Source organism: Rutilus rutilus (assembly GCF_951802725.1).
Source record: "Rutilus rutilus genome assembly, chromosome: 6".
In the NCBI taxonomy this organism is placed as follows: domain Eukaryota; kingdom Metazoa; phylum Chordata; class Actinopteri; order Cypriniformes; family Leuciscidae; genus Rutilus; species Rutilus rutilus.
The window spans coordinates 32,107,241-32,251,419 of record NC_140214.1 but is presented as its reverse complement, the minus strand read 5'-3'; the positions used below and the strand labels follow the sequence as shown (position 1 = coordinate 32,251,419).

The 144,179-nt window shown below is 39.0% G+C and overlaps 1 protein-coding gene across 1 annotated transcript; it reads left to right on the top strand.

Annotated features, from left to right (window-relative positions):
- Positions 1 to 48,080: 48,080 nt before the first annotated feature.
- On the top strand, positions 48,081 to 126,294 carry tmtopsa (teleost multiple tissue opsin a). Its single transcript, XM_084411011.1, has 4 exons — positions 48,081 to 48,839; positions 60,800 to 61,128; positions 109,290 to 109,523; positions 124,429 to 126,294. The coding sequence occupies exons 1-4, from the start codon at positions 48,359 to 48,361 to the stop codon at positions 124,672 to 124,674; spliced, it is 1,290 nt and encodes a 429-aa protein (XP_084267137.1). The 5' UTR covers positions 48,081 to 48,358; the 3' UTR covers positions 124,675 to 126,294.
- The last annotated feature ends 17,885 nt before the right edge of the window (positions 126,295 to 144,179 follow it).

Genomic DNA, 144,179 nt, shown 5'->3' with positions numbered 1-144,179 from the left:
ACCAAGTTTTACCTTGTGATAATCTTCGTGTCATTTAATTTGAAAAGCAATCATTTAATCCTAAGGGGAGCTGTGGTGTTTCACAGCTATATAGAGGATTGCTTTCTGTCCATTTTTAATTACATGCTTCCATGTCCTTTTCATGTCCTTTCCCAAAGTATTTGCTACCATATGCATTTAATATCAAAATTATATAATATCAAAATCTAGTTAACTTGCGTGTCGACTGGACGGACATTTCCATACTCATTTCCACAGATTCGGCTTGTTGAGTCGGGGTAGCCAATAGAATCCAGCTGCACTGCAGCACCAGCAGTTTCAGACCAGCAACGCCAGACCCACAGCTACAGGACAGAAGTGAGTGGCAGAGCTTAAAATTTAAGGGAATTCTGTTCTCCTTTTGTGGGTGGTGTGTCCCTTCAAGATACCTGATAAACATTGCTCCTCTCCCCTGAAACCAGTTGCAACCCTTTGGGGTACATAACACAACACAATTCCAAAAATATTTGTGTAGTAAATATTTACATCTCTTTTCTTCTAGTCTGGGTATCTAAGGGAAATTGGCAGAAGAGTCATTGTGATCCTGTAACCAGAAAACCCCTGCACAGTGCTTTGTCAGTGTCTTGAGTCCTGCACTCAGAACTCACACACCACTGCGTATCTCTCTCCTTTCAGGTATGCATCTCTCACTCTTAACATTCATCAATGAGCAATTATGCTTTGCAAATATGTTATGTTTTGTGGATTGACTTCTAAATGTGTAATTAGCATGATACATGTTTTACCTGCGAATACAATGTCATATTGGATTTATTCTGTATTCTTCTGAAATCATTATGACAGTAGATTAAGTGGAGTCTGGTGTTTCCGCAATTCTGCGTCCAGTATAGGTCAAACTAAAGGCCCAATGAAAGGAATATGTGGCACATCATGTGGGGCCTTTTGAGTTCTGTCTATCTCTGACTTAGCAAGTTGCAGTTACGTGACTAAAGCCCCTTTCACACAGAGATTCCAGAAAATAGACGGATAATGTGTCCCAGGATTTGTCCCGGGATCGTTTGATTTCGGTTCTATCATGGTTACAAAAGACGGAAGCAAAAATGCAAGTAAAACTTAGTTTATTAAGATGAGGAATAAATGTCCGGTGGTGAAGTAAGGCAGACTGATGACACAGGGACTGGATGGTCAGCGAAGGTGTCCGTGAAGTGAAGTGATGCAGACGTGATGATCCAGGTGAAGACGAAATCCAGGTGAACAAGAAACAGGAACGGGAACACGAACAGGAATGCCAACAGGGACAGGATCACACACGGGAGACATCAAACAACGATCTGACAATGAGAGGAGAGTGCGGTGAGGTTTTAAAGGTGCGTGAATGAGCTGCATCTGGAGTGATGAATGAGATCAGCTGGACCGCTGATCAGTCAGGATGAGCGGTAACGCCCACTCACACACACCCACACACACATAACAACAGTAACACGAGACGAGAAGGAAACCATGAATTTACGAACCGTGACAGTACCCCCCCTCCTAGGAACGCCTCCTGGCGTCCCCAGACTCCCTTACCTGTCGATTGTAATCATCAATAAGGGAGTGATCCAGGATGTCTCTGGCCGGTACCCAACTTCTCTCCTCCGGGCCGTAACCTTCCCAGTCCACCAAGTACTGGACTCTGCGTCCCCTCCGCCTTGAGTCCAGAATACGATTGACCGAATATGTGGGTTCCCCTTCTACGAGTTGCGGCGGTGGGGGAACCGGGCGGATTAATACGAGAATAAAACACGGGCTTGACTTTGGATACATGGAACACGGGATGAATCCTCCTGTACACTGGAGGGAGGTTGAGGCGGACTGCCACCGCACTAATGATCTTGGTGACAGTGAAAGGGCCAATAAATTTAGGAGCAAGTTTATTAGAAACGGAGTGGAGAGGAATGTTCTTGGTAGAAAGCCACACTTTGGAACCGACGACGTATACGGGAGGCCTAGACCGGTGGCGATCGGCTTTGGCCTTGGTGCGCGCTCCCACCTGGAGTAGAGTCTCACGGGCTCTAGTCCAAGTGCGACGACACCTCTGGACGAAGGCGTGAGCGGAGGAGACCGCGACTTCGGACTCCAGACTAGGAAAAATTGGTGGCTGGTAACCTACACTACACTCAAATACTCCACCATAGACAATTGCTGGCTCCATGAGGAAGGATTCTTGGAGACCAGACATCGCAACGTTCTCTCCAAATCTTGGTTGGCTCTCTCAGTTTGACCATTGCTCTGGGGATGAAACCCTGAGGACAGACTGACAGTCGCCCCCAATAATTTACAAAACTCTTGCCAAAATTTGGATACAAATTGGGGTCCTCTGTCGGAAACCACGTCTGTCGGGAGGCCATGTAAGCGAAAGACGTGATTAACGACGGTCAACGCTGTCTCCTTGGCTGAGGGTAATTTGGGCAAGCCTTCGAGAACCGGTCCACCACGGTCAAAACTACCGTGTTACCCTGGGAGGGTGGTGACAAAATCTAGCGAAATGTGGGACCAGGGTCTCGAAGGGACAGGCAGCGGTTGAAGTAACCCATCTGGGGGTCGATTGGAAGTCTTACCAGTGGCACAAACAGAGCAAGCCAAAACAAAACTGTGAACGTCACGAGCCATGAGTGGCCACCAGAATCGTTGCTTGACCAAAAACTTGGTACGACTAACTCCTGGATGACAAGCCACGTTGGAACAATGCCCCCACTGAATAACTTTGGACCGTAATCCCTCCGGTACAAATAAGCGATTCGGTGGGCAACCGGCCGGGGGCGTTACCCCTTCTAAGGCTCTCTTGACCTTCGATTCGACCTCCCATACGAGTGTGGAGACAAATAGATTCACGGGTAAAATGCACTCGGGAGTAGACAGGCGTTCGGAACGGTCAAAAATGCGCGATAAAGAATCAGGTTTGATGTTTTTGGAACCCGGGCGGTACGAGAGTGTAAAATCAAAACGTCCAAAAAAAAGTGCCTACCGAGCCTGCCTGGAGTTCAATCTTTTGGCAGTCTTAATGTATTCCAAATTCTTGTGGTCTGTCCAGACGATAAAAGGTACCCCCGACCCTTCTAACCAGTGGCGCCATTCTTCCAACGCCAACTTGACTGCCAACAACTCTCTGTTACCAATGTCATAATTGCATTCAGCAGGGGATAAACGATGGGACAAAAACGCGCATGGGTGCATTCTATCGTCTGGGAGAACGCTGGGAGATCACTGCACCTACCCCCACCTCTGACGCATCAACCTCCACCACGAACTGACGTGATGGATCAGGGGTAATCAGGATGGGAGCCGAAACAAAGCGACTCTTAAAGGCCGTGTTGCAGGGTTAATTTTTCAACGAATTTGTGCAATTTACTTGTTGGTAATAAACATTTAAACTGTTATCCATTGTATTTTATGCTGTTGGGTATCACAAAACGGAATATAATACGAAAAAGTAGGTACTATCTTACAGCGGTTTGCAACGACTCTCCTTTCCCCCACAATGCATTGCGTCACGTCACGTTGGGGAGAGAATTTACCAAAGCCTGCCTTGAGAGCATTAAGAGTGATTAGAGAGACGAGTAGCAGACGAGAGTATTCAGATAGCGCAGATTATAGATAAATAGATAAAAGCATAGATATAAAGTGGATCACTGCCACTAGATATAAAGAAAACGTTGATTTTTCACTCGGTGCTATTCAAAGACAGTAAAAATAAAATAAAAAATGTGTCGTTATTGTGCATTGCTGCTCGTAGACTAGCTCCAGTGCTCATTGCTGCGTTGCTAAATGATAGCAACTCACCAGGACACTTCACCAACTCTCCACTCATTCTCCTCGGACCATGCATTTAATTATTAAGTATTTACAACATTGTGGTGGCGTTCAACTCGTAAATACGATCTATACGAGATGGCTTGAACGCACCATAATACTAGGCTGAGGCTACCTTTCCTCCACTTCTCCCCAACGTGACGTCATCACCGAATTGCGGAAAAAAAAACGTTAATACCAAAAACGTAAAAAACTGGTGTCTAAGACCATTTTTGAGACATTTTACAAATGATATACATATCTTGAGTGATTTATGTACCCATTAATCGACAGTGGTGGTTAACCTGCAACATGGGCCTTACACTCCTAGACCATTTTTGGGGATTTCCACCTGGATTTTCCTACCGAAATTGAAAAGCCTCCCATTTCCACATATTTTTTCCAAAATAGACAATTTTGGTGTCATTTTACAGGAAACCCTTTGCAGATTCACAAAACAGTGCTAAAAGTGATAAACATTTGAATATATGTTGTCTGAGCTGTAATAAAACAAACAAAAAAATAGGCGCTTTTTTATTTATTTTTATTTTAAATTCATTTTTGAAATTGTGTAACTCAGGCCCTGTGGGGTCTAGCAACATGCAGACACTTATGGCTGTTTCCTCTAGATGCCAGCAAACACTGGAAAAAAGAATTTTTTCTCTATACTAAAAAATGAAAAAGATGTGCATATTAATCTGAAGGGAGGAATATTACCTTTTTTTATGTAATTTCCACCTACCCAAATCTAAACTCTGCTCATACCCATATACAGTGGAATATATGCAATATTCCAGTGTTATTTTACAGAAAACACTTTGAAATTATATAAAACACTGCTGGATGTGATAAATATTATAGTATATGGTGTCTGTGATATAATAAACAGAAAGAAAAAAATTGGCGCTTTATGATTTTGATCATTTTATTCTTTCAGAAGATACAAGACTTATCATTTTACAAATTATTTACCTAAAATCTTTGGTCTATTACAATCTAGAACAGGATCCTCATCCTCCAGATTTATATCATTCATTATATGGGCATCAGTTTTGTCACCTGTGTTGTGCATCACCTCAACATCACCGGCCAGCCTCCTGGTGATCTGATGCCAGCTGTGCCAACAGTGCCCACAGTGCCAATCTTCAACAGAACATGAAACAAAGAAAACACTATTTATACATAGTTTCTGCACTGTAATAATATCCATTTCACAATATAAAAATGTAGATTTACTGAAATGACCATTTTATTCCACAGTTGGCAGCTATTGCGCAATACTTTCCCATTTCCAAAACGTTCGACATTTCTTTTCAAATAATATAATATTTATCAGATTGGTTGCTGTGCTTTCACATTTCAAACTAACAATAACTTTATCAAAAACATTATATAAACATTATAAATGTTGAAAAACCATAAGGTTATACGTACCCAAAAGTTCAGTGCGTCTGGAAAGAGTGCGCATTCTCCAACTCCAAATCGTCCATTTAGAAACCAGTTGCACTTCCAAAGATCGCTTTTATCAATGCCATTGATGCTTTTATCTTTCTAGATGCAATTATAAAAATCAAAACAGTTCATAAACTATAATAACACACGCAAACTCGCGCATATCTTGCTCAAAAGAGAGCTCGCGCGCTGACCCGGAAGTGATCAAGGGAGCGCATCCATATAGCACGTCCGCCTGTCTCTTGAACAAAGAGTATTCACCTTATTCCGCCCCGCCCACTTTTACTTCTGTCCAGTACTTCCGTTGTAAACCAACTTCCGGTTTAGCGGACCCTCATTCAATTTCGAGGAGAACTGCAGAGAAGTCTCACTGATAAAATGTCACATAAGATAAGCTAATTTGTGCCAAATGTGCTATGTACGTGTGTACCAACAGCACAGCAATGCACTGTTTCTCGGGGTAATTTTTAAACGACTTTTAGGTGTTTATATGACCCGTCTGCCTGTCTGATCGCAGCTCGGCCGATGTGTAGTGTTTAGCCTACATTAGCCACACACATCTAATGTTGTAATGGTCTCACTACAGGACACATACACATGCTATACCTTGTTTGAAAGCTATGGTCCTCTAGAATTCAGTCGCTGGATTTATTTTACAGCCATTACTTGTGTTAGAGATCAAACCATAAGAAATTGCAGCTAGCAGTTAGCTAAGCTAACGTTACCCTCTTGTTCATCTAGTTGAGGCTCTACTTTCTTTCTACACCAGTTCGTGGCTATTTTTTTCTCATCTGTTGGCTATACACTGCAAATGTATCTGGTGATTAAGCAAACAAACTGTGGTGTAATAATGTTTCAAACTTTACATGTAGTAGTGTTTGTGCACATCTTCATAACTAAGTAATAGCTATTAGAAAGACACAGCTTACAACAGCATACAAAACGCTTTTCTCACTTTTATTAAATACGCAACGTCCACAATGAATAGGCCTAATTACATGATGAATTTTGAATTTAAACTGCATATTTCAAAAAGGCTACATATATAGCTGGTTTAAATAATTTGATTGTGGCATTGTTTCAAAAGCTTCAAGTGAAATGTACTTTAGTACGTTGCAGCAGTTGTTAATAACCATAGGCCAACGCATTTGGCTATAATATTATAGTCTATCTACTTATATCAAGACAGATAACAGATTGGACCAGGGCAAACAAAGCGCTAAGTAGCTAAACCAGGAAGTGAGATTACGCAGATGGCGCCACCCAGTGCTACTTCCGGAATAAGGTGAATAGAAGTACCAAGAGGCGAAACTCAATAGAACGTTCCATTGCAACAAACGCACCCATGCGCAGAGCTGAAGCTCCGCCATCTTGGACTGAACGCAACACAGCTGTCATAGAAATGAACGATACCGGTTCAAATTCAAAAGCGGTTAAATTAACTAAATAGTAGTTTCTAGTTTTTAATCTCTATAGCAGACATCCCATGTCTCCCGGAAGTTCCGGGAGTCTCCCGCATATTGATAGCAGCTCCCTGATGCAATTAGCTAAAATCTCCCGGAATCTAGAGCGAGCGAGCAAGAGCGCGCAGCTCCAAACCGTGTAGAGCACACGTCAGAAAGGGTGAGGGAGCGAGAGAAAGATCAACATAAAATGTGGAACACAACTTGTTCAGATTTTTTGCTTTCCTTTTCTTGCAGTTATAGAGTAAAATATATTTTGTAATAGATATATTTTATATAAAATATAAATAATTCTATGTTTAAATTTGTACATTTTAATAAACTCAAACTTATATAACTTATTTCTGTTTCACTTTCATAATTTTTTTTCACTTCAACAATAATCTGACAAATGTCTTCTTTAAAACAAGACCAACCATAGGTCTATATTCCAAAGCATTCTTGAATTACAACCATTTAAGTTTGGATAGTGATTTTCATGTTTATGCGAAAAAAAGGTGACAGTTAAAAGGATAATTTAGTGATAACAATGAATTAAATCAAGCGGTCATTTGCCAGTTTAGGTGTTCATATATCTCTGAAAGTATGCGATTTAAAAAGCCCACTTCGAGTCTTGACTCAATTTCGACTAACGTTAGCAAACTGTTACTGCGGTTATGGGATAGCTTACATTAACGTTACAGCACCTGTTATCGTTGACGTTAGCTCACTTTAACGTTAATAAAAACCTTTTCTACTTTACCTCTCTGGATCTAATCTATGAAATGCTAGTTGATTGGTTGTACACTGGTAGTTGTTGCAGTTGATGGCAGAACACTGTTTTCTTTGTTTCCAATTATTTCCACTCATAATGTTAATGCTGTATACAGTAACGTTAGTTGTGCTAACGGTAAAGCCGCTGGTTCAGTCCAAAATGGCGGCCGCGCTACCGAAGTGCCACCTAGTGGCTGTTGTCAAAACTGCAACGGAGTTTCGCCTCTTGGTACTTCTATACTCTTTGTCTTGAACTCGCGTCGTCTGTAAAATGTGACGCGAGATCAGTTCCGGTTAGATATATATACTATATAGACTTCCCTTAGCAGTAGCACAAAGTAAGGCTCGCGCCTGTACAGATGGCTTGAAGATCCAGTGTCTTGCGATCAGAGCGCGTCTTCTCTCAGTTCATTCTAAAAGGTTTTTCTTACCAACGAAAGCTCGCAGAAACGTGAAAATGGTCTCATTTGAAAGATAACATCCCAAGCTAAAAGGTGATATAGATTATGTGGCTGTTTGCGGCTGACTGAAGCCGCCATCGGAGCAGGAATGTGATACTTTTATCTGTCATCTCTGTTTGATTTTATTTCACTGCGGGATTCTTTTGAAGATATTTCGGTCTATGATTGTCTCACAATGTAATAATCTACATCGTCAAATTCCTTAGAATGAGAGCTTTCTTGTGATATATGACTTGACTGTTTTGTGAAATATATAAAAAATAAATATTTGTAGAAAAATTTCTTCGCAATCATAAAGCAGAATTTTTTGCCTGGGACCAATGCATATTTAAGCTAATATTTAATTCGATATGTATCATAAAAACGAAAGTGATAGTATTCTTTGTAAAGCTTAGATTCTAAGCTTTCATATGATACCATGACTTCTGTAATACCATATAAGGAAGTTTATTAAAAAAACGTACGAACTTCATAACGAAGATTTTCGATCCCGGTGCCGGGATGGTGGAGTTTATGTGGTTAAGTTTGGCAAACGCAACCTCAGCTGCGTCTGACCACCTGAACGTAGAGGTGAGGCTAGTTGGCTGAAGTTGCGGATAAACCGCCGGTAGAAATTGGCGAACCCCAGAAACCGCTGTAGGGCCTTACGGGAATCTGGAGTTGGCCATTCCACTACAGCCTTAACCTTCTCAGGATCCATACGTATTCCCTCAGACGACACAATGTAACCTAGGAAAGGAACAGACTGTGCATGAAAATCGCATTTCTCCGCCTTGACAAAAAGCCCATTCTCTAGCAACCTCTGAAGCACTCGCTGGACGTGCTGCACGTGTTCCTGGAGAGAAGATGAAAAAATCTATATGTCATCCAGGTAGACATATTTAAAATGGTCGACCATATCTCACAGCACGTCGTTGACGAGTGCTTGGAAGACTGCTGGGGAGTTGGACAAACCGAAAGGCATGACCAAGTATTCAAAGTGCCCCCTGGGGGTGTTAAAAGCAGTCTTCCACTCATCCCCCTTCCTGATACGGACCAAATGATAAGCATTACGTAAGTCCAATTTAGTGAAGATGGACGCTCCCTGTAACCTCTCGAAGGCTGAAGACATCAACAGCAAAGGATAAGTATTCTTTACCGTGATGCTGTTCAGCCCCCGGTAATCAATACAAGGTCGCAGAGACCCGTCCTTCTTCCCCACAAAAAAGAACCCCGCCCCCGCTGGAAAAGAGGAAGGACGGATGAACCCCGTTGCTAGAGAATCAGAAATATATTTCTCCATGGCCCCCCTCTCTGGAACAGAAAGCGAATATATCTTGCCTTTAGGCGGAGATTTTCCTGGCAGTAAATCTATTGCGCAGTCATAGGGACAGTGCGGAGTAAGAGACGCAGCCCGAGACTTACTGAACACTTCCTTCAGGTCCTGGTACTCCGCGGGCACGTTAGATAAATCCACTGCCTCCTCCTGAAACACAGAGACAGAAACAGACGAACAAGCAGACACAAGACAGGACTCATGACATTTAGTGCTCCATTCCAACACTGCTCGCTGCTGCCAGTCTATCTTGGGGTTGTGGTTGATGAGCCAGGGATGTCCTAGGACAATGGGTGCGAGGGGGGAGTCCAGTATGTAAAATGAAAGGGTTTCAGTGTGGTTGCCTGATGTGACGAGCGTGACGGGTCCGGTGGTGAGTGAGATGTTGGGTAGGTCTTGGCCATTGAGTGCGTGAACTTCAATCTTGAGTGGTAGGAGGGGAACTTGGAACTTGGAATTTGTGTGCAAAAGAATAGTCCATGAAGTTACCTTCGGCCCCGGAATCCACCAGTGCTTGACAGTCGTGCTCGTGGGCTGACCATCTTAGTCTTACTGGGAGGAGCGTAGATGTAGATGAGGTCTTCTCGGCGGAGATTCCACCCGACAGTAGCCTCATACTTACTGCCGGGCTTGCCCTTTTACTGGGCAGCTGAAGGCGAAATGTCATGATGCCCCGCAGTACAGGCAGAGCCCTTGCGATCTCCGCCTCTCCTTCTCCTCCCGAGTAAGCCGAGCTCGCCCGACCTGCATGGGCTCGTGATCGTAGACGGGACTGACCGCATCCCCGCCGCTGGACCGTTGATGCTCGGCTCCTTCCGTCAGTCGGCTGGGCAGCCTCCGTCGCACGACCCGGGATAGACGTGCGTCTACTCGAAGAGCCAGTTCTATCAATCCATTGAGGGACGTGGGCAGGTCCAGGGCGTAGATCTCCCTCTGGATGCGGTCAGCCAGCCCATGCAGGAACATGTCCCACTGCGCCTCCTCGTTCCATTGACACTCTACCGCCAGAGTCCTAAATTCAATAGAATAGTCAGAGACTGACCTCTCTCCTTGTTTGAGTTCCGCTAATATGCGGGCCGCCTCTCTCCCGGCGCTGGCGCTGTCAAACACTCTTTTCATCTCGGCGGAGAGTGTGTGGAACGAGGTGCAGCATGGGTCTTGATTCTCCCACACCGCCATTCCCCAAAGTACTGCCTTCCCAGTCAAGAGTGTGAGCACAAACGGCACTTTGGCCGATTCGCTGGAGAAAGTCCTAGGTTGCAGGGAATCGAACAGCGGGTTAAAAACGCTCTGCAAAAACTGGGCACACCTGCGTAGGACTCTAGCACGGGAAGGCGGGGCTCTGACTGGGAAGCATTGTCCGGTGGTGTGGGGGGAACGGCCGGTGTGGGTGGCGCAGCGGGACTTCGCAGAAGTTGAAGTTGTTGGGTGAGCTCGGACACCTGTGTCACCAGCGCTTGAACTGCTCTCGCTGTGTCGTTGAGATTCTTTTCCTGATGATCCATTCGCTGTATGCTAGTATTGATAAATGTCTCGAGTGATGATGGGTTTATTGCTGCTTCCATGGCATGGTCAGATCGTTCTGTCATGGTTACAAAAGAAGGAAGCAAAAACGCAAGTAAAACTCAAGTTTATTAAGATGAGGAATAAATGTCTGGTGGTGAAGTAAGGCAGACTGATGACACAGGGACTGGATGGTCAGCGAAGGTGTCCGTGAAGTGAAGTGATGCAGACGTGATCATCCAGGTGAAGACGAAATCCAGGTGAACAAGAAACAGGAACGGGAACACGAACAGGAACGCCAACAGGAACAGGATCACACATGGGAGACATCAAACAACGATCTGACAATGAGAGGAGAGTGCGGTGAGGTTTTAAAGGTGTGTGAATGAGCTGCAGCTGGAGTGATGAATGAGATCAGCTGGACCGCTGATCAGTCAGGAAGAGCGGTAATGCCCACTCACACACACCCGCACACACACAACAACAGTAACACGAGACGAGAAGGAAACCATGAATTTACGAACCGTGACAGGTTCATTCATACTTCCAGTGATTTTTCTGGAATCTGTGAGTGCGTTCACAGTGTGACGTGTAACGTACGCATCGAAAACATGTACACTAACGCATCCGTTCCACAAAGCTGCACGATCTCAGCTTCAGTGCGGATAGTATGGAGCTCCCTGGTATCTGCTTCATTCCAGTTTGCTGAGATTTTTTGCTTTTTTTTTCCACACAGGGCGCGTTCCGGGACTGATCCCGGCAATGTCACAAGGTCCCCATTCCGACATCAATCCCGGGACGTCTTTGCACTCACACAGAAGGCACTCTAGCAATTTTACGGCAATTTCCTGGGATCAACGCGCTGTGTGAAAGGGGCTTAAGAAAACGACACTTTTTGTATGAGCAAACATGTAGCCACCAACTAAAATGTTTTAGTTAACCCTGTACACTCTGACTAAGATCAGAGCTGAAGAGTTTGTGTCCCAGCTGACGTAAGACTCTATGCAACATCGGGTCCCTAAGGAACGAATAATTGAAAGTATGCGATACCCAGAATAATCAAATATCCAAATGAATAACAAAACTAACAAAATAATAATAATAATAATAATAATAATAATCTCAATCAAAATTTTAGAGTCATTTGAAATTGGAGTCAGATTAAACACAGCGCTAGAATCAAATTGAAATAGATTCAAATAAATTAAGTGAACTTTACAGTAGCGTAAGAAAAAAAAAAATACACAAATTATACCTTTGCCCACACCATTGAATTCAGTCGCTGGGCCAATGGGTGGTCCTTACATGTCTAATAGCCAAGGTTCACAAAAGGCTTCCCAGGCTGTTGGAAGCATATCAGCAATTAATGTGGAAATCGAGTGTGACCAGAGCTCTGTCTTGCCCCCGCTGTGAGTTTTAAGTGGGTTAATGCCATTGACACCTCCACTGAGGTGATTTTACTGGACTGCTTTCGATCTGCCCTCTACAGTTTTGAGTTCTTTAATTCCTCAATGAGTTCATTAATGGATTCCTGTGAGTCTATGTATGTGTTTCACACAGCTGATCAGCACTGAGTAGATGAACACTGCAGGGAAAGCACACAATTACAAATCTCTATTCCAGCCTGAAGTTCCTCTCTCATCTCATTGGTTGTATAAACGCTCAACCCACCCTAGAGAGAGTGAATCGGCTCTGTTTTTTGAGCCTCATTTTTCATGCTGGTCTGACACATCTAATCCATGGCCATGAAGTTGGGATTAGGTGTCAGCATGTCCATTGAGAGGCTGAAGTAATGATGGTGGCCTATATCAGAGAGATCATCTGGGATGCCACTTTTCTTTAAAGCCCCCTCTGAATGTGACTGAGAGTGGTTATGGCACCTTATCGACAAACCCATCTTCCTCTAGATCCTGTGAAAATTAGGTTGGAGCTCCACAGGACCTCCTGTAATGGAGACAGTGATGATAATTACTTGTAGTATTACCTTGATAGCCTAGTCATCATCCTATGTCTGGAAAGGGACACTGTGGAAAGTATTTCAAGGATGTTGTAGCAGATAAACATTATATACATGCCTTTAATATGAGCGAACGTATGGTCTAAATTAAATTATGATTGTGAAATCATGCTGGAAAACAAGGACATTTTGCGTGCTGATGTCTTTAAAGAAAAACAAAAACGTTTCACTCAAGTTTATTCTGATAATGGATAATTAAATAAAATAGATAAGAATGCGAATACGCATTTGTTTTTTTTTTTATTAAAAAATGAAACACTGTTAAATCCTCATCTCTTTTTAATTTCACATTTATTTTGTAAATAACTAGTCCTTATGAGTAAACTAAGAAGTGCCTCTGTCAAAGGGAAAGTCAGAAGAATGTGTATAAGCTGGAAGTATTGAAAATAATAATAATAATAAAAAACTGAGGTCACTCATCATTGATTGTTGGTAGAATATTTACAGTACACAAAATGATTAATGTTGCATGCTGGGATGGTATTAAAAGGATCCATTAACTCTTTCACATTGGAAATCGCTTCTCTAGCATGGGGACATACAGTACATTTGATTATTGGATCACACAACAATCAAGAAGAAGAGGACAAACCAATAAATCACTCTTGAATAAATCAATTCTACAAATAAAGTTCCCTGAGTCTTTCCATTGTGGAAGACATAAAAAACATGCTTTCTTCCACTCCATCAGACGTCAACGAGCTGTTAAAATCAATAGTGTTAGTTACTTCACCTAAAGCCACTTTGTTTAGCTGTCTCTCTACACACCTATATGTGAGCCTTCAGTGTATTATGACCCTTTAAGTCTCTTTCTCTCTCACTTGCACACTTTTTTTCTTTCTCCTCTGCACTCCAGGTCTCCTCTATTCAGATAAACAGATTAATTTCCCACTTACTAATGCACTGACTGATATTGATGGTCAACAGAGGTACAGGATAAGATCAGGAGGAAAGTCCCACAGCCACAAAATCTTTCTGAATTACCACTTGAGCTTTGCCAAGACACATAAATCTAATTATTTATTATTATTATTGGAAATAGAGTAGAACAAATCAAATAAACTATGTTAAAATTATTTATATATGGTTTAAATAAACATTTTACTATGTTACCTTCTATTTTTTAATATTAAAGTATTACATGGCAGTTAAAAAGTCATAGTGTATTCAAGATGAATCATCCTTTTTATTGTCATTTTTTTTAAATATTCTGCAATGATTTCTTATTTCACTTTCCCATGAAGAAGAATGTAGGTAATAATAAAAAAATACTATATTTTTCCTTGCTTTGACATACTAAAATGGTTTTCATTTTATTTTTATATTTTGTCAATATTTGTCAATATTTTTCTGAAATGGCGGATAAAATAATTAATATAACAACTTAGTGTTGTTTGTCATAATATTACAAATGTGAATAATTTAAATATGTCTCTGGTCAAGCCTAGTTAAAGGGTAACTCTCGCCAAAATTGAACCTAGGCTCTTTTTGTTAATCGGCTCGAGTCAAACTTTCTTTTGAAAGTTTCGAACTATTTTCGTTTTAGGTCAAAATGCCTTTTGAATGGGAGTACTTGGGGCACTTCTATGATAGCATCAAAGTCGCTATTTTTAAAACACTAAGAAGGCTCGACACAACATAAAACTGTGCTCGAAGTATCACCAGGGGCTCTACACATGAACTTGAGCATTGACTACATTGTTTGTGTACACAAAGTTTACTAAAAAGAAAGATACGACTCACTTTATCAGTTAGTGTTTCCGGTGGCTGGAACTGTGTCAGTCAAAAGTAGTCGATCTCCGAATGCAATGGAACATGAGGAGAGTAAAAATGGAAAGCTCCTATAAATTCACGGATAATTTTTTATCTATTGAAATTACAAGTTCATGACATTTCCTCATATGGAGTCAGTTCATTATGTTTCATTCGGAGTAGGGCTGTCACGATGTTAGATTTTTCACACCACGGTTATTGTGGCCAAAAGAATTCACGATATCGATATATCGCGATATCTATAGAATCTATGGCAAATTTATGTGAAGGAAGACAAGCATGTGAAGTTTATCTGGTTTCAAACTGAAGCCAAACACTGTCTGAAGGTTTCCTGAAGAAGAACTGAAAAGCTCTTAAACCTGTTGTTGCACTGGCGCCAATAAAGTCATGCAGATAGCAGATTTGAATAAAAAAATCAAGTGCAAATACAAATACAAAAATAAGATGAGTAAAGAAAACGGGGTTCTTAATTTTAATAATCACCCTTTATTAAATATATGAACACAGAAACCCCCTGTTAACAGTTAATGTCACGTTTCCCATTCCATGATGACTAGTAAAATAATAGCCGCGTCGCGTCTATGACAACTCGAGGTATTGCACACCGGACACGCACTTTCTCAGTTTATGGCCAGCAATATCATTATGTTTAAGGACATTATGGAATTGAGATAATGTCTGTACTATGTTATGATTATACTGTACAATTAAATACAATAGTTGCTGAGTCTGTGATCTGAACACTTTTTTCTGCGCTCTGTGTCGCGGCAGGATTTTGAACAAGGTCCTGCCGTTGCTGGGCGACGCGGACAGACGCAGAATAGAACCGCGCTGTGCTTCTCGTCCGGTGTGTGTACACTCATACAGAATGTGTTCGAATTTTAAAGACGTGGCGCTGCGCTTCTCGTCCGGTGTGCGACCACCTCTAAGGTGCTGTTTTCTTTGAAGCCGAAGAACTCTGTTGTTAATACTGGCGAGCTCAGCTTACTTTTTTCGGGTGTGGACAGAGTGTTTCACTCTAGCTGCGCGGGCGCGGACGAGCGCTGCGTCTAGAAAACGCCAATATCGCCAATACCGGTATATTGTATGGCTCTAAATTAACACGATGTCGATATTTCATGCTTTGAATATCACGATTATCGTCAATACCGGTATATTGCGACACCCCTAATTCGGAGATCGACTACTTTTGACTGACAAAATTTCAGCCATTTGGTATTTGATTATGTTCTTCATCTATGCCTTGTTTGATTACTCATCTTCTTTTCCTGGTATATTTAGCCCTTTGTTTCTATCTTGAGTTTGCCCAGTATTGTCTTGGCATTGTGTTAAACTGTTGTGTTTATACTTACCTGTCAGATTATCATCTTTGATTATCTTCTTTGTTTTTGTTAATAAATTGTACTGCTGCAATTAGATCTTCTGCTACTCTTCCCTTGCCTGCACCATGAAAGAATACTGGACTATTTGATGCATCTACCAGCAGTATAAATACTTAATTGAACAGCCTTAGCTTCCTGTTTCAGTGGAAATTACGTCAACGCATCATACAGAGCTGCGCGTTCCAAGGTACTTCAGTGGGCCTTTAAAGACCACTGAAGCGTATGGTATGATAATCCCTGGTATGTTGCAGGTAAGTGAGCATGTGTTCTCAGATAAGGTCAGTCAACTACAGGTGGTGTGTGTGTGCTTTATAGTGCAGGTGATGAGGGCTGATGAGTATGATCAGTACGCCGGTGACTGTGAAGGCTGAGTGAGGGAGGGAGAGCCAGGCATGATTGTGATTTTAGCAGTTCATTTGGTGTAACATAGAGCTACCATAACAAATCAATATGCTGCCAGTGTCAGCACTGCATCATGGGTGTGTATAGTGATACTCATAATGATGATTATTTCTGTAAGATCAACAATATGAAGTAATGATTTTGATTTGAATCCTTGCTTATATTTCAGAAGGGGGCTTTGCTAAACACATTTCCTTAATCTGTTTTGTTCTAAGGGGAGATTCATGAAGTTCGGAACAAACCCCATTGTCTGTCCTCCTCCTCGTGTTCATCTCCCCGCTGTGGGAGCACAGCCTGTTTTTCTATATGTATCTGTGAGAGTGAGTGTAAGAGTATATTTTCTGAGAAGATTACATTAAAACACATACTTTGTTTCAGGTTTAGCAGGTGCACAAACCCCCCTGCAGATGGTGTGTGTGTAAAATAGAGGGTGCCAGGGGACAGCTCTTAAATGCTGAGCCAAGGTCTTTTACCTGGTCAGTGTGTTTAAACTGTTTCCATAAGCATGAACGGACCTGTCACCCCAAGTGAAAATAAATATACAAAAATATATTTGAAATACATTTATTTTATTCTAAGTACACTACAAATATATTTACATACTACATACTTAATATAAATACCCTGTAATTGTACTTTTGATATATATATATATGAAGAGTTCAGATGCAAAAGCCTCTAAGTGCCATCTGAAATTTTCTTCTAGAATGATCATTTTTATCAAGCTTGTATATTTAAGTTCAATAATTTCACTTAAATGGCAATGCAAATGACCTATTAATTGTCATTTAAGTGAAAGTACTTAACTTAAATATACAAGCTTTATAAAAATGATCATTCTAGAAGAAAATTTCAGATGGCACTTAGAGGCTTTTGCATCTGAACTCTTCATATATATATATATATATATATATATATATATATATATATATATATATATATATATAATTTTTATATCAGTAAGTCTCAAGCGATATGTCAGTAAATATGTTAATGGATTTGTAGTGAAATAAACGTATTTAAAATACATTTTGGCATAGATTTTTTTTTTTTTACAAAAAAATGGCATTGCTCAGGAGCTACTTACCCTTCTCCATCCCCAGCTCCTCCTCTCGTCCACAGCCAGGACTTGGCCTTCTGATATTCCTCTTCTAATCAGACTGTCATTTACCTTTATGTTGTTACATTACATTATTGTCATTGAAAACATCAATTGGTGATGTTCTTAATAAAATAGGGGTGTTGTGTTTCTTAATAAAAAAAATAAAAACATTTAGACATTTTAACCCTTTACACCAGCTAGTTTATGCAGGCTTTATTTATTTATTTATTTATTTATTTATTTATGTTTTTACTTATAAGGAAGAACTATGCTTTAAAAAATCAAATAAAGAACGGAAATGAGAAAGGTAGAAAAGTCAAAAGGAAAAATGTGGTCAAAGTAAGAACAGAAGCAGAGGAGGGAGACAGATTGTCTGGACTGGAGCTATGTTGAATGGATAGTTCCTGATAGGGAGGCAATATGGCTGTTATTAAACTGCAGCCCACCTGGATTTAAACCAGCCCCTATGTCCCTTGAGGGTTCCCATTATTGGCCAATGGGTGTGAAACAGCACAGGGGGAAAGACAGGTCACTACAACTAATCTACTGCTACCATATGTGGAACAGAGCCTGAAAACTAATAAGCTGATTCCAGAGCAACAGACAGATTAAAGAGAGTTTACTCACCTGAGGTGATGTATTTGTAATGGATTGTGTTGCTAGAATACATACAAACACGAAGATGAAGGTAATAAGTAGTGATGGCAATTTCAAAACACTGCTTCATGAAGCTTCGAAACCTTTACGAATCTTTTGTTCCGAATCAATGGTTCGGAGCGTGTATCAAGCTGCCAGAGTCCCATGATTTCAGTAAACGATGGTTCATTACGTCATAACTGTTTCGAAACACTTCGAAATTTCAATGGTTCACCGCTGGGGGCGATGATCTCTATCAACCCATGATTCATGAGGAGTCACTGAGAACCAATGAACAAGTGTCTGTGGGTTTTACCTGATCTCTAATCAGTTTTATACATTTGTAGATGTTTTAATTAGACATTAGTATAAATGAATAATGGTAGTTAATAGTCTCATATTGACTTTTCATAGCCATTCATAGAACAAACAAAACAAACCTTGACAAAATTTGATAAAGGAACACAAAGACACTTCTATAGACACTTCACATAGATAATCTTATTAAATGATTAGATAATTGCATTTGAAAGATTTTACTTAAAAAAAAATTGCAATAGATTTGTAAAAGGTGTTTTTATGGGTGTCGGATTGTTTCGAAGCCTCAACACAATACGAAAAGTTTGCTTCAACTCTTCCAGTCATTCAGTGTTTCATGAAGCCTCGATCTGCCCACCACTAGTAATAAGGCAGTCTTTATTAAATCCACATGCAACTCCACATAAAAAGAGTATAGCGTAACACACATCCAAACATAGATGAGACCCGACAACAATGAACAGAAACAAGGGAACTTAAATACAGATGCAAATGATGTGATTAACGACACACGGCTATCAGTAATGAAGACTCAAATCAGAAACCATGAAAAAGGTGCAAACTGAAAAACAATGTCCAAATGGTGAGTGACTGTGACAGTATTTTCTCTTGAAACAGAATTTTCTCTACATCACAGAAATGAACTAAAGCCATAAAATGGCAATTTTGTTTTCATTGGGTCCTTTATAAGGCTAATGTTATTGTGTTATAGTTAGTGCCTATGTTACATTACTAATGTAGTTGATAGTGGTAATGACCATAATGCTGGTGATGATTTCACCGTGTACAACATGTTTCTGGATCAACATCCTTGCAGGACCGTCTCGCCCCCTATGCTATAAATACCACCTGGCCAAAGCGACCGTTGACACTTCATGGAGAAAAATGAGTTGGAGATGTGTGCTCGGTTGCTCTCAAATGCTCAAGTTTTATTCCGTTTTCCAACTGTGCGTTGATTAATTTATTCACACCTCTACTATTAAATCCAACGTTTCATCAGCGCTCGGATTCGCTTCCACTGTGCTGTCAAGTACGACTTGCAGCAGTCTGTGAGGTAAACTAAACGCTATTGGCTATTTGAAAAGAGGGAGGAGCCATTCAATATGTCCCGCCTTAGCTTCCTGTTTCAGTGGAAATTATGTCAACGCATCATACAAAGCTGCACGTTCCAAGGTACTTCAGTGGGCCTTTACTGACAAGTTTAGCCTTACAAGGGTTAGGGTCTTCCACGCCATTCTTATTCACCTATTATTTTTATGAATAGGGTATTGTAAAAAACTTGATCCTCCCTCCACCGCCCCAATTAATATAACTGAAGAACAAGATCATTTACTCACCCTCAAGTTGTTTCAAACCTGTATGAATTTCTTTTTTCTGCTGAACACAAAAGAAGTTATTTTGAAAAATGTCGGTAACCAAACAGTTGATGGACCCCATTGACTTCCATAGTAGGAAAAAAAAATACTATGGAAGTCAATGGGGTCCATCAACTGTCTGATTACCGACATTTTTCAAAATATCTTCTTTTGTGTTCAGCAGAAAAAATAAATTCATACAGGTTTGAAACAACTTGAGGGTGAGTAAATGATGACAGAATTTTCATTTTTGGGCGAACTATCCCTTTAAGCATCCTAAAACCAATACTATCCTAAATTTACAATACTATACTTCCCAAATTTACAACACTATACTTGGAGCGATGTGATTGCAAACGATTGCAAAGTGACTCCTGAATGTTGCCAAAATCGAACTGTATACCATTCAGATAAATTAAGCCGACTGTGCTCAGAGTCAGTGTCTGCCTTTCGACTGATGTCTGGAACACTCTGATTGCACAGGTTCTCTTCACATGAGTATCTGAGCACTACTGCATCCTAATCAAGCATTTGTGGGCTTGATTACTAGAAATTATGCAAAACATATGCTAAATATATGTTTCATACATATGACAAAGTATATAGTAGTTCTGTTATATATAGAACATGACAATTGGTTAAGATCATGTGAAACATAATAACAGTTAAAATGTTTGACTGCGTGTGTATAAATAAAAAACTACAGTAGGCCTATATGCTAAACTTGTCAGCATAAATAAAAAGAATAAACTACATTTTAATATAAAGATAGAGAGAAAATATGGTAAAACCTGCTGCTATATAAATAGTGTGTGGCTTGGGAAACATGTAGCTATTAATAAATGAATAAATAAACAAAGAAATAAAGAAATAAAGAAATAATAAACCGATGAATTACAGTCATTTTACTGCATTGTATGCAAACCATAAAGTAAATCAGGGTTTACTCACCCTCATGCCATTCTAAACTTTTCTTTCTTTCTTCTGCTGAACACAAAATAAGATATTTGAAGAATGTCTCAGCTGTTTTTACATACAATGAAATTCAATGGGGTGTAATACTTTTATGTTACCTTTATGCCCTTTTTGGAGCTTGAAAGATATGGACCCCATTGACTTTCACTGAAATAAATATATTCTTTTATGCTCTGCTGGAGAAAGAAAATAATACAAGTGAAGGCGAGTAAATGATGACAGAATTTCACTATTCCTTTAATATACACCTTAGTAATCCATGTCCCTTTAAGAGAATGTTGACATTGTGAATGAATGTATAGCACAAACTATTCATTGCTGCTGGTTCTGGTTTCTGCTGTATGAGAGTTGAAAATGGTCTCCTAATTTGTTGTCTTGCACCCAAATCGTCACTGGTATCATGAGGAAAAAATACGTCTTGTGAATACTGATAGACACATTAAGCCAAGGACAACTATAAATAAAGAACAACTCAATGCATGTGTCTTCAATTTCATTCAATTTAAATCACATTGCACTGCTGCTTGGGTAATGTGCACAGGTGTCTTTGGAGGGTTGTGGATTATTGATGCGATTGGGATTGAAATCGCAGGCTTCATGCATCCATGAGCCTATATCCCTTTTCCCCTTCACTTGAAATACAGCATCCTACCAATGCCACGGCTGGTAGAATCTATAGTTGATGGACAACACTATTCCTATGAGAATTTAATGTCAAAATGATCTGTATGCCTATAATGCTCAGATTGCATGCTTCCATCATCCACAGTAACCTCAAGGTAAAGGGGAGTGAAAACAACCTAATGTCTATATAACCAAATTAAAATGTTTTTTTTTTTTTTTTTATTCCAAGAGGGTTGAAAATCGTCTCCAGGAAAAGTTCAGGGAGGCACATTGTAATTATGTGACCAGATGTTGCCGTGATGGAAGAACAAGTACCTGTCACCCATGAAATACAGGGAATTGTGAAATCACTCATTACCTCCTCAGTGATTCAGAGTGTTCCGCTTCTGCGTCGCTGAGCAGGCAAGGGCAAAATGTATTTTATCGGGACGCGGCTGTCATTTTCTCAGTGTTAGCGAGCAATGTGTCTATCTGGGCTTGTTGTTAATTTACATGCAGTCTGTAGCACAGTGGATCACCTCACTATGAGCCCCTATCCACGAGTGACCTGACACTTGAACTAATGGATGTATAGGAATTTTTCATTGACTGCAGATTATGCCATTCATACATGATACTGTTAGTAATAGGGCCCTATCATACACCCGGTGCAATGCGGCGCCAGGCGGGACGCAAGTTTTTTGCTTGTTTCAGCCTGACGCTGTTATCATTTTCATGTCTTGCGCCACGTTGTATAAACAGCAAATGCATTTGCGCCCATTTGTGCCCCCGTGGGTGTGCTGGTCTGAAAACGAGGTGTGTTCTGACGCATTGTTGGTGTGTTGCTATTTTGAGGCAACTGAAATAGTCTGCGCCATTGACCAACAAAAACCTGGTCTAAAGCCAATAGGCGGGTACACAATGCGTGTATACTCTGCTTATTACACACACAGGGATGCGCAGTAGCGCACAAACATGCCAAATATTAAAAATAAAAGGATTACAATGTAAAATATTATTTTATTTTGCCTCGCGCACGAGCAGATCCGTTTCCTTGCTAGAGAAGCGTTCAGTTTTTCCGCTTGCAAATTCCACCATGTAAATAGCGAATCCGCCATTTTTCCTCCCAGGGAATGGGAGATGAGACTCTGATTGGTTTGTTGCACGTTACGCCCAAAACACACCCATTACTCATTAAGAGAATAGGGACAACCCTTTTAGACCATGCGCTGGGCGCGCAGACTATTTTTTTCCCGTCGTTAAACTAGCAAAAGTGGATTCGGACACGACCTAACTGCACTTGCGCTGTGTGTTTTAGTGAGTTGAATTTGTACCGACTATGCAGAATTGTAAGTTGAATTGTTACATTTTAATTTAAGGCGGAAGAATTTAAATGAAAGGAAATTCATTGAACTGCTGTTGGTTATAAATAAGACATTTCATTTCCAGTATTTATTACTAATAAACATAGTTATATGCTCTATATAGGGGTACTTCCAGAAATAGTAGATTGTCAATGTTTGAAATGCCACCTATAGAAACGTGTATTTGAACATGGATGGTTAGAACATTTGTGTGGTTATTGCTCATTATACAGTTTTATAAAATTTTGTTGCAGTATTTTTTTATTTATAAAGTTTTATAATCTGAAATTATTGTGGTGGACACATTGTTTCACAAATCTTTTGATGGATGTTAATTGTTTTCACAGTAGCCTAAAACATACAGGGAATAAATAGGCATGATTAGTCAATCTACTGTAAAGTAATTATTGATGTTTTGTCACAAAACTCGTGAGCTGAAAGGGAGCCAATTCTTAAATTCTCAATTTTTACTAACCAAGTCTCTGTTTAATTATTATTATTAAATAATAATGATAAAAAAATAATAATAAAGAAGAATACCCAAATGGTGAAAGGCAAAGAGAATATGTCACAAACATAATGGGGTTGTTCAAGGTGATGTGTCTGGGTGATGAGGGCAGTCAGTTTGCATAGGAAGAGATGTTCTCTAAGAAGAAGGTGAATGTCATCACCCCTCAGGAATATGTCACTCTCTAACGTAGATGCCACCTTACATTTGAGAGAGGAAGGTCATCTATAAATATTTCAGTCTCCCCTTTGTCATTATGTCCCCTCTTTTGACATCCCAGATTTTTTTAAAACATTCTGAACCCAATTAAAAATGTATTTGAATCCTAACAAAAAGTGTACAGGTGTCACAAACACAGGAGGAGACAGACAGGTTTATGTGCACACAGTGTTTATTAAAAGCAGAGTGGTGGTGGAACAACGGGAACCAGGTGATGGTGAGAGGATGGTGTCTTGTAGAATGATGATGGTGACTTAGCTGGCAATGACTGAAGTGGATTCTCTGTGCAGGTGACGAGTGAACACGAAGACAGGCGATCTGGATCAGGAAGACGGACAGGAGACTGGATACAGGATAAGACGATCTCAGGTGAGTAGATTGGTAAGGAGTCTGACATAAAGCAGTGTATACTGCAACGAGACCAGACATGGAGTGAAAGGGGCATATAAAGGGTGTGTTGAGTCAGTACTCTGGTGATTGTGAACGAGTGGGCGGTCCTGGTGATTGAGTGATGATTGGGGCCCCATTTACACATAAATAGTTATTTTGAAAAACAGAGACATTTCCCTTCGTTTACACACAAACGGAGAATTCGCCTCTGAAAAAGATTCTTTCTAAAAACTCCAGCCAGAGTGGAGATTTTGGAAAACTCTGCTTGCACTTTTGCTTGTAAACTAAGAAAAACTGAGTTTTAGGCAGCCGACGTCACAGTATGCGACAGCTCTTGGATCTGCGTCAAAAGTGCGACTCGTGTTTCGGGATTCTGATTGGCTAATGTGGACTTGAGCTTCTCGTTACACTGCCACCTACAGGTTTGGCATGCTCTTGACGGTATATATACACGGTTTGTGTAAACTAACACTTTTCTGAAAACTGACAGGTGTGCACAATGTTTTTTTTTTAAAACGGAGAGGGTGAAATGTCCGTTTATGAAAATAGCCGGCCACGTGTAAACGTAGCCTGGGGCTGTGACGTGTGGCTGACTCTGTGGCAATAAGTGGCATATTATAAACATTTTATTTCAGTTTGTGAATGAATTGAATAACTTGATCTAACTTGATATAAAATTTAAAAATTTTGGAAAAAGCTGATAAAATGTCCATACACATATGTGTAAAAATATTATAATAATATATACCTTTAAGAACTCCCCAACCTTTGGTTTTGACTCAAGTTGATATAAGCCTTAATAAGACAAAATTCACACCCATGTCAATATAAAATTTAATTGAGGCTCTCAACTCCAGGTAATTTGAGATAAATAACAAAACGCATTGAAAAAGAAAAACAGCATTAAACAACTGCATGCGGCAACATAAGCTCCCAACGACATTGAATGCACTCAAAACAAAAGGAATTTGAACTCTCTGTTATGTGAGGAAAGATGAAATAGAAATTCCAGGTAATTCATTGCTCTCCCTGTCCTTAGCCCTTTGTGGCAGTCAATTTGATTAAATTCTCGCTTACCACAGTGGCGGAGAGCATAAAACAATGAGGAGCCCTGTGCAGGGGAGGAAATGGCCTCTTAGGGACATGATATGGATCTCATTTTGTATTTACAGTGTGGCTGTTTCAATGTGGAACACATCCAAATAATCATGGCAGTGTTGTCAGCACCTTTGCCCAGGTACAGCGATTCAGTTATGTCAGTCCAAATGTAGCAATTCTATAGGAACTTCAAACGCAGCAGATATGTATGAGGCTTGAAGATAAAAAAGCATATAACAACACAGAACTTTCTGTGTGTGGCCATGATGCTGTAACAGCTAGCCTAATCTGTTTCTATTTCCTTTGCAAAGGACTTTTATTTTGTTCCCTGTATCTTAGTTCCAGTTTCCTTAGTTCTTGTCTCTAGTTTGTTTCTATGGTCACTCATTGATTATGTTCACCTGTGTCTTGTTTAGTTTCTCATTATCATGTGTGTATTAAGCCCTTAGTTTATTTAGGTTCACTATCATGTGTTTTTTCACCTATGTGTGTAAGCTGTTGTGTTTGTTTCTTCAAAGTGTAAAGAGCTGCATTTAGATCCCCCTCTCGTCCTTTGCATCGCCATGCCTGACCAGCCATGACAGAACACAGGACCAAGACAGGACTTAGGTCATTGGTTGCCCTGGAAAGAGAACACTCTGACGGAATGTTCTTTAGTTGATGCCAATGGGGAACTCCAACTGGTGGCGTTGTGGCTAGTGGGTTCCCCCTGACAGTGGGGGTGGTCGGGGAGGACACTGACTTCACAATCTTCCACTCTCCGTGTTCCAGGGCCAGAGGATGTCCCAAACCAAGCCCCCATGCCTGCCACGGACCCAGAGCCTGAGCCAAAGCCCACCACAGACCCAGTGCCAGAGCTCACGCCCACCTCGCTCATCGACCCATCAGCTCCACCATGGCCCATTGCTCCCTTGACTCCTCCATGGTCTTTAGGCCTTTAGGCTCTGCCAGGGTACTTTATCCCTCCAGCTCCATCTTGGTCAGACATCGCTCTGGTTTTATCTCAGCCCTTCACTCATTCGATGAGCTATCTCTCCATCTTCGCCCTAGTCTTTGATCCACCTGACTATTACTCGGTCTGCAGTTCCCCTGGTTCAGCCCTGATAAACACCATGGAGGGCTCCGCTATGGACCTTCAGCCCTCAAGTGTTGTCAGGACAGGGTGAATTTTCTGATTCTCTGTGGCCTCCTCTACCATCCCCTCAGTGGTTCCTTCCTCTGTTGGCTCCTCTTTGGTGTTTCTCTCTACCGGTCCCTTCCTGGATTCTTTCTCCCAGTATTTTGTTTACAAGAGGTAAAGTTTAAGCTCAATATTGCCTAAATTTCATTATAATTGCATTAAGAGGGTGCATGTCACACCTTCTGTGTGAACGCAAACACGTCCCGGGATTGATGCCGGGATCGATGCCGGGATGGGGACCTAGTATTGGGATCAGTCCCAGAAAGCGCCCTGTGTGAACAAAAGCCAGGACCAATGCCGTAAGGGGTGTGTCGTAGTGATGACGCACGTGCCATCACGCGACTCTGTTGCTCTTAGAAGAAAGTTTGTGTTCGTCATCAACAAAGAAAGAACGCAAAAATGTCTGCAAACTGGAATGAACCAGAGACCAGGGAGATCCTTACTATCCGCGCTGAAGCTGAGATCGTTCGCCAGCTTTGTGGAACGGTACGCGATGCGTTAGTGTACATGTTTTCGACGCGTACGTTACACGTCACATCCTGACGTAACGTGTCTTTACGGGATGTGTGTGAATGCACTCACAGATTCCGGGAAAATCCCTGGTAGTGTGAATGAACCAAAATCAAACGATCCCGGGACAAATCCCAGGACACATTATCCGTGTATTTTCCGGAATCTCTTTGTGAAAGGGGCTTAAGTAACTTTGCAACTACATGTCAACTAACTCTCATTATAGTATTAGTAGACTGTCTGCTTAATATCTCCTAACTCTTTATTTTGATGGTCCTCCTACAGACATTCTACTGACCGTAAGTAACTTTGCTAATATATGTCAACTTATTCTAACCCACCAGTCTACTCTACTAAAACTCTAATGAGAGTTAGTAGACATGTAGGTGCAACTTATAGTCAACAGAGTGCATTAAAGGGGTGGTATAACGCCCTTTTCACAAGATGTAAAATAAGTCTTTGATGTCCCCAGAGTGTGTATGTGAAGTTTTAGCTGAAAATACCCCACAGATATTTTTATATAGCATGTTAAAGTTGTCACTTTTTGAGGGTGAGCAAAAACGCACCGTTTTTGTGTCTGTTCCTTTAAATGCAAATGAGCTTCTGCTCCCAGCACAGAGGGCGGAGCTTCAACAGCTTGTGTTCTTTTATCTCGCACACATTTTTAATTTTTAAAAATTTTTTTTTTACTTTAGCCTTTTTATGTTCAAACCGAAGTCAGAAAGATGGAGAGACTCAAGAAGAAGTGACAACATGTAACAACCTTTCTGAATGGTTAGTTGATGAATTTATGTAGCTTATGTGTAGTTATCTTCTAGTCATTGATTAGCATATTCTGTCTTGATAATCTATAAATCGCATTCCCGATGGGCGGGTTTATGTGAATATTAGGGTTAATGATGTCACTAACCCAGGAGGAATGTCGTGTAGTCCATACCAGCCATTTGTTGTAGTCCTTAAAAAGCAATTTCTTTAAAACAAATATCTCCCTTTGCTTTGAACTTTGAGTGTTGTAACTTTGCAGATGTTGCTTTATGATGTTGCTTCATGCTCAAACAGCAACATTACACACTAACTATAGCTAGTAAAGTGAAATCATATTCAACCACCCCTTTAAAGGGACCATCAAAATAAAGTGAAACCATGTATTCTTTTGTGAATTAAGTAGACAGGACTATGGAAACTGTAGGAGACCACAATGAATGAGTTTTTTTTGACAGCATAATGTGAACATGATTGTTGTCTCTATATTCAGGGCAATTTAACATTTAAATCAAATCCACAGTACTTAAACCTGACATTCTGGCACTCTGACAGTTTGACAATCTGGATTTCTCAGTTTAACCATCAGCTGCTTTGTTTTTGACTGACTGAACTCAGGGAGGAGGTCTTTAATGTCTGTCGTTCCCTAGGGACCTCTTGTCTTGTGATTAACAGCTTTGGTTGTGTCTGCAAAAAAGCCATCCATCTGTCCTCATACACTCCATCTCGCTTTGCAAGCCCAGCCCAGTGCCAGTCTGAATTATTATCACACAGTGGCTTTGATAAGTTGCTGTCTCTTGCACTGAGGGCAGAGGCACATGTGATGTTTAGCTGATCAATATATTTCCACCCAGTCATCAGTGAAGTGGATTTGAAAATGTTTGGAGTGTTTGCAGCTAACCTGCTGGCAGTGGTTGCTCTTGGAAGCATTTTAGAAAATAACAAATTACATCGCTGAGTCTTGATTTTTGATTTTTTGATATTTTTATATATTTTTTTAGGCTGCATTAATGGTGCAATAGGCGACTTCTGAGAAAAAACTGTTGATATCTGAAATCAACCCCAAACAAACTCGCCCCTACATTCATTGCTCCGCCCTCAAAATGCACAAACACGCAGTGCAAGAGTGGATGTCTCTTTATTATAGCAAAATAATGCTTCACGTAAAATAATGCGAAGATGATGAACAAGGAAGAACAAAAAATTAGCATACAGTACACAAGTATATTCAAGCAAGAGTTGGTTGTTACTATTACTATAGCTAACATTTCAACAATAGCATACATTGGTTCTGTGAAAGTTACACACATTTGTTGTGTACAAGTTACAACAAAGTTACAAACATTGGTTCTGTGAATGTTACACACATTTTCACCGTTTTCAGGCCTTCTCGCTTAAGTCTCCACCAGCTCTGGAAAGCTTTTCTAATATCAAAACAGGTCCTAAAGCACTTGCCTGAACTCTTCTTTTTCCAGTGATTTTCCTCTGACCTTTTTTTTTTTTTTTGTATTGTCTCTCAACCATCACTCTTTCTACAGTCTTTGTTCAAATCTCCCTCTTGTTCTTATTCCTAACCCAGCTGATTCATAGGTAATGCAATTTAAATTTAATTGTACACTATTGAAAAGTAGTGATTCAAGATTCGTCTTGTTTAGATTTTCTGGAGTAACTAAAAATTGCATGTGCAGTATAATAGTAATACAACTTCTGTATAAACACATTTTGTTTCAATGTCGACAACACTTTTTGGATTATATATCTGTAAACCATAAGTAAAGCTTCAAATTACTATTATTTTTTCACCCCATAGCTCATTTTAACCCAACTAAACTTGATATCCCCTATTCTGTATTACTAATTCACCTTTCCAAGCACATTTAACAAAAAGTTCAAAAGGGAAAGTTGTAACCAGATTTTTAGGCATATTATCATCCATCTGTGTAATTTGAATAAAAACAATTGTTTTAGTGAAACACAAACACATTTCATTTGATATCATCATGCAGAACATTTTACATATTTCATTTCTGAAAAAATGAATTTCTGAATTGCAATAATCAGTACTGCATTTTGGTGTCTTTGCCTTGTCATTTAGGTTATTGTAGGTGGTACTGATGTGGGAATCCAATTTACCTGTCCATGAAATAGAAAACTATAGTTTATGGTTCTAGATTCATGGAATTATTTTATGGCTCTGCAGTGGCTTGATTTAAGAGAATTATTTTAAATCCCCTCGAGACAAAAACAACCAGGTCCAGGTGAACAAGATATATAAGTACCTGAGGGGTAATCATGCCACACTCCCTGGATGATTGCTTTTGCACGCAGCATAACAAGTTCCATCAACGTCCAATGGCAATTGATTGCGGAATTGCATTATGAAAACATAACTTTGCAAATTGATTCACTAAAAAGTGTCAGACACAACGATTAGCTCTGTGTGCCTAGAGGCTAATGGATTATGATGTATACTTTGCTTGCCCCCGAAACACTATCAGAGTTTACCTTCAATTTATCATGAGGATGTGTTCAGGGATGACAATGGGCAGATAATTTCTTCTCAATGATTTTGTAAAGCATCAGACTTTTTCAGCATGAACAATTGGCTCTCAGAATACAGATACCATGCTGTTCCTTGCTATGCTGTTGCATTTACATAAGCAGCGGTTTGATAAATGACTCTGCGCTGGCCTGATGACCCAGTCGAATACGCAGCCCTATTATATTTAAAGGAGAGCGCTACATGTCTAGCTTTACATTCCCGGGAGATGAGGCACCCACAGTGCTGGGAAATGACTGCAAGTCAGAACTTAACCAATGAGATCATTTAGAAAGTGCCCTATTTTCTTTTTTATTTATTTTCTAAGTTCCCTCTTCATTATGTTGTCCTATTCAGGTTATCTGGATAAGTGGCTGCATTCTTGTTCCATTTCTAAGAATCATCTTTCTCGTTTTTAGTTAAGCTGTATGCATTTGCATATAGTGGCACATGGTGTGTGTGTATCTCTGGAACCCAGCTTGTGTTCAACTTGTGGCATCACCTCCAGATCATGAAGGTTATAGTGAAAAAAAAAGGTTAGCTGACAGAAACTGTACTTAACATGCTGGAGCCATACAGTAAAAGCACCCTAAGCCTGCCTGACAAGCAAAAGACAAGCTAACCATATCCTTCCTATCTCCTCCACACCTGCCCACAACCCTGAGCTTCAACACATTCTTATTCATATTCCACACACTTGTGGGCACACACTCACAATACTTGTCTAGGGCTGCATATTCCCATGAAAATTCATGCAGTGGCTCTAGTAGGCCTGTGATCATTCCGGTCGGTCTGGTTTCATCCGACAGATTCCTTTTTTTTATCATATGAGAGGAACCACCTGTTAAACATTTATAGCTTGAGCTCCGTGACTGGAATTCTGGCCCATTAGAAGGGAAAAAAATGCATGGCTGCATCTCCATTCAGTGAAAATAAGAAAAGAAAATTGACACACCTGCTACCCATGAGTGAAACAATGTACAATTTGACATTAAATTCAGTTATGTGGAGCATGTTAGACTGGTTATGCTTAAAGATGAAGTCATTAATCATTTAGGTGGACCAGACAGTTTACTGGTTGATGCCAATTAGCTTGTCTTTTTAATCTGTCCTTTGCAAAACATGGGTTATTTTGTAGGGATAATTGTGTGAGAAAGACCACTGTCTGTTTTGTTTTGTATCTGTCATAAGCATGTGAAGTTTAACAATGAGTAATGGATTGGATGGAGGAGCATTGGGAGCACTTGCTAGTCAAGTCAAGTCATCTTTATTTATATAGCGCTTTTTACAATACAGATTGTTTCAAAGCAGCTTTACAGTGATAATAGGAAAATAATGGAACAAAGTTAGTTTTTTGCTGTAAAGCAGCTCTAGAAGAAAATAGCGTCATAGTCCAGCTTAAGTAAGTTCAGTGATGGTTCATTTTTGCTGTAAAAAAGATAATATATAGCCGCTCTGGAGAAAACAGTGATGTCATCGTCCAGCTCAGTTCAGTTCTCATATAATGATGTCAGTGCAGGCATATCATTAATATTGTTGAATATTAAGTGTCCCCAACTAAGCAAGCTAAAAGCCAAAGACGACAAAGGCAACAGTGGCAATGAATCAAAAGTTCTCCTCTGGCCAACAAACGAACAGTGTATGATTATCAGGCAACATTACAGGTCAGAAGTCAGACTGGATCGGAACATTCAGAATAGTTAACCAGCTCCACCTGGAAGCATTATATATAGGTATTATGAGTGCGGGATTTGAGTTGAAGTTTTTTGTTGAGTTTTTGGAGAGTAAGAGAACGTCTTAAGTTATAATAATAATAATAATAATAATGGCCAATGCAGTGATGATGTCGAAAGGTGCCCCCCAGCGTATAAAAAGGGCACCTGGAAACACGTAATCAGCAACTTAAGTTTCAGTCAGCCAACGAGTGGAAACGGCCTGCACAACGTTGGGGAAAGAGCATAACCTCACTTAATTCCCAGATATCTGGGGAAGGTGAAAGAGAAGAGAATATCATTATCATTGACGATCATCTCAAACATCTGTCAGCTCTATTTCTGAATATATTACCAGGGAGCCAAACACCCAGTGCCAGCTCGACCTGACGCCAGCCACCCTCCCAGCCCCTTTTTTTTTATTATCCTATATTCTCCAGCCACACTCGCCTTCTGCTCTTCTCTCCAGGAACTTGTCCCTGGCGAGGGCTCAGACAGCCTAGAAAGAGCTTGCACCTGGCGAGGAATTAATTTCCCAAAGGCGGCTGACTGCGCCCGCGCCTCTCTGTTCATTACCGTCTCAATGGTGAGTTCCCGTTTCCTCGCGTGTAGATCTGTTATCCTCTCGCGAATGTCATTTACTGCGCGGGCCAGCATCAGTTGTGCGCTCCGTTAATTTTGTCATTGATTTTTCGCCATATGGAACTCCTTGGTCCAAGAATGTGAGTGCGTGAGCTGTTAATTTGGGGGTTGAGGATACTGTTGTAGCAAATTAGCTCAAATGAGGGGAATATATAATTAATAATTAATCATACTGGTTATGATAAATTATTACCTACACATTTTAAATCACCCAAAAAGGGTATACATAGCCCGTATATTTGTATCTCTATATATAGATAATTAAGCACAACGAATCATTATCAATTTTGAATATACTGATAGGCTATAGATCAAATTTAAGAATAACCTACAGAATTAATTTCACATCGAATAATCTGTTCGTCCACCGAACCGACCATACGATCTTCTTATAAACTCTCAAGAAAGGCTATTCTTCTGGTCATGAAGAATAACTTTCCTGTTCCATAAGATTATTAACCTGTAGGCTACTCAACAATATAAAGCTTGTAGCTTAAGATCACACATTTAAGAGACTTTGTTCGGTGAGCAGCAGACAGAGACAATCAAGCGTATAATGGGTTTTAATAAATGAAACTATAAAAACATTCAACTGCATTTAAACAAAGACTTATAACAGAATAACGAAAGTAAAGAAAGAAAGAACAGATCACAGAATGGCAAAATATCACAAACAGTTAACCTTTAAGAGCCAGCAAAGAATCAAATCACCTTAAAGCAGGGGCAGACAACCGTAAACGCATTTAAATCTCGATAGAAATAATACTTGCATGGATCTTTGGTGCTGAGCAAGAATGCATGTGTGTGAGTGTCCGTCCCCGGTGTGTCCGTTAGTTTGAAGCGTTCTTTTGGTTCTTCCGGAGCGCGTGTCGTTCGCGGGAAGTTCAAACGGTTTACTTGTAAGCAAAGTTGGCGAAAAATTTAGGCTAAGTCCATTTCACTCGTAGATAGAAATGAACGAGCCCGAGACTAAGACAAGGCAAGAAGCTGGAGATAAGACTAAGACAAAAAGCTAAGAAAACAAAAGTAAAACACAAAACAAACTTAGAGAGGACAAACTTGGAGAGAGAGAACTGATGATGAGCACCGTCATCGTCCTTTAAGGGAATCATAGTCCACACCTGTTTTTGGTGGACGGACAAATAAAAACCAGAAAACTTTGAGCGGGAGAGAGTCTCTTTGTCTTCTCTTGACAGCCTAATTTGCATGGTTTATGATGGTGTTAGAATTCGTCATTTCTACTCCAAAGAATGGTAAACATAGTATAATACATTTTATGGTAACCTACTATATATATTTAGCTTAGGCAAACCAAGAGGTTTAATTCGGTATCAAGATAGATATGTCTGGAAGATACAAAGATAGAGATACATTCTTATTATTGGAAATAAGCACTTAGAGTTCAACTAACACAACTAGAAAGTCATAACTAGGCTAATATGAGGTGGAAGACATACATGCATACAGGAATATATCATACCTTTTGGAATGACTTATATTCTGAGTTAAATGCAAAGAATGTTTGTGTATGTGTATTGTAGCTTCTCTGAGAGGTCTCTCCTGCCGCCTGGACTGCTTGCTTGTCGTGAGAGGGGAGTTGGAGGGATTACGATCTGTTTGAAGCTCACAAAGGGGTTCGGAGGTGTTTCTGTTTAATCTCTGTCATGCCACAAATGTGTAAAAGGGAGCAATTCGATCCAAACTCATTGGCACTAAGCTGTGGTTTACATGAAATTAGTCAATAGGTTAAAAGCCTTCTGAATCTGAGAATGAGTAAGTCGTCGTGATTTCATCCATACGCTACACTGTTTTTATCCAAATAGCAGTGAGGATCATTTATCATGCTGAATTTATATTTGTTCCACTTTTCGAGGGAATGATCAGGTTATATGGTACAATTCAGGTAATACCATGGAAATAAACAAGGCTTCATTTTACAGTACAGTTGCACTTTACTTACCGAGTAAATTGTAAAAACATTTGCAATAACATACCCAGTATTTAAGACGTGCCATGACATTAGGGAAAACTGTTCCTGCGGGGTAGTTACCAGGTAAGTGTAAGGTAAATTATTTGATAAACCCTCTATAAATGGGTGTAGCAATGAACAACAACTATGTAAGACAAGGTAATTTATTGGAAAATACCGTCTTAATTTCAAGATAGTAATAAATAAACATGGACTGTTACCAACATAACCCTAGGATAACTACAAACCTAACTTGAATTGATGGGTAATACTGGAGGTGTTTCTAAAAATTGTCTGCCTACATTCTGAGGAAGTACACAATTAAATCTGAGTTATTACCAACCTAAACAGGTAACAATTACACAGTACTTTGTTGAGTTGATATTTAACAGTGGTGTTTTTTCCCCTGGTAGTTTCTATGTAATTGCATACTAATCACCTTAAGTAATTACACACTAAAATACTATAATTTACCATATGCTTACCAGGTAAATACTTAGTAATTAGTTTGTAGTTTCTCTGCATTTACATACTTGTTACCTGTGGTAATTACCAATAACCAACTATAACTTACCATATATTTACCCGGTAAATACCTAGTAATTAGTTTGTAGTTTCTCTGCATTTACATTCTTGTTACCTGTGGTAATTACCAATAACCAACTATAACTTACCATATATTTACCAGGTAAATACCTAGTAATTAGGGGACTGTAAAAGGAAGGGTTACCGTGATTTTAATATTTTGATATAACGTCCAGATCTCCAAAATGGGATTTTAAGTTAAATTGGCTATTTATCCCAATCTATTATTGATGGTTGTTTTGTTAATAAAAGTACTTGAAGGTGACCTATCTGTTCTCTTTTGCTACTGGCTGTTGAACCTGTGTTGCTGACAAAATTATTTTCTTGGGCATAAGTCTCTGGTGGCTTGGTCGGGAGTTAAGTGTGACCTTTTGATACAGCTCAGTCACATCTGCTTATGTTATTCTGCTGAAACAGTTGTTTGAGTTCCTTCACATGTGTGCTGTGTCAACACTAGTCTTAGCAACCAAAGTAACGTCTGAGCACTGCCATGTACACGTGTGTCATTTCCATGACCATTCTTAGATGAACATGACATGGGAAAGGAGTGAGGATGTGTAGTTCTGAGCTAAACTGAAATGACAGGGTCTCCCCTGGCAAGAAGACATGGCACATTAATCAGCAAAGAAGCTGATTTTTTGCCCCTATACTTTGTACTTTGAAACACCCAGACCTTCCATAATGTTTCAATGATGTTAGATCTGCTGGCTGGGTAAACCTCAGAAACTGTTTTGACCTCTTGAGAGCTAAATTAAGATTTTAAATACAAAGAAATAATCAGGTCTAACTCCCACTAGATTCTCGCATCATTAGGAGTCCCCTAGCGTTTTATAGTCAGCAGCAGTTATTTTTCTTTTGCTGGCATTTTTTGGTCATTTTTTTTTCAGTAACAGCATTCTTATATGGCAAACAGGGTTCAGTATGACTCAACAGAACATTTGTAAAAATAAAAAATAAATACCTCTGGGCCCAGGTTTTGTGCTCCTTACAGAAATTATGGTCATGTGTTTTTGTGTGATGGCCTTGGATACGAGCAGTTTCCGAATGGCATCCCTGCTGTAAATTCCAGGATTATGACTCTCATAACACACAGTTTTTTTATTGAGTTGAAAACACAGAGGTGCTGATTCAGTTCCATGTTAACCCTCTGGGGTCTGAGGTGTTTTCTGGCCCTGGAGGTGTTCTGACATGCTCTGACATTTGTGCTTATTTCTGTTACTCTTTTGTGGCATTTTGCAATTATACATAACATGGAGATGATAAAAGTATTGTTTTCAAAGACTAGCACTTTGACACCCGCTATCAAAAGTTTGCAAAAGCCGCTAAAATGAACGGCAAAACACAAACATTTTTCTGTTTTTAGTTGAAACCGGATTGTGTAAACGGCCCCTTTGTCAGTGCATTTTATTAATGGACGAATTTCTGAAGAAGATGACATCATGCGCATGCGTATTATGCGTTCAGTCTATAGTGTTTCATCGCCATCTAATGGCCAGGCAGCAAAATACAGCGTTTTTAGTCATTTTCGCAGATCCGTGTGAATAGAGACCGTTTTGACAATGGTGTCATCTGTATGCGTAAATTTCTCAGTTTTAAGCATATCTTTGTCGTGTAAACATACCCTTAGTAGTTGTAGTAGTAGTACTTGTTACTGATGGATCTACCATTCTGGTGCCAAAACCCCATAGTTGAAGTGCTGATTGTCTGTTCTTTTCTCTAGGTTGATCATACTGCTTATTGATGTTACCACATAAGCTATACGTTTTTTTTATACGCAAATTTTTCTAACCAACTAACTTGCTATATATGGTCATTAAATGGCTTTCCTGAGGTAAATGTAACGTTCCATTTGATGAACATCACCACAGAATCATCCTAATTTACATCTCTTTCTCTCTTCCCCCATTCCTTCTCTCTCTCATGCTGAGATCACCAAAATTCACCCAGAAATCTATATGGTTTAATGTGAATAAATATCATACAGTTTTATACATTTTTGCTATCATTTGAAATGTCTCAGTGCAACTGGTACAAATGTCTCATTCCCAAAGAAGTAAACCAAAAGGTAATAAAGTTCAAGTTTAGAGATAACTTAAAGATAACATTTAGAGATAACATCCAGGCAAATAGCATCCTGCCCAAAAGGTGTAAACTCTGAATGCAAACTCCCATTGTTAGCAAATTTTTCCATGTGACAGAAGTTTCTGTCTATATAAAGAAATGCAACGAGAGGCTCAGCGCGATTTGTAACTCAAATTAGCCCGTGATGCGGAGAGTATATAGGGACTCAGCATCAAGTATTTTCTAATGTCAGGTTTGCATCTTTTCTCTTTATTCCAGAGCATTTTATGTTTTGTATTTATTATCTTTGAACTGATTATGACATTGGCATGATACATTTACCTGACATAATAAATTGTAAACATTTGATTTTTATTCTGACTGACTCTGAAATTGTTCTCTCAAGTAGATTAAACGGATTCGTATGGTACTGCAAGTCTGCATCAGATTAGTGACGACTATTATTTGGCACTAATTCAAGTGTACTTGGTTCACAAAGACAATAAGTGAATTTCCGTTTAGAACAGCAAAAACACTGCTTGACCAATCTACATTAGGGTGTGTCTTACCTCTGTTTTAATTTAATGTTACTTTAGATAAGTGTACGTGGGAAACCATGGCATGGCCAATCCAAAGCTATTATAAGAGTAAGTAATGTTGGTCTGCTTATATTTGTAGTAGTAGCCATACCTCTGCCTGGCAGATGTGTTTGTTGCATGTACTGTCAAACAGACACACACAGGGAGACATGGAATGATGATATTGATGATTGATGATATGCTTGATAGTGTAAACTTGGATCTGTTACCACAATATTTTAACATTATCATACCCATAAACACACCGATTTGCAGCTCAAATAGTTTTAATGCTAATGAATCAGACATACTAAAATATGGTGGATAGATCAATGATTCTCACCAGGTGTCCTGGAGCCTCCACAAAGCTGCATGTTTTAGATGTTGCCCTTGTCTGTGTCACAGGTGCAGAAGAACTCAAATGTAGGTTAAAGGCTGAGTAGAAGAGCATACAGGTGAGTGAATACACAGTAAAATAGACAGGAACTGCACTTTGTTTTTGTTTTACTTTGTAAAATACTTTTTGTAAAGCCATTAAATAACCTCTAATAGGCTGTTTAATAGCAGGTTCCCTTGCGTCAACTTACCTCATATTGTGTTGCTACATTGTTCTCACTTGATGGTGTGTTTAATGAGCTGTATCTGTTTTTCCTGGGCAATGACATTGGAAACCCAAGACTTTAAGGTATGTTCTTTTGTAGAATCTTTTAATAATAAACACATGGTGGGAAATATTCACTGAAGCAATCAGTGTGCCAACTAGTACATCCCCTACATGCTAAGCACACTTATCTGGCATTATTTATATGAGGCACTGACTGTCACTGATTTGTTTGCCAACCGATACAATCTGTCGTTTATATCTGTGAGGTGGTTATATACAAATTATAGTGAACTCACTAAGTACAGCAGACCACTTCAATACACCAGCCATGATCAATTTCCCTCTTCCTAGTGTGTCCATAAACATGCAACACACACCTGATCAACAATAGAAACATCTGCATGATAGTTGTCCGCCATGTTTGTGAAATGAGACCTTGGCTTCAAAATAAGAGGTTGGCTCAACACCACTGTGTATTGACTTCCCATACACTCTTCTTGATCTGCTTTGACAAGCAATAACTTTGATTATCAAGGCCTTAATGATATGTTACCTTGACACTAATTCCCTTGATGACAAGTCTGTGCAACGTTGCATATTTCTCCAGATCAGGTAATCAGGTGTTTTTTTTCTCAAATTCTGCCATTTAAAAAAAAAAAAGAAAAAAAAGAGAAGCTATGATTCTCATCTATCAACAATGTGCCTCGCCTAGGATTTTATTATCGCTGAATTTCTCATGTGGCTTTCTAATTTGCATAAAAAAAGTTCTGGCCATCTGTTTAGTAGACAAACATAAACTATAAACAAAAAACAGACACATCTGAGTTAAATTTAATGTACAGATGGGTTGTCCATTGGTAGAGAAACTCAAAATATAAGCAGCGGGAGGCAGTTGGTTTGTGTACTCTACTAGTAGCATATTAAATTCAGTCAGCAGAGTGAACAACTCAAGGTCGTTGTCAGAAGTAAGGCAAATGCTGGTTCCCTGTGGGGAGAGAGGTTAGTGAGACACAGCATGAGAGTGTTAATGTTGTGTGCTCCATGTCCATTTATGAAATATATACTGCCAGTTTTGCCTTGACAAGGTTCCAAGGTTCCGTCCTGCGACAGCAGGTCCAGGATCAGATCTTATAGGCTACTTGGAGCCATTTATAAAAGTGAAAAATTTGTCTCAAATTAGTAGTATAGTAGTAATTTTAGTAATAATACAAAATTACTAGTAATACAAAAAAGTATTTTTGGTTTTGACTACACTGTGAAAAGTGACCAGTTGACTTAACTTAAAAAAGTGAGGAAACCCGTTGCCTTAAAGGTGTAGTTCACTTCAGAATAAAAATTTCCTGATAATTTACTCACCCCCATGCCATCCAATACATGTCTTTGGAACTAATGGGTTGAAGGTCCAAATTGCAGTTTCAGTGCAGCTTCAAAGGGCTCCACACGATCCCAGCCGAGGAATAAGTGTCTTATCTAGCGAAACAATTGGTCATTTTCTAAAAATAAAGAAAAAAATATATACTTTTTAACCACAAATAATCATCTTGCACTAGCTCTGGGATGCGCTACGCATTACGTAATCACGTTGGAAAGGTCACGCGGTAAACTGACGTAGGCGGAAAATGTAGGGCAAGGTGAAAAATGAATTTTCTCCTCCAACTTGAAAATCGTCCGACATCGTTGTTTTACCTTTTATTATTATAATTTTTTTAAAGGGCATTTGACTTAGTCTTTGCACGTTCACTTTGTGAACACTAGGTCGGTACTTCTGCCTATGTGCTTCATCACAGCTATAGTGCAAGACGAGCATTTGTGGTAAAAAAAAAAATTTTTGGACAAATGTTTCTTTCTTTTAGAAAATGACCGATCGTTTCACTAGATAAGACCCTTATTCCTCGACTGGGACCGTGTAGAGCCCTTTGAAGCTGCACTGACACTGCAATTTTGACCTTCAACCCGTTGGTTCCTGCTGAAGTCCACTATAAAAAATCCTGGAATGTTTTCCTCAAAAACCTTAATTTCTTTTCGACTGAAGAAAGAAATACATGAATATCTTGGATCATGTGGGGGTGAGTAAATTATCAATAAATTTAAATTTTGAAGTGAACTAATCCTTTAAGATTAAGTATAAATAAACTTCATGAGTAATTGAAAAAAAATAAGTTATGTGGAATTGGCAAGTTCACAAAACTTATTTTTTTAAATTACGCATTAAGTTTATAACTTTATAATTTTAAGGCAATGAGTTTCCTCACTTTTTTTAAGTTAAGTCAACTGATCATATGGGTCTTATGGAAGCAAAGGCCCTATCCCAAACGGCACCCTAACACTTGTGGTATTCCTACAAGTCTGCACTTTCATGACGTAACACCATTTAGACTGTCGGGAAGAAGTCTGCTGCAGAGCTCGCTTCAGTGAGAGCTCGGCAAAAGTGCGCATCGAGGGCACATATCACCGCAAAGATAGCCCCTCACCACTCGCGAGTACCCTTCTGACACCTAAAAGGACAAATGGGACACCTTACATTCTCAAGGACTTAACGGACACGCGTATGTGGCATGCTTTGTAAGTCCAGAAGACTGTAAGTGCATATGAAAAGTGTGCCATTTGTGACAGGGCCACAGTATACAAATAGAGTATACAAATTGAATACAAAAACCAGAATGTAGTATAAGAGGTATACTTATGGACACACCTATCACACACACTTTGATGGAAATTGACTAACAGAAATCATGCAAAAAACACACAATTGAACCGTAGACTGTAAAGAAAGACGTACAACGTGTCTCCACTTCCATCCACTGTAGAAAAATGAAGCCAGAATATTCCCTGCCTGGTTAATTAGAAGCTATTTATCCACATTGCAGGACTCTTATTGCAGACACATAAGACTGCAAGAGCGTCTTTTTTGTAGACCCTGGAGGATACAGTATGTTATAGAAAATTTAAAGTGCCGTTTCGTGCTCCAAAGATATTTCAAGTGGCCATGGGCGGTTATTACTTGAAAGGAGAAATGAGAAACCTCAAACCAATGGCACCACTTCCACAGCGCTAGCTTGATGGATAACATCTCCTGGTTACCAATATCATAGTTGACCTCCGTGGGCAAGATCTTACAGGAGTAGAAGGCACTAGAGAAGAGTTTAAGAGGAGTGCCATGGCGCTGCAGAGTACTGCTCCCATGACGAAACGCCATTCAGGGTCTGTATGTTGGAGGACAGGCATGGATGTGAAGGCTGTTTTGAGTGTGTTGCAGCCAGGATGGTGAGTTGGCCAGCCCATATGGCATAACCCAGTATTCATAGTGGCCGGTGGGAGTGATGGACATGGTTATCCACTCATTGCCCTTTCAAATGCGGTTCAAATTGTAGGCGTTTCACAAACCTAACTTGGAGAATACATTGCATTTAAGTTGCATTGGTTCTTCCAAACCTTTCAAAGAGTGAGAGATAGAAAGAGGGGTTGAATATTATTAATGTTTTTAATGTACTATTTATTAAAACAAAGTATAACCAAGTATCAATCGGCTGTAGCAGACTGTTATAGGCTAGAGTTAGGTGTTAGGGTTCGGGTAGGTAGAATAAGTTGACATGTATACTTGAAAAGTTACTTATAGTCTGAATGTCTTTTGGGAGCATCAAAATAAAGTCTTAGCAGATATTAAGCACACACACAGTCTAATAATACTCTATTGAGAGTTAGTTGACATGTAGTTGCAAAATTGCTTATAGTTAAAAAAAAGTCTTTAGATGTATTTCAGTTTCCAACACTTGGCAATATAGCAAAGAAATTGTTTGATGCAATATGATTTTTCAGACTGCCTTACTGCCTATACCAGAAATCCTTTATGTTTTCAGAATTGCATTATTAAGCAGTTTAAGGTCTCAACTTGATGAATGAACTTCATGCTAGTCTTCTTGCAACAGGGTGCTTCAACTGTTAGGCCTTTTGCTTATACTGTATGTGTAACTCTTGTATTTTTAATTTAAAATATCTTTTAAGTTTATTGCTTGTGTCACGCTTTTGGCTGTGTGAGGCAGGATGAAGTGACAACAGGAATTTAATATAAACAGAAACTTACCAAAACTACAACACAGTGTTGACGAGAACCGACCGTGAACAGAGAACAATGAGGAACTTAAAGGTCCCATGACATGAAATTTTCACTTTCTGAGGTTTTTTAACATTAATATGAGTTCCCCTAGCCTGTATATGGTCCCCAAGTTTCTAGAAATTTGAATCGGTGTAAATCGAGCTTTTGCTATCTTTCTCTGCCTTTGAGAAAATGGAGGCTCAATCAGGCTGATCTTGAATCTCCTCCTTATGACGTCATGAGGAGAAATGTTACCTCCCCTTTCTCTGCTTTGCCCGCCCAGAGAATATTTCCCGACCATGAGAAAATGAGCTAGGAAGTAGGAACGCGCGCGCGCGATTTTAGTTTGTCCACGAGAGATATCATGGCTTTTGAGCGAGCGAATAATTGCTCAATAACTGGATGTACAAATGAACACCGAAGCCTTCATCCAAGCCCCAGAAGAACCAGTGGATTAATTTCATTTTCTCTGGAAATGCGCCGACACAACTTCCCAAAGTTTTGCATGTCTGCGGCAAACATTTCACCGACGACTGTTCCCTCAACTTGGGTCAATACAGAGCTGGGCTTGCTGAACGTCTGAAACTAAAGTCTGGATCAGTACCAACTCTCTTTGGCTCAGCTACACACCTCGGGCAAGCAAGTCAACTAATGATATATAAGTGTGTTGCTTGTTTACTGTTTATGGTTAGCTTGTTACACGTAGAATGTGGACACACACTGTAACGCGAGTGTTGTACACTTCTTTGTTATTTGGATAACCGTTTTCCTGTTGGTTATATGGTGCGCGCGATATCCGCATTTCAAGATCGCAGAGCTTGATGTAATTGTAATAAGATAAATTACAGACGTTACAGATCTCTGTACTAGAACATCTAGGCACAATAAACAGTTTTCCCCCCATGCTATATATATACTTTTATATATATTACTTTTAATATATATGAAATATAAATTATGTAAACAAATAAATTATGTAATATCATTTTGTCGTTTCATAGATCTAATTTTAAGTATTATTGTTATTCACTAAAGTACCGTATCCAGACATATTTTAAACTAACCATTCGGAAACGTCCTGCTGGTGCCGCTGAGTTGCAACTTCTTCATCCGTTGCTTCTCCATCTGGATCCGATTCTGGGTCGAACTGAAATGCTTGAACGACTGCGTGTCTTCGTGCCATTGCAATACATCCAACGTAAACATGCATGGTACCGTTGCTCAATAGTATGTTCCTGCAAGATGGTCAAGGCCACACCCAGCCTCCACCTTGCGCCGCCTTTCTACTCCTCATTAACATTTAAAGCTACAGACACCGAAACGGCCCGTCTAAAGGAAGCTCATTCTGGGACTGGCTTGTAGTGGCTATAATTCGATCTGCACCAAGGCTGAAGTTTTGAAAATAGATTTCAGATACAGTACTAGGGACCACTAATGCCTATATTAAAGCCTACAAAAAGTAGCATGTCATGGGACCTTTAAATACACAGATGAAAATGGGAAGACAAGGTGACAACAGCTGAACATGGTGAGTAATGATGATCGCTGGCAGGTGCGGGTAATGGTGAAGTGAGTGCAGGTGTGAGAGGATGATGGGACATGTAGTGAAGATGGTGACTAACAGGTGACCTTGACAGCTTGACACATTGCTCCCCACAGCAAGCTCTTTGTATGACTTTCCACTTTCCATGCAGCCCACTCAATGTGATTCACTCTATATCCGTCTCATTGTCTCCAGACACCATGATTCTTGTAAGTGGAGAGATATATTGCTTACTTCAAGGTAAACAAATTGCCTTAAGTAGAGACTAGAAAGCAATTTTCCCTCTAAGGATGATCAGAGAGGACCCTCATGCTGCTTCTGATGAGCGAAAAAGCACACGGATTTGATCTCAGATCAACTCAAAATGTTGAGCAGCGCTGTATGCAAAAGCCTTTGAAATTCTTGATATATTTTAAGATCAGTGCATTTATTCTGTATGTTCAATAGATGGATTCATTCATTGAGTCATGCAGGGTGTCAGCCTTAAAATAACAAACACATTTTATTTATAATATTTCCCCCCACTTTAATTAGATTTTTTCCACATAAACAGAGTACATCACACAATTACAGATACCATTGGAATATCACATATATGTAAATAATAAGAATAAGGTTAATTCTAAGTTGAGCAAAAATTAAAAGGAAATATACAGTTATGGATCTGTCATATGATGCAAATTACGTCCAAACAGCATTCAGCATGAGAGAATAAGACAATGACAGAAGTATAAACAATAAACAAGAACAGCAACATAAAAAAAAACAAAAAAAAAAACATATAATAAAATAAATAAGGAGCCATATAACGCTTGGTCATCCAAAAACATATTCAAGCTAATATCACGTGTAAGAAGATTCTTTACTGCCAGAGGAGATATAGACAGGCGTTTAAACTATTTCACTTTCCTACACAATCTATAAAAGGACCCCAAATTTTATAGAAGTTGTCAGAAGATCCCTTCATTGTATGATTTTTTTCTAGTTTGATGAAATGAAAGATATCATTAATCCATGAAGAATGAGTAGGAGGTGTAGGCGATTTCCAATTTATTAAAATTAGGCGTCTTGCCAGAAGAGTGACAAAAGCTACAAAATCAGTCTTATATTTGGGCATGTCAAGTGAAAGAGAGAGAGTACCAAACAGAGCTGTGACAGGCAAAGGTTTAACATAAATTCCAAGAACTTCAGATAATGTTTTAAAGATCAGAGACTAATATTTGTGTAGAGATGGACAAGACCAAAACATATGCGCAGTAGATGCAGGGGCTAGATGACAGCGATCACACATGGGATCTACCTCAGAATATATTTTAGAAAGTCTAACTTTGGTCCAGTGGGTGCGATGAAGGATTTTACACTGCATCAGACCCTGTCTGGCGCAGAAGGATGAGGAGTGCACACAACGTAGAATCTTTTCCCATTGTTCTTCTGGAATATTTTCTCCTATGTCCTCCTCCCACTGAGATTTAATAGCTGCAAGTGAGCTTTCACATAAGGAGCAGATTGCTTCATAAAAATGTGAAATCATACCCTTCATAACATGGATAGGTTTGAGGAAGGAGTCAATGGGAGTGACACTAGGGAGGCTAGGAAACTTGAGGGTGCGTGTCCCGAACAAAACTACGAACCTGCAAATATCAAAAAAAATTGTGTTTGGGCAATGCACATTTTTCCCGTAATTGCTGGAATAATAAATACGTAATCTATATAAAAAATCCTTAAATGTTATAATACCCAATGCCGACCACTGAGAGAAAGTCCTATCCATTAATGATGGTAAGAAAACAAAATTTGCTGCTATAGGTGCAGAAATAGAAGAGGTTTGTAAACCAAAGTGGTGTCTGAATTGCCTCCAGATTCTCAATGTAGTTTTAACGATAATATTTTTGGTGTAGGGAGAAGATGAGCATTTAATGGGAGCATGTACTAAGGCTGCTAGTGAAGTAGGCATACATTTATTTATAATATTAATTACAATATTGAAAATTATGCCATTTCAAAGTTGGTGGTGTCACTCCAATGGTCCCCCCTTCGGGGACTTTAATTCCTCCACTATCACACTATCCGGCTTTGATTTATCACTTTGTAAAAATTTGGTCATTTATCTTTTTACTGGTCTGAAAAAGTATATTTGCCACACTTTACTTGTATGTAATGTACTTAGCAATTTGCATTTTGTATGCTCTGCAAGTTATACACTAGATTAATGCTCTCAGATGCAGCTCCTGCAATTGCCTGAGACATAATCCGTAAAAACTTCCTTGTTCATTTTTGGCCACAGCATTATTCATTCAGTGACCATATCCACACTTTCAGAGTAGAAACTGAACTTCACCCTGAGTAAAACAGAACATTGGTCCAATTAAGCTATAGTATAGAACATTGTGCTGTTGTTTTCTGTCATGTGCTTCTCTTATTTTCCATCCAATTGAACCAGAAGAAAATTACAGTATGAAAAGGTTTTAACAAGCTGTACAATAAACCACTTTACCTCATGATGTGCAAGGCTGCAAAAAATCTTTAATAGTACTACAACATTTTCAATTGCTCTGCGTATTGACTGGAAATCTCTTTATAGCACTAACTTATTTTATGTGGTGAGACATGATTATTCTCAAAGGGACTATAACAGAAGGTGTTGGTGTTTTGCTCTTTGCCTTGGGTAGCAGACAGTGCAGAAGAACTAATTGGATCTGAAAAAAAAAGAAAAAAGAAAAACCATATTCACTGCCAAAGAAGAACCAGGCACTGATAGGTCTTACTGAAAGGTTCATGCAGTGATCAGTGTGATTTACATTCAGATTCCCATTCTTTGAAAAACTTTAACTAGCCCAGTAAGTGTTGTCCTAAGTATCAGAGGATCATAAAAAAAAAAAAAATTCGTGGTGAAAGTATCATAGAGGAACAGGGAGAATGAGGTATTTATTGAGTGAAACATATATATATATATATATATATATATATATATATATATATGTTTCACTCAATAAATACCTCATTCTCCCTGTTCCTCTATGATACTTTCACCACCAAAAATAACAAATCACATTTACAGCCCACGTTTACTTACGAATGTTAATGTAATGTTAATACGAATGTTCCTTTGTAAAACACTCAACATTTAAAATCAGAAATGACAGTGTCCTCAAGCTTTTTTATAAGCTTTCTTTGCTTTCTCCTGCATCCATCTGAAAACAAACAAAGCCCTCAGCAGCCTACTAGGATGTATTTAAACTGTCTCTTCTCCCAAGATCAATACAGAGGGTTGGTTATCCCCCCCCTTAGGAGTCTGTGTTGTGGACATGCATCTGTTTTAGTCAGGGTGGATTTACAGCCATTTATAAATTTCTCTGAGATCCAAATTGAGGAACAAACAGAATCACAAGTAAAAATAAAAATAAAAATAAATAAAAATAAAAATAATTCACGTATAATGAATATTCAACACCAACAAGCTCTTTTTATGAGCTATTCAAGTTGACAAGCTCAATTGAATTGTTTTGGCTGCAAGCTTCTTTATTATTTCATACATTTACATAATTATTTAATATTGGACAATAAGGGACTGGAAAAGATCCAATGTTTCTACGCAGTGGTTCAGTGGTTCCCTCTGAAACCCTCTGAATCAGGGCATCATATTAGGAATTATGTGTGGTTTAAGGTCTGATCTACCAAAGGAAGTAAACATGAATTATTTTGGAGTTATATATGAAGAGTTCAGATGCAAAAGCCTCTAAGTGTCATCTGAATTTTTCTTCTAGAATGATCATTTTTATAAAGCTTGTATATTTAAGGTAAGTAATTTCACTTAAATGACAATTAATAGGTAATTTGCATTGCCATTTAAGTGAAATTATTGAACTTAAATATATGAGCTTGATAAAAATGATCATTCTAGAAGAAAATTTCAGATGGCACTTAGAGGCTTTTGCATCTGAACTCTTCATATGTGTCAATAGGGCTTTCACCAACATTTCAGTAACTGCAAAATGTAGTTTTCCCCTAAAAATACGCTGGCGAACAACAATTTGCGTTTGACTGACTATGGCAACAGTTCAATGTCCGTTATACGATCGGTTATCATGATGATCATTATCAGTTTATTAAATTTACACATTACAAATACATCACTTTCGTTTTATTCTTTAATACAATTAAATCTACGCTATGATCGCGGCGCCAATAATTCTCACATTGCATAGAATAAACATTTAGCACCACGGACAGCGCTCAAACGTATGAACAATGGTAACTCAAATAAAGAAAGGGATTTCAAACTTCCCCCAATGTTACTCTGAGCATTCCTCAAGAGATAAAGGTTTCGCCAATATGTCGTGTCGTGTGACAGCAGATACAGAACAGCTGAGCTGCAGATGTTTTTGTCCTTGTGACCTGGATGTGGCGTCCTGTAAACCTCAGTAGAGCAGACTCAGACGTCAGCTGAGAAGGAGGTACTAACATCAACACAGTACAGTTCCAACCGCATATGAGGAGTGTAATCATCACCACACGGTGGAGCAAAGGGACGCCAAACTTTATTCCCACTTCTGAACCGAGCAACAAAGTTCAGTAATTGCAAAAAAAGAAAAAAGAAAAAAAAAGCGTCGTGCATCTCTTCTAACACTTAAACTCTTCTGCAAATAATTATCCTCCCTCTATGGATTGCATTCTGTTGTCAAAACGCAAGAGCACTATAAATGTTGCGCTTTTCCCCAGAAAACAAGGCAGTGACTTTTTGTTCAATGTGCACCCAGAACGGATTGCGATGATTGTGTCCAACTTCAGTGTGATCAGCTGCAGGAGGGCGAACAACGCGCTGTGCCTCAGTGCAGTGGAGGGACATTTGGAGGCGTCCTCTCCCTATAGCACTCTCAGTCCCACCGGCCACCTGCTCGTGGCGATGAGCTTGGGCTTCATCGGCACTTTCGGATTCCTCAACAACCTCCTGGTTCTCGTGCTCTTCTGCCGCTACAAGGTGCTGCGGTCCCCCATAAACTTTCTGCTGGTGAATATTTGCTTGAGTGATCTCCTGGTGTGCGTGTTGGGCACGCCGTTCAGCTTCGCGGCGAGCACTCAAGGGCGATGGCTCATCGGCGACAATGGATGTGTGTGGTACGGCTTTGTCAACTCGTTGTTAGGTGAGTGGAATCTGATCTACACGTACTGTATCAGAACATTCTGTTATGGTTTTGCATGCATGAAAGTTTGATTTATCTGGATTTGATTTCATCTGGCATGCATCATTAAAATGATATAAAACCTGTTAATCATAAATACCCAAAGTGCCCAGCTTTGTCTCCGTTTGAACGTTTAGTTTTATGAATAGGGATAACAAAACTTATATGACGTCTTCGTGTTGCTGAGATCTAAGTTCTTAGAAATGTTATCTTTGTATTAATGTTTCGTAATTTTTTTACTATTCAAAAACATGTATAGTCTACCATTTTCTACAAATATCTTAATGACTTTAAAATGCAAATGGTGTAAGCATAAATAAAAAAATAAAATACTTTCCTTCTACTTGAAATAGTACACGTAATGTGCACAACTTGATCACTATTTTCAAGCCAAGCCTTATCATGCAGTTACCCCAGCTAAAACTTGCATAAAAATGTCGTTTTTTTCCCTTTGGTTTTCATCACGTGACAACCAAATGAATTTCTGCATGTTGGCTAGATCACGCTGACTCATAATTAGTGGATATATTTGAATATTTTAAATCAAAACTGTGTAACAACATATTATTATTTAAAAAAATAAATAATTAAAGAGTATGCCAGCTCCTATAAACATTACATTTTCCAAGTTGGGTTTCCAATGTTTTATGGGGACATTCAATAGATACAATGATTTTTTTTTTCCTGTACAAACTGTATATTCTATCCCTTTACACTAACCCGACCCATAAACCCATCACAGAAAACTCTCTGTGTATTTACATTTTCAAAAAAATAAAAATAAAAATCACTTAACGATTTATGGGGACCAAAAAATGTCTCCACAAGGACACACACACACACACACACAGACACAGACAGAGGTGTAGTTTATAGCTGCAAATGCATCTGAAGGTGATGACATTGGTTCTTTCTGAAGGCAGTAAACTGTATGTCAGAGTAAATGCAGCATCTCAGACTGATAAATTACCGATTAAACATTTTTCAAGAATTGTTGTGTCCACCTTTATCACAAATGAACTTAAATTAGGCATGAAGTGTTTGATGCTTTCACCATGTTTAACTGACGTCATTTGATTAGCATGCTAACTTACATTAGTTATATTGTCTGAAAACTAGGAGAAGAGAGAAGGGAAATGTGATAAAGTGAGAGAAGGATCCATGGAATAATGAGTCTCAGAAGAGAAAAAGAGAGATGCCATTGAAAGACAGAGCTCAGCAGGTAAAGAAAAAGGCTTAGAGTCCAAGAGCAGAGACCAGAGAAAGGACAGCATGAGCACACACCATCTTTGGGTTTAATCACTATCAGCACCTCTGTGAGCTTCGGAATGCAAAATTATATTTTCTGGTGGTCAGAAAGTGGGGTTGTAATAGAGAAATACATTTCTTTGCTAATTTTCAAAACTGCAGCATGTCTTGGAAATGATTGTCTTGGCAGTGTGTTCTCAGGACTCAGATGGCTATGAAGATAATAACATTGATGTTGATATTGATACAGATATTGTCATCTGTCGTTCCGTCAGGAACACTAAACTCAGTGTGACTGCAGCAATAATAATAGTGTCATCATGCAGTCACTGCAATTGTGCAGGGAGGTTATATAGGAAATAGCTTATGATAGATATTATTGCTAAACACCAGATACACTACAGTAAGTAAAGCATTAAAATGTTGGAGGGACATTCTTTGCTTCACATCCTCGGGGATGTATAAATCATATTTGTTCTTTTTTTTCTTTTCTTTTACCATGTTAGAACCTCAGGACTACAATTTACCTTGTTTTGCAGTATCTGATGTCTAGTCAACTCAAATCACATTTATTTATATAGTGCTTTATGCAATACAGAAATAAACAAGAAAATAACAGTATTAATGTTCTTCGGTTATGAAATGAATACATCTATATGTAAGCGCTATGTTATTCAGCTCAATTCAATTCAGTTGATTCAGTTTAGTTTAATAACAGTATGAATGTAAAGTAGTTAGGAAGCAAACTCTGTTCAACTATAAAGCAGATAATAGCATGATTATTCAGCTCAAGTCAGTCAGTGTTAATTCAGTTTAGTTCAATAATAGTGCATCAAATTATGAAACAAGCGTAAAATAATTCAGTTATAATCAGCTCTACAGAAGTTTAATAGTGTCATTATTCAGCACAAGTCAGTTCAGTGTTGATTAAATTCAGTTCAGTAACAGTGTCGATATTGCTGAGTAAATCAATTATGAAACAAATTTAAAATTGCCATCCAGCTATTTTCACATCAAGTTTTGTTCTCATCCAATAGTGTCAGTGCAGTAACATTTACAGAATTACTGAATATTAAATGTCTTTTAAAGCCCAACTGAGCAAGCTAAAGTCAAGGAAACAAAACTCCATAGTGGAGAGAGAGAGAAAAAAAACACCTTGGGAGACATAGGTTCAGTTCTCCTGTGGCCAAATGAAAGAACACAGTGTGATTCTGCATCACAAGTCAACCTACTGTATGCACTGAAATTCTATTAAAAAAAAATTCTTCTGCTTGAGGATCGGGATACGCCACGGCAGAATTAGGCAAAAAATGAAACAAGTCTAAAGAAGAATCACCATTGTTATATTTTCCAATAAGTCTCTTTTGAACAGAGAATGTTTTTTATTTGCACCAGAAAGCTGCCAGTGAATGCAACAGAGCAAGACAAATCACATTTGATTGCTTTGTTTGTGGGAAAATCATCTCTTGCCATCTTAACATAGCCAGAATATTAGATTTTGAATCCATTTCTCTATTGCTTGAGATCTTATGCAATTTTTCAGATGCTTACTTCATCAGATTCATCTCTTCTGAGATGTTATGTGGACAATTTATCATTAAAATAAGCTAAAAAAAGAGGCCTCATGTCTCATAAAATGTTTATGACTGTTGGTTTTATTTGGATTCAATTCTGTCAGGAACACTATTGTCAAAGATGTCTGACAAGTAGCATACAGTTTGAATTGTCGGTGTGGTTTTGTTCTGAGAACTCCCTGCCCATCCGTGCAGCCTAGCATGGATAAGAGCAGGGAGTGCAGCGATAACCCCCTTTAGGGTAAACAGAACAGAACCAACATAAATGTATTGCAGATATCATTAATGTTCTTAATGGCAATAATTGAATGTAATAACAACATAATAAAGATAAATGGCAGTCTGATTTGAAGAGTAATATCAGAAGGCCAAGTCCTGACTGGACGAGAGGAGGAGCTGGGGATGGAGGAGGGTTATTGGCTCCTGAGCACCATGATAAAGCTGCTGATAATACTGAATGGACCTTATATAGGGATGCTGTAATAGGTAGAGTCAGCTGATCCAAACTTGACTGATGTGACCCGCCAGAACTAACGCTACACTTGATTTTGAAGAAAGTAATCAAAAAGTAATTTCATACTGCAGGGCTGTGTTCTTAAGCACTAGTCCCAGAGGAACAAATTAAAAACTTAACTGTTCAAAGTAACTGTGGAGAAATTAAAAACGTTTTTTACACAGTTATTAGCTCTGTGGTTACTGATCATGATGAATAATATAATAATAACAAGATTTTTTGTTGTTTAAATGGGTCTAAATCTGTTATGATTGGAAATAAGGGTTATTTGACAACATTAATGAACAGTATTTTCTAATTAAACCACTAAACATTTAAAACAAGAATTTCATATCTGTCAATTTCCGTGACATAAATGTGAAGTTGAGTTTATATAAAATTATGGAAGAATAAATAAAATTTTCCATTTCAATTTATTCTTCCATAATTTTGTGACTTGACAATTTCCACTATTCGCTCCTCTCTTCCTTTGATTTCTGCTCCAAGAAACTGGCAGCATCCAATCATTTGCATTTGGAGTGGCATTCATGGAGTGACGATTCTTCTAAAGGCACACTTTCTCTTTGTGATTGCTGAAATCTCACTATATTATTGGTCCAGATAGCTTTGTTTTTCTGTAAGGTAGTATCACTTGTCTTGTGCGACATGACATATTGCTACTGAAACAAATATCAAATAGTATCAAGTTGAGTTGTATGCTCATAAAGCTACCTCTCTCTCTGTCCCTCTCTCCAATATATATGTGCAGTATACAAAGATTTGGATTGTTCTTGAAAAACAGTTCATCCTTAACAAGAAAGTCATACAAGTTTGGAAAGGCTAAGTACATTATGACAATTTTTTTTTTTTTTGTTGGGTGAACTCTTATTTTAAAGGGCCCCTATTATGCTATTTTAAAGTTTCCTAATGTTGTTGTGGAGTCTCCTATAACATGTTTACATGCATCAAAGGTAAAAAAAAAAAACTTTAATTTCCTCATAATATACATTTACACATCATCACATTTTCAATGATTCTCGAACGACGACTCGTCAGATGAATCAATCTCTCTAAATCCCTCCTTTCCGCAAGCTACTCAGCTCTGATTGGCCAGATAGCTCAGTCTGTTGTGATTGGTCTACCGTGTACAGCGCATCGAAAACAAAAACGCCCATTGCCATAACAACGTCAGCTCTGCTTGTCCTGAGGCTTCCTACACTGTAAACATAGACTGTAAAAAATATGGACAAAGCGTCTGTGACGTCACCCATAGACTTTCTGAAGAACGGGTTTGAAGCCGTTTATGGGGGGTATGGGCGGCGCCATCTTGGAAAATCTTGGGAAATCCTAACCCCGCCCACCTTCTGACGCAGCGCGCGTCACTCAGCTCGCTCTGCTACTTCGGTTATCTCTTATTTCAGGCAACGAAATATGTTATAAAACACCATACTAACTCTTTTCGTTTTCATTTAAAGAAATCTTAAACATTATAGCCACACAAATGTGGTTCAGGCAACGCATATTGATTATATTCAACTGCACATAACGTTTGCCTATTTATGAAAAAACTAAATATAAAACACAAACCTGCCTCTTTTCATTTTAAATATAATATAAAAATATTACACATTTTATGGTCCAGGCAATATGTGCATTTGTACTAAACAACAGATTTTGCAGTAAACAACATTACAGATCATCTTCGTTGTATTAAAATTTAAAATGACAAAACTCAACCCAGTCTCTTTTTGTTAAATTTCAGTTTTATCAATATTAGCCATTATAAAAGTATACGTAAAAGGTATAAGAAGCTATACAAATAAAGCAAACAATTCAGTCAAACATACAAAGTCAGCGCTCTATAGTCTATACATCGGTAAAGTTAAATAGCTTATAAAGTTATGAAACTTCCCCTCAGCCAAAACGATTGTCCAGGGAAAAAAAATTTGATTCACGAGACCAAAAATCGCCCATTAGATATACACAAGACGATATAGATATACACAATATCTCATGTTTAACCACTAAAGAGACGCCAGAGTCCGCGGCATTGGCGGCAAACCTCATAACGTCAAGCCGATGAAAGACTGCTCCAGGTGGGGTACATGAACGCCGAGCGCCCGGTCATCGCTGGATCAACTGGATAAAATTTTCATAAATCTTTAAATAAATCACAGATTCGAGCTTTAAACAACTACATTCTCGCCTGAAAAACTCTTAAAACTACATTTCATGATACATAAACAGTAGTATTATATGTCAACTGTATTAAAAAATGGCGCTTCTTGTTGTCATTCTCCGTGGCGCTGCCTTGTCAGCTGTCAATCAAGCTGTCACTCAAAGTTAACCACGCCCTTATTGTCATATATTTTATATCTAAATACGATCTAAACTAACAAGTTCGAAAAAAATTCACCCCCCTCACAGTTGTCAGGCACTCGGAAGCTATCGAAAAATACAATAAAAGTCCATGGGACCAACCTGTAAAAACATGAATTTATGCTGTGAAAACGGACATTTTAACATGGGGGCTATGGACATTTGCTCCCTTTTGGGACCTCCCTCTAGCGGATTTTCGATGTATTGCAGTTTTTCGCACTTCCGGGTAGGCTTCATTTTTCAGATCAGAATGTTGCCGCTTGACTGTAAACTAAACACAGTAACGAACAATGACGTCGATTTGACCATATCAATGCGAGCGCGAGTCCGATGATGAAACATTGGAAGTTATTCAACCCGAACCTCCATCACAAGGACGACTCGAGCAGGACGTTTCTCAGTGACGCGCAACTCATTTTGAGGTACATTATATGAGATGTTCCAACTGTAATTCCTCACCATCAGCATTAACAAGTGCATGTCCATCAACAAACCGATTATTTTACTTGTACTAATTTATTTACCGAGTATTTTTCTTATATATTGCGGTGAATATGTAGAAACTGTATCAATAACAGTGCATGTATGCAATATATACATTAGCCGAGCTCTAGAGTGAATGATCTGATGTAACATAAACGTTGGTAAAACAAATATTTCCTCAAAGTAGTGAGAACGACAGACAATCTGGATTAATAGACACAGTTATAGGTAATAGTGGTCCACAACTGATTAGCAGAAGTATTTCAGTAAGACAGTGATAACGTGAGTTAGCCAGTTAGCAGGAGACCATCTTTCAAGAGGAAGCGGTTTGCGAATCCTGCATTGAACTCTGAGATTTGAGAAGCAGTCGTCAGTAAAATAAAGGCAAAACAGCAAAAGTTTAGAATTATACTGCTGTGATATCGTGTTAAAGATTAATTTTAACCGCTGATTCTTAACATGCTCGTCCTTGGGCAGTGAAAAAAAACTGTCTTTACCTTCACATTGTAGAGCACAGCGTCTTCTCGACATGATGCTATCCAGTATCCACAGGAATCAGCTGCTGGTTTGAGGTTCAAGTTTTCCCTGGTGTGTGCGCGTGCAAAAAGTGGGTGGGCAATATACTAATGTTTCGTCTTGACGTCACAACGAAACGGCTTATGACTCGTTTGAAAAACGATTCATTTAATTGACCTAGAGTCGACTCTTACTTTTGAAAGACAATAACTTTATATACGGTGCACTTTCAGATTTAAAACTTTGCAGGATGGTTTCATTCACTTAGAGCTATGTTACACACTACATGAAAGGTCATTTTCAAAAATCCATAATAGGGGCCCTTTAAGGTGTCACATAACCAAAGTAGTCAGACCAATGCATCTTGAGACATAAAGACCAAGCTGTTTTCCCTATAGATTCTCAGAGATGGACTATATGGTTCTTATGGCATGGTCTAGTGGTTTAGTTAATGGATCAGTAATCAGGCTGTAGTAGATGGATTTGATTTCGGGTGAGCTCCACTGCGGTCATGACCTTGAGTTTATGTATTATGCCCTCCCTATCACACCATCACACGGTGAGGTGAGCTCAATACCTACAGCAGGTTTTCGCCCTCCCAAACACTCACATTAAGTGATAGTGGTATTGTGAGGGACTTAAATAAAACAAATTTAATAAAAAATAATTAAACAATTAAAATAATAATAATAAACAAACCTTTTGAGATTGTTTTGCATAATCTCTGGTCTGCATTTATTGACCTGGAAATCAAAGTGTTCCACTTTAACAGATGCACTAGGGTTACCTTGATTTAATTTATTAATTGTAGCGTCTTTACACAATTAAATACCTACCGTATTTTGAAGTCCGTTGCTTCAAATCAGATTCAGCTAACTCTAACTACCTTTACCTGACCAACATAATCAGGTTAGTTCACCCAATACATTTTTTTTTAATTTGAATGAAATTTCTGTCTTCATTTAATCAACCTCATGTCAACCTCAAAACAAAAATGTTTAAAACCACAACCAAGTGTATCAATGAAAAGAAAGCAAAAAAAGGACAAAGAAGTAAGAGAAGCTCAATTGCTACAAAAGCTACCAACAATCTCCAGCTTTTTTAAAAATGCAAACACTGCTGATGCTAACAACAACGTTGCTGCTGCTTCAAGTGAACATGGCGCTAGCACAACTTACCGTGATAGCAGTGATACTGAGCCGGCCTGTGATTACTACAACCCACAACCATAACCGTCACCATCACACTAAGAGTAAGACAGATGATGAACACCTGTTTTGGGAGACAAACAACGACCCAGCATTGTGGGGAGATATAAAAAGGGATTCGGTGAGAAGTATTCTTATTAACAGAGGGGCTGCTGCTTTCCCTAACCGAAGCTCAAAATATACTTCTTCCGTAAGGGATAGCGGTGTGGGTGGCAAGACTCGCCCCCTTACCAATGATTTATTACACACTCACTTACCAAAGGGCCAGATTGTGTCACGAGAGTGGCTTTTATACTCTCCATCAACAGGACTGGTGTTCTGCTATTGTTGCAAACTTTTCTCGTCCAAAAGACACGCCTTTACAGATGGATTCAGTGACAGAATTTTTGAACATGAGAGGAACCCAGGTACTATGTCCTGTATGCTAGCCTTATTGCATAGATCTAAAAACACTCAGGACTCAGCTCTGGTCAGAGGAAATACTGGAAAGAGGTACTGAAACGTGTGGTGGCAGTAATAACATTCTTAGCCGAAAGAGGACTGGCTTTCAGGGGGGAGGATGAACTCCTAGATTCGCCTCACAGTGGAAACTATCAAGGAATTTTAGAGCTGATATCTCAATTTGACCCGTTTCTATCAGAGCATATTAAAACACGCGGCCAAAAAGGAAGGGGAACTGTATCTTATTTGTCATCAAGTATATGTGAGGAGTTTATTGATGTATTGGGAGAACAAACTAAACAAGTAATCGCGAATGAATTAAAGGATGCCAAATATTTTTCAGTCATCGTTGATTCAACACCAGATTTGTTCCACACAGACCAGTTAACATTCATCTTCAGATTCGTCAATGAGAAAGGGAATGTTCTAGAACGATTCATAGATTTTGAGCCCATTTCATGTCACACAGGTGAGAGTTTGTGTGATTACGTCATTAAAATGGTAAACAACCTTGGCTTGGACATATTAAACTGTAGAGGCCAATCGTACGATAATGCGAGTAATATGTCGGGCAGATACAATGGACTGCAGGCTCACTTAAATCCATTGATCCATTACATACCTTGTGCTGCTCACTCATTGAATTTAGTAGGTGCAAACAGTATACACAGCAGTCCAGATGTCGAACAGTACTTTAGTCTGCCACAGTCGTTGTATTCATTTTGTTCTGCATCTACTCGCCGATGGGCAAAAATGTTCGAAAAGACAAACTTAACACTTAAGCATTTGTCTAATACTCGGTGGAGCTGGAGGGATGATTCGGCCAAAGCTCTCTGGCAAAATGATAGTAATATAAGAGAGGCCTTGAACAGTATAGCTGCAGATGAGAACGGAAAAAGGGAAACACGCAACAAAGCATCGGGACTGCGCACAAAGATGGACAAACTGGAAACTGCATTTATGGCGCAGTTCTGGAATACTATACTCGAACGATTTAACGTGACCAGTTTATGTTTACAAAAAAGTGATATGGACCTTCGAAAAGCGACGCGACTGCTTGAATCATTGTGTGAGTTTGAATCAGCTCAGCGAGAACTATTTGAACACTTTGAGAGGAGTGCTTTAAGTGTGACAGGTGTATGTCAGTCTTATAAGCATGAAGTACAAAGCATCAAGAAAAGAAAAACTTTTGCTGACGAGACCACAGATGGTGATGCAGGCCTTAGTGGAAGCCATAAATTTGTGGACTCATTTAATGCTACCATTGACCATCTTGTCAACTGCCTTGATCACAGAATGGATGCTTATAAACACATGGATAGTCTCTTTGGTGTTCTATTCGTGCCAGACTCAGAATCTGACAACAACATTATTACAGGAGCCCATAACCTTTCTGCTGCTTACCCTGATGACTTTGAACAGCTGTCTTGCTGATGAGCTGATTCAGTTAAGATCTTTCATTTCAATGGAGCCGGACAGATCACCATCAAAAATGCTGAAAACAATTATTGATTATGGACTGCCTTCGGTTTTCCCCAATTTGTATGTTGCCCTAAAGCTTTTCCTCACCCTGCCAGTCAGCAACTGTGAAGGAGAGCATTCATTTTCTCTCATGGCAAGAGTAAAAAAACAAACTAAGAAGCAAAATGTGTCAAGGACGTCTCAATTCACTGTTTTTAATGGCCATTGAATGCAATCTTGTGAGGGAACTGGATTTTGATAATGTTGTGGAAGCGTTTTCTCTGAGGAAATCGAGAAAGATACCCCTCAGCTAAGGCAAAGTTAAACCAACTTTTTGGTTCTAAGCTAAATGTTAGAAGCTTCAAACGTCATCAATCACGTGGCATTGTCATTTCGATACGAGCATCGGTACAGTGTGTGATACAAAAGTGCTTTGAAAACTGCATCAGAGCATCGGAGCCCCGGTATCAACCGTCCCGTCACTATCAAAAAGTACATAAAGACACTGTAATCCAAATGAATCAAGTAGTTTAATCTGAGTCTTCTGAAGAGACATGATTGCTTTATATTATAAACAGGGTTAATGTAGACTTTTATTCACATATAAAAACTGATCAACATACATAGAGCTCAACAAATAAGGTAAACAGAAGCTCAAACATCTCATGAACAACAGCCTGAATCTTTAAATAATCTGATTTCAGAACAAAACGCATTAGTTATGTGCACTTTCATATTCATTAATCTGGTTAATGGGGGAAAAAGGTCAAAGTGGTGCAGTTAATCCCAAGACTTTTGTCAGGCCAGTTACAGATTAAAATTACTGAGGAAGGGCCGCGAAAGGCCCGAAACGTTACACATAATAGTAAAGACTACTAAGAAATAAACATTAGGTATAGATGCTAAAGCTATTAAATAGCAGTCCCAAACTAGCTTTTGTTAATACAAAGTTGGTATGAGCCACCACAATCATTTAAAAATATAAAAAATAACACAAAGTGAAAATAAAGTGGCATTTTGGGGTTAATATTGAAACGACAGTTACCATGGTGAATACACAATATTAAGAACTGTTAATGAAACATGGAAACTGCTCCTGGTGAATAGAATGAAAATCATACCTGCATGCAAATCCTTCTCAGCTAACACAGGACATACCAGTAGGCTAACGTGATTTATTGGTATTTTACTTTTATTTCGTGACTTACTAATTTACAACGTAACAACGTTGCATGCTCTAGTTTCCTTTGCACTTTATACACAGCGCGCGCCGCCGCATTTGCGCGTGCAATTGAAGAGTGTGCGCTACGAACACAGTAGCCTATAATGGCTGACATGACAGGAACGTCCGTTTTCTGAGGTGAAATACTTTTTATTTCAGCGTACACATGTGTCGCTGCCTGGTAGTTCCTATTGTGCTGGGTTTTCTAAAGTAGTTGTGATTCGCCTCTTATAACATGCTCTAAATGCACGCAGAGTGTTTTTTTTTTTTTTTTTTTTTTTTTTTTTTTTGTAATCGCGGCTTTGAACGATTACGTAATCGTAGCATCCATAATCGTAATCGCGGTTAGAAATTCGATTAATTGTGCAGCCCTAACACAATACATTTTCTAAATGGGAGCTCTCCGGTGTGCGGATCTTTACTTTGTTACAGGTTAAAATTACAACACTACTTCAGTCCACTTCTCTGATAATAGAAAATCAGTAAGTGGTCAAGTTGAATCTTAGAAACTTGAATTGATTCCCTTGACAAGTAAATGCTTGGGCTCTGTGGTGCTCTCAAAACACCAGTGGAAGACAGAAAACATGGAGAGGGCTTGGGAAAACTTTTTAAATGTCATTATTTTTGCAGTTTTGTAATTCATAAATTTTCACAAAAATTACACACTTCAGCTTTAAGAACTGGCTTGTGGATTGCTTTCACCTAAAATTGTGCAGTCTTGAATTAATAGTAAGACATGAGTTCTGCTCTTCTGAAAGTCTTATATGCCTGCTGAAAAATACTCAAAATTGAACTTAATGTGCAGCAGTCTGTTGGTAATGGAATGTCACATTCGACTATTTAAACCTAAATCAAATTATAACATTATTGAAATATCTTTATATTTTTTTCTGCAGGGATTGTGTCGCTTATCTCCCTGGCCGTGCTATCATATGAACGCTACTGCACAATGATGGGTTCCACAGAAGCTGATGCCACCAACTACAGAAAGGTGGCCTGTGGGGTGGTGATGTCCTGGGTTTACTCTTTAATCTGGACTCTGCCCCCTCTGTTTGGTTGGAGCCGCTATGGCCCAGAAGGCCCTGGAACCACCTGCTCTGTAGACTGGACAACCAAGACAGCTAATAACATTTCTTATATCATCTGCCTCTTTATTTTTTGCCTGATTATCCCCTTCCTGGTCATTATTTTCTGCTATGGTAAGCTGCTGCATGCCATTAAACAGGTGAGTGAAACATTATCCACTGTCATTGGTTTTCTGAAATAATTTTTTCTGCTAAACCTTTTTGCATTTGTCCTTAGCATTTCAGTATTTGATTAAGGTTAGGTTGTTTGTCATTTAGCAGCTGCTTATAGTCCACCTGGGGTTATGTTCCTTGTGCAAGGGCACAATTCTGGTAGGGGATCTCAATAACTTTCTAGTTCTGGAAGCCAGCCAAGATCCCTAAACGAAAAGTTCACCCCAAAATCTTCTTTTTCGACATCTCTTTTTGCATCAGTGAAGCTATGAAAAGCACAACACCATAATGATAACACCATAAAAGCACCATAAAAGCTTTGGATTCCTTTTTGCTTCAGTACTCAACAATGTTTCCAAAATAGATTTTAAAAAAAATTGTGCAAATGGCTTTAGTTGTTGCATGTCTCGTAACCAGTTTCGTAAAAGTGGGCCAGTTTGAAATTCCAAATGAAAACATTTTGAGAGATGCAGGAAGATTAAATATCTTTCTGTTCTTCATACAAAGTTTTTTCATGGTTTCAGTTTACTTGGAAAATCGTTGCCCAACCTAAATTTATAGTGGATACCCCAATTTATTTATGATTTCACTGGAATGAAAAGCGCTCTGAAGAGAGGTGAAAAATGATATGCAAATTGTGTGCGTACCGACCACTGGCCCACAGAGGGAAGGGTAATAATGTGACAGATGGATTTTAACTGCTGATAAAAGTAGTGAAACAAACAACTTATTATAACTTAATGCATTCACCTTTTTCAGCAAATATGAAGGGTGGATTTAGAGTGCTTTAAGGGAACTGAGCTTTGGCATTTTTCAGACCTGAGACAGTCTTGCGCATTTACTTCCTGATGCTCGCATGCGCTCTCAAGTGGCCAAGACCCCGAGTGTGGGTATTGACACAGGACCTATTAGAAGCTTCCAGACAGGTGTGTTGGAGAAGGTTGAAGATGAACTCTTCAGGAAGCTTGTCTTCCAACAGCAGGAATGGACCCTGATTTAGATGGTCAAAAAACGAATGTCACAACGAAATCATAGAGACCCAAGTGGAAATCCCAGATGAAAATTCTTCACTTTACAATAAACCAATAGTTCTCAACTCCGGTCCTGGGGACCCACCACTCTTTGCATGTTGTATGTCTTTATTTAACACACCTGATTTGGATCAACAGCTTGTTAGAACTGAATAGAGCGATGGGTCACTGGGACCGGAGTTGAGAACCACTGCAATAAACCAAGAAGTGCAGAAAGATTTGATTGTGTTTGTCTTATTATTTTACAGACATTTTGACTTAGCCTGTACTGTTTTTTAACAACATTACAACCATCACCCAACAATTTCGACATCTTGAAGATAAGGAGACTCATGTGCAGACAGACACAGTTGTATGGGAGGGAAGTATGAGGAGATATTTGGAATAAGTTGCCTCCTAGGAAACAAATCATTTTCAATGAGACGGTTGGGTGGAATTTAGAGCAAGATAACTTATGAATGTGAACTTGTGAGATAACTTATGAATGTGAACTTGTGAAATAAGTTGTGTGTTTCTAAGAACATTGGGTCAGCCTGACTGTGACAGAATTATTTATTTTTTTATCTTTTATGTTCTGGTGTATTTACTTCGGATATACATTTGTTTTCAAGCCATCCCACAAGTTTACTTATCCAACTGGAAAAGTCGAAGGAAAACTCACAATATCTTTTGTTCAGTCTCTCTGTCTTTCTCTGGCTCTTTTTCTGCACTCAATAGTCACTTTGTAGAATATTTTAAGTGGCCTGTCCAGTTTAGTGAAAGCTTCTGTTGCTACTGTATTAGCATTCACTTTACCACTGCATCATAATCGCTAGTGTCGTTGTTTCACAGATGAAGACAGTCTGACTTCGCAAAGCGCATGCATGAATAATAGCTCAAGATTCCTGCCGCTACAGGCAAAAATAGCACTCCTTGTGTATTTTATCTATTTATTTTGCTAATTTACATACATCTGGACTCTCTAGACAAATACTGCAGTGTCCTCCCTTGTTGCAGAGAGCACACTAATAAATCAAACTAGCTAATGGTGTTGAATTCCCGATTTAATAAAGCGATCTTCTTTCGACTGTATGATGCAGTGAGAGTAAAATCAATTAATCTGCTTTAAATTAGATGACTAGTCCTTTCTCTGGCTTTTTTACAGATGAATAATTAATTATGGAAAAAGTTGGAAGTGGAAGTCCTGAAGATATGTTATGAGCTCAGGACTGCTGTTACCTTTGGGAATATATGCTCTGAATGACATATTTCATAGTCACAAAATGAGACTATTTGCCAAACCCAGGGAAAATCTTGTCATTAGTTCTTTGGAGTTGGTTGACTATTATATGCAAGTTTGCATGCAACTTATTTTGCTTGTAGGCCTATGTGCTAGCTGTTGATGTTAAGTTCACAGGAATTGTTGAATGCACTCAGAACGCTGTGTTAGATGTGTGAGAGATATGTGAAAATACATTACGTACTTTGATTAGAGAGGCTGCTGTTGATGTGTTTGCTCGAAAACCCAAGTAGACAAACTGTGTGGTTTCTCTCTTTCCTTCTTCTTGAGGGGCAAATGTGACTTCTCTTCAGTTTTATATATCTTATAGCTTTTTATATCTTAACAGATGTATGTTTAAGCAGATGGAAGAACTCTCAGCTATGTATTTTTGCTTCTAACAGGCAAATTAAATACAAGCTCTAAATCAGTGATTGTCACAAACTGCTGTGAAGATCCAAATGCAGTTTTATTGGGGAAATCCAAAATCATGATTCATGTAACAGGCTTAATATCAAGGCAAATCATGACTGAGTCCAGGAAACAGGGAAATGGGTTCAAGACCATAAACCATAAACCATGACAAGGGAAACAAGAGACCGCACTAAGATCAACAGCTAATGACACACAGGTGGATGTAATCACATGATAATGAGTCCAGGCAAAGGTTTATGGGAAATATAGTTCATGATGGAATGGCAAACGACCAGGGAGGAGTGCCCTCTGGTGGCTATCATGTTCAAATGCAAATTTTAGACTATTTAAACTACAAACTACATCTGTGCAGTCTGTTTTGACTGCAGTTGCTTTTGCTTGTATGTAGCCTACCCACTGGTTGTCATGATTATGTGACAAGCTTACTTATGTTCACCATGCTTGAAACATTCGCAGTGGATGTTTCGCTATTGAATATGTTTCTCATACCTTAAAAAAAAACTTGGAAAAAACAACTGGAAAGAGTGGCATATACACTTCTTAAAATCCCCATGAAATCAAAATTCATTGTCCTTTTTATGGAATATTGCAGTATTTATTAAAAATTATTATTATTTGTATTATTTATTTTACATGTGCCCTTGTAATCTTTAATCAAAAACATTAACGTCTCATCCCCCGGCCTCCCAATGACATTTCTTTCTATGATGTGTATACAAGTGTGGGCAAGTTTGTCCAATGACCAGATAAGTTTACTCCTACAGTTGCCTTTTCTAATTTTAAATAGTTTACAAAGTGAAATATTTGACATGCTCTGTGGTCTTTTACAATCTTAACTTTTACACCCTATACCTATTGAATGCCTGTTGACAAGGGCATGCTCCAGGGGTATCCAATCCTGCTCCTCAAGCGCCATGTTCCTGCAGACTTTAGCAGAATTGCTTGGAAGTTTCTAGTAATCCAGAAGACATTGATTAACTGGTTCAGATGTGTTTAATTAGGCCTAGAGCTAAACTCTTGCTGCGTCCCAGTTCGCATACTACCCGTCCTAAATAGTATTCGAAATTAAAATTCGTAGTATGTTGAAATAATGAGTATTCCAAAGAGACCTGAATGGGCTACTTTTTCTGGTTAGAATCCGAAGTGCAGATCTGTGCACACTCTAACGGCTAATATTGCCCACAAGCCAGTGTACACTGGATGAGGATTTGATTAGAACTGCAAACTCAAATAAAAAGGGTTAAAAAACTACAAACATGGTGGGAGTGGAAGTCCGACGTTTAGATGAAGGGGTTTAAGTGAATAATTATCAGTATCTAACCTGACAAAATATATTTATTCAATGTTATCCACATTATATTTCATCTGCAACAGCATTGTGAACTTTTGAAATGATACGTTTGGTCATTAAATTTTAAATGCATCATTATGTAAACTGCAAACACACGAGGAGAGTTCTTCAGACCCACGATAGGCAGATCAACAAACTGTACCCCAATATTATTAACCACTGATTTGTAGAGGGGAGCTACATTGCCCATATCAGAAAGATTTTGGGAAACAGAGGTCCCAAACCAGATTATCTCAGTTTTGCTTTTATAAAAAAATTTAAAATAAATCATTGACATCCTTAATTTAACTTCATGCAAACAGTTTAGTAATGACTCAATTGACCTCCTGTCCTGTTTTCGTACAGGAAGTTACACATGAGTGTCGTCAGCATAACAGTGAAAAGATACTTGCCTTTGATAAATAGAACCTAAAGGTAACATATAAAGTGAAAACAGAATTGGACCAATAATAGAGCCTTGCAGAACACCACAAATCAATGAAGCAGATTTGGAGTAAAGTTGACCTGTGTTAACTGAGAAGGTCCTATTAAAGAGAAAATATTTAAACCATTCAAGAGCCATACCCCAAATACCCACAGTCTTTTCTAGGCGAGAAATAGAATGTCATGATCAATAGTATTGAACGCTGCACTGAGGTCTAAAGACTCGAATCACCAGAATTAATAAAAATAAAAATATAATTTAAAACTTTAACCAGGGCCGTGTCTGTGCTGTGATTTGCTTTGAACCCAGATTGAAATTTTTCACAAATGTCATTTTGATCTAGAAAAGCCTGCACTTGGTTTAATGCAACCTTTTCTAAGACTTTAGAAACATAGTCTTAGAGCTCAAACATGACAGTCTGGGGCTCAGGTCAGGAAGTAGACAGACTGGCTAAACCGACCGTATGCTAGCTGTCTCACGTCACCAAGGTCAGATAAATCCCATCACATAGAGCCTCTTTCACCTAGATATCATCATAGAGACTGTGTGTCTGTTCCCCAAAATAGGACATACAAAAAACTTCCAAACCCATTGTAGGATTTGAGGGCGAAACCAACACAAATTAATCTTCCAGGTGATTTGTTCAAACATAATTCCACACAGAACTCAACATTCCAGACCCCAAATCACCAATCCAGAGCCATAAAATCCAGGCTCCAACCAGTCTACTACGCTAAGAACTTTATGGCCAACTAAAGCAACTAAAGGAAGACCGTTGACAATGTTAGATGTTTTGAAAAGACACAGCAGAAGTTGCTGGATCCCACAACAGATACACAAAACAGACCATCTTCTTCTTAAGGAACTCTGAATGATGCAGAGTTAAAATCTCTTCAAGCCATGAGAACTGAGATTTTACCTATAACAATACATAAAATCATCCCAAAACAATTCTCGATGGACTTATAATCAAACATCATGCAACTACATAATTCTATATTATGTCTACCACTTATATGTGTGTCTAATAGGCTTAGATGCCATATAAGTCATGATTTGTTATAACTATTAGATGTTTGAATGAAAGTGTGTCGTGTTTCCTATCAATATGAGTGTATGTTCTTAACTCAAAAGATGGCTTGATTGAAGTCTGTGTAAAATGTTTCGTATTCTTATAATAGTAATAATGTCTAAACTGTGGCCTCTGAACTATCTGCTAGAACTTGGAGAGTAAGGAGACCACAGATAAGCATTAGATTTACGATAAGAAGTGAAGAGAACGCCACCTCCTAAATAAAGCCAGTGTCTAATTGGTCAGATCTCTTCCAGGAGGTTGGACAAACATTTGAGTTTAAAATCTTAGCACCCGAACAAAGCTTTGGTTAGAAAAAAAGTGCGCGAAGGGAGATGAAGAGATAAACCAGACAGACTAGCAACTATGTAGACGCGCAGAGGCGAAAGAACCCAAATCAAGATCAGAAGAACGGGTTCAACAGCTTCATTCAAGCCATCTAACTACTCTCGTCTCAATTTTCTTTCTTTTCTTAGTTTCCTTTCTTTTCCGTTGTGAGTCTCGGTTCTAAGTTAAGTTTTGCGGCGAAGTTTCGGTCCACGATTCGACTGCAAAGCCTGTTTTCCAGCAACAAAGACTTTCCATTCATCCGCCAGCACACCACGTGATTGGCCGCCCCAGGCACAAGGAGACGCCAGCCAAGGAACCTGGGAAACCCCTTTCACACTGACCAACTTCAAAGGGAATCCCCAAAAGCAAAGACAAGCAAGTAGCCTTAATTAATTTAAGGCTACTCTTAATTTAGTCCTAATTTGTAAGTCGCTTTGGATAAAAGCATCTGCTAAATGACTAAATGTAAAATGTAAATGTAGCCTCCAGACTAAACTGGTGCATTGATATAGATTTAATAACCCGCCTAAGAAACGATAGAAGGGTTAAACTAATGGTTGTTGGTTCGTTCAGGTCATGTCAAGTGCATAGAAACTTGGGATTTCATCATCTTACTCTTAAAACTCATTCTTTCCTCGCTCTCTTTCTTGCTGCAACTCGTATGAATGTGTGTGCGTGTGTTTGTGTTACTTGTGTTATGTGCTTACAAATTTAATGTCTTAAACTGCTGATCTAAGTTACCTTGCTAATAAATAGTGTTTCACTATAATTTGGATTTTTATATCCGCTGCAGAGCTGATAGTTACGGCCAGTTCAAATGAACCCTGAACGAGTCATTTGCTCGGTCGTAATAAGTGATTCTTTCGAATTCCCTATAAATTAATTAATAATTCCTTTGAGCTAAATTGACCTGTCAGAATCACTCAAATACGTTACACCATCTAAGGGTAAAAATGTAATTGATGTTCAACAAATAAAAAACAGATATAATACAAATGAGCAAATGATAAAGCTTGGGTTACTGAATATTAGATCCCTAACTTCAAAAGCACTTATTGTTAATGATATGATTACAGACTATAATCTAGATGTGCTGTGTTTGACAGAAACCTGGCTAAAACCAAACGATTACATTACTTTAAATGAGTCCACCCCGCAAGATTACTGTTATAAACATGATCCTCTTCTGAAAGGCGAAGTTGCTGTAATTTATAATAATATTTTTAGAATTACTAAGAAGTCTAGTTTCAAATATAATTCTTTTGAAGTGTTGGTGCTTAATATAGCAATATATATAAATGATAAATCACTTTTGAGATTTGTGCTGACTACTGTATACAGGCCACCAGGGCACCATTCAGACTTTATCAAAGAATTTGCTGACTTTCTATCAGAGTTAGTACTGGTTGCAGATAAAGTCATAATTGTTGGTGATTTTAATATTGATTGATTGATTGATTGATTGATTGATAGATAGCACTTTATTGTCCGTGTACACGGAAATTTGTCTTGCAATACAACAGTTACAACGCAACAACCTACACAAAAAGCTAAAAACATATAAGCATTATATGTTTTATATATACATGTAGATTATAATAGCATTATAATAAAGCATTATAATATACATGTAGATAACGAAAAAGATGCATTGGGACTGGCATTTAAAGACGTTCTTAACTCTATTTGAGTTAGACAACATGTGTCAGGACCTACTCATTGTCGTAATCATACCCTAGATCTAATATTATCACACGGAATCAATGTTGATGCTGTTGAAATTCTGCAGCAGAGCGATGACATCTCAGATCATTATCTAGTCTCGTGTAAACTTAATTTAGCCAAGGCTGCAAAGCCGACTCCGTGTTACAAATATGTTAGACCTATCACTTAGTCACAAATATGATAGACCTATACTTTATTAATAATCTTCCTGATCAGTTTCATCATCTCAGCATCCCAGATAGCTTAGAAGAACTTGATATTGCGACAGAAACTTTTAACTCTCTCTTTTCCAGCACTTTAGACACAGTTGCTCCGTTAGACTCGAAAATTATGTTGGCATTAGTGGAAATGCATTAACATGGTTTAAATCATACTTATCTGACTGTTATCAGTTTGTAGCAGTAAATGAAGAGATGTCTCATCGATCACAAGTTCAGTATGGTGTACCACAAGGCTCAGTATTAGGACCGTTGCTTTTCACTCTGTACATGCTACCGTTGGGAGATATCATTAGGAAGCATGGAATTAGTTTTCACTGTTATGCTGATGATACTCAGCTCTATATTTCTTCATGCCCTGACGAAACTTACCAATTCACAAAATTAACGGAATGAATAAAAAATTGGATGACTAGTAATTTCCTACTACTTAATTCTGAAAAAAACTGAGATTCTAATTATTGGACAAAAACTTCCTCACGTAATAATCTAGAATACTGTCTAACACTTGATGGCTGCTCTATCAAGTCTTCGTCGTCGGTTAGGAACCTGGGTGTGCTCCAATCTTGATACCAATCTTTCATTTGAAAGTCACGTGTCTGGTATCTGTAAAACCGCATTTTTCCATCTTAAAAATATATCTAAATTACGTCATATGCTCTCATTGACAAATGCGGAACAATTAGTCCATGCATTCATGATGTCAAGGCTAGATTATTGTAATGCTACCATGGGTGGTTGCCCTGCATGCTTAATAAACAAATTACAGCTGGTCCAAAACGCAGCAGCTAGAGTTCTTACCAGAACCAGAAAGTATGACCATATTAACCCAGTTCTGTCAACACTGCACTGGCTCCCTATTAAACATTGTATACATTTTAAAATATTGCTGATTACTTACAAAGCACTAAATGGTTTAGCTCCGCAGTACTTGAGCGAGCTCTTAACACATAATAGTCCTTCACATCTATTGCGATCTCAAAATTCCGGCCAGTTGATAATACCTAGAATATCAAAATCGACTGCTGGCGGTAGATCCTTTTCCTATTTAGCACCAAAACTTTGGAACAGTCTTCCTAACATTGCCAGGAAGCAGACACACTCTGTCAGTTCCGGAACCAGGAACACTTCCCATAAATCCTGATGTACTCATTACATCATAAGAAGAATGGCGTCTACGCTAATATTAGTCTCTCTGTTTATCCCGAGGTTTACCGCAGTCCGCCGGATCCAGGCTGTATCCAGATCTTATGAAGGACCTGCGCCTGGACGCGACGACAGCGCAGTCCTGAAATGTCAACTAGGCTCTTCCCTGTAAAGGCATCCCTCACCTCCCTTTACCTCTCTACATATAAAGCGTTGTCGGGATAATTCTGGTTCGCGTGGCTACGTGGAAGCGATAAAAATTCTGTATCATTCATTTTAAGGTCAGACAAGTTGTATGTTGAGGGTTGATTTGTAGGAAAGGACTACACGCCTGCGCACATACTGTGTATTCAAATGCACATACCTATAGACTGAACTCGTAGTGCGCATGTGCACGCCATTAGCGTTCTCACTGGTTCGCGTTTTTGAAGTTTGCGCAGAAAGAACGAGTTTTCTGTTAAACGGTGTCGTGTTAGCGGTTCCTAAGTTAATAACTAATGATTGTTGCGACGGAAGTGAATCAATCAAACTAACTTTAGCTGGACAATAACTTTATTCTAGAGCTGCTATAAAGCCAAAACACTTTACTTTAATTTCCTATTATCAATGTAAAGCTGCTTTGGAACAATCTACATTGTTAAAAGCGCTATATAAATGAAGATGACTTGACTTGACTTGACTTGACTTGACTTGACTTGACTTTAGATAAAAATGGGAATTTTGAGATAGGATGATAATTTGATAAAACACTCAGATCCAAATTAGTTCTTTTCAAGGGGGGCTGTACAATAGCATATTTAAAACTCGTTGGAGCTACTCCTGATGTGACACTTTTATTAACTAATGTCAGTAAATTCTTTAATGATTTTTGATGGAACAATATCACAACATCAATTTGTAGATTTCAGCTGACCAATTATCTCAGCTAAAGACTGAAGTGAAAGAGTGAACTGATTGAATACCACAGACGTAAAACGAGCAACCGAAGGGTCATATGAATCGGGCACAATCTGCACCCTGATATCCTTAGTTTTCTGAACCAAAAAAACAAACAAATCATTACAAGCCATAGCAGGAAGAGCAGGATAAGTGACAGAAGGATTAAGTACTGAATTGATCATATTAAACAGGATTTTTTTATTCTCACTATACCTTGAAATGAAAGGAAATAGTTTATTTTAGCTAGTATCCAGAGATTCTATGTTGTATGACATTTGTAACTTATTCTTCTTCCACCTATGCTCAGCTCTCCTACATGCTCGTCTCATGTCTCGTGTGTCCTTGTTTAACCAAGGTTCTAATTTGGTTTTACATCTCTTTACCCTTAATGGGACTATTGAGTTTAGGATAGAGGAGCATGCAGATTTTAAGATATCATAAGAAACATTCACATCTAAATCAGCATAGGAGCCCTCAAGAGTACCAGTAATTTCTGATTCAGAAAATACGGTCTTAAACTTCTCAAAAGTAGACATGTTTACATTTCGAACCTGAGAAACTGGAGGACTAACACTCCTAATGACACATGGAGTAGTAACAGAAATGATAATAAACATGTGATCTGAGAAAACTGAGTTTTGAATTTCAATGTCCCCAACAGAAAGGCTCAACATTAGTATAAGTCCAGGTGGTGTCCATGTTCATGAGTAGGACCATGTACATGATGAACAAAGTTGAAAGAGTCAGTCAAGTCCAGAAAATCTTTAGCAAGCTAATTAGATGAACAACAAACATGCACATTGAAGTCCCCCACTATTAAAAGTTTATTATATTTCAGGCAAATATCACCTAAAAAGTCTTTATAAAGTCTATTAAATCCTTATTCAATTTTGGAGTATGATATACTAACTGCACAGGCTATTGGTTTTGTCTGATTAAACTGAAACATCTGTAGTTCAAAACTGGTAAAAAGTCTAGTATGCAGTTTACGAAAAGGTGCTGGACTATCAAAGGCACGGGGGGAATTCAAAAAACCACACTGAAACGGGAGCAACTCTGAAAACGAAATTAAATCACTAGTTTTTAACTAGATCTCAGTAAAAAAATTAATGTCCAAATTCTGAGTATTAAAAAAGTCCTTTAAGAAAAATGTTTTATTTGGCATGGACACTACAAGACATTTAAGGTGTCTTGTTGTGTCTGGCACCAAGACATTAGCAGCAGATCCATCAAGTCCTGTAGGTTGCGAGGTGGAGCCGCTGTGGATCGAACTTGTTGGTCCAGCACATCCCACAGATGCTCAATTGGATTGATCTCTGGGGAATTTGGAGGCCAGGGCAACACCTTGAACTCATTTAAAACCTCATGTTCCTCAAACCATTCCTGAACAATGTGTGCAGTGTAGCAGTGTGCATTATCCTGCGGAAAGAGGCCATTTCCACCAGGGATAACCATTGTCATGAAGGGGTGTACCTGGTTTACAACATTGTTTGGCTAAATTTATGTCCACATGAATGACCGGACCCAGGGTTTCACAGCAGAACATTGCCCAGAGCATCACACTCCCTCCACTTGCTTATCGTCATCCCATAGTGCATCCACAGGTAAACACCCCACACCCACATGTCCGTTTGCGTGATGTAAAAGAAATGGGACTCATCGGACCAGGCGACCGTCTTCCTCTGCTCCAAGGTTCAGTTCCAACGCTTGCATTGTAGGTGCTTTTGATGGTGGATAGGGGTCATCATAGGCACTCTGATGGTTTGCAGCTACGCAGCCCCACATGCAGCAGAATACGATGCACTGTGTGTTGTGACAAATTCTTCCCGCAACCATTATCACAATTTTGTATGACTTGTGCCACAGTGACCTTCTGTTGGCTCGGACCGGACAGGATAGCCTTCATGCATCAATGAGCATTAAGCACCCAACACCCTGTTGCAGGTTTGTGATTTGTTCCTCCTCGGACCACTGTTGGTAAATCCTCACCACTGTCGACCGGGAGCAACCCACAAGCTTTGCCATTTCAGAGATACTCTGACCCAATCTCCTTGCCATAACAAATTGGCCCTTGTGAAAGTCACTCACATCTTTATTGCTGCCTTTTCTCCTGTATCCAACATATTGATTACGAGAACCGATTTTTTGCATCTAATCTTCTCAGACCATAATATGTGGCCTTGTCAGGATATGATCAATGGTATTCGCTTCACCTGTGGCTGCTCATAATGTTTTGGCTCATCAGTATATGTTACATTTGGCCTAAATGTCATTTTTAGCATCAAATCTATTTTTTTTTAATGGCAAACAGACTCAGGAAAAATCTTTGGTTACACTTTATTTTAAGGTGTCATTGTTACAGTGTAATTATATATTTAAGTACTGAGTAATATTAAGCAAGTGTACTTGTACTTACTCTAGGGTTAGAGTAGGATTAGGATTTGGTTGAGGTTTAGTTGCATGTAATTATGCACTATGGCAAGTACATGTACTGTAGCATAACAAGGACACTGTAAAATAAAGTGTTACCAAATCTTTTCATTCATAACTTTTCTGGAGAAGTTGGATGACTATGATGAATATAAATTTTGCATGCTACTTGTACTGTTAATATTTACATCTTTATTCAGTTATGTCATACATTCTCTGTGTTGACTCTTGCTTTGACATCTCAATCACTGTTTTCGTGCATATTTTACACTGATCATAGTTATGATCTAGCAGCTGTTGAAGCATGCTTTCTAAACCATCAACTTGACATTTTTGACAGCATTTAAAGTAATCTCCAATGCTGTTTGTTTGTGTACTAGTGGCTAATGTTCTGATCCATATACTGTACAACATCAACAAATGTCTTCAAACAACTATTTAGTTTTTAATTTGACTATATAACTTACAATAATTTTAATGGTGTTCTGGAAAAATCCCACATATCTCACGAATGAAACTTGTGAGGTAACGCAGCTCTGTTTCACTTGGTCTACACTATCACACTAAACTGCATTTGAGTGTGTTGAAAGTTATAATGTTATTCTATGTGTTAGTTTATCTGTATGAGACTAGCAGTTAGCTAGATCAGTGGTTCCCAATTCCAGTCCTCGTGACCCTAGTTTTATGTACATTTGCTCACCTCTACATTTGCGTATCTCTGTCAAGTCGAAGTTTGTCACGGACGTGGAGCTCTCGGCATCTCGAAAACACCACGCCGATATTGATCCTCGTTTTAGTTCTCCTTTTGTCCCAAAGTCTGCTTGCCATGGTCCATAATGTTTGAACGAAACAACAACAGCGTGGATAACCAGGGATAACAACCAGGGGAAACGCGGATATTACGTCATTGACAGGCGACAAGTGGGACAGGGCGACAGGGACGAACCATTATTTAAAATTGGAATTTCTCTGAAATTAAAAATCTTTGGGAACTTTTGGGATATTGTAAGTACACAACTGCAGGAAATATATCACACTGTGCAAGTGATTTTGGGGTATTTTATTACAAAAAAATCTTACATATTGTAGCTTTAAAGGCAGGGTAGGCAGGATTTTTCTAAAAAACTTTTTCCCAAATTTGTTTAATCTGTCTTTATATACCAATACATAATTCAAATGTAAGTACTCTGAAAAAGAGAGTATAAAAATCGAGTGTCTGTAGTCCTCTCAGGGCTGCAATAAACACAGTTACTTATTCCATTCACTCCCACCCCCTCCCTTCTGGGCTCCTTCCAAAGCCACGCCCCCAAAACACATGAGCGCGCGATGCCGACCGCTCAGCTGGAGGAGGACGCGTTTACCAGCACCGAGCGGAGAGAAGCGCAGTGCATGTAGTGACATCATGTCAGAATCACATAATAAAATACCTAACTTTATCATTATGAATATAAACAACTAACATGGCTGTTAGTACTCACTATCAAGCTAGCATATCGATACTGGTAAAGTTTAAAATATATTGAGTTTGATTCGGTAACGAGCTAGTAACATAAGGCAAAGCTAAAAACAGGTTGCATTGATACACGTTTTCCCATTACCATCAGTTACACTGTGATGAAGGTGAATTTCGTGTAAGATTCATAACATATACGGTGTTTTGCATGTAAGAGCTTCCACGATGAAAGCACTGTTGGCTCTGATGAGGACTAACGTTACACTCCGGAGACAAGTAGCCTACCTTTCTACCTTACTAGTTCCTTTTTTTGCCTTGTTTGCCTTCGCTGACTGTATACGCAGGTACTGGGAATTTTGACTGCTCTTTCTCTGCCATAATTGTGATTCTTCCTAGCTGCCGTGCCTCTCTCCGTGCCTCTTCCCCTCCTCGAGTCAAACGGGTGCGCGCATGTGGGCAGCTCCTGTAGCAGGGGTGGTAGCCATGGTAGCGAGGGAGAGTGACAGTCGCCCAGCCAATCATTTCATTCGTTCCGAATGGAAATACGTAGCTGTGTTTATTGCAGCCCTGAGAGGACTACAGACACTCGATTTGTATACTCTCTTTTTCAGAGTACTTACATTTTAATTATGTATTGGTATATAAAGACAGTTTAAACAAATTTGGGAAAAAGTTTTTTAGACAAATCCTGCCTACCCTGCCTTTAAAAAGATTGTACTGGTGCATGGTTCCTCACTAGTCTGGGTTGCATCACCAACAGAGCCTGCATTGGTGTGATTCAGCAGTACTTTGATACAGCACAGTGTTGGACGTGACAGAACTAAGATTTTGGCCTCAGGTGCTGGATGCGTTTGTCGGCCTACAGAGACATTGGACGGACCGGTTTGGACATTATCAGTCCTGCTGCAGCTGTGTGGAGGTTACATTCTGGCCAGCTCATTGCCTTGGGCGCAGGCTCCACGCAGACAGATACAAATCCACACGTGTTTTTACAGCCTGAGGACTAACACTCCAACCTACAGGGGAGAAAAAGAGAGAAAAAAAAGTGTAGTGTGCAAAGAGAAAAGGAAACAAGCACTCCTGCTGGTAATTCTCTACTGAAAAACTCTACAAGGATTTTCATGATGTGATTTTTGATTGGATTTAATCAGCTATGAGCTACAGCAAATGTTACTGGAGTTCTAAGTATGACCATGTAATAGATGTTTGTAAGCTCAGGAAGTGGCTCTCTCAGGCTTCCCTTACATAAGGTTACGTTCACTCTGATTGGCATCAGCAGCTTGTAATTAGCCTCCTCTGGAACTCAGATTACTTAGCACCTTGTGGATTGTATGCTGAGATTAAACCTACTATGATTTGCAGTGAAGTGCAGTATGTGTGCGTGTATATTATTCATGCCTGGGGAACATATTATCCTTGTATTAGTATAAATTGTACCTGGCAGATTGTCTGCACCAGGTGTCATTAGCAAGCCATGAGTATGCATGAGTTTCCAACTTATCCCCCCCCCCCTTCCTGGCTGTGAGTAGCATATATAATCATATTGTCATAGGGGTTCTAAGGTATATTATGTCATAGTTTGTTAAATAGTCTTTTTGTTAGATATGTAGGTATCACTCTATTTTAAGGTGATGTAGTTACACGTTGCTACATGTACTTTATATAGTAATAACAGTAAACTATGCATAATTACAGGTAACTTCTGTAAACCTAAACCAAATCCGATAACACTTTATTTAACAGTTTCCTTGTTACAAATGTTATATGAACTTACCATAGTAAAAACAGTAAATTATGCATAATTACATGCAACTAACCCTCAACCAAATCCTAATCCTACCCTAACCCTCTAGTAAGTACTGTACATGTAATTAACTATTATTACTCAAAACTTAAATGCATAATTACACTGTAACAATGACAACTTAAAATAAAGTAAGTACATGTAGTTAATTAATATTACAATGTAACTACGTCATCTTAAAATAAAGTGTAACCGATATGTATAAACTTAATGTTTTTCAACTAAAATCATGTCGTATTAATCATTAACTTCTAATTAATGGGTGAATGAGCAAAGAGCAAAGAGAAAAAAAAAAAAAAAAAGAAAAAAGAAAAAAAAAGAAGGAATGTGACCATTTTATTTCATTGTTGTCAATTCAATTTTCTGTGAATTTTTACATTTTACATGAACTACAGAAACCAACACTGATGCAAGAAAGAATATTAATTATTCATAAAATTGTATTTGAATATATCATTATATGATTTTTTTTTTTTTTTTACAAAAAAACTACTGGAATGTTTTTAAACAAAATGTATGCATTTTACTTGAATAAACTTTCAGTTTCAGATAAAAAATGTGTTTTTGCTTTTTCATGCTTATCAACAAAAATCTGTCCCTAAAGAGTGTGTGAGAAACGTGAAAGACACCAAAAATATTTTTTTATTTTATATTTTAGTATTTCTGAGACTAATCTAACTAAAAAAAAGTTGACATATTTTGTATAACATCATGCGTAAAGTGTTAAAAGTTTCATTTATAGATTTGCTCATGTTGAATACAAGCCTCTCCAACCTAGGTGTGTGAGCAGTGATACATAATGGTAATAACACCCAAAGCCCATTATTGCTACTTACAGGCAGTATCAGCAATTTGCATTTCATTATATGCAATGGACTAATCAAGTTCATGGGGAATAACATCATGCAATCTTTGAACACACAAAAAAAAAAAAAAAAAAAAAAAAAAAATCCTTGAAAGCAAGTTTCCTATTAATTCACTGTCATTTATTTAATTAAAATTTCATGTGTTCCCATGGTGTAAACTTTGACTGACACACTGAGGTAAAGATAAATTATTAACCTGTGAGAAATCCTTTTGTACATGGCTTCTTTTGAGAGTGAATAACAGTGGTTGTGACAGGAACTTGAGTTTTGAACGTTTTCAATTGCTGACAGGGTATATGGGCTTTCATCCATATCTCATCATTAAAGCTAGTGTCCCATGCCTGTAATTTACTTTCAATTACATTGCCTCTTACATCTCAGTTTATTCTGCAGAAACTGCTGGAATAAGGGTTGCCAGCTTCATTGCTCTGATAATTTCCTGTGATTTGTTCAATCCAAATGTCTGCGCAAATTGTGAGGTATCAAAAATATTTATTCAGATGACAGTTGACTGTTTCTTGGAAAGGAAAATAGCTTAAATGTACTGGCCTGTGACAATAAAACAACTGCAAAAGATGTATAGTGTGTGAGAAAATTAGATCTTTGATTTTTATTTTATTTTTTTACAGCAAATATTTGTATGGCGTTCATATGGCACCAAGAAAAAGTAAATTTTTATAAAATATCTATCTATCTATCTATCTATCTATCTATCTATCTATCTATCTATCTATCTATCTATCTATCTATCTATCTATCTATCTATCTATCTATCTATCTATCTATCTATCTATCTATCTATCTATCTATCTATCTATCTATCTATCTATCTATCTAATTTAATTTGACAGCCCTACAACGAACCTGGTACTAGCAAGGTACCTAATAAAGTGGGCCATGAGTGTGTGTGTTACCGGGGATATGTATATGGGGGATATATATGTATATACATATATTATTTATATATTTATAAATGTTTTTTTTTTTTTTTTGAGCCAGCTGTCGAAAGCAAATTTGTTCAATGTAAATGTACCAACTTACACAAAAATCAACATCATTGGGCCAGCCTAATTAAGCTGCGGATTCTGCAGAGACAATATCTGTAAGCAGCATTGCAGCTCTCAGACACACACTCCACTTATCTATCACACATTCACAGCAGTTTTATGGGATTGTGCCTGCTCTAAATTCCACCTACCGCTCTCATTGAAAGTGATTTGTGTCAGAGTTCCCCATCTTACTTCTGTATGCACATGAGTCTCTCCTCACCTGTGAGGGGCTGAGCATAGTGGGTGATGGATGTTACAGTACAGATCAAGTTAATGTTGGTAAAATAATTAAGCAAACACAACAAAACTGCCCTTAGTTTATTGTAAAATAAAACGAGATTTGAACGAGCATGGTAAATATTTAATTATGAGATTTTTTACCATTCAAGAATCTACATTTTTTACATTATTATAAAAACAATTAACTGCTGAGGTTTGTGATGGGCTGGTATACAATAGTTCACGGAATCCATCCATGCGCATAGACAATACGTTTCTAAGTTTGACTGATGACGTGAAATATTTTTAATGATCTTGTATAGGTGCATGTACAGCTGAGTTTCATTATAAATTCACTATCTATTCATGCCCAGCACTTATTCCATTAGTCAGCAGAAGTCAGATGTAGTATTATACAGTCCTTCGACCAGGCTGAAAACAAGTTGTCACAAACATAAGTTTAGTGAGTGCTTTTTCTAATTAACCTTCACAATGCCCTTTTCAGGTTTTATTGAGAGTGATACATGTGAAGTTTGTATTCGAGAGATTCAAGCACAAGTTTCCCTCCTTTAATTACACAAGTAAAAACGGAATTGAGGTGGTGGTGGGATGCCCTAAGATTTGACACCCATATAAAGCTCCCATGTACAATATATACAGTATCTTTAGCATTATTATTAGGATTGGACAAAAGTCTGAATTTAAGAAATAGCTTCCTTTCTATTCAATATTTGGAATTTGAATTAAAAAGAGGATGAGGAATTAAACACACAGATTTTATTAGTTTAATTATTAGTTTTGTCCTTATATTTTATTACCACAAAACAATTAGCTACAAAATATTAATTAACAATTATGTTATGACGTATAGAGATAAACGTATAATTTAAGGTAACAGAGATTGTTTTGGCTTTATAGCGGTTCTTTAATAAAGTTATTTTTCCAGCTAAAGTTAGTTTTGATTGATTCGCTTCCGTCGCAACGATCATTTGTTAGTAAATTAGGGGCCGCTAAGACGACACCATTCTCTCTACACAGACTTTAAACGCGAACCTGTGATAAACGCTGATGGCGTTCACATGCGCATTAAGAATTGGTTCTATAGTTATGTGCGTTTGAATATATGTGCACAGGTTTGTAATTCCCTACAAACCAAGGCTAAACAAAGTACTGGTCTTTTCTTATAAATTTTGATACAGAATTTTATTTTATTTGGTCATTTTGGGGTAGGTACGCGAAACGAATTTTCCCGACAACGCTTTATTTGTAGAGTGGTAAAGGGATCCTCCATAGGGAGAGACTAGTTGGCACTTCAGCACTGCGTTGTCATCGGGTCCAGGCGAAGGTCCTTCGTCAGATCTGGATACGGCCTGGATCCGGCAGGCTGCGGGAAAACCTCGGGATAAACAAAGACACTAAAATTAGCGTAGATGCCATTCTTCTCATGATGTAACGAGTACATCAGGATTTATGGGAAGTGTTCCCGGTTCCGGCTGACCTAATCTATGCAGCCTAACATTGAATTATAGAAGTCAATAATGTATTATGTGAATGCTAGGTCAAAGAGATGTGTCTTTAATCTAGCTTTGAACTGACAACTGAAATTCCAGACCAGAAACAGGAACAACATCCAAATACTGGGACAACAACAGCTTCACACAAACATACAACGAAAATGACTGACAAAATGAACAACAGGTGTGAAATGAACAGGGTAACTATGGTAATAAGCAAGGGTTACCAGGGGAGCAAACCATGGAGCTAATGCAAACAAGGGAACACAGAAACAATGAGAACAGAGTGCATATAAATCGCACAACGAAAGAGAACAGTCTTGAATTACAAACACTCAGGAGAACATGGAGAAATACAACCAATCTACCACAAATGAAAACGGACAAAGAACTGAACAAAACAGGGAGTATATATACAGACTAAAGGGCCATTCACACAGAACATGTTTTTCAAAGCAAAGAGTGCGGGCAGTGGAACGGGGAAAAATCGCAAGGTCTCGAGACGCGTTGAACTGTTGAACAGATTTTAACTTGAGCGCTGTGTTTTTAGAACGCAATGTCATGCGTGAGATGCTGCAAAAGACTCGAGACGCGTAGTGAGTAATAACAATTAACTACATGTACATACCATAGGGTTAGGATTAGTGTGTTGTTTGGGGTTAGTTGCATGTAATTATGCACAATTTATAGTAATTCCTATAGTAACTACATGCAATGTGTAACAAGGACACTGTAAAATAAAGTGTTACATAAATTCATAAAAGTGTAATGTAATTGTAATGTATAGAGTTGACTGAAAACAATGTGGTGGATTTGTTTAACAGGTTTTTCCATGCATCTGGTAGAAGTTGCCACAGTTCTACAATGGATTTAGGCCGTCTGTCTCTTCATATAATTGCATTCAAAAACCCCATTCCCTGTATGATTTTGTAAAATGAATGATGAAAACGTTTTTACTTAATGTTCTTAGATGCAAGATAAGTCAATTAATCTATCTCCACATTCATCAGAAACAGCTTATATGTGAGTTAATTGGTTAAGTCAGTTTTCTAATAAAAACCTTCATCTGGAGAGGACTGCAGTAGTGGCCAAGAGCGAAATTATGATGCTGTGTTTTGATCTGTAAACACTTTTTCACATGCAAACAGAGAACCAAATGATTATGTCAAGCAGCGTACACCATCTGCGTTTCTATCTTCCATCCAACCCCCAAATGAAGATGTGACACATTTGGAAGTTCCAACACAGTGACAAACCACCAATGGTTTTGGACATGACTGCTGTAGTGACAAACTTATTCAATCAATGCAGTCGGTTTATTTATTGTGAATGATGGGGATTGAATTCTGAAGTAATTGGTCTCGAGGGTTTAATCTGCAGTACATCTGTCCATCCCTTTAGTCTGTCTCAAGACTAAAGGACCATTCACACTAAGAACAATAACTATAAAGATAACTATAACGATAACTATATTAGCATACACAGCAATGATATTGTTTTTCAGTGTCACTATTGTTGTAGTTGTGTTGTGGACTTTTGATGTTGTGTTAGGTTTTTGGACTAGTTTCAGTGGCCCTCATTTATCAAAAGTGCGTACACCAAATTTCCAGCGTACACCTGGCGTACACCCAAAACCACGGTGACTTTGAGATTTATCAATATGGACGTTGGCGTACGGCACGCTAAAATCCTACGCCAGCTCAGGAGGTGGTGTACGCACGTTTTGAGTGCGGGAATGCGCAGAAAAACTATTCCTAACACCACAAAACGCACTGACAAACTAAAAGATATGATATATTATGACCCACTGTAAAAAAAAAAACAACATAGTAATTATAAACTTCAGTGTTTATTTTTGTGCAACATGGACTTCAATGTTTAATTTGTGTGACTTTACCAAAGCATTTGAATTGTAGGCATATGTATTCCTTAAGTTGCGAGCCTGTGCGCTTCACCTGACGTTTCAAGCCTGTTTATACTTTCGCCTGGCTCCGCAGCGCGAGTCTCCGCAGACTGCGCGCGCACCTCCCCAAATGGCGTTTATACTCGACGCGCTCGCAGTTGTACTATTCTTTGAAACGATGGTTAGGCCAGGGTTAGGCCCGGCAGGTGTGCACGGACTGGGTTCAGTAATGAAAGGCTTTCAATGACCAAAAAAATAATTCAGACTGGTTTAATTCCCTGGTTTCGCTTTCTCTTTCTCAAAGAAGTTTCTCTTCTTTGCCGTCTTCCGTGTGTCCATGGCGTAAAATGAGGGCGTGGGGGGAGCGGAGACTTGAATATATAGGGGCGTGTTATTCTAATGACGCTCGTTTTCAGCCGCGGCATTTATCAAGCGCAGGTATTGCGTACACCTGGATTTCAAAGGTACGCACAGCTTCATAAATCAGGCGGTGAGAAGAGTGTAAGCATAATCTTACGCCAACATATACGCCCGTTTCTACGCAAGAATGATAAATGAGGGCCATTGTGTTTCATTTCAGTTTCCCGCCATTTTATCGTGTGCTATTGTTCTCACCTGTGCCTCATTTCCTGTGAGTGTATTTAAGTTGCTCCGTTCCTCTGTTTTTTGCTTATGTTGATGGCAACCTCTCCAGTCTTTTGGTAAATTTCTTTGGATTTATTACTTGTCCTTATTTTTTCCCATGGAAGTTTTTTTTTTTACCTTTTTGGGAAACATAATTTACCTTTTGATGTTTCTAGACCCTCTTTTGGATTTTTGGGGGATTGACTCCTTGGGAAGAGTTACTTTCTGGACTAATTAATTGAAACATTACGTGTATTCCCTGACTGAGCTCTCATTTCTGCAACTGGCTTCTCTACCTTCTCCTACATTCAGCCCTCACAGCTTTGTTCTAACCTTAGTTCTGACACTCTGCTATTTTACATTTAGAACCATTTTTAAAACTGTATCTTAAGTCATGACTGAAAGTCTTTTGTGTGGAATGCTAAGAGTATTTGAGGCAATTCTCATTCCTTTGGATAAGTCGAATTTAACTCTCTGCACATTACATAAAGTCCAGTCAGCTTCCAGGTCCTATAATTCCCTTAATTTGCAGTAATCAAAAGAAATGGCTCATCGCAAGATCCTTTGTGCAAAGGAGTTGAATTGAGCATCTGATTGTAATTTGATGTTAGTCTCGCATCTGATCATCATGTGGGTCCCTCGCCTTCTGCCAAAAATTTGTGAAATTGGTCATTGAGGCCTTGCTAATTCATTTAGGTTGTATGCCCCACTGTGGTTTTGATGATTAAAGAAGTACTACAGCCCTTTCTCTCACAGCCACAGTCCAAAATCAAATGAGTAGAGAAAGTGCCGAACAGCCTGTGTCCTCACTCCTTGGCATTTGTAAGAGGACACGGCTAATGACTTGTGGTCCTCGTAAATGAGTGAGACTGGGATTCAGTGCTCTGTCACTATTAATTTCTCCTGCAGGGAGTATCAATCCCAATTCATTTGGGAGTTGCACGAAGGAATCAGGGCAGGGACTCGAGCTGATTATCAAATGTTCCATTCGGCCTACTTTCACATATGTGAAACATATGTAATGCTTGTATAAATAGGTAGGTATTAATTCCAGGGTCTATACTGTAGAGTTCTCGTTGATCTTTTTATGGACTCACCGACCATATTTACATGCACATTATTTTCCAATTAAAGTGGTTCAACTAAAACAACCTATTGGAATATTCCTATACAGTAAATAAGTGATCTGAATAAACTAAGACAGGTGTTATTCTTATCTGGAAATAGTGCAGATACTCTTTCATTCTTTATATTAGGCATATGTCAGCTGTCTTATGATTTCTAGAAACCAGATTATTGGCTTAAAACCAAAAATTGCCATGATCATTGGCACAAATTCTGATTGTATTTTGAATATTTTTCTGCAAGCACTTTGCAAACTCTCTATGAGAAGCCACAATTGCAGGTGTTTACTCTAGTTAAAAAACACATTAAACAGACATTCAAAACAGCATTGAGGAGGAAACGGATTTTTTTTTTTTTTTGCATTTTAATAGGTGTTTTGCATTTTATGCATTTGGCAGATGGTTTAATCCAAAGCAATTCATTTTTATTTCAGCTATGGTAGTTGTTTTTTATAGTTTCTAAATATATTTACTATACTGTCATAACAAATACCATATATATATATATACTGTATATATATATATTTATGTTTTAACTCTATCCAGGAGATGACTGATACTTTGAACATTAAGATTAAGGTGTAACTCACCAACTCAGCCCCACTGTAAGAAAACTTGTACTTATTTGCTTTATATAAATGATAGGTCAGTTAACTGTTCAGATGTTATTGATGTTAAAATTAATAAATGTATCTGCATCTCAACTCAAAATCAGAGCTTTACTAGCTTTACTTTATCAATATGGGCTATATTATTGGCTATTGCAATTATTGGTTAATACAATAACAATATCACTACCATTATTGTTACTGGCTTTCAAGTTTACATTTTAAAAGCCACACCTAAGCTGGTATTGCCAAATAATACCACAGTGCTGATACAGTCCATGCAAGGTGATTCCAAGTTTAGGATTAATTACTTGCCTTTGTTGACCAAATTAACCATGTAAACTAGGTTCGATATTGATAATCATCCATCCCATCCATCTTCTTCCGCTTATCCGGGGCCGGGTTGCGGGGGCAGCAGTCTAAGCAGGGATGCCCAGACTTCCCTCTCCCTAGACACTTCCTCCAGCTCTTCTGGGGGGACACCGAGGGGTTCCAGGCCAGCCGGGAGACATAGTCCTTCCAGCGTGTTCTAGGTCTTCCCCGGTGTCTCCTCCCGGTGGGACATGCCCGGAACACCTTCCCGGGAAGGCGTCCAGGAGGCATCCGGAAAAGATGCCCGAGCCACCTCAGCTGGCCCCTCTCGATGTGGAGGAGCAGCGGCTCTACTCTGAGCTCCTCCCGAGTGACTGAGCTTCTCACCCTATCTCTAAGGGATCGCCCAGCCACCCTGCGGAGAAAGCTCATTTCGGCTGCCTGTATCCGAGATCTTGTCCTTTCGGTCATGACCCACAGCTCATGACCATAGGTGAGAGTAGGAACGTAGATTGACCGGTAAATCGAGAGCTTTGCCTTGCGGCTCAGCTCTTTCTTCACCACGACAGACCGGTACATCGACTGCATTACTGCAGAAGCTGCACCGATCCGTCTGTCAATCTCCCATTCCATCCTTCCCTCACTTCTGAACAAGACTCCAAGAAACTTGAACTCCTCCACTTGAGGCAGGAACTCTCCACCAACCTGAAGCGGGCAAACCACCCTTTTCCAACTGAGAACCATGGCCTTGGATTTAGAGGTGCTGATTCTCATCCCAGCCGCTTCACACTCGGCTGCAAACCGTCCCAGTGCATGCTGAAGGTCCTGGTCTGATGGGGCCAGCATGACCACATCATCCGCAAAGAGCAGAGATGAAATCGTGTGGTCCCCAAACCTGACACCCTCCGGTCCCTGGCTGCGCCTCGAAATTCTGTCCATAAAAATTATGAACAGAACCGGCGACAAAGGGCAGCCCTGCCGGAGTCCAACATGCACCGGGAACAAGTCTGACTTACTGCTGGCAATGCGAACCAAGCTCCTGCTCCGGTTGTACAGGGACCAGATAGCCCTTAGCAAAGGGCCCCAAACCCCATACTCCCAGAGCACCCTCCACAAGATGCCGCGAGGGACACAGTCGAATGTCTTCTCCAAATCCACAAAGCACATGTGGATTGGTTGAGCAAACTCCCATGAACCCTCCAGCACCCTGGAGAGGGTATAGAGCTGGTCCAGTGTTCCACGACCAGGACGAAAACCGCACTGTTCCTCCTGAATCCAAGGTTCTACTATCGGCTGTATTCTCCTCTCCAGTACCCTGGCATAGACTTTCCCGGGGAGGCTGAGAAGAGGGACCACCACCCCGGTCTGCCAGTCCAAAGGTACTGTCCCCGACCGCCACGAGATGTTGCAGAGGCGTGTCAGCCAAGACAGTCCCACAACATCCAGAGACTTGAGGTACTCGGGGCGGATCTCATCCACCCCCGGTGCCTTGCCACAGAGGAGTTTCTTGACTACCTCGGTGGTTTCAGCCCGGGTGATGGACGAGTCCACCTCCGAGCCCCCAGCCTCTGCTTCCTCAGTGGAAGACGTGTCGGTGGGATTGATGAGATCCTCGAAGTATTCCTTCCACCGTCCGATGACATCCCCAGTCGAGGTCAACAACTGCCCACCTCCACTGTAAACAGCGTTGGTAGGGCACTGCTTCCCCCTCCTGAGGCGCCGGACGGTTTGCCAGAATCTCTTCGTGGCCGACCAGTAGTCCTTCTCCATGGCCTCACCAAACTCCTCCCAAGCCCGATTTTTTGCCTCCACCACCACCATGATAAACATTGATAATCATTAGTTGTTTAAAAAGAAAAATTGAGGATACATATTTGTGAACTGAAAGTAAAGTTACTTAAAAAAAAAAAGTTATACAGAATCACGGAAATGTTTTTTTTTGTACTGTTTGTCTGTTCAGTCCAATCTATTTTTGAGTTTTTGGAACGTAATAAATGTATGTTTGTTCAGCTTTATTAAAGGTCCCATTCCATGGATTATTTTTATTATTTAATAATGTTTCCAGGGGTGCCCTTATAATGTTAGTATGTTTTTTAGATCAAAAATTGTTATAATTTAGAAATAAAAGGCATATTTCCTAGCCTGATTTCATTCCCTGGTTTGAACACTCTGTTTGAAGGGGCGTGTCTGCTGTGAGACTTCAGTGTAAACGCCCTCTGCTGTGATTGGCTGACATGCTTGCATATGAAATATCTGGCATTAAATGTGGAACTATCTGGAAAACTTTTACTATTACAGCTATTATACGTTTTTACTATTACAGCTATCTGGATTAACGAATCGTGAGAAGTTTTTTAAGTATTTAGATCTATTTCAATCACATAAAAGGTTGCAGTTATGAGCATTGAGCAGATGACAGTCTGTTGATCGCGTGAAAGATCTTATCATTGCAACGCAGTTTCTGCACTATCACTAATGATTTCACCAATGCAAACATGAGGCATATAAATACAGTAAGAGCTTCGTTGTGCAGTGTAACAGCGTCATTGATTTCATAACGAGTTTTGGCAAGTGTCCAGATAACGCTGTGTTATTGACAGCTTGGGCGATTGGAAAGGGATTGTTCTTTGATCGCTTTCTGTATATTAATCACAGTTTAAGTAAGATTATTTTCATCCTACTAAGAGAAACGAACGATGTGAAGAGTGATCGCTACTTCCATATTAAATCACTACTTACCGCTTGCTGGAATATAGTTGAAATAGTCCCCTTCGTCAGTATGAAACGCTGAGAGAAGTCTGCTTGATATTATTCCAGGTTAGAAAAACAGTCCGTGGTGAAATGGACAGAGCAAACTAACAACTTCGAATTAAACTTTTGCTGTATCCGATTATAGATAAACATCAACCACGTCTGTTGACATTTCGCCATCAATACGCCTGTGTTCCTGTGGGCGGAGGTTACGGTTCTAGTGACATCATTAAAGCAGGATGTAGAGGGGTGTAGTCCAATCCAGCCGTTTTTTGTAGTCAACTTCTGTTAAATAAAATATCTCGCTTGGCATTGAACTTTGAGCTTTATAATTTTACAGATATTATTTATACTCTAACAACAACATTACACACTAACTAAAGTTTGAAACATGGGATCACATAGAACGGGACCTTTAATCACCCATGTCCCATTATTTGCATAACATTATTCAAGAGTTTTCTACTAAAATGTTTGTGTTCTAACAAGATTTTATGATGGAGTGAATAATAATCAGCTGTTTGAATATGATTATAGCCAGTTTAATGTCAGCATAAGTGCATTTGTATTTATACAATCGTAGGAATGAGATTTGCTGTCACAGCTAAAACTTTATTATATTTAGTAGGATGCAGTCTCTGTTAAATATTCATGACATCACAAGGCTTTTTACAGATACCTGAATTCACTGATTAACAAGAGAGCAGAACTGAGTATGTGAGTGAATCAGAAAGTACCTAATATGCAATCTATCTGTTTTCATTGGGAGGCAGCAATTTTTTTTTCTGCATCATAGTTGCATTCAAAGGCTCAAAACCTCTTTGCTGATTCTTTAGTTTGGGAGCTGCAAACAAACAATGCATCAGTCTAAGCATTTACTCCTGTCAGTACTGCAATTTTCCTTGAAAAATAATGGTGCATTTGCTCAGCTTTTGGACTTCTTCGTAATTTGACATCACAATTACAGGATTGAAATAAGTGTTAGATGCATTTGGCGCATGCTTTGTTTATATACTACAGGCCTTTGGAACATAGAAAAGGAGTCGCTATAACTGTTTCGCTACCACTTTCAGCCTCTTCAAGGCATCGTAGATTGCAGTGTTTTTCAACAGAATGCCTTAAAAGCTTCATTTTGATTGACTTTATAATGTTTCCCATCCGACGATAGGGCAACGCCGCTACATACTGAGATTTTAAGAGGCATGACAGAGATGGGGGATGGAGTATCGAGCATGTCTACACAGAGCAAGGGCTTCTTTATGAAGAGAAGCCTGAAGCTGTCTTTGCTGGAGACATGAAGTCCTGACAGGGTGAAGAAGCCTCATGTCAGCAAACACACAAGACCTGGGCATTCAGTCCGTCAGATTAAGACCAAAAGAGACAAGATTGACAGATACTCCGTGTGGAGTGTGTACACATAGTTAAAGCTGAGACGAATTTCTCTTTATTCTGTTTCTCTTGTTCTTGCTCGCTGAGTGAATCTGGCTTTGACAGTGCGCATAAAGCAAATGTTTATATATATATATTTTATCTCTGTATTCATGCATCTTTTTACAATAGAGCACAACACTTCCCACCACATGGTTCCAGAACAATTTTTTCCATGGGGATTTTTAACAATAATAATAATAAGTCATCATTAAAGTGTTCTAAAACATGAACCAAACCAACCAATTCTATAGTAGATCAAAAGAAATTATTTGAGGCAAAAAACTATTTGAAAATTGGGCAAAAGGACAAAGGACAGTATGTGGGGTCTGCATGTTCACCCCGTGTTGGCCTGGGTTTCCCCCATAATCCAAAGACATGCAGGATGGATGAATTGGAGATGATTAACTCTTTCCCTGCTATTGACGGAATATTCCGGCAATCTATGATTTCACTGTTATTAGGTAAGGGGGCGCTATTTCACATCTTCTGAAAGAGTACAGAGTTTCCGTATCCAAAAATCCAGAGAAACACATTACAAGCAATAAAAGCATCACTTTATGCACATTATAGTCATTGACCAAAGAAATTCAGCTTTTTGTTCAAAATGTAGCTTTTTTGTTAAACCTAACCACATTCAAGAGTTGATCAAAAAAAAGAATGAAAGTTTTTTTTTTTTTTTTTTTTTTTTTTTAAGCATTAGCTCTGTTCTTTTTTTAAATATTGGATGTTCAGATATTCATTCAACAAAATATTCTGGAGGCCATGAAAGTTTTGATTCAAAATGATCAACACTGCTGGCGATGGATGGCAACTAAATATATATATATATATTAATATATTTTTAATGTATTTTTTTTTTATATAATATATATTATAATATGCTGGTGGATAAAAATTCAATTGTCAGTGTCTGTGTGTGTTAGCCTTGCAATGGACTGGCCATCCATCCATTGTGTTTCCCTGTCTTCAGCCAGAGATGTTGTAAGACAAACAGTTTGGAAAATATTCAGATATAAATAGTTTGAGAGGGTAAGAAGACCGACTCTGATTTGTCATTCACAGTACTTAATGGTAGTAGTGTGTCTCTGCAGAACTCTTTTGGCTCTTTCATTTATTTGACTCTTTTTTTTTTCTTTTTTTTTTTCTTTTATTGGTTCTTCACTGTTGTTTCTCAGAGGGTGCATTTACATCTAGTGCTGCGCCAGAAGCAATTGCTATTTACCTAGAGCTGTCATAATGACTGAGGAGAGGAGCTTCCTTGGAATGCTGTAAATGATGTGCATCACATTGGGAGTCAGTCAGCTGTCACACCATCCAGAAAAAAGTCATATTGCTATCTCCTACTAGCAAATCTAGCTCTTTTTAATCAAATTTTAAATAGAGGTGAACTTTAAACCCTATTCACCTCAAGTTTTTTATAACTCAACAAAAAAGCAACAACAACAGAACAACTGTTTACATCAGTGGGCTTGCTTTGATAGAACCGACTTCACTTGACAATAATCCTCTAATTGGTGTGTATTTCTTATACTTTCTCATGATCATGTTTAATTTATGTATTCACCCTTTTCACTGTTAAACTTTCACTGGTATTTTTAATGAAGTTGAAATCATGCAGAGTGATGGCTTCAACAAAAGCATATGTATTATCAATGAACAACCTCTGCCCTCATAGGTCTATCTTTAAAGGTTTATGAGTTGTCAGAAAATTTTTTTTCTCTATTGAGAAACTGAATTGGATATTTATTTCTGGAACGCAAATACTGTGCTCTACGAAAAAGAGATTTAAGTTAGAAATGCAGTGAATATTGGGTAAAAGGACAATGAGTTTGTAAAAATCAGACACTTTCTACAAAATCACTTGTAGAGAGTTCGCAGATAATTAGTAAGGCTGGTTTGATATAGTTGTTGACCATTTCTTTGTGTTTCTTTTTTTTCTCTGTTTAGAAGCGGCACCATTTCTCTATTTGTTTGTCAGACGGTCTTATGGATTGATTCAGCCTGTACTATTTTGGGGAGTGTGGTGAGTCTTTGGGCAAAGTCTTCCTGTAGATCAAACAGCATGGTGCTGACAATGTCAAAGTCATGGGTTTCATTCCCAGGGAAAGCAATAACTTTTAAAATATCATCACTTGTGTATCCTTACTTGGATAAAATCGTTTGCCTAATGTGTAAATGTGAAATTTCTTTCCCTATGCCCTGCTCACTTTGAAGGGCGGAAACCCTTGAAGTGGGAACTCTGGTGGGAGCTAGACAATAGTATCTCATAATGTGGCAATGAAATGCGAGCAATAAAAAAACAACATCATTTTCTTTTTATCTGGAATTACCCTTCATATGGCATCCCCTTCTTGAAGTGCCCTTCAAGGGAGCAAAAATGCCATTTGGAATTCACCTTTTGTTTGATTATGGTTATGTTCAGACTGCAAGCAAATGTGGCCCAAATCCTTTCTTTTTTTTTGCTCATTTGTGACTGTTTTTCTCATGACAGTGTGAACAGCACAAACCACATGGAATCTGATCTTTTCAGTTCCGATTTTCGGCACTTCCATAAGTCGTACTAAATCCCATACAGGTCAGATGTTTTGCAATACGACTGCAGTATGACCAGTCAAACTGGAATTCATGCAAATTTTACGTCTCTCTAGAGCAACATTCATCAGAATTCTGCACTCCTGGGAGTCACTTCATAGATTTGTTTTCATAGCCATACTTGTACCACTCAAATCATTGTCAATGACACAGCCCAGATAATTAACACTATTTCTGTTTGATATTACGCTATCCCCTACCTACCTTGATAGATATGTTAGGAACCTTGATCAGATTACTTTTAGACCCAAATAATATGGATTCTGTTTTACCTAAATGCAATAAGAGTTTATTTTCAGAGAGCCAGTCTTTTACTTTAATTTACTCCTCACTTAATATCACTTGTATTTTACCGACATCCTTGTCTGAAACCAGTAAAGCAGAGTCATCAGCATATAAGAACAAATTACGGTCACAAACTGCTTGCATATCATTTATGTATAGGTGGAATAAAAGGGGGCCTAAGACACTTCCCAGAGGAACGTTCTTTTTGCTAAGTTCAGGACCATGATCTGTTTGCACTGGAATCTGATATTGGCCACATTTAAAACAACAATGTGAACGCCTATACAAAAAAAAATCAGATCTGAGCAATACATCGGCATTGAGCACCAAGGCTTCCAGTGTGAACGTAGTCTGTGTTGCCGATGCAATTCAAATGGGCAGGTCCCATATGATGGTAGCAATCTGTTTGTCTTTCCTTGAGCAAGCAGCAATTTGTCGTATTCACTTTGCTCAGTTTGTTTTTGCGAGTCCAACAAAGCTACAATACTAATAACCAGAATCTGAAACTCAAACTCAACTGTCTGACTGAGGGTGAGAGATCAGATTATTTGTTGGTAAGGTTGTTTTTGAGGAATTCTAGGGCCAACGACAGAAAACTGTACAGATGCCTGCTGCCAAACTCATGAAAGATGTGTAGATTGAGGACGACTGTGTGCCTGTCCTTTGCTCTTGCTCTCTCAGACACCATCTGTCTTCATATTGACTGTAAACTTCACTACAGTGAGAGACAGACTTACTGGATTCTTTTGATACAACCTGGCTCAGTTTGAGAATGGGATCAGCTTTACTTTTACTATTGCTTTTATTGCAGTTTGTTTTATGGAGATTATGTGGATGGGCAAGAAAATTATCCCATGAGAACTTTAACTGGAAGTGGTTGGCAGGGGTCCATATGCACTGGCCCAAACTGGCTTTAATGTTAGCAGCGTCAATTTGGAAAAACAATCAAACAATCAATTAAAATTAAGCTCACAGCCAGGCTTGCTAAAGATGCCTCGCCTAAATAGGAAAATTACCATTGTGCATAAAATGCACAATATGCACTAAGTTTTCAGGTCCTCTAGGATTTTGCTATGGCAAGAATGTCCGACTTTGCTTGCAATTAAGAATGCAAATTAAACTAAATTCTGCATTATTCATCTTATTTTTCACATTTCTGATCAATCCCCATTGTGCCCATAAGTAAGACTGAAAATTCTGTCATCATTTACTCACCCTCATGTCGATCCAAACCCTTAAGACTTTTGTTCATCTTCGGAATGCAAATTAAGATATTTGTAATGAAATCTGAGAGATTTCCCTCCATTGTCAGCTACGCAACTACAACTTTGACGCTTCAAAAAGTAAAAAAAAAGATTGTAAAACGAATCCATATGAATTTAGTTTAGTTTAGTCCAAATTTACTGAAGAAACTCGGTCCCTTTATAAGATGCACAGATTGAATTTAGGCTTTTATTCACAGTAACATTGTTCAGCGAACACAAACAGAGCTCAACCGTACTTTCTTGACGCATGAGAACAAACCTCATTGGTTTTTGCAGAAGCCTAACACAAGAATGAATCTCACGTCATTCTCGCACGTCAAGCAAGCATGCTTGAGCTTCTTTTTACCAAAACTGAGATGTGCCTGGACATATGTTTAAATGTGAATAAAAGCCTAAATTCAATCTGTTCATCATATGAAACGATCGGGTCTCTTCAGATAATTTGGACTTAACCGCTCAATTCATATGGATTAGTTTGAGTTAATCTCTTTATAAACTTTTTGAATCGTCAAAGTGGTAGTTGGGTGGCTGTCTATGAGGGGACAGAAATTGCTCAGATTTCATTAAAAATATCTTCATTTGTGTTTCAAAGATGAACGAAAGTCTTAGAGGTTTGGAACAACATGAGGGTGAGTAAATGTAAATTTAAATCCCTTTAAAGGGATAGTTCACCCAAAAATGAAAATTACCCCATGATTTATTTACCCTCAAAGCTTTATAATGGTAGTGAATGGCGCTCCTGATTCTGAAGTCCAAAAAATTCCACCCTGCTTTCCACTAATACATATCACAATATATATTTTCCTCATAATGTGTACATATATTGCAATTACATGTTCCTATGTAAATGTGAACGTAATGTAAACAGTGTCAATGCATATATGTTCAAACAAATTTATTCACACACAGTACCATATTTTATCACATGTACATCTATATATTATGAAGAGTATTATTGAATATAAAATTACATACAGTACATTATGATATACAGTGTAAATATATTGTCACATATTTTGTGATAAACTTGAATATATGAAAGACTGCAATTCCATATGTACTGTACAATTTAATAATATTGTAATACATTAACAAAATTAATTATTTTGTTTATTATAATATAATTATATATTTATCCTTCATACATCAAGGGAATGTATATATTTTTTGCTTAAGGGCAGGTGGGGGAAAAACCTCAGAGTAGGGTCTATGTTATTGGGAGACCTTGCATTATGCCACTTCACTGGACAGCTTTGAACACAGGGGTTAACGTTTGATTTTCCAGCTTGTTCCAGATAACCTCAAACAAGCCACTTTAGTGTTTTGCATCTAAATCAACTACTGTCCAGCACACCCGGTGCATGCTTAATATTTCCTCATTACCTTTTATTGCATCTCTTTTTCTTCTGACCACTGACGGCTACGGCAGGATAAAATGTGTTGGACAAGTTTATATTCTTCATCATCAGTCATTGGACTGATCCCCAATTGCACACAAACTAATGAAACTATGAATTTGTCAACCGCTAGCCTACATTGATTCTTACAAATGGGATTTGTGTTATATTCATGAGCTGAGAGAGACCAGCTCTCAATCATAATTTAATCAATACTATGGTGATTTGTTTTAGCTATGTAGCTAGCTAGCATTACACGATTTCTTTAAATGCAGAGGCTATTTAAGTGTGAAGGAAACGGTATATGCTTTTTATACAAAAGAGTATATAGTAGTATATAAATCCTACAAGCTGGAATCAGAAGTTACCTTTGTAAAAATATCAATACTCTCTACCAATTTTTTTTTTTTTTTTTTTTTATGTAATTGGACACCATTGTTGTAGATGACACATAGTATTCTTCAATAGTGAATAGATCATGATGACTGTGTCTAGATCAGGTTCTCACTCCAGAGAATAAATCACTGGGAATATACATTTTTTTTTTTTTAGAAATTAGAAATTAGAAAATAAAAAGAAATCCTATTCTGACCTATGATCTTCCTGCTTCCTCCGGTCTGTTGGTCTGTACATGTGTACATTCACGAGTTCACACTTACAAATAAGTCAGATAGAATAAATGCGTATTTGGCGTGCTGTCCGAGGAGAGGGCTCCGGGCTCGGTATTTGGCCCGAACCCAGAGTACTCCCCCCGTATTCCTGGCTGTGAAAGAACAAGCCAAGAGTGAGGAGTCGGGGTGGTGGAGGGATGCTGAAACTGTCAAGGAAGTTAGGTGAGTTGACAGAGTGAATATATATATGCTTCCTCTCATGCTGATAGGGTAGACATGGTAATTGTTTGATGAGTTGATTGATTGATTGATTGATTGATTGCTTGCTTGATTATTTGAACATGCTCCTCCCGAACTTTGTTAATAAAACATCATATGATTCTCTTTGTGACAGGTTCTGTGAAGCCTGGTTTATACTCGTCGCGTCCATGGCAAAAATGATGTCATCATGGTGTGAGCGGTTGTGCGCATTGAGTGCGCAGGCCCCCATTTCGTGTGGTGGTGTGCACAGCATTTTTTTGTAACTTTGCACGCGGCTCCACTTCCGAAGATGCACGACTGCAAGGCAACTCTGGGCAAGCATGCATGTACATCTGTACTGGCACCTGACTACCATAAAAGAAATAAGCCTTTTTAATGAAAATAAAGGTCCATGTTTAATAAAAATGTTCATGAAATTAAAAGAAAATTTTCAAAAATAAAGACCATGTTTCATTTAGTTTTATACACAGTTCTCATATCCATATATGTAGTTCTAATCTAATGCCACAAGTAATAATCTCAAGGTTTACTGGGTTTTACACGATTCATGATTCTTTTGCAGTGTGGGTTTGGTGAAGTGTACCAAAAACAAACATTGTCTGAATCCGAAATCGCCCCCTATACCCTCAAATAGGGCATTATTTGAAGGGACAGCTATTTGTAGTGGTGTCCGAAATCATAGTGGACGTTATTGAGTGCACTCATTCAATCCCACATTGCACTGCAACGAATGTAAAACCAATGTATGCTCAACGGCTGTCCATCTAGTCCATCTAGTGGTGAAACTGTATTTTGCATTTTGCATTCAAACGAATAATGCTCTCCAGCGCCTCACTTTTTCAAATGCGTGTTGCATCTACGGTAGACATTATGTACTGTACCAAAAAGCTATGACAGGATGTCTTATAATAGCACTTCGAGTTTTCCTTCGGGTGAACAGGTTTGTTATTTAAAACAAACTGAAACTTGAATCAACGAAAAAAAGAATGTTACAGTATAAATTACTGACTGTGAAAAACATTAACTATGGTAGTTAGTAGTAATGCCGCCTTTATTCGTTATATTTTTGAAGTACGTGCACTGTTAGATATCATCATCATCCATGCCTTCTCTAACGTTACTTTACTCAATAGCTGCTATTCATCAAAGAGCCTGTTTAACTTACTATGAATAGATAAATAGATATAACTATAAATGTTCTACTATCTATATAATAAAGTTCACAACCAAGCAATGAAAAAAAAGCTTGTAATTAAGACCGTAACATTGACTTACCTGTCGAGAAGAAAGCAGGCAACTTCAGCATCTCTTGTTTTGAAAGCTTTCTCCTGCATTAGCTATCCCGACATTAACCCTTGTTTTTGTAATCTCCGGTCACGTTTCCTTTTACGGTCTATTTTGGACTTTTTCGATGATGAGGACTCCTTATCCTGTGACTCATATGTATGTATGAATGAACGGTGTATAAATAACCGTGCAGTGCATCCTTTTAAACTTGCCGCGGCAGTGACAAGCGCCTCTCAAACTGCTCTGCTCCTCCGCTTCTGCTGGCTTCAGTCACGTGACGCTGGCTCTGAACGAAACGCGTTGGCCTAGTACTTTTTGTCCCTCTCTGCTATTATAGTTTTTCAAGATGGCGGAACTACATGGAAGCCTCTGTGGACCTACCCGTCCCATGTATATAAAGATAATAAATTCTTCGTTTACGAGGATTAGTCTGATCATTGGCATAGGTATTTGTACACCATTGAGGGCATATTTATGAATAAAAATATTGATTTGAGATAATAAAATACCTAAAAAGCTACTTATTGTCCCTTTAAGATGACACCTTAGCATGCTGACTGACTGACTAAGACCTTTGGCTCAAAAGGTTGCATACTGTAGTATGGCAGGGAGTAAATATACAGTAGTATCAGTGTAGACACACCAATCCGTATGTTCAGCATTATAATTCTATCCGATTTTGTTCAGGCAAACTAAGAAGGCGGGCTTTAATGAAAATGCATTTTCTCTCTCTGACAATAGGTGGTGCTTATGGAAAAGCAGAAATACAGTGGTATAATATTTGCTTATCAAGATGCTGATATGCTGTATTTTTCTTTTTTTATTAGGGGTTCAAGCATGAAATGCTGAAACCCTATTGTAATTGTGCTGATTTTTATTATTATTATTATTCTGCCGTAAAACGCATCGTGCAGCCCAAACCGTAAGAGCTGGAACCTTGAAACTTTGCCAGATGGTAGTACAAAAATCGAGGAGAGGTTCAGAGAATATGACCCCAATTGGCCCATAGGTGGCGCTATAGCAACCAAAAGCGCGAAACTGCTCATAACTCCTAGACCGTATGACGTACACTCAAGTGTCTTATATCACTGGAAAGCTGGAAACCTGATGGTCAAAACGTATATCTCCGATTTCATTTCCTGTATGCAAATTGTCCGCCATTTTGAATTTTGTTAAAAACCTACTTTTGCGAACTAGTCCTAGGTTTTTTGTCCAATTGGATCCAAACCAGTGCAGAAATGTTCTCTGGAGTCTGAATATCAATAATTATCGAAAAAAAGTCGAAATTTCGATTCCTGATCGCCAGGGGGTGATAAATTAATGTTGTGGGAGGAGCCTATTTTACTAAAATGGCTATAACTCGAGAAGGAAATTAGATATCTTCACCAAACTTGGTGCACATGTGTATGAGTTCAATCTGGGGTCACAGTAAAAAAATCGCGACGATTGAACACTAGTTGGCGCTATAACATGAAAAAAACATGAAAACGGCTATGACCACGTGACCGTTAGTCCGATTGACTTGAAAATTGGTATGCAGTGTCTTGGTCCAAGGTGCCATGTATGTCTATGAGGACATTGGCGTATCTCGAAAAACATGGCCGCCATCGACCAATGAAATTTGAGCACCTATTAGACAAGGTTAACGGAGGCCGATCGGAACGAAACTCGATGGGCATGTTCGACTCATGGCCCTAGAGGTCTGTAAGAGTTTTGAAAGAAATCAGCCACTAGTTGGCGCTAACGAGTTTTATGGCTCTGTAATCACGTGGTGTTACACTTATCGTCACAAAATGCATATCATCTGATAGATCTGCTCATGCTGAACAACTTTGCCTCAAGAACTAATGCTGTCAATTAAACCGGTTATTAAATATTCGTAATTATGTTATAAACCTACTTTTGCAAACTAGTCCTAGGTTTTTCGCCCGATCGAAACCAGACCAGTCTAGGACAATTCTCTGGACACTCTAGATGAATAATTATCAAAAAAAAGTTGAACTTTTGCATGTAGATGGCTGTAATAGGGTCATTTAGAAAATGGGCGTGGCAAAAAAAACATTAAAAAGCCTATAAATCCTAAATGAAAACTCAGAACTTCACAAAAATTGGTGAGCATATGTGACATAACATCATTAACAAGCATGCCAATTTTCATGGAGATCGGACGATAGGTGGCGCTATAACTGCTAAAAAGCTTTAAAACCATATATTTCCTATGGTATTTCCTGTAAATGGTCTTTTTCATCTATTATGTCAGTAGTTACATTCTTGGTAAATAAAACTTAATCACTTTTGATGCTTTTGTGCTTAAAGGCCTTAACTGCTTGAACCCCGATAAATGCTGCTTGCAGCTTTAATTATTAATATTTTTGTTGGTCTCAGTATTTGCGTTGCTATGTCTAATATTTGCCATAATATGTGTTCATTGTTCAAAATGTTGCAACACACACACACACACACACACACACACACACACACACACACACACACACACACACACACACACACACACAGAGTTGCTCTGTGCAACTTTACATGTCTAACACTGGCTTGTCATGGAGAAGTAAAGTCAAACAGCATTCACATGATTTCAAACAGTCAAAGTTTCAACTTTAATCTATTATAGGCCAGGAGCCAGGTCCACTCCTCAGGATGTTTTTGCTACCTTTTTTTCACTATTATTTTCTATTATATAATATTAAGCGTGTGTAGCAGGATGCAGCTGTCTGGCTCATGCCTCCCTAAGTGACACTTAATTTGCTGTGCTGTGAGTGGTTCTGGGCAGTTAACTCTGAGCCAATCGCGAGGGCTAAACCCCTTTATAAACCGGGACTTTTCTTTTGACAAGTGATGTCACCGGTACGCGACTTGTTGTCTTGTTTACCTGCCCAGCGACCTGATGTCTGCCTTGGTTATCTGTTTACCGTAGCGCCGCAGGTATGGTTAGCTTCGTTTCTCTTTCCACTCGTTGACTTCATAACATGGGCTTATAGGGAATGTTTTGTGCTATAGAATCCCCAGTGCGGCAGCATCCCTTTCACCAGCTGAGTGTGCGCCCTGCTATACTGAGTAATAGTTGAATGGTTAATGTGGGATATATTTGTAAATGGACATCCTGTGCATTTTAGGGAGTGCTATTTAACCGGGGGTGCGGCCGCCAGTTGGCTACATCGACGCTGACCATCTGCTGCTTTGCTTATGCTTTTCACGTTACGTGTTCACGGATTTTCGTCGTACCCGGCTGCCTTTTCACACTGGACCAAGGATTATTGAACTCAGTTATTAGCTTAAAGGGTTAGTTCACCCAAAAATGAAAATTATGTCATTAATGACTCACCCTCATGTCGTTCCAAGCCCGTAAGACATCTTCGGAACACAGTTTAAGATATTTTAGATTTAGTCCTTTCTGTCCCTCCATTGAAAATGTATGTATGGTATACTGTCCATGTCCAGAAAAGTAATAAAGACGATCAAAGTAGTCCTTGTGACATCAGTGGGTTAGTTAGAATTTTTTGAAGCATCGAATACATTTTGGTCCAAAAATAACAAAAACTACGACTTTATTCAGCATTGTATTCTCTTCCAGGTCTGTTGTCAATCCGCGTTCACGACTCAGCAGTGACGCTGCTGTCGTAAGACGCTGCTGACGTGTTATCTGATGCGCCCGAGCTTCGTTTACAGTCTGAGGGAGACGCACGCTGTATTCAAGCTATTCTACATTGTTTGTATTTTGGTATTGCTATATTTTTGAAAATGGTGCTGCAGCGTCTTACGTCAGCAGCGTCTTACCCCGGATTTCCACCAACTGCGGAACGGCTCCGCTGCGTGTCGGCTCCGTGCTCCGCTGTCCTTCAATACCCACCAGGTCCGGATTTGTTGCGGAACGGCTGCGGCCATGACTAACAGCTGAAGTCACGAGGACCCACGAGATCTCATGAATTCACGCATGATCGCGCGATATGAGTGCTGAATTGCTGCGGAGCTCTCCGGCATCCGGCAAAAATAGAAGCTCTGCGTATCTGCTCCGGAGGGCTGCGGATCGCCGGAGTCGGAACGCAGCCGTTCCGCAGTCAGTAAAAATACACACATTGACTTTAATGGAAACCTATTGACTCCGCCGCTGTTCTGGAGCGGATCCGCAGCCGTTCCACAGTTGGTGGAAATTGGGGGTTACACTGAACACTGTGGAGTCGTGAATGCGGATTGACAATAGACCCGGAAGAGAATACAATGCTGAATAAAGTCGTAGTTTTTGTTATTTTTGGACCAAAATGTATTTTCGATGCTTCAAAAAATTCTAACTAACCCACTGTCACATGGACTACTTTGTCTTTATTACCTTTCTGGACATGGACAGTATACCGTACATATATTTTCAATGGAGGGACAGAAAGCTCTCAGACTAAATCTAAAATATCTTAAACTGTGTTCCGAAGATGAACGGAGGTCTTACGGGCTTGGAACGACATGAGGGTGAGTCATTAATGACATTTTTGGGTGAACTAACCCTTTAAGTTAACAGGCAGCTGGCTGGTGTTACATCGTTGCCTGTTTAACACAGTTTGATCCTTCCTGTCTTTGTTGTGAATCAGTGTTTGAGTGTAGAGTGTTTGATGGACTGACACCACTTTAATTGTTTTATTTCTTTGAACTCTTGTATGGAGGCCTTTTCTTGCTGCTGATATCCAAGAGAATTGGCCTAATTTTTTATTTTTTTTTTAAACCTTTTTATGTGATTTTGTCCATGTTTAATTGTTTATATTGATTTATTGTGTGATTGTGAGTCTCTGTTCATATTGCTAACCCCAGTACCACCTTGGGCTTTAGAACGGGTGTATTTATTAGACATTGTGTATTGTTATTTTTGTGTGTAATTTTGTTTAACTTCCACGTGTCTGTCCATTGTCCAGGTGCTGAGAACTGCCAGTGGGAGCAGTGCCCCTTGTGGTGGCGGGTCCCTTGGTGTGCTGTGGCTGCGTGTTCACCAAGTGTGGTCATTTCTCTTGCGGTGTGTGTGTGTGAAATTTGACACGTGTGATTGGGTTGTTTTTCATGGATGCTCATTGCTCGAGCCACTAGCCTCCCACTGGTAAGATTCCGCCCTATTCCCCTCCTCTCTCGGGGGTGTGCGTTGCGAAAGGAATATAATGAGTGGAGTGAATATTGTGTGTGTGTGTGTGTTCATTGAGTTTAAAAGTAAAAATAAAAATTCTATTTTTGTACTGGACCACTGTCTCTGGCTATCCATCAACGAACTTGAGTGCCTGGTTGAACAAAATAGTTAATTCTTTGGGTGTAAGTCCCATCGTGGCGTAGTCTGCTAACTGCCTGGGTCTAAGCCCTGTTACATGTATTCCTTCTGCCACACGTGCAGGGCAACCACCCATAATAGCATTACAATAATCTAGCCTTGATGTCATGAACGCATGAACTAATTGTTCCGCATTTGTCATTGAGAGCATATGATGTAATTTAGAAATATTTTTAAGATGGAAAAATGCAGTTTTACAGATACTAGACACGTGACTTTCAAATGAAAGATTGGTATCAAAGAGCACACCCAGGTTCCTAACGACGACGAAGACTTGACAGAGCAGCCATCAAGTGTTAGACAGTATTCTAGGTTATTACGTGAGGAAGTTTTTTGTCCAATAATTAGAATCTGTTTTGTTTTTTTCAGAATTAAGTGATAGGAAATTGCTAGTCATCCAGTTTTTTAGATCAGCTATGCATTCCGTTAATTTTGTGAATTGGTAAGTTTCGTCAGGGCGTGAAGAAATATAGAGCTGAGTATCATCAGCATAACAGTGAAAACAAATTCCATGCTTCCTAATGGTATCTCCTAAGGGTAGCATGTACAGAGTGAACAGAAACGGTCCTAGTACTGAGCCTTGTGGTACGCCATACTGAACTTTTGATCGATAAGACATCTCTTCATTTACTGCTACAAACTGATAACGGTCAGATAAGTATGATTTAAACCATACTAATGCAATTCCACTAATGCCAACATTATATTCGAGTCTATTTAAAAGAATGTTGTGGTCGATAGTATCAAATGCAGCTCTAAGATCGAGTAACACTAAAAGAGATATCTCTTCACTGTCACTTAGCAGAATAGTCTGTTTGTAAGCGCCACCAAGGCAATGGAAGAGATTAGAACATAAGTCAATTCACGAGTTCACACTTACATCTAATCAGCTATAGTATAAAATATGCACATTTGGCGTGCTGTCCGAGAGGAGGGCTCTGAGCTCAAAAGTTTGGCCAAAACCAGAGCACGATTGGAGAGAAGTTTGGAGAGAATAAATGACAGAATTTTAATTTCACCTTAACAACGTAGTGGCAAGTTTTGCATGGAAATTATTTTTTTTTGTGTGAAAATGTTACATCTAGTTTTTGTATGAAAAAACACATCAAATTGGAATCCATTGTCAATGGGGGAACTAATAAAAAAAGGGCTATGGTTTCTTTTTGCTGGAAAAGTGGAGTGGTCTGCATTTGGCTTTCATTGACTTCAGGGCAGCGATGAGAAGGTACTGTAGGTGCATCTTATCATATGCTGCCAGGGAAACTGTGAAGGCACATCCCTTCATTTAATCACCCATTCCCATTGTACATCTGGATCTGGAACAGCAATAGGTGGGTCAAAACCAAAGAGGAGGTGGATCACACCATCACAATCCTTAATTATTCTTTGTGTAAACTGACATTATTACATAATGACATGATGAGGGAGGATCAGCTGGCATGGTGACATGCACATTTGAAATCTCCTTTACTGTCTCTCCATTAGCATATGTGGGTTGATAATTGTCAATTATCAACACATGACCTAATCTATGGTGCACACAATTACTTTTTTGCAGTGCTGAACCACAGAAAAATGGTTTTCAGTTGGCTAATTAACCTTTCTTCCATCCATTCACACATCCGTCCTTCCACCCTCCCTCCTTACTTCCTTTTGTTCTCAATACAAAAAAAAGGTTTATTAATGTGAGAACTCTTTATAAAAAGGTTTTAATTAAAAGTCAATAGAGTGCTGCAGTGATGACATTTTTGTAGGTCAAGCCAGAAGTTAGCATTGCCCTGGTTCCCTCGACAAACCCCCAACAGATTATTGCTGAAGTATTTCCTATTTTAGGAAAATGATTTATATTTCCCATGGTCATATAAAATCACAACATCACTAAACGTTCAATTTAACATTAATTGTGAGACAATTAATTAACAACACAGAGTTTTTAGTAAAAGGCATAACAGTTACAGTAACACTTTTAACCACAACATCACTTTCATCATCATCACAGTTAAGCTTCCAACAAGCTTGTTTAAATAATAAAAAAAAAGTTCCCTGTTTATAATACGATGAGGCTGTAGAAGTGGACTAGTAGTGAGTAGATGAGTTTACCTGTTTGGCTGATGATGTTCCAAATAACCTCTGGAGTCTTCTAGGCACTTGTTAGTGTTACAACCGGCTCATATTTGCAGCATAAACAAGAGGCATCACGGAGGGGCAAGGAGTGAAAGAATATATTTATTTAAAGAAGTAATCAAAATTAACTAAAGGTGTTCAAACAATCAGTAATCAGTATTAGTGGAAGTCATTATTGAAAGTGTGTCCCTCTTCTCCCACGCTCCAGCAATCCGGATCGTAGAAGTATACTTTTAAGGAGAAGGAAGAAAACGGCACAAGAACAATACCACAAAGGAGACTCTCACTCACCCCCTACTCCCCTGTATCATTCAGCAATGAGCAATGAGCACGAGACAAAGTGTCAGCAAACACGTTGTCTGCGGCTCGAATATGCTTAATTTGCAAATTATAAGGTTGCAAAAACAAAACCCACCTCATCAACCGCTGACGGGCTTTGCAACGAATGTAGAAAGGTCAGTGGGTTGTGATATGAATAAGTGACAATTTGAGCTCCTCCCCCTACATAAACACCAAAATGTTGAAGGGCCCATATCAATGCAAGTGCTTCTTTTTCAATGACAGAGTAGTTTGCTTGATAATAATTACATTTACGTGAAAAATAGCTAACTGGATGATCAATCCTATCCATCCCAGCCTGCAGAAGAGCTGCACCTGCCCCGTTCTGGCTCGCATCCACCTGAGTCTTAAAAGGTTTGTCAAACTGTGGCGCATGCTAAGACTGGAGAAGAGGACAGCAAAAGCTTTACATTTTCAAAAGCTTTTCGACAACCTGGAGACCAAACAAACTTAACAGAACTAGTTAATGGGCAAACAACAGACAAAAAGTTTGGGCAAAACCCCCAATAATATCCAGCCATACCCAAAAAACGCATTAATTATTTTTTCATCGAAGGAACAGGGAATCGTTCAATCGCATGCACTTTTTTTTGCTACCTTGTCCCACCTCCCTTACCAAGTAGACCACATTTGCTTTAGGAAATTCACATTTGGTCAGATTGACAGTAAGCTGAGCTTCAGCTAAACAGAGAAAAAAAAGAGCAAACACGCTCAAAATGCTATTCCTAGTTATCGCTGTAAACAATTACATCATCTAAATAAACTGCGCAGCCCGCAAGTCCTGACACAACACGGTTCATCAGTCTCTGAAACATTGCTGGTGCTTTTCTTAATCCAAAACTCATAATGGAGTAAGCATATAACCCAGAGGATGTATTGAAGGCAGTGATTCCTTGCACCTGAGATGTTAAATGCACCTGCCAATATCCTTTTAACAGGTCGAACTTACTGACGAATTTAGCTGTTCCTACTTGATCTACGCAGTCCTCAATCCGGTGAAGGGGAAATGCATCAGGCTTTGTAACCACATTTACCTTTTGGTAATCCGTGCAAAGTCTGTTAGAATTATCCGATTTTTTTAACAAGTAAACACGTTAAAGCCCAGCTAGAGCAAGATGGTTCGCTAAAACATTATCCAATAAATACCAAACCTCATCCTCTTGTTGCTTCACAATTGGCCCACAGTAAAAACATTGACGAATTGGCAATGCATCACCAACATCCACATCATGTTCAATTGTACACATTTAGTACGTGATTGGGTATCTCCAAACAAAGCTGAAAATTCATGTATTACCTTATATATATATATATATATATATATAAAAAACTAGACTAGATTGGGTCTTTAAATGATCCAAACTGAGTAAAGTTGCAGTATTTGTCAACCTAGGTTGCAACACACAATCTGCAGGGGCTTCAACTTTCTCCTCAATCACACCCATAGGCGCAATACCACCCCCCTTTGAAACTGTTAGTACAGCAGTAATTTTAGATTCGGCATTATCACAAGAAAAATATGGTTTTAACAGATTAACATAACAGAGCTGAACAGATTTTTTGGGATCAGGTGTAGAAATACGATAATTCAACTCCAATACTTGCCGAGTGACAGTATATGGTCCTGAGAATTTTGTCCGAAATGGTGAAGCAGACAAAGGCAACAATACCAGAACCTGATCTCCCTGAGAAAACTCTTGCAGTTCTACCAGAAAGACTCGGGAGGCAAAATGACTTATCAAAGCATTCATTTATTTAGGTGTTTGGTGTTTTAAGCCCCCAACGGCGCCTTCCAGGCAGCGAGGGGATGGGTAGGTTTAAGGTTGAGGGTAGGGTTAGCGGCCTCTAAGGAGCCATTGGGGGCTTAAAACACCATCGAGCATTTATTAACAGCCCAGCAAGCAAGTATTGTGTTATGAAGTTCTTTGGCGTAGGTTCTAATGCCATGTAAGGGGACCATGCACTACGTTGAGTACTTCATCTTGCAATTTAGTGGGCACTACAATCTGCACCAACAACTCACCTCAGCTGTTTTTGCTCTGGGACATCCATTTCCGTAACAGCGTCCCATCTTACACAAAATACCAGCTTGCTGCACTCTGCACCTCTTCTGGGGACAACATACAGTACCAGTACAGTTTTCCCCAAACTCGAGGCTGATGAAAACGGTAAGGTAGATTCTAAAATAAATGATTCCGAGGCACCTGTATTACGCAGAATCTTAAAAGGTACATTCATCCTGTGGGACAACCTGAAACGGCTTCTCAGCAGGACAAAGCTCAGGGTGAACACAATCAGTCAGTAATACTGGGGAGAAAACATTTTGCAATCTTATAGATCCCTTACCACAAATTTGTTTACTTTTTAGGACAGGACATTACTTTTTCCTATGCCATTCTTCAAAGCAGTAGCAGCACATGGAGTCAGGAATAGCTTTTGGAGGACCATTAGGCACTTTATCTGTACTTTATGTAAAATCAGGTTTATTTGAAATAATTTTGACTGTAATTCCTACCCCTGTTCACTATTTTTATGCATTGACACAAAATCATCGGTGAACACTGCAGCCTCCCCAGCAGTCTTAGGCTTGTTCTCATTCATATAGGTAGAGGCTCTCAGGAATAATACATTTCAGCTGCTCAGTGAGAATCAATTCTAGCAGGCTCTAAAATGTATGCACATTACAAGTAGCGCACTTCAACATGGGTTTGTTGCTATTTTTTTTCTAGTGCAAAAACGCAATCGATATGCCTCCGGGACTAATTCAAAGGCTTTACGAACTTGGGTTTTTACCTTCATGTAATATTTACGATCATCCACTGAAAGCGCAGTATATTCTTGAGCTCTACCAACTAATTCTGACTGAAACATAATTGTTCGATCAGTACAAGGCCCAATCTCGTTCATTGACCACACTCCGTCGGGGTCTTTTTCATTAAATTTTGGTAGCAACTTCAAATTACTTTCTCTAACACCATCTGCTGATAGTCTTTCATCAGACATGAGTTTCAATCGTTCTATTTGTAACGGATCATATTGAGCTTGTCGATCTGATACTAATCTTTGTTCATGTTTAAGGTTTTCATACTCAATTTCACGCTGCTTTACCAAATCATCAGCCTTAAGTTTTGCTAATTCAATTTCCTTTTCTTTTAGTTCTTTATTTTTTTTTTTTTTTTTTTATATCATGAGCCTGCTGTAATGCCAATATTTCCTTTCGCTGTTCAAATTATAAATTACTCATCGAAATATCAGGTTTCTGTGATCCTACATCAGAACCTGCTATTGCCATCTCTGACACACCAGTCATTGCACCACAATCAATCAATTTATTTTTAATCAACGCTCTCAACTCATCTTTTCATTAAAGTTTATCGACTGATATACTTGCTCTCTACAATCCCCCATAATTTCCTACATTCCCTTTTCTGACGGGGAATTAATGAATTCTTCTAACAACGCCATACATAACCAATCAAATAATTTTCAAACTAACATAATGACTGACAAATAAAATCACGTCATTTACAACTCGTCTCACTATCAAATCTCCCCCAAACTATCCCACATCCCCAACTAACTAACTAACTCAACCCTAATTCTTCTTGGTCTTCCTTTCGGTCGAGCCTCTTTAAGCATCTAATACAGCTGGTGCAGAGCTGAACTATCAGTCCACACCTGCAACCACGGCCGTGCACTCAACCCAGGAATACACCAAAAAAAAAAAATAATAATAATTACAGCCTACCCAGGGAGCATAACAAATAAATTATGAGCCACCTGTCCGAAGCCAAACATGAACAAACTGCTCCACTTACTACGAGCGCACCTGATTCTCTTCACTAATTACCAGTCCATGTGCCTCTAGGGAAAAGAAAAAATAATAAAAAAGCAGACGAGCCCCCATATGTAACAATAGCCTTTTTCAAGACAAGTAACAGCTTTAAAAAAATCACAAGGGGTATTAATGATGTATTTTATGTTGTAGAATAAAATGTGATAATATCTTGAGCTTATGTTAACCACAGACCTTACTTCAGGCTTTTAACCAAGATCCCATTCAAAACCACCAATAACTGGTTTCTGGCTTTTGGCCTACAAAAATACGCCATCCCTGCAGCAATCTATTATAAATGGTGAAGCTGACAACTGTACCAATGAGAGAACATTTAAAATATTTAATTACCTTGTTGAAAAGTAAAATAACTTGTGGTTCCCTTGGCATATGAAGTCCCTAAACCTTGAGCATTCCATCTACAGTTGTTGAGCAGTTTCAGGGGAGGATACTGATTAGCTCTTGATTAATACTTTATTGATCCTCCTGGGGCAATTCAGTAGAAAGGAAGATTTCTTAGTCAGCAGTGTTCTAGCCATTACAGAGAAACCCTAATGGACTTAATATCCATCACCTAACCACTTGACCATGACTAATTAGCTTAACAGATTCTTTTTCAGCCAAAATGTATTGGTGTTATACCAGATTTTGATGATTTAAAAATGTAAATAGTATATACTATTTTGATATTCATTGTTATATTATCAACCTATAATAAACAGTTAAACCTACTATACTGTGGATCATTTTTAGATCTATTTTACAGATATTATTATTAATTAACAATGTTACTGATTATCAATCTCTTTATCTCCATGAAGGTCAGCAGTGTGAACACGACTATGAGCCGCAAACGAGAGCACCGGGTTCTTCTCATGGTGATCACCATGGTGATCTTCTATCTACTCTGCTGGCTGCCCTATGGGATAGTGGCTCTGCTGGCCACTTTTGGAGCCCCTGGACTGGTGACTGCGGAGGCAAGCATAGTGCCCTCCATCTTAGCGAAGTCCAGCACTGTCATAAATCCCGTCATATACATCTTCATGAATAAACAGGTGAGCATAAAGAAAGCAGGAGCCCCAAGGTTGGGCAAAAATCAGAAGTTCAGAACTTGAAGATTGGATTTGTGAGTGAATTTGAATTTAAATTTAAATGACTGGTGGAATAATTTCTGTACAAAGAAATTCAACAGTCACACAGTAGAATCAGACGTTCTGTATAATGTTTTTTAAGCCTATATTATGTTGTGCTCCATGTTGAGACTGAGGTAAATTATTCTGTGGTAAATATGTTTCCTTCCACAATGGTCCATAAAATGGAAGTACACTAAATTGATTATTCATCAGATGTTTCTTCATTTAAAATGTGATCTAATTAATTTCAACTCAGATGTTAATTAGATGTTAATTTCAACATACATTTTAACATTTCAAAGTTGTATTAATGTACATGAGCGAACAATCATGTACTTATAACCCATTTTTTACAATCACTTTGGCACTACTATCAAAATGGTTAATGGGTACAATATATATAAACAAGATCATTTGTTCATTAAACTAAAATCACCTGTTCAAAATGACAAACTTAAAAATATTACCATTCCAATAGTTATCTGATGATCTTTTTATTTCAGGCTCCTGTCTTGAGAACCTGTATCCAAAAGATAGGGTTAATGGACATATAAGTACAATCAGTGATCAATCCTTAGTTTTGCATTTTATGGTAAACCAGGCAAGAAATACTGCTAATGAATTTTCTACGCTGTATCTGATAATGATGACGCTATGGGGGAACGCCCTCATCGTGACCAGCATCTGAATATGTGTAACAAAGCACCCGTCAGTATAACAGGGTGCCTGGAAGACACATCATCAGCTTTTTTTGTCTTCAGGAGCTGCTTTCTTTGTATGCGCATGCATAAACTAGAATCTGTGAACTAGTATGTGCTCATTGTGATGCATTTGCGGTAAAAGCTTTTATTCTGGCTTGATTCTCTTTCAAGGGATAGAATCCAGGATTTGCACGGAGCGCGTTCGGCTCTCAAGGGTGAGACACTGTCACTCAGAGTGTTGCATTTGCAGTAAGAAGTTCTGTTCTTGCTTGATTCTCTTAGGGTGATGAGAATCAAGCTTTTACACGGAGCACATGCTTTTGAGGAAGCTGAATGCATTCACTGTGATGTGTGTACTGTGTGCACTCTCTTTGAGAGTCGTGCGTCTGCACCTCGCAGTTCAGGTCCCGTGGCTTCCAAGGCAGCAAAGCAGAATCGATCGTGAGCATTGTAGGGGGAGTTTGGGAAGAAGTCCCTTTTGGGCGTCCTCTGATTGCTCCATTGCTCTCAAATACCATTTTGTGGATTTGGAAGCTTGCTCTAAAATAGTTTACAAAAAATTCCTCCAATCCGAATGGAGATTTATAAAAAAAACATTGGTCTCATGTCAGTTCAGGAAGCCGCTCTGTGGCCGCTTCTGACCTGGCTGAGAGAATATTAAGATGTCATGTAGCAAATTATTTGCATGTGGAGGGGCTGTGTGAAGAGTAATATGCGAGGATGTCGCGGTTGATGAGTTGTTTGCGAGCTATCTCTCCCTTGGTGCTGCATCCTCTTGGAAGGCTCCCGTGAGAGTGAGTGCGTTCGGCATTAAAGCGGACTAGTGAGTCTGTTTGCTTCTTGAGGAGAACCCTTCTTATCGTTTACATCCTGCATATGAGGGTATGGTTGTGTGAGATAAAATAAAGATGGAACGCAATCCCCTCTTTATTGGTTTCTAGCATAGTTGAAGGATTGGTAGCTTTGAGTTGATGCAACCCCTTCACTTTCTGCTGACCACTTTTTAGCAGAAGTGTTTAGCATTAGAAATCCCTGGCTGGTAATTGCTGAGGGACAACTGTTTTTAGGAGAAGTCACAGTGAAATTATGTGGTTTGACCTCCCTCCGGTTTGACTGGAGATGTTAGCAGTGAACTGCTGAGACAGCTGCTTACTGGAGGAGTGATTGCGGTGAGGTGATGCAACCCCTTCAGCTTTAGTTGCTCTCCCTCCAGTATGACTGGAGATGTTAACTGTGATCTGCTGAGGCAGCAGATTATTGAAGGAGTGGTCGCATTGAGATGATCCCTTCACTTTTGGTGTGTGGTTCTTCCAGCTCAGCTGGTGAAACTACTTTGAAGACATATGTTTTTAGAAGGGCTGGTCGCAGTGAGATGGTACGACCCCCTCACTTCCGGTTGCTCTCCCTCCACATTCTGGAGGTGTTAGCAGTAAACTGCTGAGTTTGTCTGTGAGCGTGCCTCGTTATCTGTCTAAAGCAATAGCTTTAATGGGTCTTCAGTTGAGTGCTTTTATTCAAAGCATGGTTCAGCTGTTCTCATCTAGTTATACTGGGGTCTTGAAGTAGAACCTAAGCTCCCCTTTCGTTTCCTGGGGGTTCAGAGTCTGGGTCATAAGAGTGGCGGGCACACTGCATTATGCCGTACTCTCATTGGAGGGGCAGCAATAATGAATGTTGTTGCCTGAAGGACTAATTACTAAGGTTTTTAGCACTTTGCATGCTCCCTTTCTTAAACTGCTCTTAAGATACTCTTTATAGCAGGATGAACCGAATTGTGTTAGGTACTCACAAAATTTCCTCAGTTAGAGGCAGATTACGGTGTTATGGTAGCACTCTATAATCAGATGAGTGCATGAAGTCTCTTTGTGGTTCTTGTAAAATAACTTTTGTTGCTCTCCACTATGACTCTAGGGTAATTGAGTAAAGCTTGAGCTCCGCTGAGGTTTCTCTTAGGGGTTGAGTTGCAATGGCAAGAGTTTTTAGCTTTTATTCTGTGCCACTATTGTATTTGCATCCCTCGTGATGAAGTGAAGGTTATATTTCCCCCCTTGAAGTTAGTATTACAGTAAATTGAAGGTCATAGTTGAATTTCTCCCTTTGATAAGCTACTCCCTAAAGGGCTTTGTCAGCCCTTTATTATTAAGGGCCCTTTATTAAGTGTTGACACACTCAGCACTTTATTAGAGCTTTTGCTCTTGGGGGCTATAAGGCTTTTTGCCTGCCCTGCTTCTCTTGCTATTAGAGAAAAACATAGTAGCCCCATTAAGCAGTCTATGAGTCACAATTTGCGCCATGGGGATAGATGACGCTCGGACTCCAGTGGTTGAGCTCCGATGCTCTGACTCCATGTTAAAGGCACACTATGCAGTTTCCGTTTTTCTCAAACAGCGACCCCTAGAGTCGCTGTGGAGTACTTGTATTTAACGTTACTGTCGTAAATACCACTCACGCAGAGCCGTCTCTGCACTCTTCCGACCGTGCTTTCTTCGTTTTTTTCGTCGACTCTACCATGATTCATGTCTGAAATGCGTGCTTGTGTCTTCCATAGAGGCTGCTTCATATGTTGTTGATGTATATGACGTCGTTCCGTAAAGCAAGTCGTGATTCTCACGAGATTTGTCGGGGCGCCACCTCTCAAACCTGCATTGCTGGTTTTGCCAGCGGCATCCCCCCCCCCCCCCCCCCCCCCCCCCCCCCCCCCGCTTTGCTATCGGGGTGATTCACCATCGAAATGATTTCGAAGCTGTTATATTAAGGTACAAATCTTGCATAGTGTGCCTTTAAGGACCCCCATAGCGTCATTGTCAGACGCAGCGTCTCGTTCCCCTTCTCAGGCTAATATCCACTTAAGAAGCATTGATGCTTTTGATCAATACTGTAATTTTTTTTATTTCATTTGATTTATTTTACTTCAATTTCATTAATTCAACTGTGTCTGTTGTATTCTCTTTACTAGTCTTTTTGTAATGATGTATTTACATGTAGCACCATAATGAATATATATAACATATTTTGTACTACAATTTTCAATAACTGTACAAACAACCACAAGGTGAAAGTATTGGTATCTTGCGTGCAGGGGAAGCGATCTAAATTAATGTTTCAATGGTAATTCGTTAAATTAGTTATTAAAATAAATGATTCTGCTAGTCCAAGGTTTCTTTAAAGATATGAATGCACAATGCATTGTTTTGAACATTGCACAGCCTTAGTTACAAAGGATGACCATTTATTTTTTTCCTAGATTTTTTTAAAATAACATCAAGATTCTAAAATTAGTGCCAACGTGATTGTAAAAAATTGCAACTTAGGTTAGGATCCTTTCATTTTCCTTATTTGAATCTTATTGAATCTTATTTTCTAGCTCAATTCAGGAAAAGGGCATTCTCATTTCAATTATGATTGCTGTACAACCATGTGTACCACACTGACGATTAAAATCCTTGTGGAATCTGTGTTCCACAGTTTTTTTTTTTTTTTTTTTTTACTTTTTGTGGACACATTCTGTGTGGGCTTGCTCAAAACTGACTGATTCTCCAGACTTTTGCATACCAGCGTGAACAGAAAGTATCTCCATCAAAGCTGAGTGTGCTGAGCCATTCACTGAGTCTCCAGAAACTGGGTGCCAGGGATGTTGTGGTCCAATCTATCTACACTGTCAGCTTGATAAAAGTGATGCGACTGGTTTACTGGCCTACTCTCATGTGAAACAATCCAATTCATTGTGCTCTTTTGCACCATCCGTCAAAGTGTCAGCTGTTGAAGAGGGTAAATAGCAGCCCTGCACTTCCACTTGTGGTTAGGGACCTCTTATTTATGTAGTCAATTCAAGCTTTTACCAACTGAGGAGAAGGTATTATACGTTAACACTCCCCTAACTCAGTAAAGTTAACTCGGTTTGGCTCTGAGAGATGTTTTTTAGGGCAAGTATGTTTTTTCCCCCCCTCTTGTGGAGTGCACCACTGAGTTGTCTCAATGCAGGAAAGTAGGTCTCACTGGAGTAAGATGGAATGCCATCCAAAGGTCATAAATGGTCTGTCAGCTCTGGAGTCTGAAAATCCACATCAGAGAGATGCTTAACTTCCACTAAATCCCAGATATGTTTCACTCTTGGTACCAAAACTCTGGTTTGATTGATGGAGCTTGTCATTTGTCCTGTCTAGTGTTGCATATGAACGAAAGAGCACAACATGCATTACACATTCCATGTTGCTACAAAATGGAAAGCTAGTACACCCTAAATATAAACCTTTTTTTGGGGGGGGGGAATCCACTCTTTTGTGTAGCCATGAAAACTAACCTTGCTTGTAAATTATTATCATTGGTGGTGCTGGCTACGGTATTCTACTATATATATATATACATATATATATATATATTTTTTTTTTACTTTTACATGCACTGTACTTTTGCATGTAACATCTGCTATAAAATATATAGATTGAAATATACAGTATATTAAAATGGAATTAAGGATATAGAATGAACATGTTACCTTTCTTATTGTTCCGAAGCACATTATCTATTGAATTAACCAACAGCAGCGAAATTATGATGAAAAATGTTTATTTGACAACCATTTTTTCCATGACTAAGATGAGACAACACCAAAGTCATTAATCAATCAATAACTGTATCTATATCAACATGCAATATCGTTGATGAAAAAAGACAAGACTAAATGTGGTAAAAATAAATAAAAACTTGACCAAAATCACTCTTTGTTTTTATCGCATAAAGGAGGAGACAAAACATTACAGACTGTTTTTACAAGCTTTCATGTCTACAGTGGTCTTATTTTAAGAATTTAAATCCCCCAAGCAGAGCTTTTCTACCCGGTTATTTACTTGATCTTTGCAATCTAGCAGCCATGCGCACGCGCTCTCTCAATATCACTAATATATTTTGCTTAAATTAAAGTGTCTTTCAGTCGGTCTTTGTTCTGTCACAAACCGCTTGCACTGTTTTCTGCGACTAAATCTGAGATCAAAGTGCAGGCTGATATCCAACTAGGAATATGTAGAATTGCACAAGTGCTACTGCTAAGAGTGCAATGTCAATACAGCCTGTTACCTTAATTCAAATTTCTCATAAGCTTAACTGAATTGGTCTAAAGAGAGAAATGATAATAACCCTTTTTGTCTAAAGACTACATACAAAATAGCTACCAAAATGAATGATGGTAACTGCAGTTTGACTAAAAGAAATGACTAAAAGTTGACAAAAATGCAATGACTTTTCGTAGATTAAAACTAGACTAAATCTATAAAAGACAAAAATGACAAAAATGTGACTAGGACTAATAAGCATTTTCGTCTGAAGATGAAGACTAAGATTAAATCAAAAATGGCTGTCAAAATGAACACTGGTGTGTTACTTGTAGTTTGGTTCTCTTGTTTGTTTGGTCTGGACAAAATAAGACCAAACCTAAAGATAAAAAAGGCTTTTATGATGTATATTTTGCTACAGACCTACCAAACATCCATACACAAAGCTATGTGCTGGGCAAGATGTGGTTCTGATGCCTGTACTGAACTGTAAAGGGCGATATTGTGACTATGATGAGAAAAACAGGTTTGCTTGAGCATTCTGTCTTTTTTAGAGTTGCATCTTGTGACATCTCATACTGTTTTTGGTTTGTTTAGATATATCCGGTCTGTTCTGCGTTCATACTTCAGTTAAAGTACTTCATACCGGACCGTTAATTTGGTAACAGACCAAAACCCACTCGTTCTGTTTGTTTGGTGCGCACTAGGGTTCAGATGGCAGTGTTCACACTTATTCAAATTACAGAGCAATTGAACCGAACCTGCCAAGTGTAAGCACACCCCGTAGGCTATTACCCTACTAAATTTAATTCAGATTTCAATTTTTAGGCACTTTTATTGTGAGACTGTAACTGATTTAACCTAGAATAGTTTAACCTAGCTGATGGAGAGTGTTCAGATGAAAGATGGGGAATTAAAAATTTGCTTAGTTTGTCTATGTTAACCACTGACCCACAGAGGGAAGGACAAAAATGTAACAAACTTGTAATTAAATTTTCAACTGCTGCTAAGGGAAGGATTTAGAGTCAAATGGCCTGTTATAATTTACTGCAGTTGCTGTTTTCACAGATTTTTAAAGGGGTTAAAGGAGTCTGAGGCAGATTTTTAATCGAGCTGAGAGAAACGACAGGGGTGCTACATTTTCCCTAAAAAAAGTATCTAGCTATGCTGATGTCCTTGGCACTTTTGACTTGAAGTGACCAACCTATTTCCTAGAATACCATAGCAACCTCCTAGCAATGACTTAGCAACCATCCACAACACCCTATAACACCCTTCAAAGCATACTGTTATCGCTCTCCTGGATGTAACAGTTAGAATATGCTGACTGTAATTTGTTGTATGATCCAGTCTCTTTTGCCCAGTGTTATTGTGATTCTGAATCAGCGAGATCCCAAACCTGTCCTTTATGCTTGATCCAGCAGAAATGCAGATATTGCTGTCTCGACTTATGTTTAGACACTATATCAGTGCATTTTGTTCAGCTGAGGTTAATTAATTTTGTGTCCAGCTCTAAGCATCCTGCTCTTACTTCTTTACAGTCCTTCAGTGACTAAGAGAAAGAGGAACAGAGCATTCATCCTGCTTGATTAATTACCTCATTGTTTTGATGTGCTTCGTCTAAGAACTAATTGTGCTGTTTTAACATTATTGAAATAAATGATAATAAAACACTGTCAGCACGGTTCCTCCGGTGTGGAGACAGTGCTCAGGTTTTGGCTGTGTGTATCAATGTAGAAGGAATAGATCTACTGCAAGTTGCTTTAATCCAAGTTGAGCAAACTTCAGAATAGTTCAGAAAAGATGTCGTGCCAGTTGCATACAGATGGACCAAAAGCACAGACAACAAAGAAACTGCAGAGAAGCATTTAAAGTCATGTCTGTCATTGAGACAGATCTCTCAAGACTGTTCAGTCACCCTTGTCAGATGTGATATCATATCAAAACAGCTGTCCTGCTTTGTTGCACAGCTTTTGTCTGCTGACTGAAGAATTGCATATTCTGATAGATTAGCCTCAATGAGCATGTGTGCTTGTAGTAGATTTAAAACTGTCTAGGCCAATGTGCATTAAAGCAATTTCACACGAGTAAGAAAATCTGAATATTTGCTGAATATCACAACAGCTGTGATTCGGCCATAGACACTATATGTCTATGTCGAATAGAGTTGTCAAAAGTACTGACAATTTTTACAATTTAAAAAATGTGATGATACCAGCATTTCCCAGTAACAAATATTTTACTCCATTAACCCTAACCCTAACCCTGACCCTACACTTTAAAGTATTTATTTTGGAAAACTTCCAATTCCAAATGTAGTGTAATTCACTACATTCCAAATCATTATATCTTACATTACATTTCAGAAAAACATGCCATTCCTCTTTTTTTCTTTCTTTTGATGTGAAGAAAATCAATATCTCCCACAGCGGTCTGACATAATCCTTTTGAGCTGTTTTTTCAAATCACATTGAATGTTTCAATGTTGTGAATTTGACATCTGATAGCAGCCGTTATCATAATATGGTCAGAGCGAGTCTCAAGTCTCAACTGACTGATGTGTTCTTGTCCAACAGAAAATGAGCAGAGAACAGGGAGTAAAACGAGAGAGCTTGTGTGTGCTGCCTCCTAATAATTCAAAATAAAATCAAATTAAACATGTCTGCAGGCCATGGCCAGATTCTTTGTCAGCCCAGGGATTCCCAAGCTTTTATGTCTGAACCCATTTGACCTAAACTATTTATGACTTTAATATTTCAATAATTTAACAGCACATTCGTATGTTCATGGATATATGATATTGTTTAATGGCCAATGGTCACATGCAGGTAAAGAAATAAAATATTTTGATAAATTTCCTTTATTGTTAATATTTTTAGCTTTAAAATCAACTCACAAACCCCCTCTAGTTCCCTCGTAATCCTCAGTGTGGGAAACTGGGTTTAGCCAGTCAGAAGGCTATTGTGAAGCTTTCTGCCTGTCAAGGATTTTGCGAGTTCACAGCGGGCAGTCCACATGTGGGAGGAAGTAAGAGTGTAATGCATGAACTTTAATTCAGTGGCTAAGTCTGGTGGAAGTTCTAGGCCGGAACCAATTGTTGCCTAAAATTCAATAAATTGCAGATAATTATTCAGAAATATTTTTTTGAGAAACAAGCTTCTACAGTAGAATTGTTTTTCAGAAGGTCACTGAAGCTGCAGAAATCCATTTAGAAATAATCTGCATTCAAAATAAACCACAAAGATGGATATAAACTTTTTCTTTTCTTTTTCTTTTGCATGAAGGGTTAGTGTTACATGTCATACAAATTCTGTTTGGTACAAATCAATATGAAGGATTGAGTGATGTTTCCGGATATACATCACACTCCAGTCGATGAGGAAAGATTCTCCTGTATGTCATTTTCAGTCTTCAATTCCTCCCAGCCCGTTACTATGGAAACTGTGAGTTGAGGCGAGTTGAAGACTAAAAATGCTGTACAGATACAAGTAACATTTTTTGGCCAGCAACGTCCATCGGAGAATGCGGGAACAGAACATCTTCGGTGAGTCTGGCCCTGTGTTTTCTCCCATAGTATTTGATGATTGTGACTCGAACATCTGTTAGATATGAAACTTGAGCAATGGATTTTCACATAGTTTTCACTAACTGTTCAATTACTGTAATCTTCAGTATAAAACCAAAGAAGAGCAGAATTTATTTGAATACTGGGATATATACAGTATGCATATTATAAATGGTAATGTCTGATGTTGCAAAACTGTGCTCCTGACATAACATTTGCATTCCATTTATGACTCAGAGAGCAAAATATTCGTGGAAGTGGTGAGCCATCAATATTTATTATCACTTTTGCACAGTTATGGAATAGTTCTCAACATCTGAGATTTTATTAGACCCAATTAAGTAGTATTGCTGTCATATGAAATGGTGGATGACAGCGATGTTGCTGGAGAGAAAAGCTATATTATGTCCTCTTTACTCATTTTATTAAGTAATGTAAGTTATATTAAATTGCAAATTGAAGATTTCATAACTCATCTAAGCATGCAGAGAAAATTGCATGTGTAATACAGTTTTTTTTTTTTTTTTTTTTTTTTTTTTGCTTGATTGTTTTCTTGCCATGTTATTCTGGTGAAAAAATAAATTAGTAATGTTATGTCTACAATAATCTTTTCTTTAAGACCATGGTAACTCTACTCTTTATCTGTATACTAAATATGAAAAAAAAAAGTAAAAAAAAAAAAATATATAATAATATTATATATATAACCTTACGGTGGTTTTGTGGTTTTGCCTCAATAGTCACAGTCAAGAAAGTAAAAGCAATCAAATGCCATGTCTCTTCCACACCGCATATTTAAGCAGCAAATATGTATTTCACTGACCATAATTAAAAGCTACATCATTTATTCTGCTTGCATAAGCAGAGTGATGCTAGCAGTAGTTTCAGCATTGAGCTTAGGAAAAATGCTCCACAAAACCTCTTTGTCAATAACGATACATAACAATTATGTATAAAATAATAATCATATCAATAATCATATTCATATACCCAAATAATCCTTAAAGTCCCCCTGTAGTCATTCATTTTAATCACCAAAATGAAATATTTAAACGTTATTTCCTTGAAAAAAAATCTTCATGCCTTAAAATAGCTTGAATGTAACTCTACACCCTTGCCTCATTTAGTATACATTTAGTAGGTTCTATGAATATGCAAATTAGCCCCACCTCCACTCACAGCAGTTTCAAAGATTAGGCTTGTTCGACTCGATGCAGCGCTGCGCAGACCAATCGGTGGAATTGAACCAGTGCTTGCCGGTTAGAAAGTCTGTCCGACTTGAGACAGCGCCGACGCCACATGACTGTGACGTATGCCATCAAAGTACCGAGAGCGATTCGAGAGCAGCCGGAGGACTCTCAAGAGCGGCTCACGAGCTCTGATGACGACACAACTGTTACATGATTGGCCGGATTCACCACATGACAACAATCACGTGTGTTTCGTGTTTATTCTCACACCTTCAGTTCCACTAATGTTTACAAATCAGGCTTTGACAGGCTCATGTCAAACTTTATTCTTGTACAAACAGACGCTGTATTAAGCAGTACACAAGTATTGAAAAAAGTGTCCGACTTCACGTCTCCGTTTTCAGCTGTTCCCCGGCAACTCTCGCTGCTCGGTTACATCCAGCCGCAGCCGATGTCCAACACACCTTTCCACTCGTTGACGATCACACGTTGACCTGATTGGTTAGTTTGTGGCGTCAGAAACACCAGCGATTTCAAACCGCGTTTTTGAGACTGTCTTTGGTTCACTGCAGTTTTAAGGAGAAAATACCATGGTGTTGACTTATGAATTTGCACATGGTTTGTCTTAAAGCACATTAAAAACACCACATAGACATATAAACAACATTAAAAACTTGATTTTCACCGCAGGGGGACTTTAAATTTAAATTTAACTCCCCCTCCCCCTTTCAACGTCTTTTCTTCTCGGACGATGTGTCCACCTGCAACCTGTCACTAACGCGAGATTGCAGCAATTAGCAGATGACAACAATCCAACAAAATCAATCAAGTCTCGATGGACAAAATCAAGTCCTGGTTTCACTCTGATATACGTAACAGTAGGTAAGATGATTGCAATTTTCGTTTCATGTTGATTGACTTTCTGTATGAAAGCCCATTTCTGCCTCAGAGTAAAAAAAAAAAAAAAAAAGTGAGATGAAGTATAAAGTATAAAATAAGAAATAAATGTATATTGTGAGAAACAGTTGTAATTGTGAGGAATAAAAGTCACTTCCCTTTTTTTTGTTAGTTTACTCTCTGGTAGAAACAGGCTTCCATATTTCTGTTCTGCAGCAGAAACACTCTCAGTGTGAAAGGACATCACAAGCCTGCTGTTGCTCACGCATGTGGTGTGAAACAACCCTCTGGCTTTTCTGACCAGAGCCAAATACATGTGAGAGTCTCTGACCCAATCAGAAGTGTTATGAACCAGTGATGTCCCATTCCTCTTTAAAAATGAATGGAGTGGACTTGCTATGTTTTAACACAACAGGCAGCCTGTCAGTCTTCTTCCCAACAAAGAGAAAACAACAGAGGTTGATCATTAAATGATTATAAGCACAGAAAGGTGATAGAAGTTCTCTTAGTTTTTTTCCCCCAAACATTTTAAATTGCTTTATCTTTGTACATAAAACGAAGTGCATGCCCTTCTTACTAATGAAGTGCAATACTAGATGTTTAAATCTTTTCATACCCTTGTCTGGTAGAGCAGGATTGTCCTTAATCACATTGTCACAGTTATGCTTAGTTTTGGTTTCCCACCACTAGTTTGTCTCATTGGTTTCTCATTAATTAGATCCCACTGTTACTTTGACTCATCAGTTTTTTTTTTTATTAAAAGACTTTTAAAATACTGGTACTCTCTTCGTCTTCTTCTTGGACTACCCGTGACACATGTATACAGTGAATGATCATCATGTGTAAACATCGCACCTTTCTATTTCTTGAGGAAATGTAGTTGACTATAAGTATACTTAACAGAGAGCGTATACTAAGTACACTACGTTTTCTTAAGGAAAGTGACATCACAAACCTGGCAGTGTCTTTCATTAGTAGCCAATACCATAACTTGTCACTTGTCTAAAGAAGAATCTTATTGAGAAGGTTTCATTTAAATGTTTGTTTTTTTACGGTAGCACTTTACAAGAAAGTTTCATTTGTTAACATAAGTTAATGGATTAACTAACACGAACTAACAATGAGGAAGTTACAGTATTTATTCAAGTTTTAAAGTTTTTAGTTAATAAAAATACAGTCGTTCATTGTTTGCTCATGTTAGTTCACAGTGCATTTACTAATGTTAACAAATACAACTTTTGATTTTCATAATATAGTAGTAAATGTTGAAATAAACATTAACTAAGATTAATAAAAGTATTGTTCATTTTTAGTTCATTCTTACTTCAACTAAATTAGTTAACTAATGTTAACTAATGAAACCTTATTGTAAAGTGTTGCCATTTTTCCTTTTTGTACAACACTTCAATGTCTGAAACTTTCAAACTTTGGTCCTCCAAAGTTGATAAGTCAGTCGTCTTTGTAATTTTGTTTAATTAAAATTTCATAAGTATGTTCTCCAGGCTTCCAAGAATAATTGTGTATATATATTATATGTTGCATAAAAACAGAATCATTCATTGATGCAGCACCATTAAATGTCATCTGGCTTTGTACTTTTTTTATGCCTGACCAGTTATTATTATGATTTCACTGCCTATTCATGTAATTTACCTTTGTTGCATTCCCAATGACCCCATTTTTCCTTCTCTCCTTTTCTTCTCCACTCTAAATGGAACGGACACAATTATTTCATATTACTCGCAGACATTTAATTACGGCCATGGAAATGATAGAGCCAGTGTACATTATCAGCAATTATTCAGTTGCAAATTGCGTAATTGTTCTGTTTAGAGGTAAAAGTTAAATGTGATTAGGGGAGACTTCAATATCATTTAGAAATGGTACTGATGATGAATGTGAAAAGGATATCAGTCTCTTTGCAAAAGGCAGCTGTGATAATGGGGATGTGTGGATACAAGAAGAGCCCTTTTCTAATCAAAATTCCTAAATGAGCTGTAATTGTAGTCTAAGCCCAGCCATGGCTGATGGGCTTATTCTTCGTTGCTAGCAGGGGGACCGACTCATTAGCGGTATGTGACTCTTATGAAGTGCAGGTACTGAAATTAATGCGGATGTTTTCATTTGCAAGGTCATATGAAATCAAAGCATTGAGAGAATCAGAAAAGTTCATAAACCACGAACTTACTGTAGTGTTTGATACAATGTTTAAAAGTTATGAGAACGATGCTATCGAAAGTATTGCTTTATTACAAAGCACAAATGAAAAATATTAGTATTGCATTTAAATAATAACACCAACAATACTATAGAGGCTTAAAGTTTTAAGAGCTTATGCTGCCTTTGTGTGCTATCGGGATTATCGTAAATATTACTGGGAAACTTTCGATTTCCGAGCCTTAAACATGACGGAGGGGAGAACGATTTCATGATTTCTGCTGCGACTGCTATTCTTTATTAGTTTTTTTCCACAACAGCTACATCGCCTTGTCGTTAGTGCATATTTACGCAAATGAATAAACATTTGAAGCATATTGTATGTTTTAAGGTGTGTAATGATACCCTCATGTCACGATTCGATACATATCACGATACTCAACTCACGATACGATATTATTACGATACTCCAAAGATTAACAAAAAATGTACTGTTAATTAAAATACTAAATTTGATATTATATTGTGGGTGTAAATGAGGCTTGGCCTCGGTGCAGGTAACCCAACGCACAGGACAATGGTGACACCAGAATAACAATATTGATGATTCTGAAGCTGAAAATACAGAATTATTTTAGACAAATATGCTTGCACTCCGTCACTGACTATATATATTTACAATAATGTAGGCCACTTTTTACTGGAATCAGGACCCACAAATATTCCCCCATTGCATTATTATACATTATATTCATCATTATATATAGTAGTTTAATGTAGTACTGACACTAAAACTCGTTTTCAAACTTGCTATTGAAAACCTGATTTCTTTTTTTCTTTTTTCACACAGTAATTTTTATTTTAGGTCAACTAATATGCAGTATATTGTCACTATCCATGCACGATACATATTGATGCATTTTTGTATTGCGATATATTGTGACACCCCTAAAGTTTTATACACACTGAAATTAACATGTATTGGACCGAAATTCCAGAATCGTCAGCAAGTGTGAAATGTATTATTAACATTTATGTCAGGATCCATAGACCACTTTATCGTGCATTTATTTAGACTTTTTGTGAATGTTCTTTCCAACAACACTTGTGACTTGTGAAGCACATTCGACGCACATGGGAACGTGTAAATGAAAGCATTAGATTCATGTGTACAGTATGTTTCCTGCAAACTGATAAGTGCATGAATGAATTTCAGCATTGTTGTTCTCTAATGCCCTTTACTTGTTTGTGTGGGTGTATCTATGTTAGTTCTACAGGTGTTTCAGAGCACTTCTCAACTGTGACAAACCCCAGCGAGGTTCCAGTATGAAAAGTTCTTCAAAGGCAACTAAACCTTTTCGGCCTGGACGGCGGACAGACAACTTTACTTTTGTGGTGGCTTCAGTGGAACCCTCAGCAGTCCCCAATAAGACAAACCCAGTGGAAGACGGCCCTCTATCAACAGATAATGCCAGGCCTGCAGTGGTCTCCCTTGTGGCCCATTATAATGGTTGAGAGTTATTCTGTTTCAAAAATGGCAACACTTGAATAAACTTTTCACACAAAATGAGGGAAATGCAGTGTGAGATTTGGAGGATTTTACAGGCATATGCCGTATAAATACTATGAAAAACGAGAAAAGGAAAGAATCCTGAGGGAAGCTGATTTTGTGGAGTTTATTTTTGTGTTTAATATGTGTCTGCTATTCAAACAACAGGGTGTTATATTCTAGTAGTAATATGTAGCTAGCAGTTTCTAATTTTCTTTCAGATTCTGCAGATGTTGATATTACTATTTTTGTAGACCTTTCCAAAAGATCTGCTGAGAAAAAAAAGGACTATTCTGAGTACAGTAAACAACAGCTCTTAAACGTCTCTTCGAAAAGATTTTTTTTTTTTATGGCCCCCAAAAAAAAGAAGAAAAAAAAGAAGATATTTGTAACAATGTACAACTTGTACATTTTTTGAATGGTATTAAAACAAAAGGGTTTTTCTACATGTATTGTTTTTTTAAAACAAAAAAGAGGGAAGTTGGGTTTGATGATTTTTCCCCCAATGGCTTTTAAACCTGTGTGGCCTGTACACAGTGAATGTAATCATGTTTTTTTTTTTTTTTTTTTTTTTTTATGGTCAATGTTCAAGGCTAATTATAATTATATTATATTTATGAATAAGTCTAAAGATATTGGGACAGCTGGAAAGCTTATAAGTATTTGCTAATGTATGTTTATGTTTTTTTTTGTTTTTTTTTTTTTTTTATTGTACAAATTATATTATATGACATAAACTAGATGCTCTTTAGACCAAACAGAGAGGAAAAAGGAAAAGAAAATTGACACTATTGTGTTAGGACATTTAACTTTACTGTTGCAAACCCGTACATTATTTTTAAGTATACTTCACTTTTCCGTATGTTATTTTTATGTATTTTTTTTACATAAAAATATTGATGTAAACATCTACAAGAAAAGGTTTAAATCCAAATCTGGTCTCTAGCAATTTATTATAGCCGACAATATATTAGTTCTCCACGTTGGAAGCGTCTTCTGTATTTTTGACTAGAAGTTATTATAATTGACTCTTTGTGTGTGTGTGTGTGTGTGTGTGTGTGTGTGTGTGTGTGTGCGTGCGTGCGTGCGTGCGTGCGTGTGTGTGTGTGTGCGTGCGCATGTATGCAGAATTCCAGCTTTATCATTCAATTAACATTAAATTAGTCACGCTCTCCAAACACATTCCATTTAGAAACACGCATCTGAAATTTAAGATGTTCTAGATGAGCAGAACATAATTTCAAGGCTCTGTAATATTTTATGACAAAGATGTTTTTAAAAGCTCCTTTAAGTATTTTAATCAGCTTTGCTTATTTGTGCTCTGTGTATGGTTTATATAAATGAACTTAATTAGTTGTGCATGACCTGTGTTTCTGTTCATGCACCCAGAGATGCTGGAGTTGCATTTGCTTTATGTTTGATACGATAATGCAGTAATTACAAATATCAGAATAATGCAGAGTACTCCACAGTTACAGTAGTATTATTTATTTTTTCCACAACAGTAGTATCTCAATAAACATATAAAGGACTACAGGCAGGGAAAGAGATGTGGAGGACCTGCAAATCAAGTGCAAATTCTGTGAATAAACTGTTGCTTAAGACTGTTATGTTTTTTTATTTTATTTTTAATTAAAATTCTACCTTGTGCAATTATTAATAATATGAAAGGAATATGTAAAAAAAAAAAAAAATAATCACATTATTAATTTATAAAATTCCAAACATCACTTGTCCACAATGCCATATAGAGGTTGAAAACAGACTTCTATGACCTTTGTGAAGTGAATCATTTGATTGTTTAGTCTTAAATGATTCGAAATGTATTAATTCACAATATTTACCTTTGTAAAGTGTGAAAATCTCAATCCGAAGTTGTTACATTTTACATTTTTTCAGTTAGATTGCAAACACAGTTTGATAAATAAAGGTCTTTTGAAAGCAGCGTGGCACATTTCACTTTTTTTTTTTTTTTTGGCCTTCCAGAACATAACCTCTAGCTTCTGTCAACAGGCTAAAGTCTAGTGAGCTTCAATCATCCCTTAAATGTGAAGATGATGGCAGTTTGTAAACTGTTAGTCAAGCAAAAGTTTCTTGCAGACTTTCTGTTTTTATGGATCTAAGAAATGAACTTATGCTTTGAAGTTAACTTCAAACTGCTCCAAACCAGAAGATGATTCAACTTTAGTAAATTTGCCATTTTATAAAATAATAATAATACTAATAAATCCTCAAAACAAGTAAACAAACAGTCAGCAGGAAAATGAGGAATTTATGGTTTACCAAATGATGTCTAGAAGCCTTGTTTTTCTCCTGATATGCATGACGGTTCTGGTTTAGATCTAAACACTTCAAAGCATGTCTTCATCAAATGTCTTTTTTATGAAGGACAAGACACTATTAGACAGAATCAGTTGCAGCATCTTGAAGCATAAAATTGGTTTCACAAAAGACAAATACCATCAGAGTTGTTTGGAGTCTATGTGCCCAGACGAGCAATGGAGAAGTCACAAACACACTGGCTGCGTCCCAAATCGCATACTCTCTTGAGTAGGTACTTATTTTGAATAAGTAATTACTTCACGACCACTAAAACAGTATGTTCTGTGTAGTATGAATGTAACACGAACGTACTACATTCGCCATGTTGTCATTATCATGTAAAGTTCCAGCATCAGTTACATTGCTTCACTAACATTCATAAAGCTTGTCCCAGAGGTGTCAAGTAACGAAGTACAAATACTTCGTTACATTACTTAAGTAGAAATTTTGGGTATCTATACTTTACTGGAGTAATTATTTTTCAGACGACTTTTTACTTCTACTCCTTACATTTTTACGCAATTATCTGTACTTTCTACTCCTTACATTTTAAAAATAGCCTCGTTACTCCTAGTTCATTTCGGCTTGTTTTCATTCCGGCTTGTCGTCGTTAAAAAAAAAATTGGCCAATTACACAAACGGTTAATAGATCTGAGTCCCGCCTCCTGAACACACATCGCTAAACTGATTGGCTTTGTGTTTTCTTTCTAACTTGTGAGAGGCTGTAGTCACATTTGGTTGTGCGAAGCGCCAAAACTCCTCCGAGTCCTAAGGAAACCTAGATGCGGTAAGCGAGGGAGAAATCAACAGTTCTGTACTCAAGAATACGGGGCAAATCGCGTCAAATATTGATTTGGGGACAGACGCTTTTACAATATAATGACAATCGTAACATAACACTAACATAATCGTTTGTGTGTGTGTGTGTGTGTGTGTGAGCGTGAGCGAGAGCGAGAGAGAGAGAGAGAGAGAGAGAGAGAGAGAGAGAGAGAGAGAGAGAGAGAGAGAGAGTGTGTGTGTGCAACTCTACATTATAGGGTCAAAATATCCCCACAAAGATGTCAATATCCGAAATCCTTGTCCTTTTGGGGATTTTTTTTTTTTCTCAGAAAACAGCTTATAAATCAGACTTTTGTTTTTTGAAAATGTAAAAATGCAGACAGTTTTCTGTGATAGGTAAGGTTAGTCTATAGGGGGGGTAGAATACACAGTTTGTTTGTACAGTATAAAAATAATTATGTCTATGGAAAGTCCCCATAAAACATGAAAAAATAACATTGCTTGGTCTGTTAAAGGCTGGTCTTGTTGAAATGATAGGCCTGTTGATCAAATCATCCCAGTCTCATCAGCTGGACTGAAAGAAGATTCAGGCCACATTTACACATAGCCGGGTATTTAGAGAAACGAATATTTCTCACCCTCCGTTTTCAAAAATAACATCATGCACACAACATCGTTTTCAAAAAAGTTGTCGTTTACATCAACCCGCATAAATACGCCGTCGAGCAACATCATAACTATGCCAAACCTATGGGCAGCAGTGTAGGGAGAAGGACAAAACCATGCAAGCCAATCAGAATCCTCAAAATCGACAACAACGAATAGCACGACTCGAGCGACTTCCAGTTCAGTTCAAAGACATGGCGCGAGGTTCGTTTGTGTGGACAGACAGCAAAGCAAATGCAAACAGGCCAAAAACGTTTGCACAAAAGTAAAAATGAGTACCATCCATGATCAAATAGTAGTCAAACAAACTCTAAACATAGGGCGCTCACATGACGTAAGCATTTTCTGGTGCATAATGTGACGTTTGAGAACCTAAAACCCCGTTTCTCCCAGTTGACACGGCAACACATAACCGGCGTTTTCAGAAATCTCCACTTTGGCCGGAGTTTTTAGAAATAATCGTTTTCTGGGATAAAAACGGCGTTTTCGTGTAAATGACAGGCCAAAACGCAGGGAAATATCTGCGTTTTCCCATCGTGTAAACGGGGCCTCAGTGCTCTTAGGACACTGAAAACATGGCTCAGAGCAATGGTCACAAGTGACACTTGACAGTATTGCTGTGTGTCGTGTCCAACAGGACAAACTGGACAGAATTGATGTGAAACATATGCCAACAGTTAATTTCTGTTAAATGATTAGTTCTCTTAGTTAAAAATGAAAATTCTGTTATCATTTACTCACTCTCGAGTTGTTTCAAACCAGTTTCTTTCTTCTGCTGAACACAAAAGAAGATATTTTGAAGAATGTCGATAACCAGACAGTTGATGGTAGCCATTGACTTCCATAGTATTTTTCTTTTTTCTACTATGGAAGTCAATGGGGTCCATCCACTGTCTGGTTATCGACATTCTTCAAAATATCTTCTTTTGTGTTCATCAGAAGAAAGAAATTCATACAGGATTGAAACAGTTTGAGGGTGAGTAAATGATTTTCATTTTGGGGTGAACTATATCCCTTTAATGAAAGATGCAGACATGTGTTTGGCCTCTTCAAAAAGCAAGGAACTAGACAGTATTGCACTATTGCATTGCACTGAGTGGAGTAAAGTTAAGTCTCTGTTAAACTGCCACCATGTCTTTATTAGTTATTTGTAACATTACAGAATTAATTAATTTACGTATTGTTAAGGTCAATATAGACTAAAAACCTTAATACATTATCCTATTAATTTCCTGATTCCTCAGCTCATTTAGCTTATTTATTTAGAAAATTAATTTTCTATGGGCATATATATGGCTGAAACAGGTAGCCTAGTGCATCATCCCAAAATTTTCGACATCAACATTTTAATATAATTATAGTCAAATATGGCCTTTAGAAAAATGTGTTTTTTTGAGGAGCTGGGGTAGTGCACTATATGCCCCTGTGGCACGGCCTAAGCTTTTGTCCTTAATGGCATTTTTTTCCTTACATTACTTTTACTTTTATACTTTAAGTAGTTTTGAAACCAGTACTTTTATACTTTTACTTGAGTAAAAAGCTTGAGTTGATACTTCAACTTCTACAGAAGTCTTTTTAAACCCTAATATCTATACTTCTACTTGAGTAATGAATGTGAATACTTTTGACACCTCTGGCTTGTCCTGTGGCCTCATGGGATAGTTAAGTGTGCACACTTCAGAATCTCACTGGATGAAGTAGGTCATCTGGGTACTTTTAGCCAACTCTTTTATGAGTACTGTGAATTCAGACATACTTCTTTTGTCACATACTGTCATTCATCTACTATATGGTAGGGAAGTATGCAATTTCGCATGCAGCCACTATCTCTAGGATTTCCCTTTCCCATATAGGAGCACTTACAAGTCTGGACTAATCAATTCCCAAATTCATTACTGTGATGGGATCACCAGGCTCTCTCACCACCACACAACGATCCCTGTCGCTGGAGTACTAATCACCAGAACCTGTCAATTGTTACTCACCTCATCAGTAACCACTTATAAGCAAACACCTCACAGTCTTTGTCTGGCCTTGAATAAGGACACGGACCCAACTCTACGTGATTTCAAGTTCCCTGCAACAACTCCAAAAAGTATATCCCTGTGTTTATTCCCTTGGGCCCCTATCACACAACCGTGTGTTCAGGCCCATTGTTGGAGCGTTGCTATTTTGGGCAACTGAAATAGACTGCGCCATTGACCAACAAAAACCTGGTCTAAAGTCAATGGCGCAATATTTTTTTTGTTATTTAAAGAGCGCGTTTGTAATGTGCGCTTATAGGTGGGGACCACAACACGCGTACACTTTGTCCCATAGATGTTCTGCTTGCATACTTTATCCTCTCGCACGAGCAGATCCGTTTCCTCTCTGGAGACGCGTTCAGTTTTTTTCGCTTGCAAATTCCGCCATGTAAATAGCGAATCCGCCATGGCGCGAGCACAACTGGATTTTAAAGGGAATGGGAAATGACTCTGATTGGTTTATTGCACGTTACACACAAAACACACCCATTACTCATTAAGAGAATAGGGATAACCCTTTTAGGCATGCGCCTGGTACGCCAACCATTTTTCCCATCGTTAAACTAGCAAAAGTGCACTTGCGCCGTGCGCTGTAGACCATGCGCTTATCGTTAAAATAGGGCCTCTTGTGTTTCCAAATCAGTGCTAGAAGTGTGTATTCACCTGCTATACTTACCTGTTCATTGCTCCAACGCCAGTCGACTGAGGTGTGTGCTTCATCTGCCAGCTCTCCATCAGCCATCAGTAAGAAAAAGGACTTTATTTTTCATTATCATCATATAATCACCCACAAACTATTTCAGTTATTTATTACTCACCTGCTCCTCCTGTGCCCGCAGTGTGTCGAATAAAGTTTTTATCTGGATTCACCTATCCTGTTCAGTGAATATGTTTCCTGTCAATTGCAGGCATTCATTGTCCATCCTTATAATAGGGATAAGCTAATTAACATTCAGTAAAATGATAAGAGGAGGGAGGTGCCTGGAAACAAGACATAAGCATGTTTTATATTGGTTGTATTCACCGCTGGCAAAGATTTAGTACAGTCTGTCTTAGTGATAAATGGACTCTGTGATAAAAATCCTCAATGAAACGCATTGTTCTCTTACGAGAGGTTCTCTCGTATTGCGTAAGTTGCTTACGCTACGGGTAAAGTCATCTTTTCTCGAGATATGAAGCCCAAAAATTATTCTTAATTTTTATAATCTTGTCAACGCAGTGCAGCAGCACGCAGACGCGCTTGGCGCCCTCACGCGTCACAGCCCGCCAGAAGGGGCGTGGTTTAGCGTATATAAGGAAGGGCTCGGAGGCTGCTCCCCTGAATTTCGTCTCTTCAGCGAAGCTCTCCGCATCGCTGGACTCTGAGAGAAGCCGCCGTCGAAACAAGCGACCAGCAAGCCGAGGATAGAGCCTGAGGAAGCCGGTCGTCTTAGCCGCCTTCAGCCATCCGTGCCTGCTTCGCTATCTGGCGACAGTATCCTTTTTTGCTGTGCTTCCTTTGTGTGCTCGCCCCTCCTAAGTTTGTTGCAAAATGCCTCGCATTTCCTGTGGCTCTTGCCGAGCCCCGCTCAGTGACAGGGACCTCCATGTGATCTGCGCTCTCTGCCTGGGACGAGACCACGCAGCCCTCGCTCTCTCTTCGGGGGGCTGCGAATTCTGCGAAGAACTGCCAATGTCGACCCTGCGGGCTCGACTCGCCTTGTTCGACGCTCACGCTGTCTCTCCGCCGGACCGCGCAAGAAGAAGCGCCGCTCCCAGAGGCCACCGGAACCCGATGCAGTAGCTAAGTGCTCGCCGGAACCCTTCCCGCGAGCCTCGCTCTCTCCTTCTCCGCCCCCCTTTCCCGACCCGCAGTGGACGGCTCCCGCCCTCACTGCCGTCGCCTCAAGGGATGAAGCGGACGAGGCCGCTATCGGTGACAGCTGCTCTCTCCTGGCCTCCGACAGCGAAGAGTAGGTCCTGATCACACCGCTCCACCTCTTTTTCGACCCAGGAGTCTAGCCGGGCCCGCGCCAATGTCGACGCGGAACTTCTCCGCCTCCTCACTAAGGCTGTCGACCAACTAGGCCTCGAGTGGTCCCCACCGAAGGCGCCCGCGCCTAACAGACTCGACGGATGTTTTCTGCCTAGCCGCCGCCAAGCGCCTGCCTCTAGGTCAGCACCCTTCCTGCCTGAGCTCCACACCGAGCTCTCGAAGTCTTGGAGCGCCCCCTTCTCCGCTAGACTCCGCTCTCCGGTCTCCTCGACCCTCTCTCAAGTAGACGGGGCCGCCGAGAAGGGATATACACAGATTCCCCCGGTAGAGGAAGCGGTCGCAGCGCACCTTTGCCCGCCATCCGCCAGATGGCGCTCAAAGTCTGCCCTACCGTCCAAGGCCTGCAGGACCACGTCAGCGCTCGTCGGCCACGCCTTCGCCACTGCCGGCCAGGCTGCTTCCGCCCTGCATTCAATGGCAGTTCTCCAGATCCTCCAAGCCGATCTCCTCCGCGAAATGGACGAGAAAGGCCCGGACCAGACTGTCTTGACGGACCTGCGCAGTGCAACGGACCTCTCTCTTCGCGCTACAAAGTCCGCGGCACAAGCCATCGGAAGATCCATGGCCGCGCTCACCGTCACTGAAAGACATCTTTGGCTGACGCTCGCCGACATGGGTGAATCTGAGCGCTCCGTGTTCCTCAACGCCCCGCTCTCCCCCACCGGCCTCTTCGGCCCAGCGGTAAGCGGGATTATGGAACGCTTTTCGGAGGTACAGAAGGCATCGCAGGCCATGAATCTCTTCCTGCCCCGCCGCTCGAGCTCAGCTGCAGGCCGCTCTCAAGCTCAACCTCCTGCATGTAGCTCGTCACAGCGCTCCTCTCAGCCTCCGTCATCGCAGCGACGACAGGGCGGCCGCCCTAGATCCCCGGCCTAAGATTGCGCTGAAGCCCGAGCCTGCAAAGTCCTCCTAGCAGTCGCAAGGAGGAAAAGATGGTTGAGTCCCGCCGTGGCCGGACCGCCATCAAAACGCCCAGCTCTGTCAATCCCCTTAGAAATGGCTACTGCAGTAGCGTACACCGCAGCCAACGAGTCAGTTGCACAACTCGCTTGCCTGCACACAAACGCCGTTTTTACGGCGACCCAGAGAAATCTCAGAAAGAGTGTAATGTCTGGTTATCCGGCTCACGCCGATGGTGTTATGAGTGTAGAAAATGTTCCCACGTCCCAGTGTTCACCCCTACACACAAGCACGATCTCCCCGGTGTCTCTCACAGAGCTCACTCTCATAAAGCGGGCACGCGCCGCTCATCTGTTAAGCGTAGGAAATGTGCCCACGATCCCGTGCCCTCTGCCCGCTCTGTCACACGGTTGTCCCGGGGTTCAGATCCTCTAAAGCTCCCAAACACTGGCCGTGTTGCGAACGTAAGCCCTGTGCCCGCTCACGAGCGTGCGCACTTACCAATAAACACGCTACCCCCGACGCTGCGTTCGTGGAGCAGCCTCCGAGCCCTTCCTTATATACGCTAAACCACGCCCCTTCTGGCGGTCTGTGCTGCAGTTGCCGCAGGGCAGCCAATGAGCACGCTAGATAGCCTGCTCTAGGTCTGCGTGCTGCTGCACTGCGTTGACAAGATTATAAAAATTAAGGATACGTTTTTGGCTTCATATCTCGAGAAAAGATGACTTTACCCGTAGCGTAAGCAACTTACGCAATACTCGTTCCCTCTTCTAGAGAGAACAGAGGTTACATTAGGTAACCGATTACGTTCCCCCCCTCTATTAAAACTGAGAAAGGTAAACCAATAAAACAGTTTACAACAAAACCTTTGAGTGTTGAATATCGTTTAAGTACAATTCCTAACTGTTGTTCAGTCTAGAAGGTTAAGATCATATGTAATGTAAATTTGCTCTTAAAGGGTCATGAAACCCTAAACCTAATTTTCTGAGATTTTAACAGAGTGTCGAACACCATTGAAGACAATATTAGCATCTGTTAGATTTAAAAGTAGGGGGAAAATGGTTAAATTTGAAAATTGCTATTTTCGTCTTCCAGGTTTAAAATATTCATGTGTCCACGTAACAGTGACGTGGCAGAGCACTAGTACTTTGATGACTCATCGGTGTCTCATAATTATTCATGAGACTGAGTTTTCTTATCCAATGAGAAGATACTGTTTGTTAATTATTCATGACACCACGTGGATCTTTCCAATGACAGACGTCAAACTGTGATATTGCGTAATAGATGAGAGAGGCAATCATGGGTGTTTGTTTTCGTGGTGCAAAAGTTCCAGTGCATCTTTCCCCGCGATGCTGCCAGGGCTACACTCTGGCTGCGGGTGGTTGGTTGGCCATCAACCACGGACACATCTAAACTCTGTGTTTGTAGCAAGCATTTTTGGAGAATGGTGGACTTGAGCCTTGTTCACCAATGCAGGTTGCGACTTGCGAGTAATGCGGTATAAGTCCCGAGGACTTTTCTATCCCTTCAGAGGTGTGTGTGTGTGTGTGTGTGTCTAAAATTAACCCTGACTGTTTTACTTGCCTTTTGTTCAAATAAGCACATGCACGTCATTAAAAGTTAGATACTTCGATAATACCTCAATTGTATGGAACGTATGCTTAATTCGTGCAAATTTTTATGTCACTGTCCATCTTTATTATGGGGGTTCAGGGGGCGCGTAGATCTAGGCTATGTACGGAAAATTTTTTTTGCGGAAAATTATTTATTTTCAAATATATGCATTTATATTGTGTATATAAACAAATATATATTTTATAATGACATTGTGGGGTTCATGACCCTTTAAGGTAGCTTGTTAGCTAGTTCTGTTGGTTAGTATGCTGGCCCATGCTCTACAGTTTAATAGCAGGGAGGGGGAGAGGGGTGTATGACAGCATCCAGGAAGAAACTGTGAAAACTAAAGATGTAAATTTAATTAGATAAAGATTACTGATTATTATTGTTTTTAAGGTTTGAGGAAACAGTTTAGGAGGAAGCATTTCAAGTGTTTGGATTTAATATTCTGGCCATACTCTATTTCGATGATTGTTGGTTTGCACCCAACAAACACACTTTGTCACTCATAAAACAACAACCTAAAAACACTAACAACAGATAGCATTATACAATGCTTTCTTTTGCAAAAATTCTGTACAAAACAAAAAAGACAGTTCTCTATTGTTTATAATTCACTGCAGTATGTTACATGGTGCCTGTTTACATTAGTGTACAAAATTATTCCTACATTTCCTCTTTTGTATAGGTAATGAAATTGAAAGACTCACCACAGCAACATCTAATTGTTTCAAGAATTGTTTTGATATATATATATATATATATATATATATATATATATATATATATATATATATATATATATATATATATTCAGAATATATTTCAGAAATGTAGCAAATTGCTGTCGTATTCATTTTTGTGCTGTGTTTTGAACATTTTGGCTTTGAACACGTTTACCATTTTTGTAAAAAGTATGTAAACATGCAAATTGGCCTGTAGGGACATGGAGTTTTGGTGGTATTTGTGTCTAAGTAAGAAAATAATTCATGTAAATTGAAATATGTCATCATTGAATGCATGTTGTGCCAAAGCACAAAAGTTTGTGCTCAAGAGTTTTGAAAAGTATCAAGAAATGTGTCCTAGAGATTGTAAAGAAAAAAACTGTAAGCAGAGAATCTACTAATACTGACTGGAATAATGACTGCCAGTTGACATGTAGTTGCAAAGTTACATATAATTGTACACACACACACACACACACACACACACACACACACACACACACACACATGTGTGTGTGTGTGTGTGTGTGTGTGTGTTGTGTGTGTGTGTGTGTGTGTGTGTGTGTGTGTGTGTGTGTGTACAATTATATGTAACTTTGCAACTACATGTCAACTGGCAACTGTGTGTGTGTGTGTGTGTTTTATAGATCATTAATCATACTAATGGTCAACAGTCTACTGGAATCCATTTTACAATCTGTTTTGTCAATACTGTACACTCGTGGTGGAGCTGGAGGCCGTTCACAATTGATGTGTTCTTGCATTCCATCTGCACTATTTCTTAATTATTGGTCTATGTACAAATGTCAGACAACCGTTTTGAGTGTTTAAAATCCGACTCCTGCATTCAGTTCCATTCTTTTGTGCTGCAGCTTTCTGTTTTATGAAAGCATGAATGTGTCACGTTTGAATGGCTTGTTATTCTGTGTTTATTCTGGGCTGCGCTGACTGCGGACTCACAAAACATGAAGGTAGTAAGACTGAATTCCTTAATAATTGAATAATTGCTTACAGTCATTTTATTGCATTTTGAATGTGAAATGAACTGTTGTGCTAATTAGAAAGTTGGTTAGGAGAACCGTGTGAAGAGTTTTGAAAAATTACCTTGAGGAATGCGTCCTAGTGATTGTAAAAAACTGTAGACCAATTCAAGCGCAAAATTATCATGATAGAGACATACAATTCTGCTTTACATAGTTTTACATAAACACCTATACAGACAGATTTTTTCTGTCAGGCTAAAAATAAAAGCCTCCAGCTCAAAAAAAAAAAAAACCTAGTGTCTGCAGGTAAAGGAGCTGAAGTGCAAATTTATGTCCCTTTCTGTTTTGTTCTAATTTTGAAACTTAATAGCATGTGGTCACAGCTAAGCAGATTCAGAAATAAGTGCAGGTGATTGACATGCAATATGGTCCTTCATATATGACTGATATTATGCACACCAGAACCACTAGGAATTCAGCCATACTCCTGTATTTATGTAACACTTGTTATTTTGATTCTGTCGTACAGGCAGAATAATAATTTGTCCTACTGATGATGACAAGCTCATCTGAAAGGTGTAATTACTGTCTGTGGTGTAGAATCATTAATCGAGACAAGGTGAACGAGTAATTTTAACATCAAACAGCTCAGTGTAATGTCTTTTTTTCTTTCTTTTTTTTCTCTTCTTTTTATAGAGAGAAAGTACGTTTAATAAGAAGTTGCAACTTTCAGATTTTCAAATCACAGAAAGCATTCTAATGCTGAATCTTTACAGAATGCCCGAAACTCTCAGACATTAGTAATCACCTTTCCCTGAGAATTGAGACCTATATGGCACCTCGGAACACGTTGACCTGATAGAACAAAGAAGAACGCAAGAAACACAGAACTGATGCAGAACATGTAGACAACGGTACAGTGTATTTCAGCTAAGGAGGAACGGGCTGTTTTGCGGTTGATCTACAGAGACACTTGGCTACATTCCCAGAATGGACCAAGAACCAACAGTAGAAAGATCAGTATATCAGACAGATATGCATTAATTGTACATGTACCAGATGACCAGTATAAATTGTTCAATTATAATAAAGCTAATAAACTCATTTTGTTCAATCTGTATTGCAATTCAATAAAAGCTGTTCCCTCAACTTTTGCCTTCACCTCACATTTAAAAAAATGTATTTACATATAATTTCAAGTTCATTTTTATTCAGCTGTGACTGAAAGCTGTGATGTACAGTATGTGTTGTAATTTGCGCATGCTCCATCAAACTGATCCATTCAAAACAATTTGTGGACTGATTGCAAGCATTTGGGGAAGATATTGTTAATGAATCGATCATAGTGCGATGTAAGCACCAACTACTGTATTTTCCGAAGTGGCGATTTTGAATTAATTTGTACAATGTGAATCGTAGACTGGGACATAAGCAGATCTTATGAAAACATAAGAATGAGATTGTACACTTCAAACGAATTAGCCACCAATTGGCTAAAACGTAAAAAATCGGCATACGACTGTGTTGAAGGCATGGACTTTCCTCACATTCAAACATAATGAGCTCATGACAAATTAATCAAAAGATAATTCCTTCGTCTGAAACTTTATTCTTTTGCTGATGTTGCTCTTGGACAGTGTGTCTTTAGAACAATTAGCTCTACACCATTTCATTTTATATTGTATAATATGGTTGTTTTCTCTGAATTCTGAAGAGGCACAGCGTTTCTCAGTCTCCACTGAGAAAACGACCATGAAATACCATTACTAATGTCTTTTTGCTTCCGTAGGCTATATATCTCCTTTTCACTCTTTCTCTCTTATTCCCTCACTCTGTTTTTACCAAAAAAGATTATACGTAGTTCTATTTTTTTTCTCCCTGATGTCTTCTAGATATAGTGGTAGCCATTATTACACTGCAGTATTGTGAAGACAAAGATTGCTTTCACAAACCGGTGGTCGTAGTAGAGTAGTATCAAATACATCCTCAGACAGCAGTTCTCTGCAAAGCCACAATAACAATATTAATAAAAAAATGCCTATTCAGTTGTTCTCTGCTAGCTACTGACTAGTCATTTTTTAAACATTTGGCCACTGCATCATAACTGCAACATTTTCATGCTGCGTTAAACTTTTGCTCATATCATATCAGAATACACAAATAAAGTCAGGGCAAGTCAGGTTTATTTGTATAGTGCTTTTCACAACACACAGTTTTAAAGTAGCTTTACAGATTGGATTATTATCATGGTAAGTATCAATTATTGTGTGGCAGATATAGGTTTGGCAACAGTCTGGGAGCAGCAAGATAAAATTGGGCTGATGTGAACATATTTCTTGGATCTAGAAAGCACTTGCTGCAGCATTTTAAACCAACTGTAAACTGAGTATATTTATAGAGTCTATGAGACAACCACATTACATGTTCTTGAATGAATTGCTCGCCGGCCTGTTATTGTGGATGTATTGACTTTACATTTTCATTTCTCTAAACATGATGTTGATCAAAACTAACTGTGGTTGCTTTACATGTCGGTCTGACTTACTCTTGGGCGGTCCTTGGCCAACTAAAGCTGCAATGGAGTCCAGACCTTCTGGCTATGCAAGCCTAAAGTCAGAATATACAGAAAGCTGATGTGCTGTGCTCACAACAGGATGTTGCATTAGCAATATACAAAAGACATTATCATCTTATCAGAGACAGCTCCAGCTTTTTCTAATGAATACAAAGATGAGTGATTATTTAAATTCCCAGCCATTTACTGTCTTGCATAACTTGGTCTAAAACTAGAGCGAAAATGTAATCATTACTAGCCTGCTTTACATATGTGAAATTCCTGAAGCTCAAACGATTGAGCTTGGTGCCAGAAGCAACACTGAAGTCATGGGTTCAATTCCCAGAGAACACTCAAATTGATAAAACCTTGAAATGTATATTAGAAGAAGAACTTCGTTCTTTTTTCTATCTACACTTGAATGTGGGTATGTTTTAATAATAATAATAAAAAAAAAACTACATTTTGAACAGTAAGCTGTGAAAATTGACTTTGTCCGGATCATATTCAGAATGATGATACAAAACATAGATGGAGTAGATCGAGTCCATCAACACCCCCAACGCTTGCTCAGTCCTATACCTCTTCTTGGGTCGACATTTCATTCAGTGACATTAGGCAGTTTTGATTTATATGCTGTTTAATGTTTGATGATCACATTATATTACATGTGCAGAAGCAATGCTTCTATCGCATGTTTCTGCAGCTTCGCTTGTTTCCGTACTTTTTCCCTCAAAATAAAATAAACTGACCCAGTATAAGCTTCTCAAAAAGTGGCTATGAGGCTCCACATAACGTTCCTGCTGGCCGGAAGGAAATATTCCCTGTACTGTGGCATCCAGTATCTAGGGAGCTCCTCTTCACAGGGTGAAAGTTTCTTAAAGAGTTCTAGTTGCTATTTGCAGATGACCTTATTGGTCAGAAGTTTAAAGCTGACCTGATACTGGCTACTTAGCCTTGTTTTGATGGGCTGTTTGGCAGAAAGTTCATAATTTAAGTATGTCACTCTCCATAACTTACTTTCCATATTCTCAAAACATATACTGCATGTATATTTTATAGACATCCTCTGTAAAGTCACTGAGTTTCTTTAATTGAACCTCATCACAGCACTGGGGTAATGTGGCATATGATGAATTCTCCTGTGCTGAGAGGGAAGGATGATAAAACATGCTTCACTGTTAGAGCAAACAAGTGTTACATAGAACAGACTGCTGTTCTCCCAGTGTCTTCTTAAATCGGGGAGCCATAATCATCCTCATCAGCATAGCTCAGATAACTGGCTCTGAGTAAGTATCGCAGTTCTAGTCAACATCTGGAAGGGATCTCCACACACTATGAAAAGCCCTGCATTATTAATCACTTTTCACTTTTATACCCAGCCATGAGTCTCATGGTGAGGTATTACTGCACATCCCTCTGTGATCATCCTAACCTTCATGTCACTTTTTCTAAATATTCAGAATACTTGTTCTGGTTGTGTATAAATATAACATGTTTCTAAAATGAAATTTTAAAACTAAAATGTAAAGTCAATACATCCACAATAACAGGCCCGGCGAGCAATTCATTCAATAAGTAAACTCTTTTGGTCTGTGGCAACACTCATCAAATTGAATTCATTTGAAACCTGCACTAATATATCACAATTGTAGCTTGTGAATAAACATAATACAATACTGTTATGGAAATAATCTGAAGATTCAACTGCAAGAAAAAAGTCGTATTTATTGAAAACCAGATGAGAAGATGAGAGAGAAGGGTGTGCAAGCGTCCTGAGATATCGCTCTTGGTAGCGCAGGGACTCTGAGGAACAACCCGATCACTAGATGGTGATAAGATGGAAGTCCAGTGAAAGCAGAGATGACTGACATGCAGGATACGGATGGCTGACTTGTTGGGTACAGATCTCTCACAGGAAACTCAACGTGCTGGATACAGACAACACACAGGATAATTGAAGTCAGGCGGGAGACAAAAACACCCTGGGAAACATCCACAACGATCTGTCAAAGACAAGACGAAAACTGTGAGTGTTGATCAGCGGTAGTTATCAATAGCCACGCCCACACACACACACACACAAACATACAACAACACAAGACAAGAAAGGAGACAGCGAATTCATGAACCGTGACAGTACTGAAATCCGCGTCCCCTCCGTCTCGAGTCCAGAATACGATTGACCAAATAGGTTGGTTCCCCGTCTACGAGTCGCGACGGTGGGGGAACCGGGGTTGGCGGATTATGGTGAGAATGAAACACAGGCTTTAATTTAGACACATGAAAAATGGGATAAATTCTCCTGTACGCCGGAGGGAGTTTGAGTCTGACTGCCACCGGACTAAGGATTTTGGTGACAGTGATCGGGCCAATGAATTTAGGAGCTAACTTGTTAGAAAGGAGCGGAGCGGAATGTTCTTGATTGAAAGCCACACTTTTTGACCCACGACGTATACGGGAGGCCTTGACCGGTGCCGATCGGCCTTAGCCTTAGTGCGCGCCCCCACCTGGAGCAGAGTCTCACGGGCTCTGCTCCACGTGCGGTGACACCTCTGGATGAAGGCGTGAGCGGAGGGGACCGCGACTTCGGATTCCAGACTATGAAAAATTGGTGGCTGGTACCCTGAAGTATGGAGAGAGGCCCATGGATGACACTGGTAAAGAGTTATGTGCGTACTCAACCATAGAAAGTTGCTGGCTCCAGGAGGAAGGATTCTTGGACACCAAACATCGCAACACTCTCTCCAAATCTTGGTTGGCTCTCTCGGTTTGGCCATTACTTTGTGGATGGTAACCCGAAGACAGACTGACCATAGCTCCAAGTAATCTACAAAACTCCTGCCAGAATTTGGACGCAAATTGGGGTCCCCTGTCGGAGACCACGTCCATCGGGAGGCCATTTAAATGAAAGACGTGATCTACGACAGTCACCGCTGTCTCCTTGGCAGAGGGTAATTTGGGCAAGGGGATGAAATAAGTCGCCTTCGAGAACCGGTCCACTACGGTTAAAACGACCATCATGCCATTAGAGGGCAGGAGGGCGGTGACAAAATCTAGCGCAATGTGGGACCAGGGTCTTGAAGGGACAGACAGTGGTTGGAGTAACCCATCAGGAGGTCGGTTAGACGTCTTACCAGTGGCACAAACCGAGCAAGCCAAAACAAAACTGTGAATGTCGCGAGCCATTAAAGGGCACCTATTATGACTCTTTTCACAAGATGTAAAATAAATCTCTGATGTCACCAGAGTATGTATGTGAAGTTTTAGCTCAAAATACCCAACAGATCATTTTTCACAGCATGTTTAAATTGTCATTTTCTGGGGGCTCAGAAAAACGCTCTGTTTTAGTGTGTGCCCTTTAAATGCAAATTAACTGCTGCTGCACGGCCCAGGGGGCGGAGCCTCACGAGCTCGCGCTTCAGTCAGGACAATCTGCTTTTATCCACTACTACAAGCCTGCTGTAGCAAAACCCGTCCGAATGATGACCAAAATATACTGACGAGTTCAGTGAAGTTTATTGTACATCACACAAAAGATGAGCGTTAGTTTTACTCCAGAGAATCTCTATAAGAGCTGAATAAACATAGTATAAGAAGTGTGCATTAAAGTCTTATCCATAAACTCTCTCTCTCTCTGTCCCTTTCATTATCAACAACATACACAGCAAAGTACACAAAACACTCGTTACAACTAACAGTAAACAAATATATACACACCTTTTCAGTGGGTGCTTAATAAACTGGTAAACCTTATATCCGTAAAATGACTCGATGAGCTGTCATAAAGTGCGCACTCTCACTTTCATTTCTGCCGTGGTCAGTAACGTTAGGCCTGTCGCTCTGGAGACTGTAAGCTTGATCATGAACAGTACAGATCCATCCTCGAGTAACAACGAGAGTAAATGAAGACTGCTATGTTCATTCTTACATCCAACAACAACACACCTCAATCGCTTAGGAGACATTCTTGTCTACAGCTGCTCAAGCGTCGAACAATGGCGGACTCTGTGTCCAGCTCACTCAGGGTGGCTCACTAGGCTCAAACAGCAGTGTCAATCAAGGAGTCGTGGGAGGGGCTTGCGCAATTCTATGTCACATTGCACCGAATCTGAGAACAGCTCATTCTGAGACAGTGCTTATGATTTATTGAGATTGTAAAAAAAACACTGGGTGGATTTTTATCATTCTAGGGTGGTTTTGCTCACACACTGCCAACACACATTTATGTTCAAACACCATGTAAAAGTGAATTTTGCATAATAGGTGCCCTTTAATGGCCACCAGAATCGTTGCTTTATTAAACGGCTGGTGCGGTTTACCCCTGGATGACAAGCCACGTTGGAGCAATGACCCCATCGAATAACTTCGGACTGTAACTCCTCCGGAACAAACAATCGACTCGGTGGACAACCGGGTGGAGGCGTTACCCCTTCTAAGGCAGTCTTGACCTTCGATTCAACCTCCCATGTGAGTGTGGAGATAAAATGCATTTGGGTAAATTGCACTCGGGAGTGGACGGGCGTTCGGATGGATCAAAAATATGAGATAAAGAATCATGTTTGATGTTCTTGGAACCCGGGCGATACGAGAGGGAAAAATCAAAACGTCCGAAAAAAAGTGCCCACCGAGCCTGCCTGGAGTTTAGTCTTTTGACAGATCTAATATATTCGAGGTTCTTGTGATCGGTCCAAACGATAAAAGGTACCCCCGACCCTTCTAACCAATGGCGCCACTCCTCCAACGCCAATTTGACTGCCAACAACTCTCTGTTACCAATGTCATAGTTACGTTCGGCAGGTGATAAATGGTATGATAAAAAAGGGTGCATGAAGAGTCTGTGGAAGAGCGTTGGGAGAGAA

Bases quoted from the DNA above. Each gene is read 5' to 3' on its own strand.
- tmtopsa (XM_084411011.1), top strand. From the start codon at position 48,359: ATGGATTGCATTCTGTTGTCAAAACGCAAGAGCACTATAAATGTTGCG. The intron at 48,840-60,799 runs GTGAGTGGAATC...TTTTTTCTGCAG, and splicing joins CTTTGTCAACTCGTTGTTAG to GGATTGTGTCGCTTATCTCC. The intron at 61,129-109,289 runs GTGAGTGAAACA...ATCTCCATGAAG, and splicing joins TGCTGCATGCCATTAAACAG to GTCAGCAGTGTGAACACGAC.